We start from the raw sequence: 144,179 nt of genomic DNA, 5'->3' as shown, positions 1-144,179 counted from the left end.
GTACTTTTAACAGGTATATATAACATGTTTTTGTTAAATGTTGTGGTGGTGTTGCTTAGCTATGTCCATTTATGGTTGAAAAAGTACTGTGACCTCCTCACCCGAATTGTTTTGTAAAAGTACCGGTAGGCACCAGATATTCACCAGATTTATATAAATTCATATTTTGTAGTTGCCCAAATCAAGATGATGCATTTATGGATATTATGAAAAAAATTAAAGACTTTGTACATTTTGATGCGAGGCAACTGCATCATGCCAATTTGGGCAGTTTTATAAATAGACTATGATCAGATAATTTCATATTTTTTGTTGCCTTAATCTAAACGATACAGTTATGTAAATGGGAAAAATTAATGAATTTGTTCATTTTGGGTAAACTGCCTCACGCTAATTTGGGCAGTTGCATAAACAGACAGACTAATCAGTTTCATCAAATAATTTCATGTTTTTAGCTGCCCAAATCAACACGATGTATTTGTGAAAATTAATAAAATTAGCTATATAGCAAATTTTGTGTTTTGATTTGGGCAGTTTCACAAAAGTATTAGAGACATATTTTGGTGGCTGCCCAAATTGACATGATGCAGTTGGTTAAATGCATTTCATACTATAGTTTGATCACCATGCAATACAATACATCAGTACGGGTGTGCCAAATGAAAATTTTGCGGCACATTTCTTGTGCAAATAAGAGGCTGTACTTAGTTTGATAGGTAAAAGATATTAATTTATAGTTTTTCTTAATTCATGCAATTTTGTAGCTTTTTATATAGCAATTTTTGCCCTAATAATTTTAAGATTTTGCCCGGATTCGCGACGTTTTGAAACAACAGGGGGGGCGGCTGCCCCCCCTGCTCGTACGGCTATGCTCCTGCAGACAAGCGGTGTTTCGTAAACATAAAAACATAGGCTAAGGGAACGTTCAAATATTACGTAACGCCTTCGAGGGGGAGGGGGGGGTTTATGCAAAGCGTTACGTTAGCGTCACATCGGGGGGAAGGGGGTTCAAGCAAAACGTTACGTAACGCTTTGGAGTACGGAATGGTAGTTTTTTGTGCTGAATTCGTAGTGAAAAAGCGTTACATGGGGGAGGGGGGGATTAAAAAAAGCGTTACGTTGGCGTTACATGGGGGAGGGGGGTCAAAAATTCGGAAAAAAAGCGTTACGTAATATTTGAACGTTCCCTAAAGTAAAATAAATACAAAAAACTAAATTTAAAAATGTTTACCAATTGGAAAAATGTTAGCAATTTCAGGTTGTGTGGTGATTACAAATAAAACAGAACAAGAAGCAGCAAAGAGATATATAGCTTAGTCTTCGAGTCAGCTGATAGGCTACCATTAGGCCTAAGTGTCTTTGCCGAAACAAAGCCGCAAACTCTGTAGGCTACTTCTGGTCCACTCCGAATTGCGAATCCATTCCTGCTCCATATAATTTGGGAATATTGACTCCAAACGCAAACCACAATATAGATTTTTATTCTAATTCGTTTTATGTTAACCATAAGAAATATTGAAAACCCGTTTTTAGACAAACTTGATAACATATCAGCTCTGCTATTAACATTTTTGGTAAACATAAAAATACTTCTTAACAATTACTTGTAAAAATACTTCATGTCAGTGACCGGAATTATTCTTTTGCATCTGCAAAGAGGCTTTCTACAAAAATCTCAGTAGCCATTAGGTAGCCATGCATAAAACAGAGGGCCAATGTGAAGTGCAGAATTTCTATTGGCCAGGGCACAACCGCCAGTTTCACAATGGCCTTGTTTGCATTTATACTTAAGCTCAGTCAAAAGCTGTTTCGATGCATATTTGGGCAATTTCAGTAAAATTGCTTAATTTGGAAAACTTTTGCTTTGCCTTCTTAAAATGTTTTGGTCCCGTTCGGCTATGCGAGAGCATCAATTGTGAGTGCGATGAATTGCTGTTAGTTCCAACAGGCCATACGTTTTAAGTACGCAAACAATCAAACATAACTCATTCAAAGTTAACAATGCATTTTCCTTGACAAAATTGAACTACGACAAAAGGTGATGACATTGGGTAGGAAATCGAAACTCATAGATATGTGTAAGCCAACCACTGCTAGCAACTTTCTGGTTTATTTTGTAAGACAAAAACTTGTATCTTATGTAAAACCGTACTTATTTGGGGATAAGATTAAATTTTCAGGGGGCGATCGCCTTCCAAGGCTTCGGGTGACTACGTTCTTTAAGTGTGCATACTACAACGCACATGTTTTGTAGCATCATAAAAAGTTTTGGGTACGGTACCCCACTGAAGCACCGGCCTATTGTGTCAAGTAGCGCAGACGCTGTCGAAGAACTTTCGTGTTGTTACTTAAACAACTAACTGTCATCTTCGAGTCCAAAAGGATATTTCTTCGGATTCGGATTTCTGTTTTTCGCACAAACAGCAACCCGGGCGTCGTTTGCTAACACTTCACGGCTGGATGAGCACTCGACCTGACCCTCACAGATGCATATACACTTCCGCTTGTGATTCTGTCCGAAGTTGGCAGGATTGTCTTCTATTGCTCTGGTTTGCTGCGCAATCAATTCTCTGCAAATCACCACAGAATTAAATTCAATAGAGAAACGCTTAATTAGGTTATGTATAACGGCAGCCGACTGCAAAAAATAATATCTATTAAAGGGCTGAACTAAGTCGGCTCGAAAATCATAATGGAGTTTCGACAGTCTGAAAACGTGGTTGTTTGTTCAAGTAAGTTGTAGAAGCCAAACAAATTAAATGTAAAGCAGGGTACAATGTTGAACGGGGTAAAAACCTGTACGGTAGCGCTGCAGTCTTCACAATAACTAGAAAATTTGAGCCAAATTGAACTTATCAACTGGATTTTAAGATAAAAATAAACTTTTTAAAGTAGCAAATATTTTAAAGTGAAATGCCGTTTTTCATAAGAGTCGGTAGTATTTGACAATGGATGCAATAATGATCAAGCTGTTGTTAAAAGTAAAACACTAGATTAGTGGTTTCAAAAAATGAAAATTGTTTAAAGTGGGGTAGCGGTCGAAGCAAGTTTCCCCGTGTTTATGATATGCAGTGTTTTCAGTAAGTTAGTGACAAGGTCAAAGACTCATTGCTGTATAGATGTGTCTCAGTTTAGTCAGGGAAAACATTGATACCTTAAGGTGGTGCAAGCATGCAACCATGCACGTACAATCGTACATACTGTATAATGAAATCCAGCGACAACGATTTGTTCTTCGAGTTTAACAGGAGTGAAAAATTGTCCATAATTAGTTTAAACACTAAGCTCCACTGAACTGAGATTTGTTCATGAATTTTAAAGATGATAAATGAAAAATCTTTGTGATAAATGATTTCAAATGATCTTTTCAATTTGAAGATAAATGATCGGTAGGTGGGGCATATTTCATGTCCAGGGGATTTATTCTCATTGAAGATTGGTTTTGTGTTAGGCCTATTGCTTCTTCCGGTTGTACGTTCTTTCCATTTGTTCCGCTTTTAGGGCAGCTGTATTATGTGCTGATCAACAAACAACACTTTATTTGCCGTATAGAGATATCCCCCTTTTAAGGCTAGAAAAAATGGACAGTATGCCAAGACAAAGAAGTGAGGTAGAAAAACTTACCTTGGTTTGCCAGCTACTCTTTGCAAATGTGTTAAAATTTCGATTTGACTTTTTCCTTCGACATCAACGTAAAATTGTTCTCCGTTTTCTGAAAGTCGAGACAACAATTTAAACTTTTGAAAAAAATACCGAAGAAGAGGAAACAGTCACTTTCAAATGACAGAGATATCTCGATTTATAAACGACCTTTTTGACAAGGCCAGAAATAAGCAAATAGTTGAGCCAGATCTAAGATGTGCTCTAATAACAATACAGCCACCTATAAAAAAATTGTCGCCAAAATGCAATATATTATTCAATGGATTGAGTTTCATTATCAGCATGATCGTTGTTTACTTCACAATGTAGATACTAACAACCTGTTTTAGCCTGATGCTGCGAGTTCACTGTGGTATTAGCGATTCGCAATAGCTTTTGGAACCTGGGTTTTTTTTTCGGTTATTTATCGGTCATTGACCAATTTTTTAGCAAAATGTCCGAAAAAAGTATAGTCAGTTCGGTCAAAATGTCCGAAAAAAACAACGTTTCTCAGCGAAACTTAATGTTGTAGCTAGTCAGGAAGTGCAAATTTTGGTTCGTATCAGCTACTTGAAAGGAAATATTTTCTTCAGAAAAAATGACCGAAATAAATAAAAAATGACCGAATATTTTCAAGTCATTTCGGACAAATGACTGAAAAGACTCAGCGAGCGAAAAAAAACAGTTTGGAACACAATTCCCTAGTCATGTGCTATGACTCTTTTGTTTGGCTTGAGGCTGCTGTCTTGAATGCTGTCTGTTGAGTTTATGTTTTGTCAGGCGTTATTGCTGTGAAATTTTGTTGAATCAGTTGATTAATATACTTTTGTTTAATTTGATTAAAATTTCAAAGCTCAATTAGTGGCACCTTCATCCTTATTTTGTTAAGTTCAAGAAAACAATTTTTGTTTGTGTAAAAAATGAAAATGCTAAGTGTGGCAAATGAAATCACTGCCGTATTAAAAAAATAACAACTCGTTTTAGTGACAAATAACCAAGTCTTTATTCAGTTAAGTGCAAACAACAATTTTTGTAAAAAATGAATATTAAAATTGCTACCATGAAAAACGAAATTACTACCGTATTTAAAAAAGTAATTAATTTTCGTAAGAAACAACTAAGTCTCACGGCATTCGGCCCTTGCGGCCTAGGGATAGCGTCATTCGTGTTCGCGTCATTCGGACCGCGGCATAAAGTCGTGAATCCCATGTTTAATTACCTGCCAACATTTCTCCACTAGCGTTTGTATTTCAATTTTTTTTCTTCACCCGCGTTTGTACGTGACACTTTTTCTCTTCACTCGTATTCGCAAGTTTTTTTCACAAGCAAAGCAAAGTTTTTCACACGCTGACGAGAAATACTGCTGATAAAAGTTTGCAAAAGTCTGAGCGTGGACCTATAAAACCTTGAAGACTAGCAGTGTGTTTAAATACAACTACAAATGAAGAGCTTGTTTCCAAAACCGCTTACATCCACTTTCGGTGATTTCGAGAAAACCACGAAAAACGTTTATGACAGTTTCGCTTGGTAAATGTAATGCGCTTTTGATTTCTGACGATGTATAACTACTTACTGAATTGAGCCATGACGTTTGTCCAGATCTAAGGAATATTAGAATGCTTAGAATCGCCTTTTTATAAAATTAGAAATGTGGATATAAGCGGTTTTGGAAATAAACTGGAGAATAAAAATTGCCAGAATGAAAGAAACCAATTTTTGAAACCATTTTTCCAAGCTGACCACCACTAATTCATCACCACAACCCAAATCCACTTTAAACAAAGCAAAAAAACACAGTTATAAAGCTCAAGTAGGCTATTAAGCACCGTTGGTAACTGCAACAATAGGCTGCAAGCCTACAACACTGCTTATCAGTGTTGCCAGATAGTAGATGCTTCAAACTACCAAACACATTTCAAATTTTTCCAAACTGACCAGAGACTGACTGTCAACTCACCAAAAATGTTTTCCAAAATTCTGCCAACTCAAAATTTTACTGCCAAACAACGTAAAATTCTGCCAAATCTCGAATTTGGTAGTGAAATTTACCAAATGGTAACACTGCTGCTTATCACGAAACGATGACGAAAACGGTTTAACAATCAGCGATATGTCACGTGATACAATGGCTTAATATGATTGGTTAATTGTGGATACAAGTGGTTTTGGAAACAAAGTGTGATGGCGCGTAAGCGGTTTTGGAAGAAAACGCAATATTTAGTGTCGAATTTGAAGCAGAAAGAGAATGTTTTGGAAAAAAAGGAATGGATAGTAGGTACCTATGGTAATACTCTACGTAATGACACTCTTAACTCAATTTTGGTAAAAGTGGCGCCTAAGCGGTTTTGGAACTGGGCTCTTCAAATATGTTTTAGGGTCTTGTTAGCGTTGTTCTCTTATCTTTTCACCTGAATGAACGCAAAAACATGAATTAACGGATTTTTAAAAACATGATTTTTTAACGTATTTTTTTATTTTGGCTGCCGAGTGCAAGAATTTGGCTGCCGGGAAGAAGCTCTGATAGGCCATGGCCGCCATGCCTGGTCGCCGGCAAAATAAAGGAGATTAGTGGCTTGTAATTATGTTATGTTTTGATGGGTCTGCTACTATTCGGAAAATTCGAAAAACTGAGCTACTAATTTTGCAACGTAGCAGTTTATAACACAAAGCAAAGTCATAACACAGTCACCTCCACGGTCGACATATCAGTGGCAAATCCATCTTATTAAAACGATACATACTATGTATACTATGCGCACAAACACAATAGTAAAAAAATTGAGAACAAAAATGGGCCAAAAGGTAAAATGAATCTTATACAAAGAACTTTCAGCCTTCGTCTTTAGGACCTTGTTAATTTGGATTTCAGTAATAAAAACATATTAAATTTTAAATAATAAATATATTTTGAGTCCAAACAGCCGAAAATTCCATACGCTTGACGTAATTTCCCAAGAGATTTCAATCATTCCATGCCTTTAACCATTTCATGCCATAAAGGGACAAAAAAAATTATCCACTTCTAGCGTATTGGAGGAGGTATTCGGCTTGATTTGGGGTAGGGGTTTAGATTGAGTATTTCCTATAAGCTCATGCACAATTGCACATTTTTTATGATGTTTGTGATCAGAAATCATTTTTAAACACACAATTTTTTTAAATTAGTTTAAAACAATTAGTTTAAAACACACAATTTTCAGCATTCTTGTCAACAGGCTGCCATACCTAAAAATACAGATTTTATTTGAAATACATTATGTTATCCTATTATTTGAAATACACATGTTATCCAGACCTATTCCTGCATCTCTTAGCCCAAAAAAACGAAAGGTCAAGTGTATGGCCTACTATTCACAAAATATGCAATATACACAGTATTATACTATACAGTATACACATAAACCATCAAATAGTTTTCATACCTAAATAAAAAGTGATGAATGGAGTTGGTGTTACATTCTTAACACATAAAATTTGAACATCAGGATTCTTGTATTGAAATTGTGAAAAGTTCAATGACACAATTTTTCTGCAACAAAACATGACAATAAATGTACAATTGTAGACAAATATATAATATTAATGCAAAACAAAACCAGTTTTATTCAAATAGATTGGGTTTAGTTCAAATGGAAAGAGCTTAATTCAAATGCCTTCTATTCAAAACTCCACTCGCTTGCCAGACTTGCCGATCGAACCAGACTCTTTTAAACTCTTTAGAGTTTTGCTCAAGTTTGCGTTTGCATGTTTGATTCATGAAAGTCCCAGATCTTGGCACCATATGGAGGAGTTTTTATCATTCAAAGCTCTGCTACAGAACATGCCTGCTACAAATGATGTTGGGGAGAGAGTTTTGGGCATGGTCAGTGGTCACTGAAGTGAGAAAGAGTTAGACAAAGCAATCAAAGTGACTCATGCTTACCGTTCTAAAGTTGGAGATATGGCCAAGAAATCATTGTCCACCAAAAAGATGGACACAACCACAAAATCATGTTTAAGAAATATTAAGTGGTAAACTAATATGAAAAACAAAAAAATTGTCTTTATTTATTTAATGGGTAATTACAGTAGTCAGGGGTTGAGAGTTAAGAGGTAAATCAAAGTGTAAAAATAATAAAACTTGTCTATGATTAAACAAAAGTTGCTTGCATTTTAAATTTTGTGTTATTAGTGTTGTATATTATACTATAAGTTGAACATTACAAGTTTATGGGGGCCATATTTGGTCAAAAATGTATTTTTTGCATTTTTTTCATAAACTAAATGTTTTAGACCCCAAAACCCTTTGCAAGTTAGATAGGAAACGATGCATTCTGCTTCTTCAAAGCCAAGTTTGAGCATTCTAGGCCTACCGGTTGCTGAGATTTAGCCGATTTTGACCAGTACCGGGCCGACCCACTGCTAGGGAGTCAAATGTGGATCAATGTCAACAAAACTTGGCAAGGTGTCATTTTGGACCACAATGCAGACTTGCAGAGGTCTAAACAAAAAAAAGTTTAAAATTTATTTTTTTGGGTCACCCTAATCAGGACACTTAGGTACGGCGCCCGGTCATTTAGGTGCTAAACCCAGAAAAGTCTATTTCATTAGGTGCTTGATAGTAATAGTGCAAACAGTGGGGTGACACTTCGTAATTAACAAAGCGTACGTAGTACGTACTTGCTAAGTGTGCTCTTGGGTGTACTTGCAATCTTGCATAGTCAGGCACTGCACACTAATATGTTTCTGACTGCAATTCACTTTGCAACACAGCAAGGAGAACTGATGCATACAATCAACCATTTCTCATAAATGATTACGAGCGTAATTTGATACATCGAATGGCACCTAACGTCCTAAATGACCGAGCGCTACAGTTCGCCATACCTACGTATAGAGATGTACCGATATATCGGTATCGGCATCGGTGATATCGGCCATTTTTTGAGTATCGGTATCGGCATCGGTATCGGCAAAATTTGGCCGATACTGTGACCGATACAAAACATGTAAAAAAAAAGACGTTTGCTGCGGATTTTCTGCAGAAGCAAAGATATAGATTTTTTAAAGTAGTATATAACCAACGTCACATTGAAGTAGAAAAATAACAACCTGTTCAAATTTTTGATACCTCACACTCCCATGACTTCATGCGCGCATCTTTTGGCATTGTTTGCTTACAGTAATTCTTTCACTCAAACAAAACGTTTTGTTTCAGCAGTTTTGTGTTGTTCGATTCTTAAGTTGTGAAGGAGACTCGATTTCTCCAATATTTATCATTTGTGAAAAATATGAACACTATAATATAAACGACGACCTTTTAGAGTACATGCATAAAAGTGAGACAAAGTCCAATTTGAAATTCTTTTGTTGCATTTTTCCAATTAGAAATTCTTATGTTGCATATCGCGCGATTTCGGGTATTTAACCCTCTTCAGTACAACTTTTATCAACAGCATAGTACAGTAAAATTTACACCAGTTCACTTAAAAAAATGACTAAAAATGTTATTTGGTTGCTAAGAAACAAATTAGTCCACGAGCAGTAATAATGACAATTTTTATGCAAATTATGAAGGTAATTAGGTCATAGGCTAAAGTGACAAACTATAGTTCCAACAATAAAAAGTACGAGAATATTAAGCATTCGGCGAAGTATTTAAATGTAAACAACAAACAATGGGGTCAGTCAAGCTGACATACGCCAAAGCCTGGGACCAGTCAAGCCAGCCTCCTGTTACAATTACATGATCCTTTTTATTGTTGCAACTATAGTTTGTCACTTTAGCCTATGACCTAATTACCTTCATAATTTGCATAAAAATTGTCATTATTACTGCTCGTGGACTAATTTGTTTCTTAGCAACCAAATAACATTTTTAGTCATTTTTTTAAAGAGAACTGGTGTAAATTTTACTGTACTATGCTGTTGATAAAAGTTGTACTGAAGAGGGTTAAATACCCAAAATCGCGCGATATGCAGAGAAGGGATTAGAACAATTGCTGCGCGAAAACAATCGGCCACCCCCACTAGTGGGGAACAAACCGACGATGGATTATGATGATGATGATGCAACATAAGAATTTCTAATTGGAAAAATGCAACAAAAGAATTTCAAATTGGACTTTGTCTCACTTTTATGCATGTACTCTAAAAGGTCGTCGTTTATATTATAGTGTTCATATTTTCCTCAAATTTTTGATGCTTTTGTATCTGCTTTACGCGGATCCCCGATTGACTTTACGTTGATACGGGTTTAAAGTAATCGCCCCTTTTTTTAAAAAAATTATCATTTGTGTTTCTTTTTTACTCTCAGCAGAGGATAAAACCAGGCCAAGACTACCCAGGTGGCGGAAATGTGTAGTTTTGCATCGTTTTTGCGTTGCTGGACGTTTGAGGGACCCGTGTGGCTTGGTTGTTTTTGGTGGGCTGGTTCTGTCAGTTTGTGATTTGGTTTCCGCCTTTCATTATGGTGGACTCACCAGGCTTGAACAATGTCGTGGCGGATTGGGTGGGGGCGGTGGGACTGGAATCCTCAGTGAACTAATCAATAAGTGGTCTTGTTGCGCCTGGGATGGCGGCCTCATTGTGGGGGTGGGAGTGTCCTTCCCTGCTGTTGGCATGGGGCTGGGCGCTCACTGGTGCGGCGGGCTGTTGCGATTTGCTGGCCATAATGGTGTAGCTTCTACGCTAGCCATTTAGACCATCCAATCAACTATATGTTTCTCGGCAGCCGTTTTGTAGCAAGAATTGACATCGACAAGAATTGAAATGGCTAGTGTGGAAGCTGCACCGTTGTGGTTGGGGGGTCGCGGCAGCTCGCTGTGCTGGTGAGTGCTCAGCCTTGTGCTGGTGGCCGGGGGGGGACGCTCCTTTCTTCACAATAAGGTTGTCATCTTGGGCGCAACAAGACCATTTTGATTGGTTTGGTGAGGATTTGTGGTCTCATTGCTTTCTTTTTGGGCCTACTTATTCTGCCATGACATTGTTTGGGCTTGGTGAGTTTGTTGCAGCTAAGGGTGAAAGTTAAATCGCCGACTGGTGAAGCCGGCTTGCTGGGGGCAGCCGAGTTGCACAGGTTTTTTGAGCGTTTGGCGGGGTGGGAGCGATGGAGAATTGTACATTTTTGCTACCTGGGTAGTCTTGGCCTGGCAAAAGCTTTTCAACCAAACGACAAGCGCCCTTAGGTTGCACATTACTTGTCGAATAGTTTTTGTACGACTACAAAAATCACTTGGTTTACATTTTACATCTTATTATCAATTATGATAGCCTATTTGGAGAGTTTACGCAAACACTTTATTAATTTTTTAGAAACCCAAATTATGATGTAATGTTTCTTCCTTTATACCCCTATCCTCAATTACGGTGGCCTTTCATTACTAAAACCTACTATTATGACACAACAATGCGGTTGAGATTGGTTTCTTGAATCTTTAATAAATTATGCCAATTCAAATCTTTTTTTAATAGTTTTATGCATATAAGGTAAAACTTAACATTTGATATATTTCCTTGCAAATACCAAAATTACTTCTTTTTGTAACACCAAAGTATCGGCCAAAATATCGATATCAGTATCGGTATCGGCCTAAAAAAGTGATATCGGTATCGGTATCGGCCAAAATATTGGTATCGGTACATCTCTACCTACGTATTATGGCGCCACCTATTTGGCAGGCACCTCACTATGTGCACCTAAAAGACGTGGATCCCCACATGAAGATGTAAAACATAATGCAGAAAGAAACCAAATCGAGCAGACTTTTTATGAACCCATCTTCATAGTTACAGGCAGTGAAATCAGGCTCAATTACAATCTTCACACTTCACACAATCAGATTCATTACAATCTTCACACTCAGCACTGAAGTCAACTGAGCTAACAAGCTGAATAGGCTACCTGATTGTGTGCACAAGTGAGAAGTTATTCTTATACTGCATTTTTCTGATTCGTTTCATCCTTCATTTTCTTTATAGGCTGGGACCCAGGTTTGTAAAAAATCCAGGTTTTTTAATAAAACAAAGCCCGCACACGTTTTTCGGAATGGCCCGATTCGGTGAGTCCGATTCGGTGAGTCCGATCCCTTAACGGGGGATTTTTTCAATTTTTTTTTTAATTATCGGGTACCTTGGCCTAATTATCATTGCCGTTTTAGGGTTAGGGGTTAGGAGTTAGGGTTAGGGGTTAGAGGTTAGGAACTCACTGAATCAGACTCACCGAATAGTAGCAGACCCCACGTTTTTATGGGTAAAAACAAGCTTTTTGGTAAAAAACAGGTTTTATCTTGTAAAAATAGTTGAAAAAAAAGTTTGCAGAATTTGTTTATTATTTTAAAAATAAGTTGATTATTAGGCAATATGCTCTTAGGCAGTGAGTTGCTGGTTGCTAAGCCTGCAAAATGTTAACAAGAATTCGATGTTTTTTTCTTTTTAGTTAGCAATAGTTGCAACAAAACAAATGCTAGAAAAGACAACAATCCCGAAAAATACCTAAACTCTGCAGTATTTACTTGATTAGTTGTTGAAAATAACACTTTTCAAAGTTTTGAGCAAAAGGTTTGTTTCATCACTGGTGTTACCACAAGATATTTCTTGAAGTTTTAAAGCTTTCTCAAATTGGAGCAGTAGTCCATCCAACCCGGTTAGCTACCCACTATAACCCTGCTTGGACCTGAACCATCAGGGTTAACTAGTTGTGTTTTTTATCATCAACATCAACCAATTTTGCTTCTACAGGCCTGCCATGAATTAATCCTCATGTTGAGGATGTGGCCTGTCTTTTGAGGACAAAGTCTTCCTCACCACACCTCACAGTCCATTGGGTTGACAGAGTCCATGTTCAGGGCTAAAAGGTCATGCTTAACAAGTTCTTCCAAAAAAGTTTTGGTCTACCTTGACCCCGCTGTGCTGCAAAGTTGACTCATCTGACCTGAGAGATTCAACTAGTGCTGCGCTCAAGGTGCCCAAGCCATTTCATTCAGCCCAATTGGAGGACTTCACCAACGTCAAACGTCTTTTATTTTAAGCCTGGATAAAAGAGTTTCAAACTAGATGTTGTTTTCAGGCTTGACCAGGCACTCAGGCAGGTCCATCTTACTATCGCTCTGTCATTACGTTGTAGATTGTAGATGCTTGCTGGTGTTGCCCACGTTTCAGAGCCACAGAGCATGACACTTCTCACACATGTGGAAAAAAACATGACCTCTGATTGCAGCAAGAAGATGCTTGCTTGTCAGGACAGGAAGAAATTCTTTAAACGTTTACCAGGGTGACTTGCACCGCGTTGGCTGCAAGTTCACACCCCTTCAGAAGACATAGCATCTCCATTCTCCAAGGTAGCAAAAGTCAGCTACCATATCAAGTGTGCCACCTTCAACCTTAATCTCACTTACTGGCCTACCATCAGTAAGTCTTGCTGTGCCCTTACAGCGTGGGCATAAGTAGTGTGGGTCCAGCAAGAGTGGGCATTTTATTTCACTACAATTCTGGTGAGAGCAATTGGTGCAGGAGATATGTAGAATTCTTGCAGTTCCACTTAGGCATTCAGATGATGAAAACACAGAACAATAGCATTTGATATTTTTCACCCAGTTCTTGTATCTTACTTTGTGCAGACCAAAGTTAACCAGTAACTATGCTATGGCAAAAAAGCAAGATTATTTAGAATCCTAGCAAAGTCTAGATTTCTCAGTATTGTTTCCAATGGCATTGAATAAATTAAATGCAGATGCAGCCTATTTTGTTAGAAAGTTTTTTCAGTAACAAACAGGTGCACGCATTGACAAGCTTAATTATGCAGCACCAACCATCTCACTGAAACTGATTTCAATAGATCCATAAAAGATTGCAATAAATTTAACCAGTGAAATTGTGAAAATGTAGATTTTCATTTTCTCGTATTATCTAGCCAAGCTTGATAGAAAATGGAAATAATAATTGGAGGAAATAATGTAATAATATCCGTAATAACATAAAGACGTTTTGCCTTTCAGATGTTCACAATGTAACAGCAAAACTAAACATAACTAGATATCGGCATGAATCAAATTTGATTAGCCTAAATTTTGCATTAAATACCGGTAAGCTTAAATATCATTTTTTTGGAAATGTTGAAACAAAATTTGTACTTTTGCTTAGAACTCTGAAATATTTGTTCGGAAATAATTAAGACATCAATAAGTCACCAAAATACAATTTTGTTACTAAACTTTTTTATTAAAATCTTCTTTTAACTTAACCAATGATCCAAAAGGATATACAGTAGAACTCGGTTAATCCGGATTTGATTTGACCAGCGATTCCACCCGGATTAGGCGAAGATCCAGATTAACCGATGACGGTTCTATCACGGTCCACGACATTAAGGCGCGAACAAAACGGCGCGAGACAAAACGGCGCAGAGGCAAAACGGCACAGAGACAAAATGGCGCAGAGGCAAATAGTGTTGGGCGATATATCGAATTTTCGATACGATACGATATCTTTTCAATATCGATATTTATTTCAATATCGTTCGATATTTTAACTATTACAGCCCTAACTCGTAACTGCAAACCCCTACAAAAATGTTGCCGAGGCCAAACGGCAAAAGTTGAAATTGCCTCGGCAATTGCTGTGAACGTTTCGGCAATTGCTGTGAAAGTAGCAATAAAGCGAACAACACGATTACGCACGCTGTTGCGGTAATTCACGTTGAATAACTCATGGGGAGGAAAAGTACGTTAATTTTGGGTTGATTTAATGTTAGAGTCAGCACAAATCGATTTAATTTTCCCGGCGGGTGTATTGCGTAACAACAATGCCCAATAAGAATTTTACGTTTGTTTTACATTAATTGGACATCTAGCGACGTTGAATTATCATAAAATAACGTGAATTGCTCAACTAAGTACCGGTAACAAATTAATAGCTCCCTGCGAGAAGATTGCCTCGATTTACGTATGCACTAACATAATTTCGGCACAATTGGGATACTGCGAGCAACACAAAGTCTGTTTGATGAAGAACTAGATGTCAAAATCGGAATCATCAGATGTTGTACCGGAGGATGAGGTTGTCGCGTCATCACTGGAATCGGACACATCAAGAGGCTCATCGCTTGGCTGTAAATCTACACCGTCTTTGCCGTTCGCAATGAAGTGTCCACGTTTTGCGGTTTTCGTGCTTTGATACCCACCCACACGCCTCTTTCGCAGAGCTCCATCGGGTGTTGACTATAAAGAGCAAATCTGTGGCATAACGACTAGGAGCAGGGCCGTAGCCAGACCGCAGAGCAAGGGGGGGCGAACTTTTTTTAGGGAGGGCCAAAAAATTAATTCATTATAATTGTAGCTGTTGCTCGAGAATGTTGGGATTTTGCCAGGGGGGGGCAAAATTTTTTTCGGGGGGGCAAGACCCCCTGGCCTCCGGCTGGCTACGGGCCTGCCTGGGAGGAATTTATAACCCTAACCTTACAAGCGCTCGTGTGGCCTCAGTATTTTTATTGCCGACGCTAATGCGCCATTCATGCATCTGCGTCGGCAATCATCTCGGCAATTGCCGATATTAATTTCGAAGACTGGGAAACTCTTTTCTTAATTAGAACAAAAATATCGAAAAGTATCGAAATATCGAGTATTTTTTCAAATATCGTATCGTTTTGTTTTTTTCAATATCGCCCAACACTAGAGGCAAAACGGCGCAGACAAAACGGCGCCTAAGTCAACGTAACAAGCTCAGAACCTTTTCCTTATTTTTTTCCTTGCCAGAGTCAATGTAACAAGCAAAGACCTTTTTCCTTATTTTTTTTCTTTTGAAAATACTTAACTCAAGCGCTATAGTTGATCAATAATAGTTTTGATTCAAACGCGTTGCTCACTTCAAGTTCATTTGGGAAGCACGAAATAACATTATTGTAAAGAGAAACTACCATGCAGTAAGAAAAATTCAGTGCCAATGTCAAGCAAACAGTTGTTTAGTTGAATGAGTTTGTGAAGTAAGCAAACAGTTGTTTCCGATCTTCACACCTTTCAAAACAAACAATTTTCACGTCTAAGTAGGGATGGGCAAAATAGAATAATTAGCTATTCTAGAATATTCTAGAATACTGAAAGCGAATAGAGAATACAGATATCTATTCTAGAATAATTAATTGACCGTTTTTACTATCGACACATTTTAATAATTTTTATGCGTTTACAAAAACAATGAACATCACAAAAATTGCTTATTGCAGTGTAACAAATTTAGGCTTTTTAAATGTTCACCAGTCAAACGGGATCTCATCATGGTGGCAGTTAGTGTTTGGCAATAACTCGTAACTGCAAACCCTTATAAAAACGTTGCCGAGGCCAAACGGCAAAAGTTGAAATTGTCTCGGCAATTGTTTTGAACGTTTATTACGAAAAAAATTGTACCAAAGCGAAAAATATACCAGAGTAGTCCATCACGACCGCACTGTTCGATTTGTTGTGATGTAATAATGCCAAAAGTAGCGATAAAACGAGCAACGCGATACGCACGCTGTTACGGTAATTCACGTTGAATAACTCACGGGGAGGAGAAGTTAATTTTGGGTTGATTCAACGTTCGAGTCAGCACAAATCGATTTCATTTTCCCGGTGGGATATATTGCGTAACAACAATGCCCAAAAAGAAATTTACGTTTGTTTTACATTAATTCAACATCTAGCGACGTTAAATTATCATAAAATAATGTTAATTGCTCAACCAGGTACCGGTAACAAATTAATAGCTCCCTGCAAGAAGATTGCCTCTATTTACGTATGCACTAACATAGTTTCGGCTTAATTGGGATACTGCGAGCAACACAAAGTCTGTTTGATAAAGAACTAGTTGTCAGAATCGGAATCATCAGATGCTGTATCGGAGCACGAGGTTGTCGCGTCATCACTGGAAGCGGACACATCAAGAGGCTCATCGCTTGGCTGTAAATCTACACTGTCTTCGTCGTTCGCAATGAAGCGTCCATGTTTTGCGGCTTTCGTGCTTTGATACCCATTCACACGCCTCTTTTGCAGAGCTCCATCAGGGTGTTGACTATAAGGAGCAAATCTATGGCTGTGGCATAACGACTGGAAGGAATGTCTAACCCTAACCTTACAAGCGCTCATGTGGCCTCGGCATTTTTATTGCCGACGCTAATTTCAAAGACTGAGAAACTCTTTTCTTAATTAGAACATAAGTATCGAAATATCGAGTATTTTTCAAATATCGTATTGTTTTGTTTTTTTCAATATTGCCCAACACTAGTGGCAGTTAAACCTGCACTTGAAAACCATCTCTCTGAAGCAGATGTGGCAGTTACACAAAAATATTGCGCTTGACAAGAAAGATCTCTTTAATGCGAGCAACGAAACTCGTACGTTTTTCCTATGCCGGATTGCACTAAATCGATAAACAATTCTACTTTCGCTGCAGCGAATTCGTTGCGACCAGACGGAGCGGTACGGAGTCGATCGTTAAAGCGGTTTCAATTATCCGATTTCACATGGATTTTGAAACCGGTTAGGCTTCACAACCGGTTATTCTATATTCGGTATTCTATTTTGCCCATCCCTACGTCTAAGCACTGTGGTCGCACTTTTGCCAGCTGGATAATTACAAAATAAATAGTTTCTTGGCGGTTGATAAGCCGTCACGGTTGTTAGTGTGAGAGACAGAACGCAAAGTGTGATGCGGGAATATTAATCGCGCCGTATTTTGTCTTGAAAATGATGCGACATAATCTTTGAACTTATTGCAAACAAATTTACGTTGTTTCAAAGTGCTCCCCGACCAAATGTGGTCTTTACTTCCCAAATGAACTTGAAGTGAGCAAAAATAAGAAAAAGGAAAAAAAAATAAGGAAAAAGGTCTTTGCTTATTACATTGACTCTGGCAAAGAAAAAAATAAGGAAAATGTTCTGAGTTTGCTGTTTTACCTCTGCACGGTTTTGCCTCTGCGCCATTTTGTCTCTGCGCCGTTTTTTCTGCGCCGTTTTGTCTCGCGCCGTTTTGTTCGCGCCTTAATGTCCTGCTTCGGTTCTATCAAGCCTGACGTTACCCATATAGAAGGGTACCGGTATCGGTAAAAATCACCGAAACTGAACGCATTAGTGTGGTCATCTGCCAATTCCGAGACGCGCAATCACCACATTAGCGACCCAGTGATAGAGTTCTTTTAAAATGCAGTCTGCATGTAAAATGAATGTATTTGTAGACTCTGCGTGCAACGCAAGAACCAGGGTTGTCGGTATTTTACCCAAAACAAAAAAAACCGGGTGGTTTTTTTTCAAAAAACCCGCTTAAAAAAAACAAAAAAACCCATAAAAAACCCAGAGCATCGTATATGTCCAATTTTTATCAGAAAATTGAAAAAATGAACCAAAGTACTACAATGTACCTAAAATAAACTTCAAATTAGGACTAAAGGATATGATTGTGAAGGAAATTTCCAAGGATAAATGGAAAACACAGTGGATATTTCTGTTCACAAAAATCAAGTAATGCCACTTTGTACTACCGTACACTAAAACTCATTTATGCAAGAAGGCCTTATACTTAAACAGCCCTAGTGCATTATTTTATTGAGTTATGCCAGCATGTACTGTAAGTGAGAGGCACTTCATTGATAAAAAGTAGTATTTGAGGAGAAATAAGCATGAATCTACCTTTTTTGCATCTTTTGTAAATAAAACCCAAAAAAACCCGAGTTTTTTTTAAAAAAAAAACGGGTTTTTTTCAACCCTGGCAAAAACACACTGGCAAAAGTTACATCTTCAGACATGCGTGTCGGAATAATCTGTAGTTACTCAAAACTTTTGAAAACAGTTATATACCGAAGATGAGTCTCTATGGAAAACTTACAAAAAATCACAGTCAAACAAAGTAATCACAGGCAAATCCAGATAAAGCGACAGAGAAAGCGCAACTTTTGTCCGGAATAGGCGAAGATCCGGATTACATAATCCGGATAATCCAAAGCTGTTTCTCAAGAAGAAGATTACTTAAGAAATCATTTGTACTTCCAGTTTTATCCGGATTAGGCGAAGATCCGGATTAACCGAATCCGGATTAACCGAGTTCTACTGTATAAGTGTATAGTGTATACATAATGTGATGAAGTACCGGTAATCAAAAGGAGTATATATGATATAGCGTATCAAAATAAAATTACAATTTGGGTAGAGAGGTAACTCTTTTAAACCATAAACAGACATAACTAAGCAACAACACTACATTTAACATTATAAAAACAAAAAACAACAAGTGAACGTTTTCGGCTAGTCATATAGCCCTTTTCAAGCCTATAAGAAAAAATACATTATTAAAAGAAATGCTAAAGAATCATATAGTATCACAGCAAAAATATGGTCAAATCTAAACATTTGAGAAACTGCCTCGCTCAAACAAAATGATAACTGAAAATTACACAGCACAACGGGTCAAGTAATCTGCCTGAGTCCTTGTCTGAACAATCAATTAATTTTACCTCTGAAATACTTGACCCGTTGTGCTGTGTAATTTTCAGTTATCATTTTGTTTGAGCGAGGCAGTTTCTCAAAATAAAATTGGCACAAATTCAAGTTCTTAATTAAAAAAACTAGAATTTGTCAATTTAGTGTGGTGCTGTCTATTTTATTTATCGATAAGTTAACCTGTATCAGTCGGCTAGACTGTAGATTCATCAATTAGATTTTAAAGAACATCACAATACTCCATATTACTCATCATAACAAGCAATGCAATGAAAAAAATTACAGGAATGAAAGAATTAAACAAAGTAATAAAATAAATTAAGACAAGTAACAACTAAGAGGTTGATAGCATGGTCACGCTGAGACCAAACAGGCCTCATCCTCATCATGTTACTTGAAGTTGGATGGTTCATTGGTACTATTTGCTGAATATGCAACCACACTTCTGACTTAAAAAACCTGGTCAAAACTGCATCGAACTGATTCAGCAGCTATAATTCAATACTTTCTTTTGCAGTTCTTTGTTATGATGAAAACAGTTGTTACTTGAAAAATGTATGAAATGATTGGAAACAGTATAAAACAACGAAAAAAGCAAATGAAACAAATATAAAACAAAAAAAGATTAAAAAAAACGTTTTTAAAGATCCCTAATAACTTTATGTGACACCTGTCTCATGCAAGCGCTACGTAGGCTAATGTGGGTACAAATTCCAATCAGCAACCTGGCACAAATATTTGTAATTATATACAAGTTTGCTGCTTTGGCGCAGATGTGATATGAAAAGGTCTATTGCTTTTACAGGCCACCCGTTTCAAAAGCAGACAAAATGAAAAAATACACCGCACCAGCAAGTAAGTTCGCACAAACAGACAAGATCAACTTGCACACTTAAATGGGAGATTAGGCTATTGTACTGTAAAGATACTAAGTAAAATATTTTTTAGTGTAACAATAAAAATAATAATTAGTTTACCTTGCACCTTCATGAAATGTCCGGCTGTGTTCATAATCTCCATAGTTAATCATCATTATCTTGATAGAGTCTCGAAGCACTATCCCTTGTTCAAGGAACTGTTTAGTTCGAATAACAGGATTATTCCCAGGCATCAAACCTCGCATTGGAGTAGATATTTTTTCTGTTATCTTTCGAAGCCCAAGAGCATATATCCTTGCAGATAAAAAAACCATTTCGTAGAATTATAACTAACGTAGGCTATACAATAAATTGATGTGAGCAGTCAAGGTAAGCAGCCTATTCAACCACCGTCATCCTGGCAGAATAATTTTTGGTAATTTTAAAAAACGCAGTGGCTATTCTTACCATATTATATACATTATACAATATACTGTACAATTGTACATTCTAAACATAGGCTAGCCTCTGACTGACGCTATATTCATGTTCGCACCATGGCCGATCTTCATAGCAACTGTCCATACAAATCTTCAATATATCAGCTAAAGTTATGTAGGCTAATAAAGTTATAGCCTATATATGTTTATTTGTTTTGTAACATTTTTTTATTTTTTTATTTCCCCTTTATATCTTAAATTTTTCTGAAGGTGTTGCGACCGTGCCAAATTTTTTTCAACTCAATAACTTACTTCGATCACAAGCACGTTTTAACGTTCGCGTTTTGTCGCTTCTACCTTTTTCTTGACCTTTGCTATGTTGATGTGTATTGTTTTGATATGATGGTCAGAAATAAAAAAACAACTGAACTGAACATTGGTGCTCCTATAGAATTGGCCGGCTGGCCGCCTTGATCAGTGACGTCATCAGATGATCTAACGTCATACAAAAAAGGCGCAACTACTTTTGGGAAGAAGGAAAAAGGTGATAAAACGCGGAATAAGTGATCTTCTTTCGTTTGAGACTAGATCAAATTTCAGGGCAGGTGGTGAAGAGCCAGGTGAGTGTAGCTTCGTCTATCGTTGCTATACCATTCGTTCCATTTGGTGCCTTGTAGATGGGACATTCGAGAACGACATGGTCAGCAGTTTGTTCCTTCGCGCGCATTTGCAGGCCGATGAGGGAGCCAAACCCAACTTGTGCATGTTGGAATGGAAGCGACCGACTCCGGTTCGGATTCTGTTGAGCTTGACCCAAGTCGGCCAAGGCAGGTCCATACCAGGGAGGGCGCGTGGGGTATAAAACCATTGATTCCAAGTATCTTCCATGAAGTGTGCTGCGCTGATGGCATGATCGCTGAATGGATGTAGAATGTAGTAATTCAACAGCAGCTGGCACAAAGGGGCATAGCCGTAGGAGAGTAAAAAATTTTGGGGGGGCGAACAAAATTTGCCCAAATTTTCCAAACTTTGCCCAAATTTTGCCTTTGCAAACATATTGTGAAAAACACAATATTACTCACAACCTCTGAGATAGTGTAGTCTAAGAACTCCACAATCATCAACTTGGCAGTGTACAAAAACACAGGCAGCAAAACAAGGCTGAATTAACTTTAAACTAAATAAACCATCAAATTGAAATAAGTCACCAAATTCAAAAAACATTCATCAACTTGGCAGTGTACTATAAAAACACAGGCAGCAAAACAAGGCTGAATTAACTTTACACTTAATAAACCATCAAATTGAAATAATTTTCTTGTGGCACAAAAATATGTATATATATATACAGGCCTAACTGGATTCAACAACAAATTAAACTGAGAATTCAACAATAACTGGACAGCAGTGGCTAAATATCCATGCCCTCAGATCATTTCAAAATCTCAAGACTCAAGGTTCGTAAATTTGCATTGAAAAAATCTAAAATGATAACCTATTTACTCATCAAACTAAAGTAACATTACTTACTCCATGCTACTTAAAACCTTGCAACCTGAAAAGAATTCGACAATTTATCATACTATGAGCATCAAATTTGCACCTTTGAAGAAAGCTAAGCTGCTATTAATTAGTATGAATATTGATCTCATTACAGTGAAGTTGTAGCCAATGTTTTTTCATTAACATCATTACCAAGATATTTTAAGTTCATGATGAAGCAACTACTGAAATCGTAGGCACTGAACTAAAACAACTCATAGGCCTATCCTATAGGTAATAGTTTCAAACTCAATCCTTGCCAGAAAATACAGACAACATCATCAATATCATACTATCTACATTGCCCGATATATTAACTGCATGAATTGGATGCCAAAACAACATAACACTTGCCTGTATATTTGATCATTGATTGCTATAATACTGTGTCATTCATGGTAAATAGCTGAGCATATCAACCCTAGGACCAGTAAACACAAACAGCAGTTAATACAAAAAATTCTTTTTATAGAAAACAATTCAACTGTAGCCCACAAAAACATGAAATCAAACACTGGAAAATTCACAGGTACTAAAACGAAGCTTAACATTCTCCACAAATTGCAACATACCAAATACAATATTTTCCAAAATTGAAGATGGCACTGTTTACATTCATGGGAAAATTTTAATGTATGTCATACAAAATATTACACTATAACAATATACAAAGTTTTTAAACTGGTAAGATGTTCAAAACTCATAGTAAGATTGAGTCTCTCAATAACTGGACATTTTTACAAATAAATTTATTAGTAGAATATAGATAAAGAAGCAAAAAACCTCATAAGATTACCAGTACAAAGCAGGGTTTCAAAATTCCACCAATGAAGAAATGTGTATATCCTAATGATTATTAGTAATAGCTTACCTCTGCCTTCTTATTGCATTATTTTACATTTTGCAGATATGATATATCATATATATACTAAATCGAAGCTTAATATTCTGCCCAAATTGCAATATACCAAATACAAAAGTTTTAAAATTGATGACACTACATTTAACATTTAAAAAAAATGTTAATGTATTTCATACAAAATGCAACACTATAAACAAATTCCTAAACTAGAAAGATTTTGAAAACTCATGGTAAGATTGATTTTCCCAATAACTGAACATTTTTGCCCAAATATTTTTACAAATAAATAGGCTATCATACATTAGTAGAATATAGAAAAAGAAGTAAAAGACCTCATAAGATTACCAGTACAAAGCAGGGTTTCAAAATTCCACCAGCGAAAAAATGTACCGTAGTGTATATCCTAATTCCAAATGAACTTCAGTGATAAGCTTACCGGTACCTCTGCTTGCTAATTGCATTTTTTTTACATTGACACTCTGCAGATATATACTGAATCGTGAATCGAAGCTTAACATTCTGCCCAAATTGCAATATAACAAATACAAAAGTTCCAAAATTGATGACACTACATTTAACATTTAAAGAAAAATGTTAATGTATATATTACATACAAAATGCACATAAAGTAATAAGCAAAAACCTCATAAGGTTATCAGCAGGCTACCCAGCAAGCTTAGAAATCTCACCTGTGAAGAAATGCAGCCTATGTACATGCTGGTGAATATCGGTACTAATAAGCTTAACTTTGCTTGCCAATTATGTTCTTTTACACTTTACTTTTTGCAGGTGGTGTTGAATCGAAACTTATCATTGTGCCCAAATTGCAATACCACATGCAACAATTTTCAAAATCGATGAAAATGCATTTTACATTGATTGGAAAATATTAATGTATATATCTCATAAATTATAACAATTACGTAAAGTTTCTAAACTGGTAAAATGTCGAAATATCATGATAAGATTGATTTGCCCAAATAAGTGCAGATTTTTGCCCAAATTCGCGGCGTTTTTTTTTCAGCGGGGGAGCGACCGCCCCCCCTGCCCCCCCATCTCCTACGGCTATGCAAAGGGGTGTCTTGACTTTAGTTGCCGGGAGGATTTCAGAGGTGGGATGTTGAGTTTTGCATGAAGCAAGTGGTTAAGATCCCCCGCCCGGCGAGCCAGGTGTATGATGGCTTCCTTTCGGCGGAGCTCAGCAGGTTGGATGCCTGCAAGGATTGGTAAATACTTTGTTGGAGTCGGGCGCAGGCATCCAGTCACAGTTCGCAATGCGTCGTTGATTGGGCTGTCGATGAGGCGGGTGTGGGCACTGCGGCACCAGGCAGTGGCGCAGTATTCAGCAGTGGAGTGAACCAGAGCCAGAGTTTGCAGTGCGCAAGGTGTCAGCACCTGCACCCCAAGTTGTGCCTGCCAGACGTTTCAGCAGGGCTACGCGAGATGTCAGCTTTTTGCGTAGTGACTGTAAATGGTGACGGTATGTGAGTGGTCACAACGGTAAACCATAATCTCTTCGTGGGAAAATAACATAAATTTCCCGGCAGCCACTTTAACAAGTCGAAATTTTGCCACTGCGAATGACTATACAATGCAACCGCCAACCAATCAGAACATGTTATAAGAGGCTACCGGCCAATTGTGATCCTTCGAGCACTCATCCAGAGAGTTATTGCTTGTTTTGAACTTTATGTGGTAATTACAGAAGAAAAAGAGCAATAACAGTAGTGGGAATCGAACCCGCGTCAATGAAATGACTACTTTTTAGCCTTAACCCTAACCCCTAAGCCAACCAGTTGACAAAAAATCCATCACTTAATTTGCTTTGTATCATCTTCTTTTCGCCATTTTTACGTCACTTAAACCGTAGCTTATGATTGGTTGGCGGTTTCATTCTAGTCATTTTTAGTGGAAGAATTTCGTCTTGTTAAAGTGGCTACCAAATTTCCCGGATCCTTTCGTCTGTATGCAATGACCGAAAGAAACACTCTTCTGAAAACGTCTATTCAAAAATTGTATTTCTGTAAAAATAACCTCAAGGCTGTCGAAAAAATGAAGGCAACACCGTACCCACTAAAACTTGTCACTACAATACAATTAATTACTGAGATAAACACGGAAATTTCGTCCAGCTGGTAAACACCAAGCAAACAGTTAATATGCGACCAACTTTTCAGGCACCAATTTAACAATGACAAGAATTGATTGCAATCTTCCAAACGCATGTTACCATCTTATGTGACGTAATAATGATAAGCATTATGAAGCTATTCAAACACCTGTCAAATTTGGCTTACACCATATCTCGTAATTCAAGATTTAACGATGATGTAATGCTTTATAGGTGTGACAAAGATGATGCAATCTTTGCTCGTTTCTTAGTAATAATCCATTACGTCAGACGCCAAGATTCTGTAGACCTGACGGTTTTATGTGACGTTTGATTTGTACAGAGATTGTTCGTAACATAGCGACTCCTAGTTATGACAGTCTAACATGGCATAAATAAAAAAGAATTTAAGGACAATCGTGAGCCAATAAATAAAAACACACGATAGGCTACACAAATTGTTTGAATCACTCACGGTTAGGTTAATACGCAAATACAAAGGGCATGCAAAGAATGAAAAACAATAAGAATAATACGCAACAACACATGAAATTGATACCATAGATACATGCTAAAATGACGCTATATAGGCTACAATGGTTGCGATAATAACCGACTGTTTTGGGCTCAGACAAAGGTCGATCACCGCAGACAAAACTAGACTCAAACCCTAACACTTAAGTGTTCTTTACGGGGGCGAGGCACGAAATATCCCTCAACACGTAGTCTACTTTCACTTTCCCCGTACTCTCATCATAGTTGCAGACGGCAACTTTAGCTCTACGAACCACAGGCTTTCCTAAATTATGGGACCACCTCATGCACCCTCTCAAGTTGATGATACTTCCCACGTTTACCAATGTCTTGGAGAGAACCCACTACTACAAGTTGACCAGGCTCCAGATTCTCGGCCATTTTTAACCATTTTTTTTCGGCCCTGAAGACCTGGCAACTAAAAATCTATCCATTTGCCACAAAATTGCTGAAAAAGTGACAAATTGAACCGATAATCCCTTCTTAATTGGCCACGATCGTGTGGTTGCCCAACAGCACAGTATGCTATGGGTCTAAATATGGGGTCAACAGTGAGGCAGGGGTGATGACAGTAAAATCCCTAGGGTCGTCACTCAAAGGTACCAAAGGGCGTTCGTTCACGATCCGAACGGCACTGCCCGTGTACGTAAGCAGTTCAATAAAATTGGGCAAACGTATTGAAGTGTCCAAAATGTGAAAAAAGTAGCCTACTTAGTCATATCGGCCAAGAAACCAAATCTACTAAGCTGAAATCTAGCCAAGACATCTGCCAGAGGGTTTAACAATTCAGGACACGACAACATTACATCATTAACACAAGTTCCTCAGAATTCAGACTTGCCATCGTAAACAATGCGCTTTTTTAATTGTGACGTCACAAGTATGGTAAATACCACTCAAATCCCTTTACATTTCCTGCTTCACCAGCACGCTCAATATAACCATTAGATTTAAGATCTTTCATGGTGTCAGTAAGGAAATCACGAAGTTCAGGTTGTTTTAAAGCCTTCTTTCTTAAAGCAGCAGCTCTATCGGACGCCAACACATGATTGTTAGGTAGATCAATGTCTTCTTTCAACGGTACAGGTATCTCAAATCGACCATCTTTCAACTCAATATTCGGTTCAACAAGTTCTCTAGCCAAAATATCATTGCGAGACAATCAGTAGACGCGACACGCCTCTCACAACCACCCAAATTACGTGTAGCTGGGCGATCAAAAACTAGCGGCGCAGAAAACTGTGAAGAAGGCAAAACATTACTTCTGATAGCGGCCCTGTGACCTGGATCGCTCTGGGGGAGGAGTTCGGCTATGATTCGCAGGCCTTGGCTCTAGTGCCTTCGGAAGACCCTTAGCAGCGGCCCCGAGACCTCCTGAAACAGCTTGAAAACATGGGGATTGTAGCCTACTGGTCCACTTGCGGATTGAACAGTAGTCTGGAAAAGGTTATCTAAATTTAACCGCGATTGATATTCACTTCTGGAATGCCTAGAAGATCCCTTCTTAGAGCTACGCCGGGAGCCCGCCTCTGATCGGTTATAGGTGAATTGTTCGTAAACAGTTGTTCGTAAAGCAATTGTTCGTAAACAATTGTTCGTAAAATCAATTCTTCGTAAAGCAATTCTTCGTAAAGCAATTCTTCGTATACATCAATTCTTCGTATAGTGAATTGTTCGTAAACAGGTGATAGGTGAATTGTTCGTGAACAATTTTTCGCAACAGCATGGTTTGTCTTGCAATTTCCGATGAAGGTGCGTAATGCAAATTTTCCTGAATAACCAAGTTACGACGACACAAAGAAATAAGCACAATGAAAAAGCGCATATTTGTTATTTATTGGAATATAACAATTGTCTTCGTTTAGCAATTCTTTGCTTACTGTACCAATACTACTTTGAGTAACTTCGTACAAATTGTCCACGAGCCAAGTTTAGTATGAAGTATTGTGTGCAATTCCACGCAAGTAATCACAAATTTCATCATCTTGAAAGTCTTGACGCCAAGTTCGGACGACTCTAGTTAGTCTTTCTGCACTGTCCTTGTACTTTTTCTTTGGAGGGGGTCCTGCCTGGCCTCTAACATACTGTTCAATGCGAACCTCATTTAGGTTTTGCTCTCGCTTGATTGCAGATATGAACTTCCAAATATCTGGATGATTTGCAGATACCTGGAACATGAACCCTCTGTGCCATCCTTCAATGCTATTATTAGTTTTGGGAAGGCCACTGAGGACGCCATCATAGCAGTTCCACATTTGAATTGCAAACATTGGAGGACGGCGCCCTTGACGACGATTTGGCGCCCAACCCAAGTGTCTTCAAAGTAGTCAATTACTGGCTGAGCAACATCTGGTAATACATTCCCATCAATGAGAATGTCAAAGGCCCGGCTGACTTCATCAATAGGCACAAAGGCCAGAGACGACAACATGCGCAGCCTCAGAGCAAACTCTGCACTTGTCTCGTAGGCTACTGCTCCTTCAGGCCACTTGATTGCGTCTTTCTCCAAATGCACTGGCACAAGTGGAAGAAACAGCCACGGTGAGTTGAAAGTGGGTACTCTCTGCATACTGCATTAACCATGGCCATCTCAAAGTCAGTCATGATTGTCTCTGGAACAGCAACAGCAGGTAACAACTCCTTGTTCTTTTGCAGCAGATGAATGTATATGTCCCTCTCCTTTTGTCCCCCAGCAGGGCATACACCAGAGGCACTGAAGTGTTTTTCTTCAGTCCGTATATTGTGTAAAGCTGTTCAAACAGTGAAGGCACTGTCTTGAAGGTCCCGTCAGCATAGGCTACCAGTGCTTTGAACGGGCAAGGAGCTGCAGATTTCTTTCAGTGGCAAAGAGGACCATACGGTTATGTCCAGGCCCAGAATCATAGGCCAAGAATGTTACACCAGCAAACGTTTGCTTGTACTCTACTGGAAGCACAATGTCACGGAGAGAATGTGGGATTGCCGGGCCTGCATTTTCCTTCAATCGCACTCGGGTGACTGCCCTTTTCATGCTCTGCACACTTGGCAGTTTTGCTGCCGTGGCTTGACTGAGTCCAATAGTTTTTGCTGAGACGAGGTAACTTGGGACATCACGACTGTCTTTTGCTGCACAACGAATATTTTCCATAACCTTTGCTGCTTCGACATGACCAGCATGATTGTGCTCACCTCTGGATTGTACAATGGTTGCCATAGCAGCTGTTACTCGTGCAGGACATTTCTTATTAAAATGCTCACATTTCCAATAAGCAGTTTCTTGCCCTTGTGCGTTAAGTGCACTATAATATTTGTAATAAAGCTGGCCACTATACAAAAGTTTTGGCTTTCCTTTTTCGCTGCTCACAAACTGTAATGCCATTCTGAATCAGGGACTCTACACTCTGTCTGCTCGTCTACAGCACGTCTTTAAGCACGATTAGCACATCTCTAGCATATAGGCTACCCTAATTGATTGTTCGTAAACAATTGTAACTGTTTTTTTTTAAAAAGCTGTAGCCTAACTTTTATGAACATTTGTTTACGAACAATTAGTATTACGGTCAATTGCATGCCCGAAGAATTGCTTTACGAAGAATTGATTTTACGAACAATTGCTTACGAACAATTGTTTTACGAAAAACTGTTTACGAAAAAAACGTCGGACACCCCTCTGATCGATATTCAGCTAAAGCTACCTCCTTACCTTGTTCAGCCCTCAACTGGGCGTCTTTGAGTGCGAACTCAGCAGCTCTCGCTTCGGCTCTCGCGGCGGCCTCAGCAGCTCTCGCTTCAACTCTCGCGGCGGCTATAATGTTCTGCCTTTACTCACTAGTACACTTTGCTTGCTTACAGTTTCTTTTTAATAATTCTGAAATCCGTTTACATGTGCGGAACTAACATAAATACACAACGGTTCATGCAATATCAATACGAGAATATAAATGAAGGGACTCATGAATACTACAATCCTCCCCAAGTTGTAGATTTGGATTAAGGGGTATGCTTTTTATATGACGAGTACGATAAATTATAGTTGTCACAATTTTCCAGTCTGATGGTAACAAAATGTTGCTTACTCGAATTACAGTTTTTCACAGAACAAGAATTAATCAAACATGCTTGTCATCAATCTATACAAAGGTCATTTGTGACTGGTTTGAAAAATGAAAAGTTTCTTGTGACCACCTGAGATCCTTTTTTTGCAGTGATCATCGAACCATTTATGTTGGTCACTTTGTAAGGACGCAATCCATAAAGGAGTGATAGTTTACTTTCTCTTTTAACTTTCAACAAAACCAAGTCACCAATTGAAATATCACAATTTTTAGCATGTGTACGTTTGTCTGCATATTTTTTCATTTTACATTTTGCACGAGTGTCTTTCTCTCTCAACGATTGGTCATTTACAGTAGTGAGAGCTTGAGGAATAGTAATATTAGCTTTCCTCCCAAACAAGAGTTCTGCGGGACTCGTTCTGGTCGTGCAGTGTGGCGTAGCTCGATAATTTCTCAAAAAGTTTTTCAAGTCAGATTGCCATGAGTTGTGTTGAACATTTGAAATGCGAACAGATTTGTTAAGTGTTTTCATGAAGCGTTCAGCTTCGCTGTTGCTTTTCGGCCACAACGGAGTTATCTTTCGATGTTTGAAACCGAAACGTTGGGCAAATTGCTTAAAATCGTAACTATTGAATGGCGGGCCATTATCTGATTTAAGCACAAGTGGAATTCCAAACATAGAGAAAATTTTGTCAACTACAGGCATGGGCTCTATCCAAGGGGGGGGGGGGGGTGAGCAATGTAAAATCACCCCCCCCCCCCCCCCCCACTCATTTGGCTTTGAAAAGGTTGTGTGGTATTTTATTGACCGAATTTTGAAAAAAATATTTCGGCTGTTATCACTTTTTTGAATTGATGATTTGACAACCTTGAATTACGAGCCAGGCGTTTACACTGTGGAGTTTTAACTTAGTTTGCTTAACCAAAAATGCCCTTCCGACATTGGTGCCAAAGTTAGTTGAGGATTGGGGGGGATAAATCAAAATTTCATCAAATTTTAGACGATTTTGAACATTGGGGAGATACATACTTTTATACACAATTTTAGTGGTACTGGTACGGTAGCCTATTAAGTGTATTAAACAATCACCGGACCTCGGTAAATTAGCTGCTAACAGCATAATATACAGACAAGAAATCATGGAGATAAAAGCGCTACCAGTGCTTTTGTGAATGACTGCTGCAAGATTAAGAAACAAGCAAAGAAAAATTGGTACCTCCAGCGGGATTCGAACCTATGACTTTCCAATGAAACTTTTTCAAAAAAAAAAAAATAAGTTATACTTTTCTTCTTGCCCTCTCCTTCACTTTGCCGAATCGGAATTCAGGCTACTTTCAAACCGTTTGGTCAGTTCAGAGATAACTCTGTCCATGAACTGATTGTAAAGTATTTTATAATGCAGTTGAGTGTCTGCAGTAGGCTAGTTGCCAGCGAGCCTCCACCAATCTTTCAGGGACTTTTCTTTTCCGTGGTGCTTGCAAAGGCGTGATAACATTAGTAGCAAATTTTTCCGGAAGTGAAACTGCATTTTTGTAATTGTTCTCAAACTCCAAATCACGATATTTCTCACGAGTGATTTTCAGGGTTTGAAACAGCTCTTCACAAGAGTGAATGTCAAGCTTTTCTCCTTGCAACGTGATACTAAATTGCTTTGTAAGTGCCAAAGGCTTCAAAATCAGCACAAGTCCCAAATATGTTTGTGCAGTTTCTTTATTACTGCAGTGCCGTGGCCAGTGGCCTGGTCCAACTCGTCCTTAATACCTTCAATGAAGGTCCTTCATTGTCTAGCGTCAAATCCAAGACAATTTAGAACTGTCATCAAACATCAATAAAAGAAAAACAACAGCAATTCGAGATGGTTGCAAACAACTAAATCGAAGTAGCCTACAACTTCATAGCAAATAATTTTGTTCTGAATTATTGTGAGGGGATGCTGCAAAAATATTGGGGGGGAATATATCTCCCATCCCCTCTACTTCGGCACCACTGCCTTCCGAAACATACTTTGTGAAACGATTTGGAAACCCTGTGCACGTTAAGGATCAATGAAGCTGATGCTACAATGGGGGGTCTGGGGGGCTTAGCCCCCCAGAAGTTGAAATGACTATGACGATTTTAACCCACTGTCCAAAAATCACCCCCCCGAATTCTGAAAGTGGATAGAGCCCCTGACTACCGGTATCACAGATGAAGCTTTGGTAGAATTGACAATTTCTACAACAGGAAATCGCGAATACTCATCGACAATGACTAGCAGGTATTTACCAGCGTTATACGGTCCAGAAAAATCAATACACAGTTCAGTCCATGGTGCGTTAGGCAATGGTGACATTTTTAATGGTTCGACATTGTTTTTAACGGTTGCAGCTTGGCAATAAATGCAATTTTTAACAGCGTTTTCAACAGTTTTGTCAATGCCAGGAAACCAAACTTTTTCTCGAATCAATGCTTTGGTTTTCACGATGCCTTGATGTCCTTGGTGTGCAAGAGTTACGGCTTGTTTTTCTAACATTCGCGGCATAACGATTTTGTTCTGTTTAAGAATCAAATCAGAGTTTGTTAATGTCAGCTCGTTCCTGATAGGAATGTATGGCTTGATGTCTTGATCTGGGTTCTTCATAGCAGATTTCCATGCGTTGCTTTTGATGATGTTGATGATTTTCTGCATTGTGTCGTCACTTTTGACAGCATTTGTGACATCATCAATTGTCATTGCTAGTGGAATAGCTGATTGAGAAATAAAGTTCACATATTGTTCAGTGGCATCACACAATGAAGTGCAATGTGTGCTTCCCACGGGATGTCAAGACATGTAGTCAGCAGGGTTGTCTTTTCCCGGTTTATACGTCACAACGAAATTGTAGGGTTGCAATCTTAAATTCCAACGCTCAATTCTTGCTGGAGGCTTGGATGATGCATTTCTGAATATGAGTTCTAATGGCTTGTGATCTGTAATCAAATTGAAGGGTTTTTGCATGCCATATAGATAGAGATGAAAATGTTCACAGCCCCAAACAATTGCTAGTGCTTCTCTCTCAGTTTGAGAATATCTTTGTTCGACAGGGGTGAGAACTTTACTTGCATATGCAACAATCCGGGCAGGTTCATTAACATTGCTACGTTGAGTGAAAATGGCTCCAAGTCCTACGGGACTGGCATCTACAATAAGCTCTGTTTCTTTGTTCAGGTCAAAGTATGTTAAGACTTCATTCCCTGTCAGGCTGTCTTTGAGAGCTTGTATTGTGTTATCATGCACAGCAGTCCATTTCCACTCTGTGTTCTGATGTGTTAACTCTCGCAACGGTTGAGTAATTGTTGAAAAGTTTCTGATTATTCTTGCACAATAGTTTGCTAATCCTAGCAGACTTCGCACTTCACTGACTGATTTTGGCGTTGCAGCATTCTTTATAGCATTTATTTTGGTGTCTTGTGCAGAAATGCCTTTGTCAGAAAATGTGTATCCATAAAATTCCAATTTTGTTTTGTTAAATTCACATTTTCTTTTGTTCAGAGTGAGATTCTTTTCTAGCAATCGTTGCAATAAAGCATCAAGATTCTTGTTGTGGTCTGCTTCAGTCTTTCCATAGACAATGATGCCATCGCTAATGTTGAGTGTACCGGGTAGGCCATCGAGTTCTTGCTGAATGGTTTTTTGAAAGAGTTCGGCTGCTGAACTCACACCAAAGTTTAAACGTTTGTAGCGATATAACCCATTATGAGTTGAGAATGTTGTTATGTATCTGCTGATATCCTTTGTTCAGATCTAGCTTTGAAAACATTTTGGTTCCATTTAGTGCATGAATAAGGTCATCCACAGTTGGGCAGATGAGTCTTTCACGATGTATAGCCTTGTTTGGCATTCTCATGTCCACACAGATTCTTACTTCTTCTGGGTTGTTTGGTTTTGGTGGTGTGACAATGGGAGATACCCAAGGTGTTGGACCATTGACTTTTTCAATTATATCATGGTCTTCCAAGTATTTCAGTTCTGTGTTGACTTTTTTTCGAATGTGAAATGGTATTCGCCTGTGTGGGATAGCTATAGGTATCACTGATTTGTCAATGTGGAGTTTGGCTTTGAAGTCTTTGAGTTTGCCTATGCCTTGAAAACGGTCAGCATACTTGTTAATGATGCTAGAATTGGTACCAGTGTGAGTTTGATTATGTGCAACAGGTTTAGATTAACAGCACTGTTGTAGCTCAACAAACAGCCATGTGTTCCTTCCACACATAAAATGTGGCATAAGTTGATTTATTTTCTGTCTTTATGTCAGCATGACATTTGCCAAGCAACACGTGATCAACATTTGCCAAGCAACACTGTAAGCAACACGTAATCGTTTTATACTGGAAGATCTAAACTTGTTCCACAACTGGGATGCGTAATACGACATACAATAAGAGGCTATGATTGGCATATATTGTTTTTCGTTGTGATGGTCAGAAATAAAAACAAACTGAGCTGACTTGGCAGGGAGAAACTAGATCTTTCGCTCACAGATTGTGTTTTTTTGTTTGTCGTATCCAGGCTTACCCCGGTGATTGAAGATTTAGATTAAGTGGACAGGAAGGCAAGGAAGCCAATCTTCGTGACCACCTTCAGCCATGCATTTAAGTGTCCTACTAAATACACAGCCGCATGCTTTTAGCGGTGTCGAACCGGCCTCCTTTCGAACGTCATTCCAGGGCTCTCACCACTCGGCAATGCAACCGACACAAGGTGTGATTTTAACACAAGCCACACATGTTCTTCCAATCCTCTAGGTGTGCGAATGAACTAGGATATGAGTCGTAGGAGGGTGTTGTACGCTGAGGTCGTATGATTTGAATAGCTGCTTTTGTCACTGGGCTACGTACCGTATCTCTAGTTAAAAGAGAATCACACTGATAAAACTGGCTTAATTTGCGTTGAGTAACTTTAGTTTTGGCAGATTGGCAAATAAAAGCAATTCTCCACTTTAACATTAGAAATGATGGAATCGCCTCACAATTACTTCTTTCACCAGATGAAAAGCCTATAGTCTATATTCTCGAAAAATTTGACAAGCAGCAAGGTCGGCTTGACAAGAGAGGAAGCTTTGGACAAGTCAATGTGGAAGTAGGGTGTGAAGGTGATTGCGGCACACCGAGGTGGTTCTGTCCACCCTCGCTTACGGGGACGTTGCCGGATTAAACTGGGCGTACATCGGTTTGATGACGAAGCACGCTTGACCGCAAAGTTGAAGGATCAAAGCTCTTTCATCTCCAAACTAGATGTCAAAAGAGCTATGGTGTCATCTAAAACAAACTAAAATTTCAAAAAGCAATTCACGTGGAGGAAATTCAAATAACAACTTTAGTCGACAAAGCAAAGTTCAAACATTATTACTTGGAGGTAAAAATCCAAGCTAATGTTTTAAGTTAGCGAGTGTTTGCTACACAAATCGCACATCATACAAGCATGCAGCAGGCATCAAAACTCTAGTTCCTGTTACTGTATGGAAGCCTTCTTCGTTCTTTTTATCCCACGGGAGCATAAGCTGTTGTTCCAGCAGAGAAATCAGGTGACCACGAAGCCGACAACGATCCATCACCACACAAAAGCACAATTCTCCCGGAGCAGTCTCAAACCGTGACACATCCAGTCATCTCGGTTTATCCACAACTCCTGGGTGTTATCCAATGAGGATAGCACAGTGCCACCCTTCCAAGCTATAGTAGAAGAGTCCTGACCCTGCCACAAATTAATGCAATGCATGAGCAATGTGAAGTCGCACTTTGTTCAGTGCTTATTTCACTCCAGGGCCTTTGTAAAATCTTTAACCTAAAATAGGCAAATAGTTTAACGCAAAGTGCTTTTGAGTTTCTACAATATTAAACCAGAAAGTTAAAAGTTCATGAAACAAGTTTTTACTGAATGCGATTTCAACTAATTTGATATGAGCAGTATTTAAAAAAAAAATGGTCGCTTTCACCTGAGGCTTTGTGACAACGTGCACATGAGTGGCCAAGTGGGCACTGGTGGAGGGAATCAGGCTTGTTACTCTTTTTTCTATAAAAGTTTCAACTCCAGAGAAGTTTGATAATCCTCCTCCGACCAAGAGGATGCAACTGTACATCCTTCGCTTCAATTCATCCTCATGAGAGATGGGGCAATTTTCGATGCTCCACACAATCGCCTCGTCCAATCCCATTAACCCCGTCAATGCTGGTTGAGAAATGGGGACATTTCTGCAAAGTGGAATGATGTTTGGTGCTGCTTTAAGTAGTGTTAAGATACGGCTTAAAAGAAAAACTATGAAGATGACAGATCGGTGAAAGCATCAAACACGTGCCCTTGAAACGTAGTATCATGGTAAGGACTAAGTTCGTTTTAAGGATAAAAACAACAAACCTTGATAATTATTGTTGTGCTGGAATATACGTTTTATAATGGCTCGCAACTCATTAATCCTGCACAAGTTTAGTAACGGTCCTCAATAAATTGCATTAAAAAACAACGCATTACATTTCCACCAATGAGAGATAAAGTTTAAAAGTTAAGGTGTCTCCCATACTTGATCCGATGGGGATGAGAAAATAAGATTTTCATTACACTGTACTAAACCTTCGACACTAACAAGAGTAGAGTGACCAGTTAGTTTGTCTTGACCGCTTTTCATATAGCAACTGCCCAACCAATTTATATAACCTTGGGCAGATGGATGCGAAACAGCTGTGACAAGACAAACAGGATTGGCTTGGGAAAAGTTCAGGGAAATTGCAAAAATGTTGAAAACAAATTTTTGTTAAAAATAAAAAGAAACGTTTGAGTTGTGAGCGGCCTGTAATATTTTATGATAGCGAACGGTTGATACTAAGAGAGAATGAATTGATAATCCCGAGAAGAACGGAAAGAGCAATGTGTGGGCTGAAACGAACACCCACACTAGTGCGAAAAAAACAAAATCGTATGATTTGAAGCCTACACGCTATATCCTCTGCGCCATCCCATCGCTATAAATACAACCTCTCATCACCGAGTGAATTGTTGTGGTTAAAACTGAGAGAAAATTTACCAAACCTGGATTGGTTTGTAAATCCATCTCCATTAGTGGACGAGCCATTGTTGTCATGTCTTCTGGCAGTTGCCGACGCCTTTTCCCTCTTTGAAGCCCATGCCTTAAAAAATCAAAATGATAGTAACACCCGAAACGCTCTCCTTACTGTTGCGGTGTGCTCTTCAGTAGATTGGTCGAGGCAAACTTACTCATATTGACACGTTTGAACGGACTATTGTTTTTTAATAAGATAAAAGCTCATCAAATGTCGTAATCTCACTTTTGCACAGTACGAATCAGGAGGCTTGCCACGAGGTCATCCAGTCTCCATGTATAAATTATAAACCCAAAAGCATCCAACAAACCTTAGCTTAAGGATAGTGCACTACGGTGCTTCTTAACCATGTTTGTAGCGACCCAAATATAAAGGATAAATTGATATGTAAAATTTTGACGACTAATGTTTGAACCACACACTCAAAACCAAATTTAATAGTTTTCACACAACTGTTTTCCATGGTCGTGCACTGAACTGACTGTACATTGTAAATAAATAAAAAACTAAGATTAACTTTTTGCACTAACTTTGAAATTATTTTGGCTTGTTATCTCCTACACGAACAAGCAGTGGCTTCCCATGTCCCATCTTGTGAATACCATGTGTACTTAAGCAGACGCAACAAGTTTAGATGATGACTACACAAGAGCAGGCCCATCTCAATCGAGCACTCATCATCCTCCTACAGAAGACCTACCGCACTTGTGCAAATAGGCTAGCTATTCCCAATTACACGCTTGCTAGGTGTACAAGAAGCACATAATTGTCACGTTTATGCATCAGACCCTGAAGCGGATCTTTGTCGCGATGAAGATTGAGTGGGTGTGCACAACTGCACATGTATCTCAGATTACAACATCATCAATACCTATAGACCTTTGCGAATTTTGCCACCATCCTTTCAAATGTTTCCCTTCCCCAGCCTTTCCGCTGGCAACTTGAACTGCCAGCATAATTGACCAAAACTTGCCACGTACAATCTCCGCAAAATACGCCTACACGGACAACATGGCAATTTTCCACTGCACAACGTCGGGGAAAAACCAATCTAAAAGACGCCCTGAGCTAGGATATATATTATATAATCCTTTCGGCTTATTTCCAGAAAAGACTGAAACTCAGCAAAAACAAAACTGTGGCAGCAGTTATCCATCTACACAACCGGAAAGCTAATCGTCAAGAACAATAGAAAATTACGGTCCTTCTGCCCCAGCCACAGTACCTCGGGGTGACATTAAACAGATCGATCATGTACCGCCACTGCGCAAGGAACTGTCATCCCACACTACGCTATTGAAGCGTCTGGCAAGCTCCAACTGAGAAGAGAGGGCTGACACCCTAGCCCTTGTCTACTTTCCAGCAGAGTATTGTGTATCAGTTTTAGCTCGAGGTAATAGCTAGTACTGGTAGCTACTTTACACAAAGTTCCACAATCTACGGCAAACCGAGAAATTGTTGGTACACCACCCTTCAAAAAGATGCTTTATGGCAACTTTAAGTGTGCCTTGAAACAGTTCATTTAGTGATAAAGTTTGGGTATGAAGACCGGCTGAGCGGGTGATTTCCAAACTGGTCTATTTGCATATTAATTTTGTTTTCAAAAACGGACAATACCGCAACCCATCGAAACACACGAGTGACCTAACTTCAGACCACGATTTAGGGGTTAAGAAGTACTGGCCTAATGAAAAGAGGCTACATACAAAATGAATATTTGGTGATGAAATATGTGTCCACAACTATTCACTCGTTACATCTAGGTCTGAAGCACTGACCTCTTCTTGTTTGGTTCTTGTCAAAGCCAAATAAGTTTCATCAAACGGGTCGTTAGAGTCTCCGGGATTAGTGGATGCAAAGTGAATCCAAGAAGTCTCATCCTCTATCCCGAAGAGTTTAGGAAAAAACAAAGACATCGGAGCCTGTGGTAAAGATATGGCTTGCTTCAAGCTCAATGATTTTATATCAACTCAATGCATCACAGTTTCCTTTTTATATACAGAATATTGCACCTTACTAATATTCTCAATAGCAATGCAACCTGATGCATAAAAGTTTCTTTTAACAACTGATTGGATACAAAGCTCTGCATTAAAGATAATAATAAAATGTAAGTAACATCTTCTGACCCTCTACGACGCCCTATAGCATGGAGTGAGTGTATATTGTCTAAACTATCGATTTAAATATTAATAAAATTAAACTGACGAATACAGTTAAGTACAGAAATATTCTTGTTTATTTCTAGCGAAAACCAACTACGTCACTGATTTAGGGCAGCGGTCCCCAAAGGGCTTCAACTTGGCCCATGAGCATTTCAAAGAATAGTTGATATTTTAATAATTTCATGCAGGATAAGGCAACATTTTCTTTCTCTATCTTCTAAAACTACTTGAATGAATATTCCACACAAAAATTTGAAACTTTCGTGCCACGCTCGACGGTCAAGAGGTAGAAATAGCTTTTTTTCAGTACTTCGTTATAAAAAACTGGTCTTCTAAATGTGATGATATTTAGGTGTTTTTTGAAAGTATCTCTTTCACTTTTGGTTTTGAACATTGGTGGACAATGAAAAAAAAAAGAGCTTTCTACATATTTTAGTTTTGGTTATTATACAAGTGATGGCTACGACTGTTCCAATAACAACGCGAAGCTCAACAGAAAAACGCAAACACGCAAAAATTTGCAGGAAACGCTCTAAATGTATGACGTCGTAAATATAATCACTAAGAAACTTAACCACAGACAGCAAAGTTCCTGTAGGTATGACCTCAACACATTTGACACGGTAGTTACACGATAATAGTAAGGTTTTGTCCATTTTCAATCAAACAACTTTCGAGCTATTGAAGTGAAATCTGCTCTTCTGGACGCAGTGTTTTTCTCATTGAGCTAATTGCGTGCATATCATGAAAAGTCCGGTTCATGTGATCAATCGTGGTGAACCGCAACCAACTTTTTGTCCTATGCATACAAGGTAAAGAGGAAATGTTGTAGAAGTTGGTTTGCAATGGCGGCAATTAATCTGAATTTTTAAGTTAGTATATGATTCTGTTGTTATACAAAATATAACTCCATCAATAAAGCATATTTTCATGGATTGCAAACATGATTCTTCTAATCGAGACGAAGATGATATTATTTCATGTTATAAGCGCTGTTTTTGCTGTGTCAGTGTTTTTAATTTTGCTCTAAAACAAAAAGAATCACAGCTTTTATGTCCATGGAACCTTTTATGTCCATGGAACCTAGACACCGTGCACAAGATTTCAGAACTGAAGGCTGCAGTCGATTGTAGATAAAAGTATAGGCCTACTTGGATTGTACATTTGCCTAAATTGTTTCTTGAAGTGTTTTCAGTGTTCAATTGTTTGGTGCTTCTTTTTCATTTTGTAATCTGAATTTTAGTAAAGTAATACCTGCCAATGAAACTATTGAGAGAGAATTCTATTCATTGTTTGAACTAATGAATTGTGTTTACACATTGCTGGTTAAAACGCTTTTTTTACCATATGAATGCTTCTCATGAAAACAAAACGAAACATTTGAACACTGAAACAATTGAATATAAATACTTGAAAAAAGCATTTTAGGCATATATAAGATCCAAGCAGCACGCTTATAAACAATCGAGTTCAGCCTTCAGTTCTAAAGGCTTGTGCACGGTGTCTAGGCCATCTTATGGAACGTATATAATACAGTGGCACTGATGGTCATTTTGATACCTGTCCCATGCATTTTGTCGCAAAAACGGGCTAAACTTTAGCTTACTTGCACAGGTAGTAAATGTCTTTAGATTTTAAAATTGGTCAGAAGGTCTATTTTACTAAACGGAAAATAATACCACCATGTGCATTGATATTTACGATGGTAAAGTTTTTACCAATTACACTAAAACATCCCAATGCGTATTATATTTTCAATCCGCAAAATGGTCGGTCCGTTGACGCTAAGAAAATTGCGAATTTGGTCCGGTATCCAGAAAGTTTGGGGACCGCTGGTTTAGGGGAACAAGTACTCGTAATGCTTCGTCTCCCAGAGTGATTGGATACAACAAAGACATCTGTCCAGGTCTTCTTAGGCTGAATTCCTGAGGTTCTGGGGCAATCCTTTCCATGTCCAAGTGACAGAAGGTTTCCTGAACAAAATGAGATAGCAACAGTTTACATGAAGACAAAATTATTAACCTTTTTTAAACGTCTTCAATCAAATGGCCAAACAAATTACAGCAACTAGAGAAAAGATTGTTAGCAGTAGGACAACATATTTTTTAAACTATTTGCTTCTGTCTCTTTTTTAAAATTTCTACCGATAGAATTAGTTGCAAGGATTGATGAGTTTCCAGCTATAATCTGCTCGAAAGGATCGTGTCTTGTGATTAAGAATTTGCGTTATAAATAACCGTTGAAAAGGAAGAACTTGTTTACGAAAAAGACCTTCAGTTCTTCAAGTAGCAGGGCGTCCATTCGGTCTTTGACGTTACAAGAACGATAAGGAAAAAGATTAAGTTTCAGGTACCATGCAAACGTGCTCGTGATATCACAACCGCCAATGTCCATGCAAACTCTGTAATTTATGAAGTTATCAATTTGTATTGCCAGTTTCAGATTGTCAACCCATACAGGCCGGTTCAATAATCACCATGTGAGTCAAGATGGCCAGGTCTGACCATACTCAAAGTCAAAGAACAAAATGAGCATCTGCACAAATATTTCGCACATGTAAATTCCCCTGGCTTCTAACTAATCACATGTTCAGAAACCTATCGCTATAACCACGTGGACAATTTTATCAGCAAAACTTACAGAGCATCCAAGCGAGCAAACAAGACGTGGCCTAGTAACAAACATGGAAAGTTATTAGTCACATGATTTTGAATTTATTAACCACCTACACAACTTCATCATCTCAGACAAGCAGTAGTCTTTGAAAAGTAACGCCTACCTTGTGTTAGAATGAGAAAAACCATCTTCCACGCAGCTAACACTCGACTTTTGATGCCCAACATCAACAACGCAAGCATTAGCCGTGCCACAGCCGTATGTGGCGCACACGGATTCCTGTTGGAAACCTTCGGTAAGTATTCTATTTGAACAAGATAATTCGCCACAGAATGTTTTAATGATTTGCTCCCTTTCAAACAGTTTAAAGTATTTGTTAGATCAAGGGTGCCCAAAGTTTTTCAGCCACGGGCCGTATTTTGCTATTCGTGAGTCTTGCTTAAGTCGCAGTTGGCCTGCGGGCCGCAGTTTTGACACCCCTGTGTTAGATGAATCACTTCAATTTGATAACGGACAGTGAGGTGTAGAATACATAGAAACCGCTAAAAAGATAACACACTTTTGGAAGAAGCAACGAATGATATTGTTGTTAATTTTGTTGGTTTAAATGCAAAATTGATACTTTCCTAGGCAGTCTAAAAATAATTGCCTTAAAGTACATTCGTTTGGAAACTGACCATGAACGGTTGTGGTCCAACCGGTATTGTCCAGCCAACCTGATCCATGATGTCATCTTTTAAAAGCAACTATCTAAACCAAATTTGCATGCAAAATTTCAACTGATGTCACACCGTAAGTCTGAAAAATTTTTGTCCGAAAAAATACCAATTTCAGTATCTGGAGCTTAAGCGTTAGTGGCATTAGTGCCAAATATTATTTCTTTTAGCCAAGCTATAGCTACTTATGCTTCTGTTGAATGAACGATAATAGTAGAGTTGTAACTGGGGCTGATCATACCGCAGGCTGAAGGCATTTTACCGCATAATTTCAGTTTACGGGAAAAAAAGCATAATAGAAAACCATGTCATAAATTAACTTGAAATATATCGACATGTTAATTCACAAATAATTTAATTAGCTGGTAAAATAAAAGTGGTATGGGAAGGAAAGCATATTTAAGATAAATTCAAAAGAAACGCAAGTGACATCACCTGATGGACAATGATGGACTTGAAGTTGATGTTGACAAGGAGAAGATCAACTAGTTTCTTGACGTGATCACGAATATATATGTCTGGTATGATCAAGATGCACCTGTGGCATTTCAAAATGAGCTCCGTATAAAAGTGTTTATCATGATGTGAGACGTAAGGATGGTGGCAAAACCACAAACTGGGGTTCATGTCTGCGTTTGATTGTCCAAAAAAATGAGCAAGCCGAGGAAAGAAACATTTGGTGGCAACGCCACTTCAATAAAAGCGGTAATTTCATATTGCCGATCTTAGAGACCAAGACTAGGTTGTTGGCTTAGCTTAATTTAACAATGACACACAGATGACATTGCTTTGTTTTCTGACACAACTTACTGACGCCGACAACTTTTTGGAATAATATAAAATCTCGAAAAGCAAAGGCTTGGGCAGCAGCTTATAAATTAAATTTGAAAGATTTAAAATACAATTTTTTCGAGCAACAGTTGAAAGCGTCTTGACCTACAGTAGTGAAAACGGTAGTGGACTTTCACAAAATGTATGGAGAATTGCCTCAATGGCTGCTACACCAAACTTCTAAGAAAGGCACTCAACATTAGCTGGATGCAACATTTCACAAACAAAAACCTTGACGGTGACTTGCCGGTTCTCACTGAGACAAATAGAAGACAAAGACTAAGCTGGCATGTCATTGTTTTAGAAGTCAACAGAAAATTAGTAATATTCTTCTTTGGGCACCAAATTATGGCATTAGGACAGGGGTCGACAGGCAAAAACCCTTATCAATTAGAACAGGTCACTGGAGTGCAGATGCATGAACTATCGACTGCGATGATGGACAGGGAAGTTTGGAGAAACTATGTTGATGGTGTCCGGATATGCCTGAATGGAAGATGATGAATTTAACAACTGAATACGTAAATTCAAATAGGGCTCAACTCCTTTTTTTTTCAAATTTCAATTTATGTGTTTTCCGATTCTTTTCAGTGTCTTCTAAATCAGCGTGGTCCAACTGCAGGCCGGTGGGCCAAATTCGGCCCGTGAGCTCCGTTTTTTTGGCCCACAAACTGATAGTCAGCTTTGCTTTAATCTAGCAATGTCACTTCAATTTTTGTTTCTTTATTATTGTAATTGATAATAATACTTCGTGAATGATCCTTTGTGATGCATAACAATACCACTTCGTTAAAAAAAAATTCCCATGGGCGTGAGAGTTAGTACACAGCCCCCAGAGCTTTAACTCCAATTATGTGAACTTCAGAACGATTCGTTTTTGCTGTCAGACAATGGAAAATCCTACAAGCTTTTGGAAGTTAGTGTCACAGGAGAAGTTTCTCCTTTTAAAAGATGCTGTTCTGAACCTGTAGGCCACTCGATGTTTGGAAGTACATAGCCTACGCTACATTTGCGAATGTACGTTTTCGGTAATGAACAATATTAAAACCAAAAATCGAAATCAACTTGGAAACGAGGCTCTTTACGCTTGCCTTCGCATGGCCACAACCACGATTCTCGTGGATACCATTGTCTACGCTATTGTCTAAAATTATAATCTAAAGTTGATAATGTTAAAAATGATCCCCCTTTTAGGTTGAAACAAGCTGTAGAGATTTTAGAGAGTAGTAACTGTATGCCATGGGCTACTATGTATAATTTGCCAGCAATAAGCCTATGAATCGCCATTTAAAAACATTGGCCATAAAAAAATGTTTTTGGCCCGAGATGAAAAGAAGTTGGACCACGCTGTTCTAAATGATACCTGAAAAATGGCCAATTTTTTAAGCTTAAAAGTAAAAAATACCCTCTTTAATATTTCCATTGATTTTAAGAAAGGCCCAACTCCAGCAATTGGGCTTCAACATTTTCATGGTTTCTTCGGAGAATTTTCATTGAGTGGAATTTTCAGGCGTAATATTTTTTACCAGTATATTTAATCAATATCGAAATTCGGCCACAAAAGTAAATGACCAAAATAATGAAAAGTATTTATGTCAACACCTTCGCGGGAATTGGGCTCTTTTTGAATTCACGTATTCAATTGTTTTGGCAACAAGCTTTAAGGCTTAGTCACTATGACTATGAGCACTGAAATGAACTCACTAATACTCAATTATTACTCATGCGTACTTTATCAAATTTAATTCATAATTTCACAATATTGTTAAAAATATTATTTTCTCACACCTGTAGTCTTTCATTTCTTTGATTGGGATCCGAAGAAAGTTTTCTATTGCTTTTGTCCATAAAACGTCCAGGTCAGCCAGCACAGCAGTTAGTGACTTAGTTGCAATGTTGAGTTGCCCGTTCACGATGGGAAAGAAGAGATCATAGCAGTCATTCTCGTCTATGTATAATGCCTACCCTTCCGTCAAGCACAACATTGAAATAACGTTAAAGATGGTTGAAACGTACAGTATACCTAGGTTAAAGTAACGAGTAAGTATGTTAATCATATTGAAAATTGAATGAGGCTGTTCACCAGGCATTTAGTTAAATAACACGATGTGTTAATGATACTCATGCGCAACACACGAAGTGCGTCAACACATTACACGTTACGTAAGCACAGGCGTTTTAGGCAACACAGGTTATGTTAACTATAAATACCGCTCTGCTAATAAAAGATTCAATAATCCGCTGTAACTTTTCTAATGGTCTCAAAAGCTTAAAATGTTGATTTGAAGATTGAAGTAAAAGGGAGATGCAATTTTCTTTCAAATTTAACAATGAACATTAAGGAACATTTTTGTCATACTTACAATGGTCGCTTGTCATATGCCATATTGTCGCACATGGCATTTGAAAGACACACACAAAATTTGAGGCTAATAGATATGCTTTTGCTATGCTGTGAGAAGAGACACTGTTAATAAAAGAAGCTGAAAGATCAGTAAGCTACATTCCAAAAACTGAAGATGGAGCATTTTTAAAAGTTGAAGAGTACGGGGTGAAAGACCCCGCATTGATGAAACTGTCATATACCCACAGATGATGAAGCAAAGGAGGATACAGAAGTAATAGAAACATGTCTTCCAAGAATATCAGGAAAACAATTCTTTTAAAGCTGAATTTTCACGCAATGAATTACTATTATTCGATTGATTGTAACACTGAACTGAAAACTACAAGCCTCTAATTTTGACATCCCTCAGTGATGAAGAAGTATAGGGTGTGTTTGAAAACCCTCTACGCGTTCCAAAGTGGCCAATCCACACTCAGTCAAGAGAGAGGAATTGAACCAAGAAGCATTTCAGTGTCAATTAACTATAACATTCATTAACTTTCAAAGGCATCGCAATGTTTGAATGAAATTTCTTTGAATACTCAAACGTCAGTTTCTTCTTCAACAGATTGATCATGTTTGATCAGCTGTGATCTTCCCTTATGAACTGCCTCCATTTTGTTTTCATTAGTGTTTCCGGCATGCTTTTTATTCCTGTAATTTGCTTGATATTGTCAAAATATTTCATTTTTTGTCGTCCTTTTGTTCGTTTGCCTTGCACCATCCCAGTCAACATTGAATTTTCCAATGAGTTGCTTCTTGCTATGCGTCCGAAATATCTCAATTTTCTGAGGTTAATGTTGTTAATCAGACTCCATTTATCGTTTAGTTGTTGGGAAACAAATTCATTTGTTTTTCTTTCCATCCAGCTGATGTGTAATAGTCTTCTGTGACACCACGTTTCAAAACTTTTAATATCACGTTTTTTGCATGTCCAAACTTCACATCCATATTATGTGGCGATTTGGAAAACGAGAGTTCGCAGCAATCTTAATTTTGTGTTTTTACCAATTGACCTCTGTTTCCACACCGTTGTAAGTGATGTCACAGCTGTTTTTGCCATAGCAATTCGCCTTCTAATTTCCATGCTATCATCATAAGTGTCAGTTATGACACTGCCAAGATAGCAGAAATCACTTTCAACAACATTACCACCAATGTATAAGTTTGGACAAATTTCATTCTTTTTACTTATGGCCATCACTTTTGTTTTTGTGGGATGTAATTGCAAACCATATTCTTCACTTCTTGACTTGGCCCTATTCAAAAGTTCTTGCAGTTCCGTTACACTTCCACCGACCAACACTATGTCATCAGCATATCGAAACTTGGTTACCATTTTTCCTCCAATTTTCACAGAGCCATCAAAATTCTCCAAACGTCAGTTAGTGTTTGCATACATCAACACGTCGTAGGCTACTAGGCTATATAAGATGTATTGCATAGCTTTTATAGACAAAATTACCTAAAACTTGACATGAAAAGTGGTTAGGGAAGACAATTTCATTTTCACGCAAATTGTGACCTCGACGTTTTTCATCCACACCAACAATGCACTAAGACTAAGCGATCTATTGATTGCCCCTAGTGAAATTCACTCAAGTAATTAAATACGTTTGCAATGAAAGAAAACTAAATTTCTTTACATAAACCACAACCACATACAGGAAATTATACGCATGGGAATGTTTTAGTTTGCTTTAAGATTAATGCTTTAACAATTTGGAATCACGACATCACTTTTCTGCACAGCTTTCATCATCATCAAACAAAACCAGCCATTTTAAGTGTTTTGAGCTGTCAGATGGGGAATCCATTGGAAAAGCACTTTTTATTGACTTGATCATTGTTTGGAAAACGATAGTTTGAATGTTCAAAAGAGTTTAACGATTTCCCATGGAAAGGTTTCCAAACAAAAGTTAGAAAGATTGAAAAAAGTGATTAGCGTCTTACATCATCACCAATCAGGAAGCTTGGTTTGTGACCAGTCTCAGTCCACACCCATCCACAACCTTCTAATAGTTTCTCCGGCTTTTTACGTTTGTTACTTTTACAAACTTCGTCCATTGTGTTCCTGTTCCTACCAGAGTATTGGTGTAATACCTTGTTCAGCTGCTTTAGTGCTTCCATGTTCGAATTCTAACAAAGTTAAGATATTTTTAAATCTCAGCCTCAATGCAGTTGTGTTTGGTTGGTCTGAAGGATAAAGGAATGTTCAGTTACCACAGTGCATTGACTCCGCACCGATTACAAAAATGATGAAGATTGGGCAGTGGATAGTTGGACACATCTTCATATTTCGAACAATGCACTCTTGGCCAAGCTCTTTGGCAACAAGTTTAAAGTTGAAGATCTAAAAACGTTACTAATTCACACATTTGCAGAAAAGCCACTTGTTAGATTACAAACCATGCCACAAATCCCTCATATCCTACAATACAGTAAAACACAAGAGCAGGTGGGATAGAAACCGTGGCGCATGTTGTGGAATAATCCTTGACATTAAGTGTTGTTGTTGAAACCAAGTCATCAGGTGAGAAAATTGCCGTGCAGGTTAGAACCAGGGTTGAGAAAAAAACGCGGGTTTTTTTGGGTTATATTTAAAAAAGATGCAAAAAAGGTAGATTCATGCTTATTTCATCTCAAATACAGTAGAACTCGGTTAATCGGGATTCGATTTGACCGGCGATTCCATCCGGATTAGGCGAAGATCCGGATTAACCGATGACGGTTCTAACAAGCCTGACGTTACCTATATAGGAGGGTATCGGTAAAAATCACCAAAATTGAACGCATTAGTGTGGTCATCTGCCAATTCCGAGACGCGCGATCACCACATTAGCGACCCAGTGATAGAGTTCTTTTAAAATGCAGTATGCATGTAAAATGAATGTAGGCCTATTTGTAGACTCTGCGTCTAACGCAAGAACACACTGGCAAAAGTTACATCTTCAGACATGCGTGTCGGAATAATCTGTAGTTACTCAAAACTTTTGAAAACAGCTACTGAAGACGAGTTTCTATGGAAAACTTACAAAAAAATCACGGTCAAACAAAGTAATCACGGGCAAATTCGGATAAAGCGATAGAGAAAACGCAACTTTTGTCCGGAATAGGCGAAGATCCGGATTAAATAATCCGGATAATCCAAAGCTGTTTCTCAAGAAAAAGATTACAAATCATTTGTACTTCCAGTTTTATCCGGATTAGGCGAAGATCCGGATTAACCGAGTTCTACTGTACTACTTTTTACCAATGAAGTGCTTCTCACTCACAGTACATGCTGGCATAATTCAATAAAATAATGCACTAGGGCTGTTTAACTATGAGGCCTTCTTGCATGAATGAGTTTTAGTGTAGTAGCCTACAGTACAAAGTGGCATTACTTGATTTTTGTACAGAAATATCCACTGTGTTGGAAACTTCCTTCACAATCACATCCTTAAGTCCTAATTTGAAGTTTGTTTTAAGTACCTTGTAGTACTTTGGTTCATTTTTTCAATTTTCTGATAAAAATTAGACAAACATGATGCTCTGAGTTTTTTGGGTTTTTATAAGTGGGTTTTTAAAAAAAAACCACCCGGGTTTTTTGAGTTGGGTAAAATACCGACAACCCTGGTTAGAACCCATATTAGTTGGGTGTCGCACAGATTATTTTATGGTCTCTCAAATCACGAGTGAATGACTGGGACTCGGTTCCAACTCACTTTATGCTGACGTAACAACTTCATCCGGGATGTTGGTTGGTTACCAGGAAGCTTGTGTCTCCAAGCAATGACATGAGGAATCATGGCAGGTTGTGTGTCCGACGCTCTTCCAATTCTTAGGTGGGAAGAGCCAGGATGGATGACGATTGTCATATTGGCTTGCAGAGTTAACGTCTGGAAATAATTTTAAAGCTAACACAAGAAATGGTGGCTTGAATTTGAAGCTATAGTGCTGCAGCGCTCCAAACCGTTTCAAATCCTCAAACTCTATGTGCATCTTAATAAACGCCTCATGCAATAAGTTGGCCCTTATCAACCTCAGCCATCAAACCGGAGGTCAGGGTTATGACATTTGAGAGGTTTTAGTTGAATGAAGCAAGATTATTATTTTAAGCAGATCAATATTCCTCTTCCCACTTACCTCAATATCAAAGTTGGGAGTTTGCTCAGGTTGGATGTCCACGGATGAAAAACCTCCAGTGGGGCTAGAACTTCCTGAAGTAGTTCCGCTTGAAGACATGATGAAGCACTACACTAAGCACAGTATGTCCCTAGTTAAAAATTCTTTACTCCGAAAATAGCAATAGAATGCCAAACGAAAAAATGTTCAAGCTGTGACACAGTTCACACTTTATTCAATGTCAGGGCTTGAACGTTAGGATTCCAATGCAAATATTATTCGGAAAAAAAAACAATTACAATGCAGAAAGTTATAAAACTAATGATGAAAAACTTGAACAAAGTAAAAAATCATATTTTCCATTTTAAACTTTAAAAACACGTTGTTTTTTCAAACTGCTCATATTGAACTGTGGTACCTGCACAACATAGTTTCTGTACAAATTAAAATTGGAAAATTTCTAAAATGCGATTGAATTGCGTAGCGAAAGGGTTGTTTCAATGCCAAGTCTTCATCGAATGTGATGCAGAACATCGCGAACCAACATCACTTCTTTGTAATGACACTTACTGTTTGATGATGTCAAATCGCATTGTTACGAAATATTTTAACAATAAAAAATGTGAATATTGTGTTGACATTTTTAAACATCATGTTCCCAAGATAAAATCTATGTTATGCCTTACAGATGCATCACAAAAGTAGGGATCAAGATACTGCTTTAAAAATAAAACCAAACAAATAAATCTTGCTTTTTGAGTTATTTTTAGATCATAACAAATCGTCCAACCGTCAAACTGCAACTTAGAGACAAACGAAAGTGAAAACGAGTTCATAAAAATTGCATGAAAACCAGTCTTTTTACCAGTGAATTAGTAGTTAAAGCAACAGCTTCACATTTGTCTATATAAAAACATACTCATTGTAAAACAACCAATCGGTCATGCTTCTCCTTTCTATCAGCACAAAGCTGAGTGTCCAACCCACCAACCGCACTGCAAGTCACCTTGCATTGATACCTAGGCCTTACGGACACGTTACAAAGTACATGGGTCGTTTCTTGCTTGTGATGATAGAAAATAATTTCCAAGAGTGCCGTTTTTGTAACCTTAGAAAAGGATAATATTCCCCATTTTGTTAATTCATTAACAATAAGTGGCTCATTAACAATAACATAACAAATTTCTTTGGCAATTAATTTTTGTCTGGCCACAAGCATGTGATCACATGAAAAACGTGCTTCAAGAAAGGCCCAGTTCTCAAAAAGGTGTTTATGAGATAAATGCGTTTTAATTATTTCGGTCATGTACTTTTGTGATGAAATTTCAATAATGAATATTATATGCTTAGATCTACCGGTAGAAAAAGTATTATGCCTGAAAATTCTACTGAGTAAAATTCTTTGAAGAGACTAAGGAAAAGTTGAAGCCCAATTGCTGGAGTTGCCTATCTTGATATCACTGGAAATATTGAGCGGAATGGCTCGTTTCGGCGAATTCAATTCGGAGAAATACCATTTCGGAGACAGCCTTCTTCGGAGAAAACCGATTTGGAGAGTTTTTGAGAATTTGTAGGGATTATTTAGGTAGGCAGTTTTTGTGTTTACCCTTCCATACTTATACTAGTAATGAGTAAAACATTTCGAATACCAACGGAATGGAGAAATGTTGGCTTGTGGAAGCCGGCCTAACATGGCCTACCGGCACGGTAGTTTCGAAGGCCATTTAACGTTTGATAACTGTTCATTTTTTTGTTGCTGAGACTTTAGTTGAAACTTTTTCGCTAACACTTTACTTACTTAACCCTTTGAGGACCATTGGTACATATGTGTACCATGAACTTTTTCCACGATTTCTAATCATTTTCTTGTAGTTATCAAAAAGTATTTGCCTCTAAACGTTTCTTAAATAGATAATCTATTTATAAATAAAAAAAAAATTGGAAATTGTTTTTTGTTTTAGTTTTGCTTTAACTGGTTTTGTTTAGTGAATTGGTCAGGGTTTGAAGCGGTAAACTTTGAAAGATCAACAAGACAAGTAAAAAATAAAAAAATAATATAATTTTTATTCTACATCAATGTTTAGTGATTAATCTGACTTATCCCATCAGTAAAACCATAAAAAAATTAAAAAAACATGTTGCTAGACAATGCTAAACTTTTGTGGTACACATATGTACCAAAGGTCCTGAAGGGTAAATTCTATTAGTCTAATGGAGAGATATAGTGACGTGGGAAAAACTTAAAAATTAAGACTGTTGTTGTGAAATTTTAATATAAATAACACCTAATATTTTAGAAATGTATTTTAGATCTACATGCAAAGGTAAATTTAACTGATAGCATTACTTTCGGTTGAAAAATTTCTATAATTTGGCGCGAATTATGTCAATAGGCCTACTGTACAAGCAAATATGATTTTCGTCGTCGTCGCCGTGTGAGCCTCTGAAAACAGCCTCACCTAACTAAATAACTTTACAGACTTTTTGAAGCTAGTTTTTATTTCGCAGAGTAGCGATGAGCCATGAATGTAGAAGTGTTAGCTGTAGAGTTAGGGTATTCAACAGGTTATAGGAAGTGCTAGTCCAGCCTAGGGCATCTCAAAATCACTTGAACCTTGCATGCAACGGCTAGCTAGTCAAGACTAAGCTCAATACTAGTAAAATTGTCTCCAAAGCAATACTATTAGGTTTTTTAAAATACAGCTTAGAAATATCAACTTTTCAACAAAGTTTGAATGCATTTTTTCAAAATTTGGGGTAAAAACATGCTCAAAATGCACCAAATTTTATGTGATTTTTCAAATTTTTCTGGGAGGAGACCCCCCAGACCCTCCGCGAAGTCGTTCGCCTTCGGAAAACTCAGCGGCAGGCTTCGCCTCCCCCAACTATTCATTGCAGCCCCACTGCTCACAAACAGCACCAGCGCCACTGTGTAAAACCATACCAGCAATGGTACTTATCACATTACGCTTAAGGACCAATGGTACACATATGTACCACAGCGTAACTTCTATTTAAAATAAAAAAAATTTAATTTTTTTTCAAATACCTCTTTAAAGTGATAAACTTGGAGTAAAAATCATCAATATTTCAATAAAACATGTCTCAAAAGTTTATGGTCCTCAAAGGGTTAATGTTTGACCACTGCTTGTTTTGGTGAGAGTTTATTTAATTAACCTCTATTGTAAACCATGAAACGTCGTTTGATATTTTTTTTTTCTTTAATTGAGACTTTTCGCTGACTCTACTTGGTTAACCTCTATTATAAGCTAATTCCTTCGAATAAACAGACGCCGCTGTGGAATTTTAGAATTCTCCGTAAAAGACTTTCTCCGGACTGGGATTTTTCCGAATCGGTTTCTCCGAATAGTAGCAAACCGAATATTTAGGGGGGTATTTTTCACTTTAAGGCTTGTAAAATTGGCGTTTTTTTCAGGCATCATTTAGAGGACACTGGAAGAAATCAGAAAATTACGAAAAGTCAAATTTGAAAAAAAAAATGGAGTTGGGCCCTTTATTAATTGACGTGCCGTATTCAACTTGAAAGAACGCAGGGCTCCTATAATGTATTACCATGTTGTTCAGCCTTAGCTGCTATGTCATCGAAAGCATTCATTACAAAGCAAAGTTTTACAAAGTTTTTCATTCACAAAGCAAAGTTTTTCATTTACAAAGCAAAGTTTACAACAGCCAAAACCATACAGACACATTAATGAAGCGATCTTGCTGCTAGCTAAAAAGTGTCTGGAAACCATTATTTTTATTTTGGTCGATGGTTGAAAACATGCACAAAGCAGTTCAATGCAATGTAGTTTCATAGTCATTTTGAGCTTGGTCGCGAAGAAGCCATTCTGTCTCTTTCTCTACGCAATGTCCAAACCACTTATTCCACTCAAGGCTACGAGTCTGCAAATGAGCAACCGATGATAAAAATTAATACACCCGTTTACACAGGTTGCACAACTTGTGATGAAAACTGCTGAAAACCAATCCATGAGTGGGGCTACCTCGGCAGACCTCCAATAGAGCTTGGAGTAGAAAAAGAACTACACAAGACTTCAAAGCTTTATCTCTGACACTAGCCCCTACCCAACAAGAATGTTTTAGCCGAGAAAGGCCTGAGTGAGGCTCAATTGCCTGGGTAGTGAAGTCGGAGCATTCTGCTCTAACATGCACAAATGGGGAATGGCACAATCCGCAATCTCTGAGTGTAGCAAGGAGGAACATACCATAGGCCATACCATGAGCAACTGTGCCATTTGTCATGCGCCAAGTGGTGAGAACTGGATGGCAAATTGATCCAATGGCTGCTCGACATCTTCCCAAACACCCAGCCCAAGTTACTGCCACTGCTCAAGGGCGGTAAATGGCAGAGCTCATTGATCTTTGGAGTGGTAAAGGTTCAAACGAAAAAGTTAACAATACTTGAATAGGTGGCACAGCGGTTGCGGCTTTGTGTTTCGTTGGGCTTTGCCTTTTTTTGCACAAGCTAATGGTGCAAATAAATTTTGTGTGTCTTCCCAATGTGAAGGGGTGACACATAATTGCTTGCAGTTAAAAAGAATAGATGGATTTCAATGGTAATTGTTGACATATCTCCACTTGGTAACGCTTTTTCCATCGACTTGCTGAGTGTGATGAACAAATAAACCCGTCATCTTCAGCAACCTGGACTCTACATCGTTGCCGGTGAGCTGAAAGCCACAAATAAAAATCAAATGTGGGTTAAATCGTTGAAAACAAGAAAATTAGCGCAGTACTATTTCATAAAAATCCTGTGTTTCCACCATGTTGCGCAAAAACTATTTCACCCCAAATGATATGTTCAAATGACATTCTTCGATGTTCATAGTCAAACGTATTTTTACATCAAATTATCGTATGTGCATTTACGTTTGACACGAAAGAATGTTATACAAATACATTTCTGTATGCGCGTAAATTGGATCTATTCCATAAAAGATTTATTCGCAGTGATTCCTATAACTGAAAGTAAATACACACAAGATAATTTGATGTAAAAATACATTTGACTATGAACATCCAAAAGTTGATTACGGAAAAGCAGAGTGTTGGGATATCATAAATTATTACAATGAACGCTTATTACTGTTTTAGAGTGAAAATTAGGCTAAACAAAATTAAAAAAAAAATTGGGACGCACAGTTTGGATGGCAAATGGCTTTAACAAACGGTAAGCTAACACTATGTAACCTTCTTGCTTTGATTCAACGTTCACACTCACTGTTTGTTCAGTCATGGCCACCTGGAGATGCGGCCTAATTTGTCACATTTTGCAGATTTTTATTACCGCTACTGCTAGTGTTTGACTGACATTTTCTGAGATGTTTTTACTTTTTGTCTCTTAATGATATAAAAGCTTTTTGTTGACTTTGGGAAACAGTAGTAAATGCGAAAAAACAAGCTGAAAAATGCTCAATCAGACTGTTATTGAAAAATTAATAGTCTGGCTAAAATCTTCGAAATCAGATTGTCTTTGTTTTTCAACATCTGTTGACGTTAAAACCTATTGTGTCATCTGTGGAAAACAGTAAAAAAGGCGAAAAAATATAATTTTCTATATATGGAAATCATGCTTGACTATTTGTACAACATATAATAACTCATAGTGTCTGAATACGAACATACTTTGATGCAGCATTCTTCTTTAAGATACTTTTCTAGGCAAACCAATGTGGCTCCTTCTGGGTAAACTTGCAGGAAAGTAGCTGCAGCACCTGAAAATAACAAGGACATGAGAATAACATGCCGTCATTTTGAGGCTATTAAAAAATCCAAAATTTCGAGATGGTGAAACCGCTGAGTTGTTGTACACAGGTTCATTATTCCATTAAAGTGTATCAAAGACCTCATAGAGAAAGACCATATCAGCTGCAATGGCCAGGTGGCAAGAGCCTTGGTTAAACAGCACTCAACCCATGAGGCTATGTCTTAAACAATTTGCTTCCTTGCCAACCGATCCACTTAATTTAAATCTTCGACCATCGGACGTGAACCTGGATACTACAAAAACACTTGCAGAAATGATACTGATTTCGTTTCTGATAAGTGCTCCATATAAAAAAAAAATCATTTTGAAAAGTATAGTTACTCGTCTGCGCTACTAGGATGACTTCAACTATTATGACACTATCTGTACGCCACCATGCCCGCCTTTTTGTAGTTTGTACTTTATTTTGGTTTATAAATCTGTTTTTTTTTTATCAATGTATATGACTAAACAAAAGTTACAAGTTATAGAAGCTAGAAGTTAAGAAATTATTGAAAAAATTTACAAAACAAAATTTAAACATGACAATAATATCTGGTTTCCAACAATAAATCCCATATCTACCTACTTAATATACAACAAACCATTGTGGAAAAATTTAGTTTTCTCAAGAAAATTCAACATATTGTTCGCTACAGAAGTAGCGCGCTACTGCCCACGTCTGGCCAAAACGATCTGAAGCTGGGAGGATATGGGCTAACAAAAGTATCTGTACAAGGCAAGATGATATGCTCAATAGTAAAGTACAATTTACATCAAGTAGTCTAGCGGTGAGATGTAGCCCGTGATGAGATGTCTCTGCGACAGATCAGCTGCGGTCAATTGTCTTGTGTTAAGTCTGTCAACAGAATGTAATGATCCCTACATGAGGATTGGAGTCTACGGTTGAATACAAACCTATGCGTTTTAAAATAGAAGTAGTTTTAGAGTCAAAAATACTCAAAAAGCTACTAAAACAAATAAAAAACAGTTAAACTTTTGCTGTTTACTTCTTTGATGTTCATCTTGTCTCAAACTGAAAGGGACATGAATACTGCTTTGGAAATAAACTTTATTGATCGAATTTCTGACCACCCCATCAGCTTACAAAAATATGGTGTTGGGAGAAGCAACAAGACCACTCAGGCTAAGTGACATTCAACATTTTTAACTGTACATGAGACAGGTAAATGGCATAATAATTGAATGGTCGTGTACAAATTTTGGGGTTTTGTATTAAATGAATACTTGATAGCACTATTTCTACGTAGTGTAAGAATCATATCCTCTTAGATGAAATAAAAATCAATTATACGATACGTGGCAAACGACATCAAAAGTTTAAGCAACTAGAATGGATGAATTAAAATAAAAATGCCTTAATTCAGGATTCGATAAAAGTATAATGATCAAATAATTCCATTTGCTAAAACATGAACAGAGTGATTTTGTCTAATACAACAACAGAATAACACAACTTTAACGACAATACTGCCAAACGGTCACACCATTGTTTAAAAACAGCAAAGTGAATTTTTGAAATACCTAAACCTAAATCGTTTAAAAATGTATCTGAATGGGACTAATGTAAAGATTCTTAAAGTTCAATATTATTGAATGTTGTTAAATTTGCAATACTTGTAGTTGAAAACAAACGAATACGACCTCAGTAAAAAACTATATTTAAAAGTTCTGTACAATATCGTCGCCAAAGTGATCAGGTGTATTTCTGCACCAGTTTGTTTCTTTTACTTTTAAAAGTTCTGTAAAAAGTTTATTTATTTTTGTTCTTTCAAGCCAAACCCTGTGTTTTGTTGAGCTTGATTTTTTGTCGAAGTTATTGTCAATAGCCATGTTGGTGGGAAATGTTGAGATTTCACTAATTTGTTTCAAAAGTATTGAAGTTTAAACATTTTCAGGACTGCCGAGTAAGCGCCAAGGTCGCATAAACTGCATATTCTCAAAGTGTTACTGTGCTCAGTATATGTTCATTCTTCATGGTATAACAAAGCAAAATCTGCATCGATACTTCAAGTTCAACATACCTATTAGTTTTGCAGTTTCTAAATCAATTGCTTCACTTTTTTCTTTCGGTTTCTTCTTCGTAACAGTCACTGAAAACAAAAGTTTGATTGATTAAAAACAGAGTGAAACTGTTCACTAGGCATTTGATAATAAAAGTAACTTGCGTTCTTCTGGTGACTATAGGCTACTAAGTCACCTCCTGATGTTAAAGATGATACCTAGCTTTTATTACCGACGTTTCGTCAGTCAGCATGACTGAATTTATGAAGGGGGCTAAAACAGGTAAACACAACCTGCTCACTGTTCAGAAACGATGGCACAACACAAAAACATACTGACGAAATGAAAAAAGTAAAGTAGCAAGAATCCATTAGTTTAATTGATTGCTAAATTAATAAACATTGAAATGAACGCACAACTTGATATATTCTGGAATTAGATAAATACCAAATTCCGACAAGACAATGACGTTATTAAAATTTTAAACCGTAGAGCAGGATTATTTGTATAAACGTAGAATCTACTGCAGTTTGGCATCATCCGACCGATTTGACCAAACACAAAGCATGAAGTCAGGAAGTGCACACTTCTTCTCAAAAGGAAGTTTCTCTTTCGAAATAAGGAAATTGTTTGACCAATCAGAGGGCAGGAATGAATATATTATATTATCAGAAATAAAGTTGAACGGTACTTCTGCAGTGATTAGTAATAATGAGGTAAATATTTAAAAAAAACTGTTCCAATCATTAAGAATTTTGAGCAACACGTGCACGGGGATGCTCATGGATTTTGCTTCTAGTGACTGATGAAATGAAATTGGCATTAATATATTTAAAAAAAAATCTTTGATGCAGTGGCGTAACTACCCATTGGATCTTGTGGATAAATCCAGGGGTGGCGCGTTGCTGGAGGGCGGAAAAATGTGATAACGTTTTAGACGAACAAAACAGTCACATTAATTTATTCTCGGAGAGACTCAGACTTAAACGACCTAAGTTAACACTGATCTAAGTGAAGCCAAAAAATTAAACAAGTTATGCCTATATAAACTAATTTGCAAATTTTTAGATTGTGCCTCATCATGTGGAATTTGTGACGGTTTAATGATAGGTTACTCATGCTGTTGAAGTAATAACAGAATGTCGGTTGTAACTTGTAAGCTAGAGCATTGTTCAGTCAATTTAGCTTTGGTACGGTAGTTAAGTTTAGATTCGTTTTAAGTTTATTTCACTTTCGGGAAGAGACAGGAATGGACCGTGAAGTGAATGGACTGGACAGCTTGCAAAGGTCTGCGGCATAGCATTTAAGCTGAGATACATTGCCCCTTTAACAATATTACAAACTTTATATTATGCTTTGTTTCAATCCAAGATCCAATACTCGATTATAAATTGGGGAAGAGCAAACTCTACATTGCTTGCACAAGTGTTACAAAACTAGTTCATTCGATCCTGCTTATTTTTGCCGAGGTCAACAAATACAACTGTTCTTTATCACCAATTTAATGTGCTCAGAATTGACGATATTATTAAATTAGAGACTGCAAAATTTATGTACAAATATGTGCACAAAATGCTGCCCCGGGCCTTTTCTGTCTGCTTTATTTTTGTAAACGAAATTCACCATCATAAAACCAGTCAGAATCAAAAGAATGATTTATATTTGCCTTCTACAACGTCAAACTCTGGTAAGAAGATGCTATGTTTTAATGGAGTGAAACTATGAAATCAAGTACCAAAAGAAATAAAAGAAAAGTCGTATAATGTTTTTAAATTTAAATATAAATGTTTATTAAAGAATTTGTACAATGATCACTCCTGAAACGTATCATCCGCTTATTTCTCTACACAGTTTTTTTATGTTGCCCTGTGTTATTTGTTAATGTATTATGTAAAGTGCTGGTATTGTGCTATATGTGTTAATGTTCTTAATTTTGGGTCTTTTGTTTAAATGTTTGGGTGGCAGCTGACTTTGGTGACCTTTTGGTCTTTCGCTGCCATCCTTGTTGTGCGAATTATTTGTGTTTATTGTGTTTTTGCTTTTTGTGTCTTTCTTTTTCGCCAACAAAAAAGTAAACTGAACTGAACTGCGTGAGGTCATCGAGTCAACTGCCACCATTACTGTCTGTCTGTGGTAGATAGACGGGATTCTTCTATCTTCATGTGTGAAGATGGGTTAGGTTATAGTGAAAGGTTTAAAGTTTCAGGTCTGAAATAGATCACTTAGCTTAACTCAGCAAATTTGCAATTATGGTTATTATTTCTAACTAACGTGCTGCAGATTCCAGAACAAGATGGCCTTTCAAGGGGCGGCGTTTCGTGCAAAAATCCAAGGGCGGCATATTGCGTTACTACACCACTGCTTTGATGGTCTTGAAATCTTTGAACAAAAGCAATTTTGTGTAAGACAAGAAATTTTGTATTAAAGAGGAATGTTTCATACTAGGACATGTATTGCTAAAACTGGCGATTGTGAAGCGGCAGTGACTGCAAAAGTAAGGTTTAGTTGGGTGAAACTCAGGAAATGTCGAGATATTGTGAGGAAGGGTCTATACTATGTGCGTGAAATCTGCAATGCTGTATGCAAGTTAGACAAAGTGCTTAAGAGAAAACGAGTTGACAATTTTAGGAAAGACTGAGGGACGGATGGTGAGATCAATGTGTGGTGTGAAGCTTACGAACAAGAAAAATACAGAGGAACGTATGAACTTGCTTGGGTTGAATGAGAATGTTGATGTTGGCGAAAGCGGATGGAGTGAGGTAGTAGGGGCATGTTTTGAGAGTGGATGATGATGTATTGAGAAGTGCTGGAGTTGCGAGTGGATGGTCAAGAAGAAAGGGAGGCCCAAAAAACATAGAAAAGGCAAGTTGAGGAGGAAAGCAGCAAGATTAGCTTGACAAGAGACGCTTCGGACAGGTCGATGTGGAGGCAATGGGTAAAAGTAATTATGGCAAGTCGAGGTGGATCCAGCCACCCTTGGAAATATGAGCGTCACCGAATTAAAACTGGACTACTACTGTGGCTAAACAAAATAAAGCAATGCGTAAATAATGTGTTTGTGGAATTTTTGATTTGTAGCTAAGCATTAGGGTTAGGCTTATCTTCAAATACTAAGTATATGTTTAAATGCAGAGCAATGCTGTCAATGGCATGGAATAAGTTTAAAATTATTCACTTACACGAGGCAATGGGCCTATTGTGAAAACGTGCAGGTGTAAATAATTTTAGATTTCAGCAACAGGCCAACTGCAAATTTTACCATCTAGTTATACTTAAAATTTAAATGATGCTTGTTGCACTTTTAATTGTTGATAGCCCAAGGGCATAACTGCTGAGCAATATCAAATTTACAGATGACATTATCTATCTCACCTTGCAACAACTGCTTGAGCAACTGAATCAAAAGGGGAAACGAACTTGAAGAAAAATATTGTGCAAGGAGACATAAAAAAGATCAGTCATTTCGATGGCATGGATTTGAATCCCACCGCTGCCACCATGTTGACAAAAAGAGGAGAGAGAGAACATATGCAACGTGTCAACTGACTCAACAAGACTTGTACAGATGATGCAGCAGCAAGTTTTGCATGAATATTATTAACATGTAACTAAATGTATCACGTACGTTTGCTTTTTTAAGAACTAAGATGATCCATGCATTAAAAAAGGTTCACCATCTCTGAACTATACTATACTTTACAAAACAAAAAGCTAAATAATAAATATTCAACAAGTTTTATTTGTGTTTGGTTTTGTTTTAAATTCACAATGAAGACAAAAAATGTTAACCCTGAACTAAATACTTGAAAATTTTAATTAACTTTGAAATCTAATTTTCAAATAAAATTAATTCAGAACCTTCTTAAAAAAATAAACTAAAAACTAGAAGCCAAAGAATTGTTAAACTGGCAACACTGATGTGAATTTGTTGCCCCACGAACCTTGCATTTTGGGTGTCCATTTCGAGTTTTTTTGTTTCTTTTAGAAAAAAAAAGTTTTGTTTTTGGGAATTACTTACAGATCATAGCAGTAAACAGGTACTCAAGTAAAAAATTGTAAAGCTCTCCCCACTATCTTGCTTTGTGATTGGTTAATTTGGCCTTGTTGTGGTGAGCTGAAGTAGGTTTATCATATGTACGCATATCATAGGAATTAAGTTAGCAAAAGTGCTCACGAACACAAATCAAGCAAACAGTGTTTTGTTGAAGTCAGTTTTTTTCAGGCTAGGGTTTTAAACTCGCGCCGGGTTTGATAAACATTTCAGGTCTGAGTTTACATAATTGTACAACTTGGGTCACAATTTCAATTTCTTTTCAAGAATGTACCAGCCTTCAGTCTTAATTCAAAACAGCTGAAACTCCTACTTAAATTCGTTTGTGATATAAACTTAAATCCAATTCATTTGTATACATCATGTAGATATAATTTAAGCAACCCTGGACCCACCCCACTCTCTATATTCCTCAAGAGATATCTAGTTACTACTCGAGCCTGATTGGTTACAGTACGTGTTTGATCATACTTCATCAATTAAAACTTACACTGCTCCATTGCGCTAACTTTTAGTTCATCAATTTCTTTTTGTTTTTCTTCCAGTTCTGAATCCTTTGTTTGAAGCTTTGCAACCATCTCCCATACTTGCTAAAATAAAAGTTTTTTCACATGTCACATGTCTACTGAATGCCCAGGCATCATGGGGCACAATACCACCTGGGATATTGTGACCCCTTGGGGCCACAAGTATATGCATTTCAGAGAAAAATGTGACGCTGAGGGTACAAAAAATAGAGACGAAGACGCATTTAAATACGAAATTATATGATAGGAAGCATGAAGCCTGTAGCCACTGTTGCATGCTTATTGCACAAGTTGAGTACCGAGTAGTGCAGTGTAACTTGAGGGATTAAGTGGTGGTTCTTAGCTGCTTCACACATTTCAACTTAGGTCAAACATAACATCTTGGTTAAGCCATCGTGGCATGACACCAGTTACTGCACACTTTGTACAGTCTTGGTAAACAGGAAATACTCGGTTAGACTAATATTAATTACCGTGTTGCATTTGAGCTCCAGCAAAATTAATCTAACATGACGCCAGTGTATCCAATATCTAAAAATTAATTTAACTACAAAAAGGCTTCAGAAAAAATTCTTTAACTAAAATTACTCGAGTGTTTCTCTTACTCTTTGCATGCAAGCAAGGGACTCCTTGAGTGCAGTAATTTCTTGTGATGACACTTCGTTTTCACGTAACTCAGTCCCACTTGTAACCGATTTTATGTTCTTAGCTAAAAACGATAAGATGTTATGTCATTGCATGGCACTCTAATTCATAAACTTGACGGTCATGATGATAGATCATTGCCGTTGACAGAGAAAAACTATTTGTAGGTTTTCTTTGCACAAACAAGTGCATACGAAAATACTTTGATTTCTTTGTATCTCAAAAACAACACTTAGACAAACATTAAAATAGGGTTAAAAGTTGCTTTTGCACAACACAATATAAACAAAAACTAACTTGTAATTTTTTTAAATGAATCACGTAGGCCACTTAAACGTGATGATGGATTCTGTGCCAACCAATAAAAACTTCTCTTGAACAGTTTGCAATACGTTTCGAAGTTAGCTCAAAACCTTTTGAATAAAATCTGCAGGCTTTTCGGAATTAACAGCAATAATTTGCTTATCTGATTGTTTCGTTGCAGGCAAGAGTCATAAAGTTACTGTAAGTTGAAAACACGTTTACACATTAATTGCTAAGCATTGACTTACTAGAGGCTTTCGCTTTATTCAAAGACGGACTAGGACCTTTCGAATTTGCATAAGCACTGCTGATTGAAATCGACGCCTGGAAAATAAAACAAAGTAAGTTCTGGTGTCTTGCTTTCACAAAGCAACAAGTCTTGAATACTAACTGCTACATTTCTAGCAGCCCTCATGTATGCTTGGATTAAACAAATTGCATTAGAACTTGAAATCTTATTTTTTAAAAACTTCAACTTATTTTTATAAATCTTGAGTATTTTCGGTCACCTAGGATGTGACAACTGTCATCCCAGCATCTGTCTTATTGTTTGCAATAAGAACTGGTCAGGCACTGCAGATAACCTACCGTCAATACTGATGATCATCATTTAACGACAGTACCTTCTAAGCATTTTCTGTGAATCCATGAAGTTTTAATAGCGACGAAGCATCTTGAGAATAGCTCTAAGCTGCATAAATTGCTTTTAATGTCTTCTTTAAAACCAAAGGAGTGCTTCGCTGTTCTGCGTTTACAAGCAGATTTCATGTACCTACCCGTACAGCATTGAGCCACTGATCAATTGACTTCCTCTGCGCTTTAGAAAAGTTATCCCATATTTTTTGCTGATGAGCATCGGTGAAGAGTTGGAAGAGGTGGTCAACTGAACAATAGGGTAAAAACATGCATCTTTGTAAGTAATTGGTAGTCACTGTGAAAATCTTTCCCTTTCCAAAAAAGATTATAAGACAAACATCCACATTGTTACACTGAACAGTTGTCCGTGAAAACGCCCAGTACTCAGTCATAAGTCACAACTAATGTCTGTGCTATACTTACCAAATACAGCTTTGGAAGAGAAGACATTTTAAAATACCACAGACAATTGATTGGCAACAAATTAATTGGATTGAATGACATTATTCAAAAACAACGCAAAAACTAACAAAAGAACATATTAAACTCAAACATTTTCTGAAAAAAACAGCAACGTTTTATCAGCCCTCATCAGGAAACTATCTAATACGTCTAAACCAGTGGTTCTGAACTATCAACCATGTTTCATGGAGGGTGCAAGCTTTCCAATGATAGTTAGTCTTTTTGCAGAAATTTCTATGTAATAATTGATATTTTTTAAGAACTGAAAATGAAAGGTAGCCTAGGAACGTCGCGTGTGTTGCCATTGTTCTGCAACCTGGTTTCGTTAAAAACGTGAAAACGAAAAGAGTACAATCTATTTTAAATAGTGTTAACAGTTAACACTCATTGCATTATTAATCAAAGAGCTTTAACACCCAACATTTTGCTTCCAGTAAAGGTGTCTTGAACGGTGTGCTGAACTTAACTGTCAAGGTAGTCAACTTTGCAAAAGTAAAGTGCTTTATAAAAAGCTGGAGCGCTTGCAGTTGCTTTTTCAACCTGTGTAAAGAGATGCAGTCTGATTGTAAATAATGTAGAACCTGGTGTATTTCTCACACCAATGATTGATGGTTGTCCAAAAAATACAAACCAAGTAGAAATTTCATATCCAAACTATATATCTGGAAAAGTCGAGATAACACGTAAATCCATTAAGCTTCAGTGGCCCAAGTTGAACGATGCACTAACAGGATGGTAGCTTTAAGTTTGAGTGGACTAATTAGGCAACAGCTTATGAAAGTTTAACCACACAGCCAAGTTCGAAAAATTGGAATTCGAGATTATCTTCCTATTTACCAACTTGTCTGAACTCAAGATATTCAAAGACTAACAGTGCTCAGATCCACATATCTTTGCTTCTTTTTCTAGAGCAGTTGACCAACGACGAGGTGAGAGGTGCACACTGAAGCAACGTTGCGTAATTTTTGGAGTTAACTAGCAGCAGCAGATAAATTAGAGCGTATCATGATACCTACCACAACTCATTAGGCATCATCTCGCAAAACACGTCAAAAAAAACAAGAAGCACACAAGTCTACTTTTAGTAGGCTTAAGTGGGGTAGCGGTCCAATTACGTGGAAACTATTGTACAAAAACGGATTTGGAGTCATCGAAAAATGATTCGAATAAGCGAGTAGTCCGATTAAATGTGGCCTGATTAAGCAGGATTGACTACATTAAGACTTATTGAGTGAAAAACTCCTTGTTATACCCGTTATGTATTAGAAGTTTTAAATCTTTTTACAGCCGAATATCAAATTGTTTTTGTTTGTTGGAGCCTATGACAGAACATCGTTTTACTACTCCAGATTGACCATGTTTCTTGGACTACATCATATAAGACTCGCAAAGATTTTGTTCCATTAGGATAGTGGAATTGTTCATGATGTGGCCAGAAGTCTATTCCTGAACACCAGATTCACAAGCAAAGGAAGATGTTATTCCCCATTGATACAAGATTGAGAGGCAAAGCCCGACTCTAGTATGAAGGCAGTTGGGGCTCACCCTGCCTCAGTAGGGTTAATGGAATAGAAGCGACGGTAAAAATTGAATAAAATCAGATAGTTATATTTCTACAAGCCAAGATGCAGTGCAATTATTTATCCTGAAGACCCCGTTTCGTAGTAGCTGTAAAGCAATGGAATTTGTAAAAATGAGGTACCAATGCTGAGAATGTGTTGAATGCCCATTGTTGCCATCTCTGTTTTCTTCTTCAGCTTCATTTAAACCTTCAGCGGCAATCTTTGTTCTTTTGCAAATGTCTCTGGAAATGTCTCTGGAACAGTATCTGGCCGCAGCCGCCGCACATTAGGGTGATGCAAAAAAAAAATCGTCTTTGAATTTTCTGGAAACCATTTTATATAATTCATTTTGATACAAAACTATTCTGTGAAAGTTATAAAAGCAAAAAAATGAATTTTTAGAGATGGCGCTCAAGGCTCAATTCTTTCAATATTTTGCTGAATTCAAGTAGGCTAAAATTGAATGGGGCTGTGCAATTCAATGCTAGGGTGAACAATCCCATTCCACTTTAAAGTTTGAAGGGTTAAACATTTATCTTGTATTCAATATACAATGTACTCACATTCCTTATTCAATTGATCAACATTCCCTTCGTAGCGTTGCTTGATGTCTTTGTGCTCTCTGTCCAACTGAGCTCTCTCATTCTGTAGCCGTTTAATCTAAAAACAAACAAATATGTGCAATATGTCATCATCATCATCAAACAATACAATGGTTTTCAGTTCGCACATTAGCAAGGCGTGCGTAGGTGTATATCAGTCGCTTCGCACCGATCAAAAGAAGGTTCACACTTCATACGAAGAAAAAGGTTCAACACTTTCAAGATTCGAAATCAACAAGAGAACATTTCACAGAGGACATTTCATGAGCCTTAAGTGGTCATCAGACGTGCTAAAAATCCTCTATGTAACTTAGGAATCATTTTTAAGCACATTTCTTCATATTATATAAAAGGATGTTTTATCTGATTAGATGTTATGTTTATTTTATTGCAAGTTAATTTTACCGAAAATGTTATTTCAACAAATTTGCTTGAAATCACACCGAACCATTTATTTGTAGTAGTAGTAATGTAAACAGAAGGTGGGCTCCTTTAAAAAATAATATTTTTGGAAAACAACAACAGTTACACCATTTCTCGGCAGTTTCTGTAAAAATATTGCACTATAACACCTAATTTGCGCGCATCACAGCTAATGTGCTACTAATATGCCTACGTGGTTGCTTCCAAATTTCATGCTCTTTCAACTAGAGCAGTTGCAGCAATGCAGCAGTGGTATAAACAGTTAAACACTGGTCTATCACTGACTTTGATTGGGTCCAGAATTTGTGATAATGCTAAAGAGATCAAGTTCTTAGCTCAATTCAAATTTTTGAAGAACTGGACTGTTTCTTATCTTCAAGTTTCGATGACGGTGTTGATACATCTAGCGCCGCAAAAACTGATACTGTACTACAGTTTGCTTTTTCTCCTCAAGCTTACGCCTTTTGCAGACACTAAGAACTTCATTCTTCTTTCGTGTCGATTTTCTCGTTGCACGGAGCAAACCTTTTCAATGCCAACTGAAAAAGCACACTTTTCTGGAAAAGAGTAGTAAAATCTAGTGCTTCAGCATGTGATATTTCAAATTGTTTATGAAGACCTGCAATCCCTATTCCCTGTTTGTTATTTTTTGCTCGCTAAATTACAGAATATCAGCTAATTAAATAAAATGGTAGGGACAGGGAAATCGAAACTTTCTGATAAACAACTTTGTCTCCATACATTACATTTCTAAACTTGGTACTAAATAATATTCTTTTTTTGTGGACTAAAATAATAAAAATGGCAAATAGTAAAGATGGCTTTCTGGACATTATTTGTACATTTATTTTGATACACTTCTAATGAAAAAGTAAGCTGTCCCAGAGTCCCTTCTATTCCACCATAATATTTCCATTCACTTCCCCCTGCAACCAGCTTTTTTTCGATCATTTATTGGTCATTGACCAATTTTTTAGCAAAAATTTCAAAAAAAAATCCGGTCTTGCATGTTCAAATAATAGTCAAAATGCTATCTGGGTAGTTTTCTTGATCGATCAGTTGCTTCGAAGCAGATGTAGTCACCAGTCAAGAAATATCACAGCATGTGTATCAGTTTATCAAATATACTGAGTTTGTTGTGAACTTTGCGAAGCTATGTTGACTTCGCCTCAAAACACAATGATTTCTGAAATGGCCAGTTGATCGAGTGTCTATTACGTTGGATGAACTAAAAAATACAATGTAAATGACTTGCGTGTAAATGACTTAACAATGATAAGCGGCTAAAGTCAGCGATTGAAACAGCAGAAACAAATATAACAGTCAAAGTTAAAAGGATCTCAAATAGGCAAAGTTATATGGATTTTCGTGTGACCAAAGCAGAAACCGTGTGGTGAAGGATGACGGTGATCAAACCGATTACAACGAAAAGAGTTACAAATACTGTTTGCAAAACGAATTAAAAACGTAAGTAGCTGTGTCTGTTTGGTCGTGATTTTTTGCCACTAACTTCACGCTTCTTATTGTTTGATATTAATTGTCTTCGTTTTTTTATTCAATTACGTAATGCAAAGTTTCGTTAACTTCTTTCCAGAGCTGCATAAACAACATCTAATCATTATCTAATAACTGCAATGAATGATGCAAAATTTTCAAATTCCACAACAATGGCAATTTTTTTTTTTGCTGATGCAAATGATAAAAAATGCAATGCTGGGAAGGGGGTTCACCAGCATGCTTTCGAGAGTTATTAATCTCGTTAAGAAAGTCCTTACATCTCAACTGTTTATGTACTTGGGGTTGAAGTTGAACACAATATCGTACCGGTACGAACTACAAATCGATGATGGCGATAGCACCATTTACACGTTAGTTTGATAGTTTGAAATGATCAGGCTACGGCATGAAAGATGAAATTTGTTTATGAGTTATTCCCTTTAAATATTATTAAAGAACATTTCAACTTTACGTGTTTTGTCAAGCGGGTACTTTGGTAGTTTATTTTGGTTTTAATTTTTTTTTTACACTTTGTGCAATAAACCATTTGTGTCGTTATTGTACAAAAATAAGCTTCGCTGGTGATAGTATAAAAAGTTTTTGTTGATTCAAAAGTTTGTCTGCTTTCCATGCTGACTAGGTTTTGTATAGACGAAACAAGAAAACGTTTTCCAGCGAAACTAATTTTGTTGTCACATCAGACCATGAGACCAATTCAAATTTGGAGAAGCGGGGGTCGACTATTGACCCACCTTAAGATGGGTCACAAATGTGCATCGCAAAAATGTACAATGTAAAAGATGGATCTTTCCGTAGACCTAACAAGGTAGAAAGTTGCATAACCAAAGCTTTGAAATTAACAAACCTGTGCGCTGCTGATTTGCAGCAGGTTGAAAAATCGAACGGAAGTTTGCCTGTTAAGGTTCGAACTCATCCAGTAGCGCAGTACAATCACGGCATCAATGTACCTCACAGGATCTAAATAAACGTGTTGACTGTTGATACATTTATAACTCAAACATCATCCCCGTTTATAAAAATAGTTAAATGGGGTCGGGTCGACAATTTACCACCCGGATCGATCCACCAAGCAAAATCATTTGGTCCGCGACGGTACTATATTTATTATCTAGTGGTATTACTTCATGAATCTGATTCTAACAAAACTCGTAAAAAACAAAACTGACAAAGCTGCATCAATGTTAAACAAAATATGCGTGGTTTGTTTTTTCTCCAATAACACGGAAGAATTCCATGAAGTCAGTAACAAATTGTTAAACTACAATGCCTCTTTCACCAGGCAGCAGTGATTATACGCAAAGGGATTTAACAAAAAGATGTCGTGTGAATGAGGTTATAATGGCTGTAACATTTATTTGGTGTGAAGCATTCAACTACCATTGAGTTTTCCAAGCACTCTTTTATGCAGAGAATCGGCTTTAAACAACTTAGAATTCTATCTCCAAAAAAAAAAACTGTAGTTGAGACACAAAAATGTAGATGCAATGTGCATTGTGCAATGTGCATGCTGCGTATACGATATAACTTTTTTTTATTTTCATTAGACTAAGTTCTTCACCAGAAATTTCAGAAGGCAGCAATAGCAAAAAAATGTTCAACACATAGAATTAAACCAAGGCTAAATCTTGTCTATTACTTACTTGGTATAACAAAATACTGAAAAGTGTACATATTAATTTAACCATAATATCTGCGTTCTTTCCGTCTCGGATTAATATGACAAATAAATAGGCCAGGACTCGATAATCTATGTAAATTAATCCCACAAGTAGACGTGACTTATCTGGCGTAAATTCAATGGTCGTTATCATAACTTCTCTTGATTATGCAAAAATAACTCAGAAAAACGATTTTAGGTGCGACTCAACAGAACGAAAATGGCAACTGGTGAGTAAAGGACTAAAAATTGATGAAATTATACCACTAAACCAGGTGTGCTGAACCATTTTTTGGCCCAAGGTCTACTTTTCAAGTAAGCAACCTCTTTAGGTCAATTACCAATATCGTAACACTCAAAGGTGGTTCTTTAGATTTGATCAACTTAGAAATCGACACCGTCAATCTGGCTAAAAGTCATCATCTTTCAAACCACTTAACCGTGCGGAGCAGGATATCTCTGTGCTGAATAGATTTTCTGTTTATGTGATCACACAAACAATTATCACAATTTGTTTTAGTCAGGTTGAAAACGGCAGGTCTTAGCTTGTTTTCTCTCCACCATGTTAGCGTTTCAGAGTGCATAAGCGCTGTGATCTCCAACTGTTACTGTTAGTAGGGTTGGCGAAAAACAATATTTGCTGACAAAAACACAGGCATGTTAAGTTACAAATATGTCACCTGAAAAAATAATCAATTTAAAAATCTTGTTAGAATAGAAGTGAGGGGCAATTGTTTTATTTTGCCATATCCAACTTTAGCCCTGGGTTTAAGATACAACAGTTTAAGATTTCCGGTAAAAAAATTGAAATTTTCGTCCAAACTTGAAGTAAATTTTTACACAGTCATATTTGCACGAAAATAGTTACAGAAATATTCATGCACTTCACTATAAAAAAAAACCTAGAGCAAAAAGCTTGTGAAACTTTCGAAATGAATTTTAAGTGGATATGGTTATATTTATTTCATTTGTTAATTTAGCCAGCTCAATTCAAAATTCCAAAATAAAACTTTGCGAATAAACTTTTTATATAATATTAAAAATCTTCATTAAGAAATAGAGAGTTGGCTACTGCACTAACTTGATAAATTCAAGTGTACCATATTGTGAAGCTTGTCCCTGACAAGTGTGGCTTCACTAGTAATTACAAATCTGTTTTATCAAAAAAGAAACGTTAAAGTTCCGCTTTTGTGAGAATGATATGTACTGACGAAGCCATACTTGTGTGGCAGAAGCCGTACCATACCCTTGGATCAATTTAATGTGGTAGCCCACTCTATATTTCTTCAATCAATACAGAATATCTCTTTCTGGCACGCTTTTGCATATGTGCAATTAACCAATTACTATGGATTGTGGGTCTGCTACTATTCGGCGAGTTCCCTATTCGGCGATTTTTTTGAAAATCCAACGACGCCTTCTGTAAATCCAACAATTGAATATTTTAAGTTATTTTGGCAGCCGATTGTAGCATCGAATAGACAGCGATAGACACGTGTTTCGCCCATGAGGCTGGGCTCATCAGTATCGCACCGTATTCTTGCCACTTGAGTAATCGACCGCCGCTTTACCAGTCAGTTTAACTCTTATCTTTGTGGAAAGAAAGAGCCAACAAAACCAGCAGGTGCCAGGGGTAGGTCAATGTGAAGAAAGGCGTTCTTCCCGGCTATCAGCACAAGGCTGATTACTCACTAGCACAGCGAGCTGCAGTGACGCTTCGCTAACCAGAACGGTGTAGCTTCCACGCCAGCCATTGAGACCTCCAATTAAACGTTTAAGTTATTTTGGCAGCCGATTGTAGCATCGAATAGACAGCGATAGACACGTGTTTCGCCCATGAGGCTGGGCTCATCAGTATCGCACCGTATTCTTGCCACTTGAGTAATCGACCGCCGCTTTACCAGTCAGTTTAACTCTTATCTTTGTGGAAAGAAAGAGCCAACAAAACCAGCAGGTGCCAGGGGTAGGTCAATGTGAAGAAAGGCGTTCTTCCCGGCTATCAGCACAAGGCTGATTACTCACTAGCACAGCGAGCTGCAGTGATGCTTCGCTAACCAGAACGGTGTAGCTTCCACGCCAGCCATTGAGACCTCCAATTAAACGTTTAAGTTATTTTGGCAGCCGATTGTAGCATCGAATAGACAGCGATAGACACGTGTTTCGCCCATGAGGCTGGGCTCATCAGTATCGCACCGTATTCTTGCCACTTGAGTAATCGACCGCCGCTTTACCAGTCAGTTTAACTCTTATCTTTGTGGAAAGAAAGAGCCAACAAAACCAGCAGGTGCCAGGGGTAGGTCAATGTGAAGAAAGGCGTTCTTCCCGGCTATCAGCACAAGGCTGATTACTCACTAGCACAGCGAGCTGCAGTGACGCTTCGCTAACCAGAACGGTGTAGCTTCCACGCCAGCCATTGAGACCTCCAATTAAACGTTTAAGTTATTTTGGCAGCCGATTGTAGCATCGAATAGACAGCGATAGACACGTGTTTCGCCCATGAGGCTGGGCTCATCAGTATCGCACCGTATTCTTGCCACTTGAGTAATCGACCGCCGCTTTACCAGTCAGTTTAACTCTTATCTTTGTGGAAAGAAAGAGCCAACAAAACCAGCAGGTGCCAGGGGTAGGTCAATGTGAAGAAAGGCGTTCTTCCCGGCTATCAGCACAAGGCTGATTACTCACTAGCACAGCGAGCTGCAGTGACGCTTCGCTAACCAGAACGGTGTAGCTTCCACGCCAGCCATTGAGACCTCCAATTAAACGTTTAAGTTATTTTGGCAGCCGATTGTAGCATCGAATAGACAGCGATAGACACGTGTTTCGCCCATGAGGCTGGGCTCATCAGTATCGCACCGTATTCTTGCCACTTGAGTAATCGACCGCCGCTTTACCAGTCAGTTTAACTCTTATCTTTGTGGAAAGAAATTCGATGATGTCTATTGAAATTGAAATTCGATGAAATTCTGTCTATTGATGCTACAATCGATGATGATGAAATTCGATGATGTTCGATGATGATGACGATGATGAAATTCGATGATGAAATTCGATGATGTCTGTCTATTCGATGCTACAATCGGCTGCCAAAATAACTTAAACGTTTAATTGGAGGTCTCAATGGCTGGCGTGGAAGCTACACCGTTCTGGTTAGCGAAGCGTCACTGCAGCTCGCTGTGCTAGTGAGTAATCAGCCTTGTGCTGATAGCCGGGAAGAACGCCTTTCTTCACATTGACCTACCCCTGGCACCTGCTGGTTTTGTTGGCTCTTTCTTTCCACAAAGATAAGAGTTAAACTGACTGGTAAAGCGGCGGTCGATTACTCAAGTGGCAAGAATACGGTGCGATACTGATGAGCCCAGCCTCATGGGCGAAACACGTGTCTATCGCTGTCTATTCGATGCTACAATCGGCTGCCAAAATAACTTAAACGTTTAATTGGAGGTCTCAATGGCTGGCGTGGAAGCTACACCGTTCTGGTTAGCGAAGCGTCACTGCAGCTCGCTGTGCTAGTGAGTAATCAGCCTTGTGCTGATAGCCGGGAAGAACGCCTTTCTTCACATTGACCTACCCCTGGCACCTGCTGGTTTTGTTGGCTCTTTCTTTCCACAAAGATAAGAGTTAAACTGACTGGTAAAGCGGCGGTCGATTACTCAAGTGGCAAGAATACGGTGCGATACTGATGAGCCCAGCCTCATGGGCGAAACACGTGTCTATCGCTGTCTATTCGATGCTACAATCGGCTGCCAAAATAACTTAAACGTTTAATTGGAGGTCTCAATGGCTGGCGTGGAAGCTACACCGTTCTGGTTAGCGAAGCGTCACTGCAGCTCGCTGTGCTAGTGAGTAATCAGCCTTGTGCTGATAGCCGGGAAGAACGCCTTTCTTCAAATTGAATATTATTCGATATTTAGACATTGAATCAATGTAAATACGAACTGGTAGAACGAACGCCGGCAATTTTATGCAAAAAGTAATTTTCAGGATTGGAAAGGATTTTGGATGGACATTTCAAAAGAAGTATACCTAGAAAATATTCTTGCATCCTAAAATCAGGGCTACACTAAGTAACAGTTGAAACTAAAATTAATTTCTCCCCTCACTGTGGGAAAGTAATAAGAATTTTTTTTTAGGAAGAATAAAATGGAGGAAAGTAGTGAGGACTGCTGCATGGAAAAAACTTCGCGGGGTGATAGGCACACGTACGACCATCAGTGCTTCTACATCACTCTGAAAAAAAAAAACGATCATGCCGGTGTACTGAAAAGCTTGGGTTCAAACATTCACTGTAATGGTCTCGTGGCTACAAAACAAAAATTATAGCTTTTTTGCAATGCAGCAATGGAACCATATTTTAAAATTCTACTTTAAAAGTCACAACCAACTGACCTTTCAAATCAGTGCTAACAACTTCTGCCGAAGACGTTTTGAAGGAAGGTATAGAAGGCACACTTGTGCTGTTTAAGTTAAGCCGACTTGCTACCAATCTTTTAGCTTCATATTCTTCAGCATCAGACTGTGACTCAGCATAATCGAGGGCGATACGAAATCGAGTCGAAGGTTCATATTGTTGCTTCACTTCCATCCAATAGCCTGAAAACAAAACTGTGCAAATGTTTTGAAGCCGTAAACGTAGGATAAAAAACGATGTGATTAAATTTGTAATCTGATTTAACCCTTATCAGCGCAAGCGTTGACAATTTGTCAACGTCGATTTAACGTCGATTTTTGTGTAAGATTGCACAAAAACCAATGGATTCCTTCCTGATTTGTTGACTGCTCCCACACCATCACTGATGCCGCCCCTTGTCTCCGAGTGACTACCCGGGGTTCCACGTCACAATCTCTTGACCAAACACGATCATTCTGACTGTTCAAATGATGCTGGACATCAAACTTCTTCTCATCGCCACACACAAAGTTTGGCAGCTGCCTCCTCCTTCAATGCGTGAGAGCAGAACTCTGGCTCTGAAGAGACGTTTTTCAATGGTACTGATATTTAGCAACTGTTTCTTCATGTGTTTGAATAGGCTCATCTTCAAATCCTTCTTGAGAACTGTGAACATGGTTATATAGGCCACGTTCGCCTCCTTTGCCAGTTTTTGAATTGGATCTCTTGTAATGTTAATTATTATTGATGACCCTGTAAATTAACTTTATTAGCCCAGGCAAGCTTGTGCCTGGTGAACAGCTTTACAGAATCAGAAACTAAATGTACCTACTCTCTGGGTATGAAGCAAAAATTTGTTTCGATGTTCAATCAACCTCGTCTTGAGCTACTTGGTCTAGCACTCATACTTGTTGCAGTCGCTCTTGCCAGCTATGCTAATAACAAAAATACAACAACTTGAAAGCTACCGGTACCTTATAAGTTTTGACCAAGCATAGCACTAGCTGCGTATTAGTATTGAAATACTTACTTGGGTACCAGAATTACTAGGAATGATTGTTAGTTTGTCTTGTCAATATTTCTTGTTGACCTGGGTTATAAGCTAATTGCCTAACCTTTTGCATAGGTATGGAAAGGTGAACACAAAAACTGCCTACCTAAATAATCCTTAATTTTCGAAAATTTTTAGAATTGCAGAAACAGGCTGTCTCCGAAATAGAATTTCTCCGAACCGGATTTGCCAAAACGGGCCATTCTCCAAAGATGCATGTGCTAATAAGAGTTAAAGCTTGCTACAAAACGTTATATAGTAATGTAGTATGATGATTGATGACATTTCCATGGCCAGATCACAGCATGTTATAGCGTAGTTAATATCTATCATATCAAGGATATATTATGCTACTTGATCTCCGAAAACCGCAACAGACAAGATTTGCTACTGCAAATATTAGCTCAATGTTAGAAAGTGTTGAAGTTGTAGAGTACTGAATTGCTGCATAGATGCAGCGGGATTGTAAAAAGCCAGGCATAAAAATCATAGCACAAAATACTACAAGGGGGTGGAAGGAATATACAAGTTGTTTTGAAGTGGAAATTCTACCGGTAATGATGAGGTTGGAATATGTCAAAAATGACAAATTTTCCATATTACCAGTGTTGTCAGACGCACTTTTAGAATTCCAGCAGAAGTGTCAAAATATAATTTATTATAATTGTATGGTAACAATACAACAAAAGTAGCTCAAAATCGCACAAAATCTACACAAAATTTTTATTTATTAACTGCCACCCAAAGTATCAACTTATACTAGCGATTTTGGCTACTAACAGATCGGCCTTTAATCAATCATGAAGTTGAGCATTAGCATGGCCTGTATGAAGATCACCTTGCGATGAACCTACAGATTTAACATATAAATCAACATGTGCAATCAATCTACTGTTCTGCCAACAAATTAAAATCAAAATTTTACAAGTGCTCCAGTGATATTAAAAATGTTCTATTCCGTTCATATTGTACTTGAATGTATACATGTCATCTGTGGGAAAATTATCATCAACAGGACATTAATCGCCTGCATGTTGCCTTCAATAACGCATTTAGAATTATACACAATTTGCCTTGTGCAACATTATAACATTTGATGCATTACTTCGGAAACATGTTTTTTCTTTTGTTGGAAGATGCGAATTATCGTCAAACTCTATTGTTGCCTCCCTGATGAGGTCCGACTGCCATCGTAAATCAAATTACCGTCTTCATTACAATAATACTATGTATGCTGTTACCTAGTCTTGATGGTTGCCATGGCTCAAAGATATCAATAGCCTACCGGGTATTCATCGTTTGATAACGTTAAATTTTACTGGTTGGTTGTCTGATCAAAATGAGCTCGTAATTTTATTTTGAATGCTTTTGCGTTGCTGCTGTTTGCATGTCTCTTATTTTTATACTTTCTTTGTGCTGTTTCTTTTGTGATTCGAATATGGGCATTCTTGTCTGATACAAATAAATAAACAAAAAAATAACTAACACTGACCACAAACAGACATTGCAATTTCTGTGTTGGCTTCCTTCATGAATCGAATGTGGCAAAAACCCCTTCCAGATACCCGAATTGTTTCAATCTCACCTCCATTTGCTGTAAACACTTCATGGATAATCGCCTCCACTAAAATAAAACAATAATTAAAATCCATGTTAATGTACTGAAAGGAGTTATGCGGTTCAAAAATTCACCAATCACCATGTACCAATTCATGCATTAGAAATGTAGCAATGATCAAATTATTGTAAGTTGCAATCTCTTTGAACAACCTCAACAAGACCCAGTCATCTAGCAACACTACCATCTTGCACAGTGGTCAGACCTTCGGGATTGGCATCACATGCTTAGCCTATCTAACCATAGCACAATAGACGAAAAATATTTGGTCTATTCAAAGCCCAAGCCTCAGTGGCATAGAGCATAGTACTTCGCATACAAGAGTTATACATTATCCCGAACCATGCGTCTTGTAAGACAGGTGGGGCTGCTCCTAGACATCGCAAGCATTTAAAGTCGGGGTCTTAAGATAACTAATATAATTCAGTGGTTCCCAACCACCGGTCCGCGTAAACTTTTTGCCGGTCAGCAAAAGATCTTGCTTTTATGCCAAACTAATTTAAATATGGAATCATAGGCATTTCAAAATTGTTATCCTCTTTAAAACTTATTTTACACTTGGGTCATTTCATTATAATTCATCCAGAAAATTGAAATTTTGGAACCATAGAATTTAGAATTGTCCCATTTTTTCACAGTTTAAAATGCTTCAAATTCTGAGTTATTTGGCACAAATTTTGTCAAAATTGGTTGAGCGGTTTTTGTTTTATCGCTATTTTAATGTTTGACCACCAGGTGGCGATTTTTTTAATGAGTCGCATAAAAATGCTCATATCTTGGGACCTAGTTGCCCAATCTTCATAAAATTTGTATCTATCCCCCCATTTTCAGGGGTGGGCTTTCCAAAAATGAAGGTTAAAATGAGCTAGGAGTTATACTTTTTGTGATATAACCATTTGTAGTGCTTTGATAGCGTGGCCGATTTCGCCATGTGGCCAAGCATTTTTTTCAAAATGTTTTTGATCATTATTATTAACATAGATGTTATATTCCAAAAATATATTTTAAAGCACTTACAATTCACAACCTCATAATAAAAATTGTGCACAAAAATGCAGAATTTTTAAAATAGTCAAAAACATTGGATTTTATTTTTTTTTGGAATTTTGGGATAAGACTTTAGATTTCATTACTACTACTTGTATTACAACTATTTTATGAGCAGCACTGTAGTCAAGCCTTTTTCTCAATACTAATATTGACGTAGATAACTGACTCCTATTCCAATAATTCCACTTTAATCACTAAAAATTCGTCAGCCCATACTGGGTGATCCGCCCCTCCCCCCCCTTACTATGCCACTGTATGTCAAGCAAAGAATAATATTATAATACACAATTACACAAAGTGAAGGAGTCAAGACATAAAGATGAAGGAGTTTAATACATCAAAAGGATGTTAATGAGCTTGTCCGATGTGGGAAATAATTATATCATTTTCCAAACATGTCTCGCTGCTACTGGTAGGACAGTGTGCAAAGTACAATTGCGTTACTTTAATTTGTCAGAAGTTACATTAAAGAACAGCGACAGTCTTAATAGTAAAGTGAGCGACATGCAACAATCTAAGAAATACATAACAATCTGAGAAAGAAAGTACATTGCAAAATAAAGTCACACTATTCTGAGGATATAACTACAAGTCTATACACTTCTGCTATCATGTCTGAATTGGAATATATATATAGGCTTTATCTGCACTGATCATTGTAAAATTACATACACAGTTACACACATAATTATTAGTGCCAAGAAGAGTACGAAACATTAAAGATGTTTTTATTGCAGAATAGTGACTTTCTGCAATAAAATACAATTAAAAAGGATTCAATAAACGTATAGTTTTGCATGCATAATTAGTGCATCCCACTTTGCATTTAACATCATGTGACACTGGACAAAATATGCTCACTGCAGAGCCATTACAACATGTAAGGGGCAACAATCGGAATGAATAAAAACGCAATTGAACAAGGGCCACCATGCATGTAAATAAACCGACAACCACGGTTTCTACCATGTAGCTAAACATGTGAGAGGCAGCATAAATTACTATACAATTGAACACGGGTTGTCATGCATGCGGATAAACTGTAAACCACGATTTCTAGCATTTGCAGTAACTAAGCACTGTGAGAGGAAGCAAAAATATAAATACAACATAAATGAACAAAGGTTGTTGCACAGTGCACACTTGGACACATAGAACAGCATGCCAGTATTGTAACATTAGTCAAAACCTAGACAGCAATTTCAGGCAATCAAACCCAACGTAATAGAAGCCAATCAATGCTCATCTTGAATGCAAATGAAGCGACGATTCAGTTTCTATATGTTTGGAGCCGAAAATGTGTATATTCTGCCAGTTGTAGTGGAAGGACTGTCCAAAATCATCAGGTTTGAAGAAATTCAGGACCAGGCACAGTGCTTCCACGCTGGAATCTTTGTTTAGTATTTCTTACTAGCTGCAGTTCCTCAGCTTTTATGTAGAAGAAAGTTACACTTGTAACAGCTTCAGAGCAGTATTGAAAGGCAGCTGCAGCAGTCAAAATTTGATTAGCAGTTGGTCTGCCTAGACTTTCGTTACCAAGCTTCCTTTTTACTACTCCACCAATCCCGTCACATGGAGATTTACCATGACTTGTGGCAAAAAATGACTAACTTGCACGCTCTGTGCCTGGTGCTCGTGGATTCCATTACTTTAGTTCAAGTTCTTATTGGTTCTTTCAGTTTTAAGCGTGTATCAGATGATTCACAATTCACTGGTACGCATTGTTTCTTCGATGCAGCCCCAATGATAAACATCCAAGATCTATGTAAGTGTCATGTCTTATGTAGCATGTGCTTATGACGAACAGTGGTGGGTTGGGCTTGTTGAAATCGTGGACAAAGAAAAGAATGATGTTCTTGTCAATTTTATGCATCCTTGTGGCCCCTCTCCATCTTTCAATTGGCGTGGCCATGAAGATAAGTGTTACATGCACATTTCTTCAATCCTGATGATTTTCGACAGTCCTTCCACTACAACAGGCAGAATATACACATTTTCGGCTCCAAACATATAGAAACTGAATCGTCGCTTCATTTGCATTCAAGATGAGCATTGAGCATGATTGGCTTCTATTATGTTGGGTTTGATTGCCTGAAATTGCTGTCTAGGTCTTGACTAATGTTACAATAATGGCATGCTGTTCTATGTGTCCAAGTGTGCACTGTGCAACAACCTTTATTCATTTATATTGTATTTATATTTTTGGTTCCTCTCACAGTGCTTAGTTACTGTACATGCTAGAAATCGTGGTTTACAGTTTATTCGCACGCATGACAACCCGTGTTCAATTGTATAGTAATTTATGCTGCCTCTCACATGTTTAGCTACATGGTAGAAACCGTGGTTGTCGGTTTATTTACATGCATGGTGGCCCTTGTTCAATTGCGTTTTTATTCATTCCGATTGTTGCCCCTTACATGTTGTAATGGCTCTGCAGTGAGCATGTTTTGTCCAGTGTCACATAATGTTAAATGCAAAATGGGATGCACTAGTTATGCATGCAAAACTATACGTTTATTGAATCCTTTTCAATTGTATTTTATTGCAGAAAGTCACTTAAAACAATCTTTAATGTTTCATACTCTTCTTGGCACTAATAATCTTACAATGATATATGTATGTAATTTTACAATGATCAGTGCAGACAAAGCCTATATATTCCAATTCAGAAATGATAGCAGAAGTGTATACTGTATAATTATATAGACTTCGACTTGTAGTTATATTCTCAGAATAGTGTGACTTTATTTTGCAATGTACTTTCTTTCTCAGATTGTTATGTATTTCTTAGATTGTTGCATGTAGCTCACTATACTATTAAGACTGTCGCTGTTCTTTAATGTAACTTCTGACAAATTAAAGTAACGCAATTGTACTGTGCACACTGTCCTACCAGTAGCAGCGAGACATGTTTGGAAAATGATATAATTATTTCCCACATCGGACAAGCTCATTAACATCCTTTCGATGTATTAAACTCCTTCACTTTGTGTAATAATGTATTATTAATATTATTCTTTGCTTGACATACAGTGGCATAGTAAGGGGGGGAGGGGCGGACCACCCAGTATGGGCTGATGAATTGTTAGTGATTAAAGTGGAATTATTGGAATAGGAGTCAGTTATCTACGTCAATATTAGTATTGAGAAAAAGGCTTGACTACAGTGCTGCTCATAAAATAGTTGTAATACAAGTAGTAGTAATGAAATCTAAAGCCTTATCCCAAAATTCCAAAAAAAATAAAATCCAATGTTTTTGACTATTTTAAAAATTCTGCATTTTTGTGCACAATTTTTATTATGAGGTTGTGAATTGTAAGTGCTTTAAAAGATATTTTTGGAATATAACATCTATGTTAATAATAATGATCAAAAAAATTTTGAAAAAAATGCGTGGCCGCGTGGTGAAATCGGCCATGCTATCGAAGCACTACAAATGGTTATATCACAAAAAGTATAACTCCTAGCTCATTTTAACCTTCATTTTTGGAAAGCCCACCCCTGAAAATGGGGGGATAGATACAAATTTTATGAAGATTGGGCAACTAGGTCCCAAGATATAAGCATTTTTATGCGGCTCATTAAAAAAATCGCCACCTGGTGGTCAAACATTAAAATAGCGATAAAACAAAAACCGCTCAACCAATTTTGACAAAATTTGTGCCAAATAACTCAGAATTTGAAGCATTTTAAACTGTGAAAAAATGGGACAATTCTAAATTTTATGGTTCCATGGCCTGGATGAATTATAATGAAATGACCCACTTGGCTGATTTGGGCGAAGATCTTTATATTTAGAATTTATGCAGAAAGTGGTGGAAAACAGCGCTTTGGAATATGCTGGGAGTTGCAAAAGTGGTCCACACTGGAACCAATTTGAGGTAAAAAAATGCTGATTAAAAGAGTTGCAGTTGAGAAAAAAGTTAAGAGTTACTTAGCATTGTAAGTCAACAGTCAACACTTGAAAGAGTTAGCTTACAACTTTGACCATAATTGTATAATTATTATTATATATACATTCGCCTGAAAGGAATATTAGTAAGTGCAATGTTTGTGACTTGTGAGGTAAAACCCTGGTAGTGAGGTTCTTTTAGCCAGTTCCTTGCTTGGCATTGTGGATTTGTGCATCTCTGCGTACTTGGAAAAACCAAGTACCCTCACTCGCATTGAACACAATAAGACTGCAATTAACAACAGCTTCATTGTTTTGAGACGTAGCTGAGTTGTTAAGAACGGTATACTGGACACCGTAGTACAATTTAGATCAGGGCTACTCAACTAATGTTAGCAAAGGTCCATTTTGACAAGTGGAATATTTTTGCGGTCCGGTGAATATTTCATATGCAACCACGAAAATTAAACAACCAGTAGCCTACGAGCACCAAAACACTTTTCAGGTAGTATGTAACACGACTTGGATTTTTGTCTGACACAAACAAAGAAATAAAAAAGGAAAAAACGTATTGTGTTTCTTTGTAGTGTAGCTGTGTGGATCGCACATCAGAGAAGACGGCAAAGCATTGTGGGGTCTGGGGGGGAAGCCCCCAGCTCCTTGGATAATCACAAAAAATTGCTTTTCCCTAATAGAAATCTGTTTAAAGAGGCCCTAAAATGTGGCAATGAGGTTATTCTTCCATAAGCCCGAGGTCCACCTTCAACACCCAAAAGGTCTGGAATCTGGATTCGGACCGCGGTCTGCCAGTTGAGTAGCCCTGATCTAGATGATGCTTTGATTTCCACTCAAGTCGGAGAAGTCTAATGTTCGATTCCTGCTCAAGACACAGATATACACCACTGATGATCTCAAATACAAATAAGGGTGAAACTCGAGTAGGGCGTCTTTCTTTTTTGTTCGATCAGGGTCTTAATGTCTTATCTTGATCTTCAATCTTCACACCAAAGTATGCCATGTACGATTTTTAACAAAATCTGTAACATTAACACGTTGCCTTGGCAGCGTATATTATTATCCACAAATATAGCAGAAAAGATTAGGGCTATTCTTGCACTTCCATCATCCATGGTCTATTTTAGCTGTGGTACACGTCTACACGACCTAATGACACAATCACTATGCCACAAAACCCGCCAGATGCGAATGACACAAGAGCTGAATGTTGCAAGACCCGAGTGCCGCAGTACATGGATGACGCAAGACTCGGTTATTTCTTGTGTCTGTTGTTGAGGTTGCATTGGTCACAGGTATTGCTTGCAGTGCTACCACGAAAAAGTTAAGTTTATAAATGACATGAGTCATGACTCATGATAGTGTCAAAATTCGCATTTTGTCACTTGCAGCTTTTTGTAGACTGCTGCTAATAGCTAACGCATTGCCATGGTAAGTTTTGTTTTTTAACTTCACTGATACATGGCATGGACCCATTGAGTTGATACATCACGTGTCTTTCAGTGTTAAGCTATAACCATATGCGCCCACTTCTGGGGGGGGGGGGGGGCGCCCCCCATAAATTTATGGTTAAAGGGCAACAAAAATGGCTATTACAAGTGGTGTTTCAAAGATAAAATACTTTGCAAAAGAGATTTTAATCATTTAATCGGACTTAAAGAATGCCGAAAGCGAAAAACAGCCTTTGTTGCTCTTGCCCGCAAAACAGCAGCTGATCGCATGGCTTTTTCTGGAACGTGACTTACTACTGAGATGCACACGGCACGCTCACAGTCACACACTGCTTATCTTCCCGCGTGTGAGGAGCAACTTCAAAGTCAAAACGAGTGGTAACGCAAAAGCAAATGCGAGGTTGAATGTTTATTCTCATTTCACGAGTTATCCAAACGTTTGTTGGATTTTTGGTGACTTCAAACATGAAATCGATTTTAGCAAACTTTATCGAGTTGAAACTACGACACAACGACCAATTACGTGAATACAGCTTAAAGAAAAAATGCGATTTTCAATACTGTTATTTGTGTTTTGCTTCAATAAGCACTGTATTGATGTAAATATTGTGAAAATATATACATCTCATACACTCATCAATATACACTCCTGCACTACCGTGTAGCCTATAGTACTCAAGTATAGGTCGAACCCCTACTTTTGAGCTGAAAATTGGTGATATTTCCTTCTCCCGTGTATAAGTCCAGGAGCTTCTGACACTACCATTCGATGGTTCATCTAAGTATTGGCATTAACATACTGTGAGAAAATTTCAAAGTAGATCGTAGAGTAACTTACCCTGCTGGAATAGTCACGTAACTATTCACGCCAATAATAAGTAAACCATCTAAATTAGACGCGCTATTTTCACCGAGGTCTTGCCGCTGTGAGATTAATTATGATTCAACAGAACGCATTGTTTTGTTTGCAACGTGTGAGAATTAAATCGAAAACCGATAGAAGAAAAGGTGTTCAATGGTCTTGGTCGCAGATATTGCCTGAGAAAACACTTCGCCGTTGTTAATGCTTTAAAGGCAAGTAATTAGCAAAACGAGGTTAATAAAACTGATAGCAGGTTTCCACTCTGCTTGAGAATTGTTGAGATTATGATTTTTTGAGTTTTATTTCGATAACTTCACTTCACTGGTCTTTGTTATTCACTCGCACGAAAAGGAAATGAATCGGCTTGTTTTCCAACTGTTCCCATAATGAGCTAACAATATCAAAATTTTTACGACTAGGCGTACTGCATGCGTAAAAGTAAAACTAATTGTTTCAAGCAGCGGTTCTAATAAATTCGGTTTGTGACCTAGGTTTCAATATAAACAAGACAGTAAGCTTAATCAAAGGCTATTTTAATTGAGTAAAATAGCGTTATGGTTATGACGTCATCACCTTTCTCGCCCCCCCCCCCAAGGTTTTTTGAAAAGTCGGCGCCCAGGCCTCGAAATTCGTTTTTGTTGACGGCGGACAAACGTGTCCAGTCTGAGCAGCTATCTCGGCGGACAAATTAAGTCTCACGGCGGACACACCAGTTTTAGCATCGATCGTCATGCTTAATCACTTTATCTTGATAATTCTTCGCCATTTGAGAACTATAGCTACGGTTTTGAAGGCTTTTAAAAATTTCAGCAAAGTCACTCTGAAGGGCTTTCATCAGACCAACTGCGTGCGCTTGAAGAGTCAAAGCGCCGTGTAGCTGCTCAATACGTCGCATAACTGATTAACTTCTACCGAATGAGGTCGTGTGGCTTCTTGCGCCACAATGCTCTGGGCACGAGTTAGAAAGCTTCTACACTAACGCCACTAGTTTCTGCTGTACAAAGTTTCACAGGCTCTTTTCTTTAAGTTTATTTTTGCGTGTCATGTGAGCGAAAGTGAATTTTCCCAGGACCTTTTCTTTCTTACTGTAATACCAAAACTTAACAAATTTGCTGCATCTTGCTGTAATAGATTACTCGTATATAATATATAGGCTAATCTAATTTTGTAACCAACCTTGCCTTAACAATATTACTCGAAGATCAAAGCGTAAATTGTGATGTAAATCTTGAACAAAGTTGCGCTGATTCGTGCAGAAGTGCCTTTACTCCCATTGTTTCTTAGCGAAGAATTCACCTTTGTTATGCTGATTCAATCGTTGAAGCAACGTAAATATCGAAAGTTTTCCTCCTTGAATGGAAGCTAAGGGATACAGTATTCACATTTTCTAGATGCGCGCTAGAATGTGCGGGAAATTACAGTATATTCTCGGAACAATTGTTCGTGCTATGCAATGACGGTTTGTATCGCCAGTTCTTGTGTTACTTCTCGGCGGACAAATATGACCGATCTAGATGGTACTTCCCGCGGACATCACATGCTGTGACGGCGGACATGTCCGCGGTGTCCGCCGTGAATTTCGAGGCCTGGGCGCTTATGGCTATAACCTATATAAATCATACAAAATGAAAGCACAACAGAAGTAGTAGTACACATAATAAATATAAGATTTCATTTCAAAATTATATAAAATCTTTCTTAAAAATTCCCACATTATTTGGGTAAGCTGTTGATTACGGGTATGAAATTGATTTACAAAGATTTGAATGCGATCGTCCACCCTTTGATATGACTGTCGCTTGTGGGGTGGGTGTTTATAGCCGACCAACATCCGTTTGTGTCCAAAAAAACAAAAGAGTGTAATTGACCACCTGTATTGTTCATAAACCAGTGAGGAAAGAGATTAACAATTAAACTTCACTTGTAGTATTGCAGGGACTGCAGGGCGTGTCAAAAATACTTCAATTTTTCAAGGATTGCGTCATTCATGTTTTGTGTCACTGTCATTCGGGTCTTGCGTCATTCGTGCCTTGCAGCTAGGGATGGGCAAAATAAAAGAGTAAGCTATTGGGCAATTCCAAATGTGACTAACGGGACATTTTGACTGCTTTTGGATGGAATTAAGAAATATGAGATGATGTAAAAACATGAAACCTATGAGATTAGTTATCAGTGACTTGGACCTAAACTTTGCACTATTTGAGAAATTCATGAACTTTTTACTTTTTCAAAAATCTAAAAGTTTGTTGTGAGTAACGGGACAAGGGACAAATCTTAAAAATTGGTGCTGTGAATGCAAATTCAAAAGTCTGCTCATTGACAGCACGAATTCTATTGAAATGCCAGTATTGTGTAGTATAAATATCAAGGAAATGCCAGCATGGTTTAGTTTGGAAATGTCTTAAAGTGTGTGTTAGTATTTACATCATAAATGAAGTGTGTCATTGTGACTAATGGGACATAGCCTTTGTGACTAACGGGACATCCATGTTATTTTCAATATTTTTTTGTTGTTTTCTTGTATTAATCAGTGAACTGAGTAACAATTTTGTAAAACTGAAATGAGTCTTGCACCCCAGGTGAATCACAGAAACATTTCAATGGGTGCCAGTACTTTGGGGCACCACTGCTATGCTACTTCAATGAAATAGTGTACAATATAAATGATTTCTCTTTTTTTTCTCTTAAGTACTTTTTCTCCATTAATTACAACATTGATGCAGTCTTTCACTCCTGGTGATTGTCTTGAGATGTCATCATGCTGATAGAAATTACTTATATATATCCATTTTGTCTATTTCTGTTAGTTTTCTCTTCTTTGGGTTGGTTGTTTTGACTGCAAAGGTTTTTTTGATCATTTCTTCCGAGGCAAGTTTTCGAACAACTGCACGCCTTTTGCTTGGGCTATATAATAGATTTCTTTTCGCACGTGTTACAGCTTTACCGTAGCTTGATCTGCTCCTGAAGGCAGAGTCTGAGGGAGACACTGCAACAGTTTGGGAGGAAGAAGGAGCAGCTGAGTCAGAAATCTTCTTCTGTGCTTCTCGGTATAGAGATTTTCTCCGTCGCTCATACATTCTTTTTGCTTCTACAACCTTATTTTTTTCTATGTTTGACATTTTTTGTATAACTTTATGTTGTTTTGCCCTAAACTTTTTCATTTTTTCTTTCTGTTGCTTCAAGTAATTTTCATAGGTTCCCTTATCTTTCATTTATGGAATCTGTTTCCTTTTTCTTTCAGCAGCAGATTTGGCCATCTTTATTACTGCTCCTGTCTTTTCCATGTTTTTAGATGCCTCTAAAGCTTTTGATAAAATTAATCATCACACTTTGTTTAAAAAAATGATTGAAAGAAGAGTGCCTATGCAATTTGTCCGTTTGTTACAGTATTGGTACAGTCATCAAACTATGCGTGTAAAATGGGGTGGCCACCTCTCTCAGCCTTTTCATGTTTCAAATGGGGTGAGGCAGGGTGAGATTTTGAGTCCATACCTCTTTGCCCTTTATGTTGATGATCTATCCAAAACGCTTAACATGTCTAAAGTGGGTTGCTATGTAGGGAATGCATTGGTAAATCACATTATGTTTGCTGATGACTTTTGCTGCTTTTGTCCCAGCCTTGTTGGTTTACGTGAATTGATTGAAATCTGCCAAGACTTTGCTAAGCAACCTGACATTACATTGAACTGTAGAAAATCCTTTGGGGGGTTATTTAAGCCCAAACATTTCGATCTGTCTGCTTCCCCAAAGATTATTGTTGACCAAGAACCGATTGAGTTTGTTGAAAATGTTAAGTATTTAGGTGTGTATATCACGTCCTCATTATCAGATGACCAGGACATACTGCGACAAGTTAAATCTCTTTAATGTACTGTAAACAAATTAAAAAATAAATATAGCAAATGTTCACAAAGAGTAAAAAATGTGTTGTTTCGCTCTTACTGTACATCTCTTTATGCTTGTCAACTTTGGCACAATTATCGCTGTTTTATGATCAATCGGATAAGAATTGCCTATAATGACTCATTTCGTATTCTACACAATATGCCTCGCTTTACTAGTGCACGTGAATGTCAAGTTAATGCAAATGTTATAACTTTTGATGCTCTATTGCGGAAAACAGTTTATGCCTTTGCGCAACGTTGTTACAAATCTCTCAATTCTCTTATCATAGCATTAATGTCCTCAGACACTTTCTATAAAACGACATTTTTTAAGCACTACAATGATTTGTTGCACATGTCATCCAAGTGACTTCTTACGTCTTGTCTTTTTGTGTTTTGGTTTTAATATGGACAACCTTGTCTGATACAAATAAATAATAATTACAAATTATTTATCATTAACAACAGATCAGGCTTTTTGAGTAGTTATTGGTGTCACTGAAAAGACAATACCTAAAAAACAATTTTTCACCACAACATACCAAACTTTTAGTTTATTGATAATAATCATACAAAAGGTTGTTGTGGTTGTCTACTTTCAGGGAGCAAGTCTTTTAGGCGCAGACAGTTAGGCGCACACTGTGGCGTCTGGATATTTAGGTGCAGAGCACTGTGGTGTCCATTCATTTACGTGCCATTCCTAGTAAAGCCTATTTGACCAGCGCCTAACTGTCTGCGCCTAAAAGACGTGGACCCTACTTTCAGGCTCTACCAGTGCATGATTAATTATCTAGCACACTCCCCAAGCCCTTAAAAGGTGTATTGTTGGTAGTACCTATTTAAAATGCTACCCACAATGCCTCTCTTTATGAGCATGTGGTAGACTTGAGGAAGCATTAGAGGATGAAATAGTGTGTCTGTTTTCAACTTGGACAGCCAGAGCAATTATAATTCAATATGTATATACATTATACAAGTAATTTAGTATTATCTGTATAAACAAGCTATGTATACATTCGTTTTTGTTTTGTTAAAGGACTAGCATGAACCATAACTTGCATTTAATATTACATATCTTCCTTAAATCAAAAAAAGAATTGGTAGTACCAATTACCAATTTGGTACCATTGGACCAGCACCCGCTAAATTCCATATACAGTAGGTAAGCAGCCCTATGGTTCATAACCATATAAAAAATGAGATAAAACATCAACATTGTCATGAAATAAAAGTGTCTTTCAACACCATATAAATATATACCCAAATTGTATTAAAATAGATACTTTCTTATGGCATGAGATTTTGTGACTAACGGGACATATTGTGACTAACGGGACAGCGTGATTAACGGGACAAAACGTTTTTTACTAAAATATAGATACACAGTTAATTTTCTTTAAATTGTGAAAGATGTCTGTACAGTACTGTTGGAGTCTTAACCTGGAGTATGGCATTTGAGAGATTAGACAATTTGGTAAGAAAAAATGTTTTGTGAAAATATGTGACTAACGAGACATTGTCCTCCGGTCTGCCTTAAATTGTCAAAAACAAACCATAAAACTATTTTTACATAACTTCACATAATGTTAATCTTTAGAAGAACAGTAATTTTGTTCAGAAAAACTAATCAGATCACAAATATATGTTGTTCTATGCCAATTGGGGGTTATTTGAAAATTTACTTAAAATACAAATTTTTTTTGTTTCTTCAAGTTACCTCAGTAGATGCACCAAAAACACATATTTTCCAAGGTAAAAACTTGTAAAAACTTTTTTTCATGAAAGTTCAAGGTGTCCACTACAAGTTAAAACCTTTCAGTGTTCTATTTTTTTATTTTTATCTTTTTACCCCTGGAGTACATTTAACGTGGAATTGCCCTATTCTAGAATTATTCTAGAATAATTTTTCGAATTCAAAATTTTGAATACCTATTCTAGAATAATTTTTTTTAATGTCAGAAAATGTCAAAAAGCTTTGTTTTTATTCTGGTTTTATTGAAGACACATAATGGAAAGTGGCAACTAAACGAAAAACAATAGTAACTGCCTAGGAGAGCATGTCTTTGTGGCAGTGAAGAATGTTTAAAGCTTCTAAATGCTCGCCAGTGAGCCGCAATCGCAGTTTTGATGCTGTTAATCCAGCACTCGAGAAGAGTCTCTCTGAGGATGCAGAAGTGGCTAAATACTTCCTTGCAAGATCAAATAACAGGGGGAACTTTTCTTGATTTTTGTTCCACCATTCAATTGCATCGCTATATGGCACTTTAGCCTTAAGGTAGAATCGGTTTTCTACGGCAACTAAAGCTGTTCGTTGTCATGGTTACTTGATGCTGAAGTATTTGTCGCCTCAACACCGGAGCTCAATAGATCATCCATTTCATTGCTGCATTGTTGTGGAAATTATGACACTAGGTGTAGCGGTAGCCTCACCCAGAGTTGAACTGTGCTCCATGTTTTGTATGTACGATAAAAATAGATGCAAATCCACAGCACAACGGACTTCCGACGTCTACAAACCGCACTGGTAAAGAGAGCTGGCTAGCTGTCGTTGAGCCAAATGTAATTAATTGGCAAAAAATTGATAAAACATTTTGGTAGTCTGAAAACTGGATATTTTCATTTCGGTTTGGAAAATTCGATTCGAAATGTCATTTTAATTTGAATAATTAGATATTCGGATTGTAACTATTCGATATTCTATATTGCCCATCCCTACTTGCAGCATTTAGGTCTCTCATCATTCATGTCTTTACACAATTTGTCGACTGCGTAGCTGAGTGGTGAGAACGTCTGCGCAAAGGCTATGCGAAAGGACGTGGGTTCGACATCGCTCCAGAGCCCGCGGCTGTGTCTAGGCAAAGACACTTAATGGCAAGCCAAAATAAGAGGAGTAGCTGACTCGAAGACTATATGTCACTTCGCTGCTTCCTGTCATCTGTAATATCGTATCGGTGATCGCTGTGTTGGCTACTGTATGTTATCGCAATGGGCGCAAATGAAAGCATGATTATTATGTCATAAAACAGTTTGTGTTCGCGTCAACCGGACCGTGGCATTTGGTCATGCATCCTTTTAGCTGTATCAAAGCTCTGTGAAGAGTAAAGATTTAGCTGAATAACTTAGTTTTTATCTAAAATAACACAATTTTAAGATTTTGTGGCCTCTTGCACTAACTATGACCTTAGGCCATTTGACTAGCTAAATACTTTCCAATGCTTCATTTAATACAAATCATGCAAAGTATATTTTACGTCACAGAGGTTAAGATTAAAAAATATATATTAATATAATACACATATGCTTTTATTTAGCATTATATTTGTAGCAGATATGTATTTCTCTCAGCGCTTTACAAAGCAGAGTGTAGGCTAAATGTGACATGATTTTTGGAATCAGCACCCCTGCAAACAGTTCCAAACCTTCAGTACTCAAAAAGCATGTATATACCAGTGTTGTGCACAGCTTTTCAACAAATAAACACAACTGACAATATTAAGGTTCGTGTAACAGAAAAAAATGCTTGTTTTACTTTGCAAGAGATTTGATGATTGACAATTCATTTAAAAATCGGAAACGTCTCTTTGAGGTTCATTATTAAAGTTAGCTTGCAGCACAAAAGCATACAACAATGCATTGCATGACTTACGTCTTTTCGGTGTTCTGTTTAAAGACTCAGGAATGCCTCCTAAATAAAGAGTTTTGCATCCAGTCGGCTTTGAAGTTTTCTGTTTAATCGGTTTATCTACAAAAAATGCATCAATGATAAAAAAGAGTTCCACCATTCAAAGAAGCGAGCTATATCCAATTGTCATTTTGGTGTTTTACATTTTCTATGTCTTTTTTTGTGGGCACCTCTTTCTAATAAACCAGTTTCTCACAATCTACAGCACAGGGTTTTGGATTTCTGGCGTACCTTATCGTTTGGTCCAGGGTAAAAAGGTAAAGGGGGTCCCATACTTGACTCAAGTGTCAGGTATGAGAAGACAAGGTTCTCATTGTACTAAGCCTTCGGCACTAAGGAGAGTAGGGTGGCCAGTTCCTTTCTCTCAGCCGCCTTTACTTCAGCAACTACGCCCACTCAATTTATTACACTCTGGGTAGAGGTGAGTGGTGTTTTTCAACAATCAGTTGAAGCCGGGAGTTGAACCAGGTTTGCATAACTGGAAAGCCAACGCCTTATCCGTCGCGCCATCTCACCGGTCCAGGGTAGGGATGGTTAAAAACGTTTTTTTAGTCATTGCTTTTTTTTTAATTTGGCTGGGCTACTTAACAATTGTTTTCATTTATCATAGGCCTATCATATTTTCATCGGCTAAAAAGAGTACAAGTTTCGACAGCAAGTATTATAAAATACAAGTAGAAGTTTACCCATAAAGACTTTTTTACATCTTTTTGGATAATTATAGAGTAGACCTAGCCTATGCAGCAAAAGTTACAGCAAAAAAAAACAGACACAAAAAAAAAACAGAAGACAAATTTATTTGTTGCTCACAAGCCGATTTGTTACAATTGTGTGATAAAATAAAAATGTGACAAATTAAGCAGTAGCTGCAGGTAGCCATGCCTTAACCCTTTTCAGGAAGAAAGGATCAGCTTTAACAAAATCATAAAATTACTTGCACGAAATATGATTGAAGTTGCACAGTGTACACAGCCGTTAACGAGATGCTAAAAACGGACTCAACTAAAAGGCTGCTTTTTTATACCATTGTGACTGCATCATTGATAAAATTCATTCTACATTTGCACCTACATACAGTAAGTTGTAAGTATCCACACCACGATATATTTTGCAGTAGGCTATATGTTATGCACAGTGCATTTTGGGTATTTTTTTTTTGCCAAACAGTTGAGTTGGTAATCTGCAACGTCTACAAGTGGTGACACAATATAAAATAGATCTGGGAAAAACAACAATTTTTTGTAAAAGTGTGAGAACCTTAAAACGTAAATATGGCAAACTCTTTTGCAATTTTTTTGCTGTTTTATCATATTGTTTTATTTCTTTTTGATTTTCTCATATTTTTTGCTTTGTCACAATTTTTCTTTTTCATAAATTTGTTGATCAGATCTCCTCAAATAAGATAATTTCCTCACAAGTGGATTTGCAGCTCCGCTCGCACTCATTGGGTAGGCACATAAACATAAAAATTTTTGGTAAGACAAATGGGTCATTCCCTTATACAGGGTCATCAATAATTGACATTGCAACTTTTAACAATCGTATTTAACAAATGGAAGACAATTTTAGAGTATATAATAAACAATTAAACATATAGGCCTAACATTATTGTCAAATAAACATTTAGGAAAAACAAGTTTACTCAAGATGTGTCTGACAGTTGAGTCGATAACAAGTCAGAGATACTTTGAAAAGGACCTGCCCTGCAAGAGTCACAAATAAATCTTCAAGGTATCTAAGTCCATTCTTTTTTTAGACTAGCTTTCAGCGCTTCCAAACTTTTGTGGTGTTTAGTCAAAACCTTGCTCTCCAGGTAAGACCAGATGCCAAAATCTAGGGGCAGGGCTGCGGTTTTTGCCTTTTTCGGTGACGAGGTCACTCGACACGCACCATCACTATTCGACAAACGCCGTGCCTTACGAAAAAAAAAAAAGGAAAAAAAAACTGAGAGAGGACTAAACGTCGTCAGGTCGAGGAACATTCGGGGGGGCATCACGTGATGCAATCATAAGAGTGCTGACTTACGTAAACTTTCTTGCGCCAGGTACTTCAAAGCAAGGTCTAAAAGTGACGCTTCACACGAGAAACTCCCAAGGCGTCAGCGCCGCCATTTTGAACACTGCGGGAGAATGCTTTGATCTAAGTTCCAACGCCTGGCATCAAACATTTCGCCACACACGTTTTGTGCTATTCGACACAACGGGTTTCTTTTATAGATAAAATAACCAAAGTAGGCTGCTTTAATTGTCAACGTGTTTGCAAGTTTGTATTTATGTCTGACTTATGCACTTGTTGTTCCAAGCTTGCAGAAATGTTTTGCAATGTGAATAAGGAATAGTAGACAGATAAACACGGTTGCAACTTGACTTCCATCCACTAAAAGGGTTTCTGTGATTACGTAACTTTGGGCGATTTTGCATTTGCATTCACAAAAGCACACAACCCAGCTGGCAAAACCCGTCGTTTTTACATTGATTCAACGTCTGCAGACGTTGAATCGAAACAACGAGAAGCAAAAAATATACTAGAGTAGTCTATCACGAGTCACAACCGCACTGTTTCATTTGTAGTGATGTAATAATACCAAAAGTAGCGATACGCACACTGTTACGTTAAATAACTCAGGGGGAAAAGTAAGTTAATTTTGGGTTGATTCAACGTTCGAGTCAGCACAAATCTATTTAATTTTCCTGGCGGGCTACATTGCGTACCCAGACAGCAAAAATCATCATTTTTACATTGATTCAACGTTTACAGACGTGAAGTCAATGCAAAAATAACGAATTTTGCTGCCTGCGTAACAATGCCCAAGAAGAAATTTACGTTTGTTTTACATTAATTCGACATCTAGCGACTTTGAATTATCATAAAATAACGTTAATTGTTCTTTCTAATTCCGATTTGTTTCCGTCATAAAATTTTTTACAAATTTTGCAAAATACCACACTAACTTTTCCTTCTGTTTGATAATCTATAGCAGGTAAATTCCACTTTTTAACTGTATCTTCTTTCACGATGATTTATATTCGCAACGACACCGGTAAACAATAAGCATTCAATGAAAGAATAACATTTGCGTAACAATTAAGCCAGTGTTCATAAGGTTGCAAACTTTTTACAGTTCACAAGAGCATTGTCAGCGCATAAAATAGCTTGCGTGATGCTCTGGGCTACCGCCGTGTGGCACGCGATGAAGAAGCGCATAAAATTTCGTTTGATTAAATATTAAAGCATACGGCAATTGTCGCAGCAATCCAAGGTGTGTTGATTTGGCGACGGCAATGTTTTTGCCGTCGCAGATGGAATCACTCAACCAGCGTGCGATTAAAAACTTAAAGTAAGTGACTCTGATACCACACAACTTGTGCGGTAACTCGCGGCCAAACGCTTATAATCTGACTCTTGTGACGTCATATTACTATTCGACAAACAAGCGTAGAATTTTTGGTCGTTCGACAAGAAAGAAAAAATCGCAGCCCTGTCTAGGGGGTTCAGGTCTGGGGATGGAGAAGGCCATTCTTCCTTGGAAATAAAGAACGGCACATTGGCTGAAATCCAGTTTTGCGTTCTCTTAGCTCCATGTGAAGGGGCAGAATCTTGCTGAAATGACCAATTACGTTTTTGAAGTTTTTTGCCCAAGGCAACATTGAATCCTCAAGAATATCATTTCGGTAGTTTTCTTGGTTCAACTTCACTCCTTGGTCCAAAAAAATCAATGGACTCCTTCCTAATTTGTTGACTGCGCTTACACCATCACTGATGCCGCCCCGTAATTCTGACTGATTACCCGAGGTTCCATGTCACAATCTCTTGACCAAACACGATCATTCTGACTGTTAAAATGATGCTGGACATCAAATTTCTTCTCATCGCCAAACACAAGGTTTGGCAGCTGCCTCCTCCTTCAATGCGTGAGAGCAGAATTCTGGCTCTGGAGAAGCGTTTCTCAATGGTATTGGCCGGAATGGCCCGATTCGGTGAGTCCGATTCGGTGAGTTCCCTATTCGGTGAGAGCCTTTTTCGGTGAGAGCCCTATTCGGTGAGTTTTTTTTTTAAATTATTGCGTGCCGTAGCCTAATTATCATTGCCGTTATAGGGTTAGGGGATAGGGGTTAGGGGTTAGGGTTTAGGGTTTCGGGGGTTAGGGTTTTGGGGGTTAGGGGTTTGGGGGTTAAGGTTTGGGGGGTTTTGGGGGTTGGGGTTTGCGGTTTTGGGGGGTTGGGGGTTTTTAGGGGGTTGGGGGTTTTTGGGGGGTTGGGTTTTTGGGGGGTTGGGGTTTTGGTTTTTTTTTGGGGGGTTGGGGTTTTGGGGGGTTGGGGTTTTGGGGGTCTTTGGGGGGTTGGGGTTTTTGGGGGTTGGGGTTTTTGGGGGTTTGGGTTTTGAGGGTTTTTTGGGGGTTTTGGGTTTTTTTGGGAGTTTTGGGGTTTTTGGGGGTTTGGGTTTTTGGGGTTTGGGTTTTTGGGTTTGGGGGTTTGGGGTTAGGGGTTTTAATTAGGCTAGGGTACCCGATAATTTTCAAAAAAAAATTCAAAAAAATCACCGAATAGGGCTCTCACCGAAAAAGGCCCTCACCGAAAAAGGCTCTCACCGAATCGGACTCACCGAATAGTAGCAGACCCGGTATTGGCATTAGCAACTGTTTCTTCATGTGTTTGAATGGGCTCATCTTCAAATCCTTCTTGAGAACTGTGAACATGGTTCCATAGGCCATGTTTGCCTCCTTTGCCAGTTTTTGAATTGGATCTCTTGTAACGTTAATTATTGATGACCCTGTTATTCAACCAATTTCAAGAAATTTGAAAACCCTCATTTTTCATTTGTTTTTGGATATTTTGAAGACATACAAAGATCTGATCAAAAACATATTTTAAATCTTTTCAAAAATGAGGTTGAAAATAAAAAATAAAAGGATTTTAAAAATGAGGTCAAAAACATAAAAAAATGCTTAGTGTCTTTTGTAAGAGTTCTTGAACAAAAATTGGTTCACCCAACTTTAAATACCCCCAATTTGCTCATGATTTAACATTTTTTGGTCTGGCAACTTGCAATAGTCTTACACATGCTTGGTCTCACTGGAGCTAAAATATCTTTTATGGTTGCAGCACTCAAATGATGTTGTTTGTGGGCACCCAGCAAACATCGTCTCTTGTTGGCAAGTGGAATGTTGTTCTGGAGTCACATGGAGGAGCTATAAATTTGATTTTGAGTTTCCCAATTTGAGTGTTGTTGACTACTATGCCAATATTCCAGTGTTCACCGTACATTGCAGCTATATAATACTGAAGCTTTAGTATTGATAATTGTGATGTTGTCTGAAAGGAGTGGAGCTGTCCACTTACTTTGTCATCTTCAACCGTTCTTTTAAAAGCTATTATACCAAGTTGAAGGGGTGAAAAAAAAATGTGTGTACCAGGTATTGTGTGTCCTATCTTGTACCGTGTTTGCAGATTTTGTCGAGTTTCTTCTAACTCATTTATAGACAAAAACAAAAATTTGATTTTTGGATTGATTTTTAAAAAAAACTAAATGCTTGTTCTGCTGTTGTAATTTGATTATCTCAAATTCTGGTTAAACTTTCGTATGTGTTAATTTTCTTTTTACTTTTCCATGTACTCCATTACAAGCAGACTTGTCATGAGTCACAACCAATAGATGAAAATTACTTGCATAAATCTCGACATACACTCGAGTATATACAATGTTGTGAATTTACCAAACTTCTTCCAAGGACTATGTATGCTGTTATCAAGTACTCATAAAATATTGAATTAAAAATATCTCAAAAAGTAGGACCGATTCTAAAAAAACTAAAGACGTATTCGGATTCAGCGTCCTAAAAGTACCTTAAAAAAGTTAAAACATCCCAAGTGTCAAAAACTTTTTTGTTGGGTTGTGTGATACTAATTACTGGGGTAGTCTTGAAAGTAAAATTCCTCATTATGTAAAAAACACCCTTAAAAGATAGTTTAGCTCCAGTGAATTCAAGCATTTGAGACTAGCCTATTGCAAGTTGCCAGACAAAAAAATGTTTAATTATGAGCAAAACGGGGACATTTGAAATTGGGTGCTCCAATTTTTGTTCAAGACCACTTAGAAAGAAAACTAAGCATTTTTTGGTGTTTTGACCTCATTATTGAAATCCTTGGCCCCAAAAACATACAATTAGACTTTTTGTTCAGAAAACTTGAGTCAAAAATGTAGATTTGAGGCTAATTTTGTAAAACACAAAAGTGGGCAGTAGCGTCACTAGTGGCAAAAATAAAAAAATTTAATATGTGATTACACAAGTACCAAATAAGATAGAGAAAAATTTAAAATATCTTTTTGATCATTTCTTTGTATCTTCAACTTATCCAAAAACAAAACTGAGAGGTGAAGGTGTTCTACTGTTCAGCGTTCACTATTGGTTGAATTATAATGAATGACTCAAATGAATCGTTGGACCAATCTGGAGTTACAGGAGCAGCGTTTCAACCAATCAGAAAGTTCAAGCCTAAATGCAGCCGGCGGCCATGGCCGCTAAGTAGTGCTCGAATAACCGCCGGTGCTACCTGCTCAGTCGGCCATTCTGGCCGCCGGATTTTTCTAGCTAATTATTCAATTTCACAATAAAATGATCGTGGATTAACTGTCAAAAATATGTAGTATCAAAGAGTGACGCAGAATTAGGTCAGAGAGTCATAATCACCACTGTTGTATTGTGGGAGTACATTTGCTATTGTATGGAAAATATCCAGCTGCGATCACCAGCGCTGTAAGTCTTGTTTGTAATTCCCAACGTTCATTTTAACCAAGTGTTAATCCGAAGTGCTAATTTACATTGGCTGGCAATATTGTCGTTTTTATGTCCATTCAATGTTGTCGAACATTGAATCGTTGTTAAAAAAGAGAACTACGTAGAAAACAAAATTCGTCATTTTTACCCTGATTTAACGAATGTAAACATAGAATCAATGTGAAAATAACAGATTTTGTTGTCTGGGTAGGTTAGTTGACATCCGAAAGGAAAACACTTGTCTTCATAGTTGAGAAATGTTCCCACTGTGGGTTAGTGACTTCACACCCTCAATGGTGATATCATAACGGTATAAATGGTCAGGTTTTATGAAAGGCGGTATGCAGTTAAAACAATTTATTGAGCAGCGAGAAGTTGAAACAATTTAGTGTCGTTAGATGGTGCCGCAATACCGGATTACAATCCCGATAAAGCAGTTATTGCGTGGTAAAACGATTCTATTGCAGGACGTCGCCCAGACTTCAACAACACTAAGTGATCATTTTGGCCATGTTGCAAGTTAATTCTATTTACTTGTGCTTTCATTATTTGTATTTTGGTCTCCAAGCACGCAGATTTGGCCGCCGAGAAGGAGCTCTCGGTAGGCCACGATGGCCGCCGAAAAAAAACACGAGTTTTAAGGCCTGAAGTTACAGGCAAAACAGAGAAAAAATGCAAACATTTCTGACAGAAAGTAAAATCAGTGAACGTTCTACCGTAGCCAGCGTGGTCCAGTGGGTTAAGACTAGGGAATACATTTCGATGACGTGGGTTTGATTCCAACTCTAGTCATAACTCTTTTTTCTTCTGTAATTACCAAACAAAGTTCAAAGTAGGATCAACTCTCTCTGGCTGAATGGCAGAGGGGTCACAATTGGACGGTAGTTACTGAAACATATATATTATGTTTTGATTGGTTGGCAGTGTCTTACAGGGAATTGTCATGTTCAAGTGGCTACCCAGTACCCATTCATCGCTGACCTCCATTCAGGTACTTATGACGATCACAATGCAATGTAGTATGTTTCAATGAACGTCTAGGATTATGTAGAGCAACAGATCAAAAAGGTACGCCAAAGTTTTTTTGAAAATCTAGGAATGAGCCTGGTGCATGTATTGATGAATGTTTTCATGGTGATGTGCAATTGTGCATTATTAGTTGAATTATAATTTACCAATTCCGAGTCTTGGAGGAAACATGACGCAATCAGAAAAATATAAAGTTCCATCCTCATCACCATCTCTGTCTACAGGCTCACGAGGGGAAAATTCTGATCCTTGTCTTTCCGAAAATCGGGACCTTGATCGTTTCTACAAAGAACAACACAATAGTTTAAATTGAGTGACAACAATAAAAATGAGCATTGCATCTGTTCTCTCCCCAATGTTGTTCAACATCTACATTTATGACCTTCCAAATACTTCCTCTAATAAATACGCATACGCAGATGACCTGGCTATTCTTTATTCTCACCGCAAATGGGAAACAGTGCAGAACACCTTGACTAAGGATATGGACATTTTATCTTCCTATCTGCACCAATGGCGCCTCAAGCTGAGTGAAGCGAAGACCGTGACTTCTGTCTTCCACCTATGTAATAGAGAGTCAAACAGGAAAATTAACATCAAAAATAACGGCCGAACACTTCCTTTCGAAGCCACACCCACATACCTTGGAGTTCGACTTGATCGGTCCCTGACATACCGCAAACACCTAGAACACTTACGCGGAAAAGTGACAGCTCGCACTGCTCTCATGAAACGTCTTGCTGGTACAAGGTGGGGTGCTAGCCCCTCAGTGCTGAGAACAAGTGGTTTAGCCTTAGTCTACGCCCCTGCTGAATACTGTGCTGCTACTTGGTGCAGAAGTGCCCATACTGACCTTGTCGATGTACCAATCAACAACTGCCTGCGAACTGTCACAGGTTGCCTCCGCCCAACTCCAACTGACTGTTTGCCTGTCCTTGCAAGCATTGAGCCAGCTGCACTACGGCACCAACGTGCTGTTCTTTCCCTGAGCCGTAAAGCCCTAAACCCTGGCCATCCGCTACACACAACCACGCTGAGATATCCACCAAAGCAGCGGCTAAAATCAAGAAAGCCATTTGTACGGCGGTACGCGCTGCACAAGACCTTCTGGCAGCCTCTGGCGGAAGCCCTAGCAAACAGTGGTGCCACGCGGCGTGGTGTGAACAATGGTCAAGCAGCACGTCCCCACTTCGCCAAGTATTCAGATCCCCGTCCGAAAACCAGCTGGGACATGACCTCTCTAGACTTGCCTCATCAAGGCGTAACCGTTTGCTCACTGGTGTTGGACGCTATGGTGCAGACATGTTGCGCTGGGGCTTGGCAGAGAGTGCTGCTTGTGAGTGTGGCGAAATGCAGACGGCAGCCCACATTATCAAGGATTGCCGGCTATACAGACCACCCCATGGTATGGAAGGCCTAATTTCCATCGATGACGACACCAGGCAGTGGCTAACCAACGGATGCCCTGACATATAGCGACAACACGAGAGAAGAAGAAGAAGCATTGCAAATTCAATATAAATCCAGAAAACAACTAAAAAAAATTGATGTCTAAGAGTTTCAACTGCTATATTCCTGTGCACACTTTCTTGTGTAATTTTTGAGATGATGCAAACTGAATGAGAAAGTTCACCAGGCAATTCAATACCATAACATATTTTCTGATATGAACTAAGATAAAGTAACATAAGGTGTTTCAGGTGATAGTTTGCGTTTATTCTGACGTTTTGTCAACCAGGCAAAACTGCCTTCTTTAGGGGGCTGCCTGGATTTAACAACATGGTTGTGATCTGCAGCGGCCTAAACGCAAGAAAAAATTCAGATAATTAGCATGACAGAACAGAGCCATATTGCTGTCAAACAACTTTTCATTGTGCGAGCCTCTTGGGGCAAGGGTCTGTCCTTTTACCACTCCAAATTCACAATGTTTGCGGACTACACTGGAAGACTATTATAGAGAAGCCAGTCTTTGGTTTCACCATCAAAGACATGGAGATCTTGCATTATATTAGATGGCTTGAAGATGGTACAATTGTTGATGATGTGGATTGCGGTCTGTTCAATTCACATTCACAAGAAAAGAAAGAGGTTATTCCCCATTGATGCATGGCTAAGTGTAAAAACCGGACGCCTGTACAAAGATGGTTGAGGTGCACCTACGGCTGTCTCTGTGGTGTCAGGCTTTTGGGACAGGTGTGGGGAACAAACAAATGGAGTCTAAAGTCTGATAATACTGCCAATAAAAATGCTATTGCATTTCATTTCTTTCAGGTAAAGTTTGTGTGAACAAGTGGAAAAGGTTGCTGATCACTACCCTTGCAAATACTATTTACCGATATAGTATACAATGACAAAAAGAACATAGCTTCAAAAACTATGGTTCCTCTGTAAACATGCACAAATGTTGTAGAACAATGGTTAAACCCTAATACAGACATTAACTAATCCCCATACACAAACCATTTTATCATTAAGATTTTCATATCCCAAACTCTGAGATACAATAATAGGACAATCTGATTCGAATATTGGCATATATATAAAGACGAAATCGGCTTAGCAATGAGCATGCATCTGCAACCTATTTCGACCCCTAAAACAATCGAGAAAAAATACAACAGAGCCAAAGTCGCTGATCGGAGTTGTACCGTAGCAAACATTTCAATATTTTTCCTTCAAGAGAAAAAATACAGAAACGCCAAAGTCGCTGATTGTAGTTGTCATTGCCGGAACAGTTGACCACGCTAAGTATCTTAAAATAATAGTTGATAAACCGAATTTCGGGTTAGGGTTAATGTACCTACTCAGTTACGCCTCTATGCGGCTGCATTGACACTGTCTGCTTTGTAAAGCGTTGAGGAGCAACGCATTTTGCGATGGATACAGCACAATATAAAAACAAGCATTATTATTATAAACTAAACCTCACTTTTGGGTTAAGGTTAGAGTTATCAAAATAAGATGGTAGCGGTGTAGCCCCTCCATTACAAGCTGCCACACTGAAATGATCTATCCACTTTCAACATTTTCATATTTTACTTTCAACATTTTTAGACACAATTACAAAGAAAAAAATCACACTTATTTTGTGGTCTAGGCCATCAAAATTGAATGATTACAGCAAGAGGAGAATTTTAAAATGTTTGCGGGAACTCTGATCGGCGACATCGGCTTTGATCTATTTTTTCTCTTGATCTTTTCAGGGACCAAAATACCTAGGTTGCATCCAATGTACACTGTACAGTGTATCAAAACATGCACAAATAAAGCAAAGAATTTACAAAGTGGCCGTTTTCTTGCTGGATACAATAAAAAAAAACATTTTTTTGTAGCAGGTGATGCCAGAATGAAGACTAAGCAGTGTCATACAGTGACCACTTTTTGGAGTGTTCACTTTTTTCAGCCAGCTCTAAACACACACTAGGTTTGTAGTTTGTTCAATAGCTGTTCAGATCATATATATCAAAACAAACTGATGTGATATGATAGAAAAGTTACTGTGCAAATCAAGCATGTGTTTAAAGCTTTTTAAAAATTTTAAACACCCAAAAAAATGGTTACCATACGCTATTGGGATGAAAGTTATCGTACAACAAGGGTTAGGATTTTTTTCTCTAATTGGAACTTCAAGATTTTCCAAATTTCAAGTTTTTGTTTTCAACACCTCACATTTTTTCAAATTGTAGTAAAATCTCTTATTTGGCAACACAACGGCAGGAAAAATAGCAACTACCAAGAATTTAATAACATTGTTCACAAACATACTGGCGGTGGTGGTGAGACGTCATGTCTGGGCGTGAAAGCAGTGTACTGTCTACTGTCAGGTGAAAGCTGACGAGAAAAAGAACCATATGGTGAATAGGACCGACGGCGTTCCATGTTATAACCAAATTTAGGGAAAATGAATGTCTCAATAACTATATTGCAATATGGTCTAAGCTAAATTTACTTTCTATCTCTTTGAAATAATAGTCTTGAGAATCTAAACTGCCACAGTGTGATCACTTAATTTGAAATCACAGCAAAACTCCCGGTTTCTGTTTCATTTCGATAAATGGCAATTTTTTTTTCTTTATTTGAAGTGTTGCCAGATGTTCTCGGGTTATTAACAAAAGTGCCAAAATGCAGTATTCCAGTCCAATAGTTGTATGGTAAATATTTTAGCCTTTCGTTCCTACTTTCTCTGTTTTGTCATTTAGCAACTTCAGCTGTTGTGTTAGTCTCGAATGACCACAAAAACCTCAGTTATCGCTCACGTAGCAGTCCTTGCGTCGCCCAACGGCAGGTACGTGCACAGTGCTGCGTAATTACCATTGCGTGGCGTCTCAGGGCATAACATGTATTATACCTTTACACTACATCTCCGCCCAAGCATCGAGGTACTGTAAAGACATCACACAGAAACAGGTGTATAACCACACATTGCAAATACAGTACAATAAACAGAATAAGTTTTCACACGGTTCATGGGAGGATAATAGGGTACGGTATTAAATAAGATCAGTTAAGCTTCTGTGAGCCAGTCTCATTTATACAAGTCAAACAATCATGAAACTTCGCGGAACGTTGTCAACTTTCCTATCGTAAGACACTTTCAAGGAAATATGGTAAATTAAAACAATATGCACTAGTAAGACACAACTATAGTCCTACATTATCTCCCTCCCAAAAAAACACATGACGTAAGCAGTTAATATGACAAGCGTTCAGGTGGTTTTGAGATCCTGCCGGATCTCGTTCTTGTAGATTGGACGTCGCTGGTCTCTGTATTTGCTTCGTTGTTAACTAATTGATTGTCAATGGAATGAGAGATTTCACATTTCACGCTAGGCCTACTACTTATATCAAATTCACCAGCCTGTGGTATTTTTACCAATGCTCTGCGGTTTCTACGAACTGTTGTTCCTTGATTGGTGTCTATGATGTATGACCGTTTGGCGTCATACTCGTTTCTCACGACCCTCTTCTGCGTGGCACTGCTGTCTCTAACAAACACCTCATCACCTGGATGGAGGGTGGGTAGCGGTCTCGCTCCATGGTGACGGTCAAAGTCTTTTTTTTGTTTGATTTGATCCTCAAGGTCAAGCTTGCGGACAAGTGCAAAATCTGGCCAATTTGGCAGCAAGTTGTCGGGAAAACATGGAAGTTTTGTCCGGAGCTTGCGGCCCATCATCAACTCTGATGGAGAAAATCCATTCCTCAATGGCGTCGAACGATAAGCCAACATTGCCAAGTACGGATCTTTGCATTTGTCGAGAAAGGTCTTCATGGTTCTGACGGCTCTTTCGGCTTCGCCATTAGATTGTGGATATCTAGGACTAGACGTAACATGAGTTATGCTAAAATCTTCTACAAAGTTTGAAAAGTCTCGGCTTTTATACTGCGGGCCGTTGTCAGAAACTAGTATCTCGGGAATGCCATAACGAGAAAACATAGACTTCATGTGATTAATGATGGAAGGAGATGTTGTACTCGATAACAAGGATAATTCGATCCATCTCAAAAAATAGTCTATCAGTAAAAGATACTTCTTACCTTTGAACTCAAATAGATCACTCGCTATTTTTTGCCATGGTCTGCTCGGTCTTTCCACGGGCAGCATTGGTTCACACCGATTGCGGGAATGTTCCGCGCAACAAACACAACTCCTCACCATTTCCTCGACTTGTTTACTCATTCCTGGCCACCAAATTGCATCGCGAGCTCGTTGGCGACACTTGATGATTCCCATGTGGCCTTCGTGGATTTTCTCCAGGATATCCAATCGTAATGAAACGGGAATCACTAGTCTTGTTCCTCGAAGTAGCAATCCATCGTGTACGGACAATTCGCTTCTAAAGGGATAAAATACCGGTACTTTTAGTTTTGGGCCTAACTTACTTAAGGTCGGCCATTCATTTGTGCAATAATGCATAATCTCACAACACACTGAGTCATCAGCCAGACGTTCTTTGATTTGTTGTAGACGACTCTCCGTGGCTGGCAGCGATTCAACAAGAGAACAGACGAAAGCGTGGACCTGCTGACAGTCATCTTCGTCTGTTTTGGAAGGTGGCTCTACCGGTGGTCACAGCGGTAAACCATAATCTCTTCGTGGGAAAATTGTAACATAAAGTTCCCGGATCCGTTTGTCTGCATATAGTGACCGAAAAAGAAACACTTCTTGAAACGTCTATTCAATAAGTGTATTCCTGTAAAATTAGCCCGCGGCTATCGAAATGGAGATGCAATGCCTACACCTCTAAAACTGTCACTACGATACAGATTACTTGGATAAAAGACGGAGAATTTGTCCAGCTAGCAAGCACCAAATAAACCAGTTAAATGTGCGACCGACTTCCAACAAACAACTTCGAGAATGAATCAGAAAAATTTGTGATAACTCAAAGGCACGCCAGCAGTAGCGCGACGCAACATTTCATGTTTAAACCGGTTTCAACAGGTTTGACACAGGTCTTACGGACGATGGTGCAATTTTGGCTCATGTTTTAGGAATTTCCATGACGTAATATTCAGTAGACCCGAACGGTTTCTACATGACGTTTGACCAGGCGAACAACCGTCTGGAACAACCGGAGCTCTAGAGAGTGCGTCTGCAAGGATTAGGTCTTTTCCTGGAATGTGCAAAACAGAATAAAAAAAACGCATTAGGCGAATCCGCAACCGTTGCAGTCGTGGCGTCAATTCTGCTAACGACTTTGCTCCTATGATTGCAACTAATGGCTTGTGATCGGTTTGGACAACAAACTTCAGTCCTATGACGTAATCAGAAAACCTCTCACATGCCCAAGTGACACCTAGGGCCTCCTTTTCGATTTGAGCATAGTTCTGTTCTGTGGTACTCAAAGAACGCGAAGCAAAGCATACAGGGCGCCAATCACCATTCTGTTGTTTCTGAAGCAAAACTGCCCCTAATCCAAATGAACTAGCATCTGCTGAAACAATTGTTTCTCTTGTTGGATCGTAAAAACACAATACTTTTGTGGAACAACATAACTGCTTCACTTTAACAAAGGACTTCTCTTGCTCCTCTTTCCAAGCCCACACAGAATTCTTGGTGAGTAATTCTCTCAGCGGCTTAGCTGCTACTGAAATTTCTGAGGAAAACTTCCCTAATTGATTCACCATACCGAGGAATCTTCGAACTTCGCTTACGTTCTTTGGAGCACCCATATCGCGTATGGCTTTCACCTTGTCTGGATCGGCACGGATTCCTTCGCTGTCGATGACGTGACCTAAAAACTTTATCGACGTTTTACAAAACATGCATTTTTCGTTTAATGTTAATCCACACCCGGGTCCACACTTTTGTATTCTACTCATTGTTTTGCGCAGCCTGTCGTCATGTTCGTTCTTGGTAGTTCCAAAAACTAAAATATCGTCCATTTCACAAACCACTCCCTCAATACCTCCAACGATTTGGGACATTCGTCGTTGGAAATACTCTGGGGCACTTGATATCCCGAATGGCAAACGATTAAAGCAGAATCGTCCGAACGGTGTAATAAACGTTGTCAACAGTTTTGACTGCGTTGATAGTTTGATTTGCCAACTTTCGTTTGCTCAGTCTACAACACCTGACTCGCAAGAGATTCCTAAACTTGTACAAGCGATTCTAACTGCTATCAAGGGTAGCGAATGCGCCTCTGTTAGTTTTCAAGTTCTCACGTTAGCATAGCCTGTGTATTCGAATCACTATGCCTTTCACTTATTTTGAAATAGTTAGTTTGCAGCCTAATTTTTTTTTTATAGGTCAGAAGTATGGGGTTCCAAAATTTTTAGGATCCGGATCCGACTAAGCGTGGAAATTTTTACAAAAAATCGATTAAGTTTGGGGACTACCAAAAAACGGTCCGATTAAGTGGTTGGTTCCATAAATCGTGGGTCGATTAAGCGATGTTGGAAATTCCTTTGAAAAATTTTCAAAGAAACTCCATCCCTCTCCGATACAGAACTCACCCACATGCCATCAAGATCATTCTCATATCACCTTCACTACACTTCAGTCTTCCCCGCATAGCTTCATCTAGGGATGGTGGAAGTATTCTACTATCCCTAGCTTCATCAACTGGCACACCTACAGTTGCTTTAGGTATGTAGGCTAGAGCCAACTGGTTCTTTCAACTAATTCATTTATTTTAAAGTGTAAGGTTTGGTGGCCATGCTTAATTTACTTTCATCTAAGTAACCTTTAAATCTGCATCGCATGCACATTTTTAACTTTCGCGGCAGGCCCGTAGCCAGCCGGGGGCCAGAAGCTGTCTCAGCCTTGCCAAAAAAAATTTTGCCCCCCCCTGGCAAAATCCCAACATTCTCGAGCAACAGTTACAATTATAATGATTTTGCCCATCTTTCCCGTTGCCTTTCCGAAAGTGTTCAACCTTGCAGCACATATTGCTACATTTGGATATAGCACTGCCGTTTGTGAGTGTGGTTTCTCATTGTTGACAAGGGTTGACGCTCCCACTAGACGGAGCATGTTACAACCAAGACAGGAAAACTTGGTGCTTATGGCCTTTGAACATTCTGTATCGAAATCTATCGATTTAGACTTGTTTGTGATACGGTTTGCATCCAAACATCCGCGACTGCTATAGCAATAGACTAGCTCACGGGTGTATAGGCGGAATGTAGCTAATCATATAGGTATCATATATACCTATATGATATAATCATATATATTGACTCGATGACCAGTTCGGTCCTTCTGTCACTCCCATCGTCATCAGCAAACAACCTAGCTCACATTGTAATCTTGTATTGTTTTGTTTTTTCGCATGTGCTGATGATGCAAAATAAAAGAACTTCTTCTATCAAAATCCTCGGCACTAGCTTCTTTAAGCCAGTTAAAGTTTTTGCTCATAGCAAGTAGCCTACCGCTATTTATACAACAAGTCAACAATCGCTGTGTTATGTTGGTCATTGTAATATGGTTGCCGTGATTTAACTAGCGGATAAAATAGGTGATCAGTGTTGGTCTTAACACTAATCTGATATATTGCAATTTTTGTGGATTCCGGTATTTAAGAGGTTAAAATGCCAAAATCATTTAATTTTTTCAGCTCCCCCTAAAAAAAAGTTGGCCCCCTTGCTCTGCGGTCTGGCTACGGCCCTGTTCTGCGGCTTTGCGATCTTTCCCTTTTGTTGTTTTTTTTTCCACACCGGTAGGCTTACACCATTTGTAACTTATCATTGCTGTTGTTTTCCAAAAAAAAAAAAAAAAATTTGGATTGAAATGAGTGTTGAATGAATGATCGTTTGTGATATGTGATATATTGGCAAAAAGTCCATGCAGATATTGGGACCAATGGTCTGGTCAGAGGTTCCAAGCAGGCTAAAAAAGTTATCATTTCATTGTTTGAAAAAAGAGTTTGAAAAAAGAAAAACGTTATTTTTGCAATGTTCCAGCATAGGGTTCCAGTGCATTCGTAAGTGATATGTTATGGAATCCAACTTGTCAGTTTCATATGCAATACAACATGTTCAGTCGGAAACTTGATTAATATATGCTTGCTTCTTGGAATTTCGCGGTTAGGCCTACGTTATCTTAAATATGTGTTTTTGTTTTGTTTTGGTGCGTATGTTGAAGCACTTGAAGCGCAGGAACGTTTTAACGTTTTATTTATTTTTTCTCTTGAAGCTTATTTTAAATGGCAAAATCGTTATTTCCGTCGGGTGGCAATCGACCAGTAGACCGTATGGTCGTCTCGTTGTCTCCCTGTCGGTATGGGAACTTGTGTAACTTTTGCATTGTGTATGTATATTTGTTCCCGACAATTATTTACCAAATCAAACGTCATATAAAAAACCGTTATGGTCTACTTAACCTAGCTGGCATCTTACGTCATGGAAATTGCTAGAAAATGTCCAAATATTGCACCATCGTTCGTAACACCTGATGAAAAATTGCATCATCGACTTTCAACACCTGTTTGAATTGCGTGACAATGTCTTTCATTATTGCGTCACAGTTACTGTGTACGTGAGTTTGAGATATCGCAAATTATTCTAGTCATTCGTAAAATGGTTGCTTGAAAGTTGGAGGCATATTTAACTGTTTGCTTAGTGCTCGCCAGCTGGACAAAAATTCCGTCTTTTATCCAAGTAATCTGTTCTGTAGTGACAAGCTTTAGTGGTGTACCGTGTTGCGTTCCATTTTCGACAGCCAGGTGGCTAATTTTACAGAAATACAAATTTGAATAGACGTTTCAAAGGAGTGTTTCTTTTTCGGTCATTACATACAGACGAACGGATTCGGGAATCTTATGTTACAATTTTCCCACGAAGAGATTATGGTTTACCGCTGTGACCAATATTATTGCTTGCATATTTCAAACATATTGTTGATTGGATGGTCTGAATGGCTAGCGTGGAAGCTACACCGTTATGGTTAGCGAATCGCAACTGCTCGCTGTACTAGTGAGTGCTCAGCCTTGTGCTGATAGCCGGGAAGAACGCCCCTTTCTTCACAATACCTATGTTCTTGTTACTGACAAATAAAATTGATTTATCTAAAGCATTTGACACCATTGACCATAAAATATTGCTAGCTAAATTATATCATTTCGGAATAAGAGGCGTGGCCTATGATTGGTTCATGAGTTACCTGAGTAATAGAAAACAAAGAGTGGTTTTCAATGGCACACTATCTTCTAATGTTAACAACATATCTTTGGGTGTCCCACAAGGGTCTATCTTAGGCCCTCTTCTATTCCTGATTTATGTAAATGACTTTCCTAACTGCCTTCAACACGGAACTGCAATTATGTTTGCAGATGACACCACCATTATATATAAAAAATAAAACCGTTTCTACGGTATATGATACGGCAAATCAAGAGCTTGTATGCATAGATCAATGGCTATCAACAAATCGATTGTCTCTAAATGTCACCAAAACCAAACATATATTATTTTCAAGTCAAGGAAGCAAGACACTATCATACCACCCACCCTTGAATATTCGAAAAAGCAACATAGAACAAGTTGCCTCAATAAAGTTTCTGGGAATAATTGTAAACGAGCATTTGTCATGGAAATCTCATATGGAAATCTTGCTTCAAAAAATAAGATCAACACTCTGCGTGACAAAAAAAATTAAGCCTTTCCTAAACAAACAAGCACTTCTCTCCATTTACCATTCTCTAGTTGAGAGTCAGATATTATATTGTATCTCAACGTGGTGTCATGAAAACAAAACTACATTGCAAAAGCTACAACGTACATGCAATAACTTTCTTCGTACTGTGTTTGACATTGACCGCAGAGAAAGCATAAAAGGTGTAATGGAACTCAATAATTTAAAAACAATTAACCACATGAAAACTACAGAGATTGCAACTTTCATGTTTAAATATTCAAAAAAGCTGCTTCCCACAACATTCAATGATATTACTTATGTGTAAACAATCAAGTAGCCTAACAACAAGAAGTAATTCTCCTTATAATCCGATATATTGCAGAATTAACACTTGCAAACAATCAATACGGTACATGGGGCCAACAGTTTGGAACAAGCTTCCAACTACTATAAGAAATGAATGTAAAACTGTAAAAGGCTTTAAATCAAAAATAAACAAGCTAAATCTTCCTTGAAATAATCCCATCTAAGTAGGCTATTAGGCTACATCATGCACCAAACATACTAATATATATATAAATCAAATATAGTTATTACTATCTGAAGCCTTTACAAATTGTTTCACCTAACGGATCATCAGAAGGTCTGAAAAAAACATGCAAACAGTAAAGAATCGATAATTCTGAAAAGATATTAAATATTACAACTGTAATTTAATCTGCCAAAAAAATCTCTAAACCTGTACTTCCTGAGAAGATATTAAATATTGCAACTGTAATTTAATCTGCAAAAAAACCCTCTAAACCTGAATTCCTGAAAAGATATTAAATATTATAACCGTAATCCAATCTGTAGAAAAAAAAAACTCAGAATCACTAAGGACAACATCCATCCGCCACGACAAAGCTTCAATCAATTTGTCCCAATGGAAACCAAACAACATGATGGCAACATCTATGACATCACATGTTGTTGCCATCATGTTGTTTGGTTTCGATTGGGACAAATTGATTGAAGCTTTGTCGTGGCGGATGGATGTTGTCCTTAGTGATTCTGAGGTTTTTTTTCTACAGATTGGATTACGGTTATAATATTTAATATCTTTTCAGGAATTCAGGTTTAGAGGTTTTTTTTGCAGATTAAATTACAGTTGCAATATTTAATATCTTCTCAGGAAGTAGGCTACAGGTTTAGAGATTTTTTTGGCAGATTAAATTACAGTTGTAATATTTAATATCTTTTCAGAATTATCGATTCTTTACTGTTTGCATGTTTTTTTCAGACCTTCTGATGATCCGTTAGGTGAAACAATTTGTAAAGGCTTCAGATAGTAATAACTATATTTGATTTAATTCGCTCTGCTTTGCCTTTTTGCTTGGCATTGAGCACTTTTTGTAGTATTAATAGTTTTCATTGTTCTAATATATATATATATATATATATATTTTTTTTTTATTGCCCAGCAATGATAAGCCAATGTGTGTAGATTTATTAGCAAAATAGTAAGATTGTAAGTACTCCTACTGGCCTTCTGGTTCTTGTGTTTTTTGTCCACAGAAGTTCTACAGAGTCTGCAGAAGTTTTTCCATCCTTTTTGACCAATCTCCATCTTTCGGTGAAGCGGTGGCCATGTGCTCCAACCAGTTGTTTTATTTCAATATCTTGGACTGGATCGTCATGCTATTGTCTGATTGTTTATCTATTTTTTTAACGTAATATGCCAAATTGGATATTTTTTGTCACTTTAATATGGTTTAACGTGTAAAACATACGGTAACCCAAATTTATCATATTACTGGGACATACCACTACTACATCTCAGCTGGCGATGCCTGTCATTTTTGCATTAATACAACGTTAGCCAACGTTGGATCGGTGTGGAAGTGGCGAGTTTAGCTGACTGGGGTCTAAAATTATCGCTTTATCAACGCAACTTTTATCAAAGCACGCTTGATATCTTTAAGACATAACTTCCCTGGGTATAGGCCTAATTGAATTTCCGCAGGATGATGATGTTGTTTTTTGCTAGTTTGATTTATTTGTTTTTTGTCATTGTTTCATGTCGTCAAGTTATAGCCTATCTATTTTGTGAGTCGTGCAAGGCCTGGTGCGTTGCGCTTGAAATGGCTTTGCCCGTGGTAGGATTTTTTTGTGGGGTTTTCTTTGCCTGCCTTGCTCTTTGCTATGAGCTAAACGCATCAAGACGTGTTCCCCTTACGACCATCAGCACTCTTGATAACGCACCATGGCCGATCTTCATAGCAACTGTCCATAAAAATCTTCAATATATCAGCTAAATTTATGTAGGCTAATAAAGTTATAGCCTATATATGTTTATTTGTTTTGTAACATTTTTTATTTTTTTTATTTTCCCTTTATATCTTAAATTTTTTTGAAGGTGTTGCGACCGTGCCAAATTTTTTTCAACTCAATAACTTACTTCGATCACAAGCACGTTTTAACGTTCCCGTTTTCTCGCTTCTACCTTTTTCTTGACCTTTGCTATGTTGACGTGTATTGTTTTGATATGATGGTCAGTAATAAAAAACAACTGAACTGATTTATTGATATGAAATAAATAAATAAATAGCGACATCTTGTGTTTAGAAATGGTTGTTATGGGACACCAAGGAAAAGCTGGAAGAAAAGTTTAATTTTTGCTTCTAGGGCAAACATGTAGAAAACGGCAAAGTAAACTCACGAATTTGACTCCAACAAAGGGAAAAGACGGCAAAACCGAAAGGTTAAAACATACATCGATAAAATAGTATTATCACTATTTTTACATTGCACAGCTATCCAACCAAGAAGAGAGATAGAAAAAAGATAACGTATTTGTGAAAATAGTTCTACAATTGATTGATTGATTGAATCTTTATCCTTGAACTGGGAAAGCTTCTTGCAGAGCTTAATCCTGGCAGTTTCGCATACTTGTAGAGGCTTTGAATCACTGATGCAGGCCCGGTCACCGAGATTGACAAAGTGAAGTTTCCGATTGTTGAAGTCTTGTTCCCGGGGATTTATTCCATCTGAATGGAGATGCCGCTGAATGGAGAGCAGTCCTTAACGTGCATTGCTCAAGTGCACACCTCGAGAGTTGAACCTAGCACCGCTTGATTTTGAAGATTATTTGTTCCAGAAGTGACGCGCTAACCAACTGAGCTATCGGGGCGGACATCACTTGTTAGTGGAACAAGGGCAACTTAAACTTTACTACACACAAAAGAAATTGTAATTGCGACAATTTTTCTGACCTTTCTCGTTGAGGCAGGACTTGCACTTGTATGTTTTATTTTATTATAGATAAAAGAGTTAATTAATTGAAAAATAATAGAATTTGCAATAAAAATATATGCAAAAAACAGACTTTCTGCTCATTATGTACAGAAATCAACTAGCCAGAATTATTGGAATTTTTTATATTTTTAGAAAAGCAGGAATTTTAACTTTTTTTAGATAATAGTACTGTATAAGAGGCCTTCTTAATAATCACACAGCAACAATTAACCAGGCTCATTTTAATATTTAAAGATCAATTTTGCTTCAGTCTCAAAAGCAACACAAATCACATTTAAAAGTAACTTACCATAATAAGCTACAGCTGATGCCACGCAGGCTGCAGTACAACATGGCAACCTACGCAACTTCCCTCACATGCAAGCAGTGCACCATATTATAATGTTATGACAAAGGTGTAACACAGCTTGATGGTGAGCACTATGAGTAGCAAGTTCAGAGCATGTTATTAAATTAAAGTTTTACTGGGTGCAACCTATTTTGTACCCTAAACACTTCGTACCCCCATTTCGTACCCTAAAAAGATCGAGAGAAAAAATAGAACAAGGTCAAAGTCGCTGATCGGAGTTGCCGCAAACATTTCACCTCTCAATGCTAGACTGCAGCTATATTATTACCACTAAATCTAATTAAATTAATTGTTAACTCTAATTATAGTAGAACTTGGATAATTCGTCTTCGGAAAACTTGTCAGTTTGCCCAAGTCGTCAATGATTGCCAGGTCCCGGCAGAAAGCTTATCTTTTGTACACAATCAAGTTCGGTTAAGTGGTCATTGCATAATTTGTCAATTCGATTATGTTGTCACTGTTTTTCTTCCCCTAGGACGTAAAATTTGTCTAAGTTGTTATCCACCCAAATGCTGACGTGGCATTTACAGACCCTTTCGAGAAGAAATTACTGCGCTAAGATGTGTGCACGCACACGCTCTATCGGGCCAGATGCACATGCGTGGAGTATGTTGGTCTGGTCGATTGCGGGTGTGCTCAAGTTCAATATCAAAAATGCATGACTACTTGGTTGACAAGACACTTGCAAGCAAAACGCAGTCAAAAATATATGTGTTCTTCAGTTAAGCTGTTAAGTGTGTTATTACTGTACTGCACTTTATTGTGTACCGTAATTAAATTCTTTTCTTGCTTTCCTCTTCATCTCACTTTACCACTATTGCATTTAATGAGGTCGCGGAGCACCAGGAAATTAATGTGACGCAAAACAATCGCAAAATTTAGCTGTTTGCATTGGTTGTCAGTTTGCGTAAGTCGTCATTTTCTCTGTTCCCCCTGGGGTGACGAGTTATCCAAGTTCTACTGTATTAGAGTTGATTGCAGTGTAGTTTGCTAGGACTGATAGGCTATTCTTTGAGCTTTTTTATCGTTAACTATCAGCACCTGCAAGTCGCTGATCAATCGTAGTTTTTGCAAACATTTCAAAAAGCTAAAGTTGCTGGTCAGAGTTGCCGCAAACATTTCAAAATTGACCGAACTTCACTTGTTTCCTCTCAATGCTAGACTGTAGTTTTATTATTGTTGTTTGGCTCTCTCTAACTATGTTTTCCTATTGTTTTCGCTATTTGAAAATGCGTTGTTTCAATAAAAACGTGAATCAGGGGCCATACTGCATGACAGCCCCTATGAATGACTTTTGCTCATTGTGACTTAGCCTACCATAACAGGAAAGAAATAAGACAGTGGGGCGCAATTTGCAGCTATTGCATTAAAATTTTCTAGCTGTAATAGCATTGGTAGGCTAATGACAGTGTTTTATAACAAAAGCTATCATTTTTTCATTAATTTAACGTCTGCAGAAGCTAAATCAAGGTAAAAATGGCAGATTTTTCTGTCTGGGATTGGCTAGGCTACTTAACAGTTTGCCGATTTTTCTTGCATACATACATTTTAAAACTCTTAGGACCATTACCGGTCAACACACAAGTTGAATTAAGATTGTAGCCTCTTCATTTCAAATGATCACAAGCTTTTTTTTGCGCGCAACGCTTAGAGTTCAAGATGGATACCACTACATCTTGCAGGTTTACAATTTTCCATACGTAATGGATTTGTTCCCTGTCTCATCATTAGTGCATCTGCTCCCAGAGCCGTCCACACACCCAAACACTCAGCAGGCACACCATACTTACATGAAAGATGCCTACCAGGGAGGTGAGGGACTTACTCCGACCGAAGGGACCCACGGCGGTAAGTGGTAATCTATGGATGTAGAAATTTGGTTATTGGCTGCCTCAAGCTGATCTTCCTGTCTCGACTTTCCTTTTTCTGATCTTGGAGCAGTCTAGGAGATGGCGGGTCAAGCTCGAGAACTAGCATGTTTTGGTAGGGAGTTTAATTTGTTTGTTTGTGTGTTTCTTCTTATTGCCTGCTTGAAGAAGGGCACCTGTTTGTGGAAAACGGGCCACTGCAGTCTGGCATCTCCTTTGGCGAAGATGCCAGAGAGGAAGGGTAGCTTTCTTGACCCCAGAGTCTTCTTGCTATGGGCCGCTGCAATCCAGTCATCCCAGGGCTAGTGGGACAACGGAGAGGGACGGTTGAAGATTCCCCGCTACCATCACTCTTTCGGCATCGGGCCGTTTCAGATGAGTGAGAATGACTGGTTAAAGATGGGTTGTTACACCCTTGGCTGTCTAAACTTCTTCGAGCTTCTTCTTCACGAGCTGCCACACTGCAATGATCTATTCACTTCCAACTAACATTTCTACACAACATTACAAAGAAAAAATCACACTTATTTTGTGGAAAGTTTTAACATGTTTGCGGAAACTCCAGTCAGCGACTTCGGCTTTGCTCTATTTTTTCTCTTGATCTTTTCTGGGTATGAAGTGTTCAGAGAACCAAATAGGTTGTATCCCATTTTACTGACTGAGCCTGTAGCCATTGAGCCTGTAGCCAACATTATATATTATCCATTTAGTGAAAGTGTTGATGTTGGTGACATCACTGGCAAAATGAAACCACTTTTCGGCTTGGAAAATTCCGCTCTTGTGGATGAGATTCTAAATTTGAAACTGACATGGAAATGAAAGTCAGATCAACATTCTCTCAACCTGGAGAGCATATGTAGGGTTCTGGAAACTACTGGTAGAGGAGAAGTATTTCAGTCTCAGAAGATGTGCTTTGAATCTGACAGCTTTTTTGGATCAACTTATTTGTGAGAGTCTATTTGTGCGAGACTGCGAGTGGTTCAAAGCCTCTTGTCTACAAGTATGCAAAACTGCTAGGATTGACTTATGGTATAAATTTTTGTCAGTCTGAGAATAAAGATTTAAAACCAAACAAATTAGATCAACAATTACCAAGTAATGACCTTGCAGTCTGCTTATGCATTGCATCCAGCTTCTACTTCTACCGTACAGGCAGGAAGCAATTGCCGATTTTCATTTTTTCAAACTCAGAGGTACGTATCTGGTCCAGTTGTCTATATATTTTTTCTTTCTACTTCTACCATGTCACATTAGATACCTGCACAGACGAGTGGTAAATTGCCATGGCTTAACTTTTGAAAGAACTGTCGGTTTGACAATGTTCAAAGCATGTGGTTGTATTTTTGGCAAGGCATGCCTCAAAGAGTGAAAGTGGACATGAAGATTGGCTTCTTTGCCTTCCTGTCCATTTAATCTAAATCTTCAACTATCAGGTGTAAGCCTGGATACAACAACAACAACAAAAAACAGGTGATTTGCAAGAAAAATTGCATTTTCTTTAAATGCTCATGTAGGCTACACCGCTGTGGTGTTAATTTCACTGAGAGATTTTGGTAAAGCTAAAGATGATTGATCTGCCTGAAAACATTACAATAAATGTAGGTTGATATGTCAAATAAATGACTATTGCTCATATTGGTAATAATTGATATTGATCTGTGGGGCTTTGTGATTTTGACATTGATGTAAAACATCTCAGAGAGTGGGTTACTTAAAAAGGAGATCTCTGGACAAAAAAGGTTAGGTAGTGAGTACCCTGCTTTAGATCTGTAGTCGTATCATCCCTTGAGCATAAAGCTTATCTTTTTCCTTAATTGCGTGAAATGCTGGTTCATCAACAATGAATAAAAGCTATGATCAGTACGCAGATAATTTGATCTGTTACTTTAATTTAGTGCTTCACAACCAGTGAGTCACGAAGCTAATTTCATGTGTGTGTTTTTTCTCTGGCATGTTAAATGGCATTGGTGAAAGTGCACATACGGTACCTGAGAGACTATTCCTTATCTTCATGGTTATGCTTCCATCATTGCAGAGGCAAGTGAAAAAGTAACATTCTGAGCCTGCCATCTGTGACAAGATTTGCAGTAGGCTATGATATATTTTTGCCCTTAATAATGCTAGCAAGTTTGAGCAACAGGTATCTGTTAGGTTTTGTAGCTTGCTTCAAAGTGAGTAGTTATTGCCAACACTTCTTCAATATTATTGTGGTGTGATTAAAAGTCAGCTTGTTTTGGAGTTATGTCTATTGTGTAGGCTATACAATACATGTATTCCTTGAATATTGAAGACAATTGGTTTACAATGATTTGTTCAAAGATCTTGGGTTGTTTATTTGCTTCAAGTTTTTCAACTATTATTTTTTTGTTTATTAGAGTTTTATGCTCACTAATAGCCTACGAGGATCTGTCAGTGTTGACTGTGGAGGAATTCAGAGGAATGTTTTTTCAAATCTCTGCCAGCATGCCAATCTGATTTTTCTTCGATTATGGACCAAATGTAATCTTTTATCAACGATGACTTGTTGAGTTTTCTGTCATTGTTTTCGTATCCCCATTTCACAGTGATGGCTGTCAAAATCTCCCATCGTAATGGAAGGTTGGTTGGTGCTATAGGAAATGTCTTTAACGTTAAGTGACTGCTTTAACTGCCTTTAACGTTAAGTGACTGGATTTGGATTTGTCATCCAGTCTATGGGGTTGACGGGAACCTGGTTTATTTTTCAAACATAAAAGTTCTTTTATTGTTTACCAAGAATGTGGACTTTTTTTCTGGGTCACGTCTGATCCAGCATGAAATTGTTGTGGTTGCAAACTCATTGGTCATTGAGTTTGGTTTCTTTTAAGCCAATCCTATAAATATCAATCAATCAATCAATATGTCATTAACATGTGAATAAATGCTGTTAGTGAAGAAAAGTCTGCAAGCACATGTGGTGACCAATTCATTTATGTATGTTTGTGACTCCAGTGTCGAAGCGAGAAGAGCATTTTCTGTGATGTGTTCTTTATCCTTGTCACAGGAGGGGCTAAGGTCACGGTGGCACCTGGTGGATGGAATAATTTCTCAGCAACCACACTTCAACAAGCGGAAAACTTCACTTTGCCAACCTCGGTAACTAGCCCTGCGTCAAAAGCCTCTACAAGTATGCAAAACTACCAGGAATTACCTATCAAGGCTTTGTCAGTCCAAGGATAAAGATTCAAAGAATCAAAACCAAACCAACTATAATTTTAAGTTGTTACGACCATGCCGTATTTTGAACTGATTGTCCTGCTTTGGTATGCATGTAATAACATCCCTGTTTTGTTCCACCTTTTTCTACAACTGTGCTGTGTTTGGCTTATAATGTTTTTCGTTGTATTGGTCAGAAATAAAAACAAACTGAACTGAAGTGGCAGAAATGGATAGTGGGCGCATTGTTGGTTTTGATGAAGAAACTCGTAATCATGCTGAAAAATTTAACTAACACATTTGTTTTTTTTATTGTTATTTATACAACAATAAATGCTTTTCTATGTGTATTTTTCTCTTTGTTGAGCTATATATATGACACAAAAACTTGCAAATAGTGCAGCTCACATTACATGTGTCACATTACATGTTCACCTGTAAAGTGGATTTCATGGATTGGCATTTTTGGATAAGTGCATAGCCAATGAATCACATAACAAATCTTTGCGAATTGTCTGAGCAAGTTGCGAAATTAAGATTTTTCTTGATTATTTGAACCATTTTTGTCAGTCAATGCCTGATATGCGCTATGCTAGCAGACAGACAGTGAATGGTCAAATGAAGTTGCAAAGTCAGTTTTTGTCGCAATAGTTTATTAGATAAGATTTAACTGATTGCTGGAGTATCAATGCCTGATAATGTTCAAAAAATTTCAAGTAGTATTAAACTAAGGAAGAATAAGTGTTTATAACCTCATGATTTAAAACTTTTAAAGTGTTAAGAAGGGTATAATTTTTTATCATTTGATGTTTGACCAGATATTTGAAGATATTGATTAACATTTGCAACTTTGGAAAGTGTCTTGATACTAAACGACAATTGAACTAAGATACAATCATGTCTGAGGTGTCGAGTGGAAGATCTCCTGGTTCAATTACATCATCAAGTGAGAATTATTTATGTTTTGTCTATATTTTATTTTCAATATGTATTAAAAATGTTTGAGCAATTTTTGTACTATTAATAGCATTTTTTGTTTAAAAGTAGTATTATACGGTATTACCTGTATATATTTTCTTGGTAATTAAATCACGCTGACTTGTCTCTGTGAAGAAGACCCACTATGTACTTAACAACCTAAACAAGACTATTAGTAGTAGTAAAGTAGGCTATTGCACATGTTCTGTAGGTGTTTGCAATCGTGTTTGAATTTGCAGAGAATTTCCGTGCAATGCCAGGAAATTATCAGAGCCACTCAGTCATTCCCCTAAAGTCTTGGTAGCCTACCGGTACTCTATTAGCAAGGTCCAAGATGTGGAAATTCAATATAATGTATTGCACAGTTTAAGGTCTCCACACTCACAGAAGACGGTGCTTTGTATGCTGCATCGGTATTTTTCTAGTCTTTTTGGAGTTCTTGAGATAGTGTAGGGTATCTATAGGTTGTGTGGGAGTGAAACAACTGCTATGGCTGTGGTGCTAAGAATAAGACTACAAAGAGAAATGGGATGGAAAAGAAACCCCTTATTCTACTTTTCGTACATGCTAAAAGTTGAAAGTGCCTTTGATTAGACTTTCTGCTTGTCATGAAAACAGTATTGTAGCACAAAGTGTTGAAAGATGAGTTGAGGCTGTTTGTTGAATATAGCAATATGAGAGGGGATAATTGATGCTCAAAGTGCTTGTTAGGCCAACTATTTGACAATGTGTTTTTTCCGTAGCTTTGCTGATGTGGTTGCAGTCAAGCAGTTGAGTGAAGCATAAGCAGCTGATGGTGATCTGAAGATTATTGTTCAGGACAGATACAGAAGCTTGTTATATGCCAACGGTGGGCAAACTGAGGTTTATTGACATATTTTTAGGGCACTTTTAGCTGAACAGTGATCTCCCAAATTGGTGTAGTGTTGTTACCTTAATTTTCAAGCTTTTGCATTTATGACTGTGTTTTGCTGTGACAAAAACAGGATCTGTATAATACTTCATAGCTGTGTTAAAACCTAGATTACTGACTAAGATGTAACATTACAGTGTAATCACTAGGATACAAACTACAGAGACCAGGTAGATCGCTCTTTTTTACAATGGGCGTTCAAAAAGTTTGCAGCGAATTAATGCTATTTCATAATGAGACAGTAAACCCAAAGCTCAAGATTGGGTAGGCCTGCTTAATCACACTGCAAAACGAAAAAGATGACATCAAAGAAAGGGAAAAGTTATCTTCAACTAACAAATATTGCGTGGATGCAATCCCTAATGTTTTTAACAGATATAGGCTAATGAAGCATTTGATTTATAAACTCTTCATTTGGCACTCTAGGGTACTCAAAAGGTTAATGTAACAAACCCAGCTCAAAAGATTATAAATTTCCAGAAAAAGAATTAAAACTTTTCCAAGAGACATCATGTCGGAAACAGCCTGTCATTTTTCCAGTAGCAAAATGAAAACGAATGATTTTCTTGAGAATATTTCAGACCACAAAGTGGAAGAATACAATTAACTAAATTAGAAGGACTGCTGAGTACTGGAGGAGTTTCAAGCTACAGCAGTAGTGTGCAAATTAATTGGGAAAAAGATAAATTTTCACATATTTTGAGTCCTATCCATGTATTTGTCAATAACTGCTAATTATCTAGTCGTTTCCTGGCGAAATTTTCTCACAAGATCCCTTTGTGTTGGTTCTTCAAATTTAAAAAATAAAGCTAGAAATTCTAGCTGGATTTGGCATCCGCAGGAGTCAACGTTGACTCATCAACAGTAAGAAGAAGACTTCTTCAAGCAGGAAGAAAAGCCAGAGAAGACTTCAAAAGAAGCAGTTGCTAACAACTGCTATGAAGAAGAAGCGACTGGCATGGGCCAAAAATTATTAAAAAAAATGGGGGAAAGAAGAGTGGCGCAAAGTTATTTTTTCAGATGAAAGCCCTTTTGAAGTGCATGGCTACAGATCGCAATATGTGAGGCGAAGTGCAGGTGAACCCTTAAATGCTTCACACATTGACCAAGCTCCAAAACATCCCCCAAAGAAGATGTTTTGGGGTTGTTTTACATTCAAAGGCACTGGAAGATTATGTTCAGTTGAAGGGATGATGAATTCTGTTAAATATGAAGAAATTTTAAAGAAGAACTTGCTTCCAATGATGAAAGAAGCATTCCCAGATGGAAGGGGTATTTTCCAACAGGATCTTGCACCCTGCCACACGTCAAAAGCAATGCAATTTTTTTTTAAAACAACCAAATTGAATGTTTTAAGATGTCCCGGAAATGCTCCTGACCTGCACCCGATTGAAAACTTGTGGGCTATCATTAAAAAACGTCTTCAAAAATCTGATTCCTCCACTCAAACCAAACTGATAGAGGCAATAATACGAACTTGGCACCATGATGACGAAATCAAAATCATCTGCTCAAACCTTGTTGATTCCATACCAAAGCAGATTTCCATGCTCATTCAAGCTAAATGAGGACATAATAATTAGCTATTGAAACTATTGTTTGCAATATTAAATGTTTTTACATATTAAATTTCATTCTTTTTCAAAATATGTGGTATATCTCGGTTTGTCCCAATTAATTGGCACACTACTGTAGATGGTTGATTGATTGAATCTTTATCCTTGGAAAGATTCTTGCAGAGCTTAATCCTGGCAGATTCGCATACATGTAGAAGCTTTAAATCACTGACGCAGGCCCGGTCACCGAGATTGACAGTGAAGTTTCCTACTATTGAAGTCTTCATGCCCGTGAATTATTCCATCCTTTAGAATAGATGGTAGAATTGTAGATGCTAAAACCGTACTTGAATTCCTTGTAAATCTATTTTACATTAATGTGGTCAGTGATCGCTTTTCAGTTTTCCAACCGTTTTTCACTAACACATCTGGTTGGTTGGTTTTGAATTTTTATCCTCGGACTGACAAAGCCTTGAATCCTTGATAGGTTATTCCTGGTAGTTTCACATACTTGTAGACGTAGAGGCTCTTGACACAGGGCCAGTTACCGAGATTGGCAGAGTGAAGTGTTCTGATTGTTGAAGTGTTGTTGCCGGGAATTATTCCATTAATTAGGTGCCGCTGAATGGAGAGCTATCCTGAAATGCGTTGCTCAAGCGCACACCCCGAGAGTCGAAACAGCGCCGCGTGATCTTGAGCCGTGCGCTTAACTACTGAGCTATCGGGGCGGACATCTGCAGTAGAAATGGAACTGATTGAAATGCAAGAAGATGTCGCTCTAAAAAATCCTGTCATTGCCACTTTATAATTGATTTTTGAAAACAGGTTCCAGAGAGTAAATACCCAAAAGTCAAAAAAACCAGTGTCTGACTTACTTCTGCATTTAGCACGACATGTAGTTGTGAATCTTTATTTTCTGAAGCCTACCGTATTGAAATTTGTAAAGTCAAAATATCATGCAACTCTAACTGATGAACAATTGAAAGAATTAATTTTTACAGCTTTAACACCATATCGACCAAACTTTCAAAGAGCAAATCAAACAAAAACCTAATATTGATATATAGTGATGATAAAACCTTGTTTGTTGTGTTTCTATTTCTGATAAGCTACTTTATATGCATCTGGCATTGTTTACCATATTCGTATTGACACTACTGATTTTGCTTGCGGCTCCATAGTGTTTGCAATTTTCTGCAAGTGACTCTTTTATTGAACAAGTTTTCCCACCCCTATTATATGCATTGCAACACCAGACTGTTGCAGTATCTTCACCTGTTTAATGAACGATGGGAAGTACACACAGTTAGTGCTAACTATTGCTAGAAAAGTAATTAATCCTAATGAACATATAAGTTTAGCTGTAGTTAATAAGATCTCTTACGGTACGTGTGACAGATACAGCATAACAATTGAGTTTTACATGCCGAAAATCTTTATTTTAAAACATAACTAAAGTCACCACGTAACAATTAAGTTTAAATTGTAAATGTTTTTTTACTTTTTTAAATGTTTTTTACTCTTTGACAGGAAATGGCCACTCACGACAATCTGGTCGCGTTACATTTCCACAATCAGCTAAGTCAGTTTCAACAAATAAATCAGCCATAGCTTTCCTTGATGACGATTCCACTAACACTAACCCATTCCGAGTGCCTGCTGATCAAGATATATTTATGTTAAGAGACAAAGAAAGACTTCGCAAGAAAGAGGTTGCTGAATCTGGTGTTTGTATCTTGCAAATGTTTTCATTTTGCTTTTTAACTGAATAAGTTATTCAAAGCAAGATAAAGAGTAAATTTACCACGAAAGTAAATTATTACCATCAACAGGAAAAAGAAAAACAACGAAGTTTACGAGTTCATGAAAAGACGACATATGCTTCAAGAGTCAACGCTAAGACTGCTTCAATGCGCCAAGCAGCCTTGGACGCTGGTGATGATGATGCAGCTGCAATACAAAACGCTATGAAGATGAAAGAGGATCCAGGGTGGACGATGGCAGTTACCAGAGGTTTGTGTACTTCTTTTGGTGGATTTGTGATCCACCACCTTTTACTGTATATTGGGAAATCATATCAACGTAATAATAGAAATTTCAACTAAGCCGACTTCTATAAAATTCTATAAATCAAGTTGTTTTTTTCTTCAAATTACATTCAAACAAGACATTAAATTTATTTCAATTATATAACAGCAAAGTAAAAATATGTTTAGCTGTGGTTAATAAGATCTGTTATGGTACCTGTGATAGATACCATAACACGTAACAACTTGAGATACAACGTAACAATTGAGTTTTACATGCAAGAAATCGTATTTTAAAATGTAACTAATGTTACCACGCAACTATTAAGTTTAATAAAATTAATTTGCGTTCTTCTGGTGACTATTTACTAGGTTACCTCGTGATGTTAAAGATGATAACTAGCTTTTTTTCCGACGTTTCGTCAGTCAGCACGACTGACTTTATCAAGGTGGCTAAAACAGGTTAATACAACCTGTTCAGCAACGATGGCACAACACAAAAACATACTGATAAAATGAGTAAAGTAAAGCAGCAAGAATCAGAATTAAAACACGCAACAAGATGCCTAGAGGTTAAACTAAATGCAGTAAATGCCTAAAACCAGTAGGCTACTTCCCGCAGCGTAAATTTATCTATCTATTGGGCCACTGTCAAGAAACGTTGAAAAGACATCAGACAAGACAGAAAGCAATGGGATTAGCAATAACAATGGTAGAGAAGACGCACTGAGAATGGAAAAGGTGAAGCTAAAGTTAAAGTAATTTGTTGTACACAGAGGGGAAATTCTGACCATCTTTTTGGTTAAGAGCATGTTGTGCCTTCTGGTTTATGTACCATTTTTCTGTGAACAATCTTTTTGTATAATCCTTTTCAGTTTTAAGAATGGTGGCGTTGGTCCAAGTAATTTTATGGTCTGAGTTTATAGAGTGTTTGCAAAGAGCGGAATGCTCTGGACGTTGAAATTTAATAGCTCTTTGGTGCTCGTTGATTCTAGATTTAAGATCACGTTTTGTCTGTCCGATGGGCTCCTGCATCTCTCCAGTTGTTGCTAACATCTTCATGGAATTCGTTGAACGCAAAGCCATCAGCACTTTTCACACTCCTCCACAATTATGGGTTAGATATGTTGACGACACGTTTTGCATCATCAAAAAAACTGCAGTTAATGATTTTCACAAGCACCTTAACAGCATTTCATCATCCATTCAATTTACCATAGAACATGAAGTCACTGGCACAATTTCATTTTTGGATGTTAAAGTGGTTCGCCATAGCAACAACAAGAAACTAACCACTACCATACACAAAAAACCAACACATACAGACAGATACCTGCAGTTCAACTCACATCACCCCAAGCATCAAAAACTCACAGTGGCCAAAACATTGTACAACAGACTGGACACACACATAACGGATGATTCTGAACGTTCACACCACAAGAAAAACATTCACAACACTTTAATGCTCAACGGATTTCCACGAAAACTTGCTTGCATACAGCGACCCAAACCGAAACCTTCGCTTCCTCCTTATAAATCTTTTACTTGTCTTCCTTACATAAGGGGGGTAACCGACAAAATTCAGCGTATCCTCTATGGCATAGGAATCAAGGTTGCGATGAAACCCTATCTGACAATAGGTAAATACCTTCCCTCGGCTAAAGACCCCATGAAAGAAGGTGAAGTTTCTGGATTGATCTACCAAGTTCCGTGTCATGACTGTGATTTAATCTACATTGGACAGACAAAACGTGATCTTAAATCTAGAATCAACGAGCACCAAAGAGCTATTAAATTTCAACGTCCAGAGCATTCCGCTCTTTGCAAACACTCTATAAACTCAGACCATAAAATTACTTGGACCAACGCCACCATTCTTAGAACTGAAAAGGATTATACAAAAAGATTGTTCACAGAAAAATGGTACATAAACCAGAAGGCACAACATGCTCTTAACCAAAAAGATGGTCAGAATTTCCCCTCTGTGTACAACAAATTACTTTAACTTTAGCTTCACCTTTTCCATTCTCAGTGCGTCTTCTCTACCATTGTTATTGCTAATCCCATTGCTTTCTGTCTTGTCTGATGTCTTTTCAACGTTTCTTGACAGTGGCCCAATAGATAGATAAATTTACGCTGCGGGAAGTAGCCTACTGGTTTTAGGCATTTACTGCATTTAGTTTAACCTCTAGGTATCTTGTTGCGTGTTTTAATTCTGATTCTTGCTGCTTTACTTTACTCATTTTATCAGTATGTTTTTGTGTTGTGCCATCGTTGCTGAACAGGTTGTATTAACCTGTTTTAGCCACCTTGATAAAGTCAGTCGTGCTGACTGACGAAACGTCGGAAAAAAAGCTAGTTATCATCTTTAACATCACGAGGTAACCTAGTAAATAGTCACCAGAAGAACGCAAATTAATTTTATTATCAAATGCCTGGTGAACAGTCTCTCTCTGTTTTTATTAAGTTTAACTTGTAAATACGTTAAAGTGTTAATGCGTTGGTGCGATACAGTGAATTAAGTTAATTAACGATGTAGGGAATTGTGTTTTGTTGAAGATACTTCAATTTTTCCAAAATTTATAAATAAAATTATTGTTTTTTTAGCCACAACTTTTAAAGGGAAAAAATGTATTGTTCTGTTCAGATCAAAATATTGAAAAAGAGGACTTGGCAGAGTATGTCAGCAAGAAGAGGGAAATGTTTTTAGTTCAATACTCGCTGCAGGTGAAGAGAGATGAGATGAAAAAACTGGAAGAGTTGGCTTTGGCAGAGGAACGAAAGTTGGAGAGAGCTGAAAAATTTTTGGAAGAAGACGCTGCCATGTTTGATGAGTTCCTCAAAGAGAACGATAAGAACTCTGTGGAAGCGATTAAAATGTAAGTTCAACACACGAATGAATGGACTTGGAAGCTGACACCTCAATCAACAGTAGGAACGATTTGGAAATATTTGTGTTTGCAACTTTTCATACCCAATACATCAATGTTTTACCACTTGGGCATTGGCATCACTAGAACTTGGCTTGTGTGATCATGTAATGATTGCTGCAATCTGACGGAAATAATGAAGCCGGTGTTAAGCGACCTTTGTGTTGCGTTGAATAATTTCTAGCAGCCGCTGTGTTTATCAACTAAACTATTCCTGACAACAACGCTGACGTAAATTGATTAAAGGTATCATTTGAAACTTCAACACTTGTCATCTGTTCTCAGAGCTGAGGCAGAAACGAAATCAAAGCTAGAGAAAGTTGCAGAGATCAAGAAGAACAACGGGGTCATGATGGCGATAAGAAGTGACATATCTAAACATGAAGAAACTTTAAAGGTAAACCCTCTTTGCTTGTGTCACGTTACGGTCAGTTGCCAATCATTTGATAAAGGGAAGTAAGGCTATATAGTGCATGACTACCGGTGAAGATTCTGTCCCAGAGACTGGCAGTTAGAGATGATTTCATCATTAAATGAAGCGATTTGTTTCTGTTCTCTGGCTCGCTGTTAACTATTCTTGGTTGACCCACGGCTACCTAAATGCGGCCTGATTTGTCACAATTCGCATGTTTGATGACTGTTTCTGTTTAACTGAAATTGTCAATAAATTGTATAACAGCTTTTTTGCTTTTGAAACGTGGCAAAAATGAGAAAATGTAGGTAGCTATGTTGATTCTACAGGGCAAAGCATGAACCCTGGTTAGTAAGCAATCAAATCTCTTCCAAACCTCTCCTAAACTGTGCAGAGGCTTGTCATGTGCAAACTGAATAGGAAGAAAATTAAACATATCTTATATAGTTTGATGCAGTTCTCGTTGATCGATTGCCTGAGGCCACTGCAACATGATTGGAAATTATGATCTGCACAAATTGTCATTGTGTACTTGTGTGTCCAGTGTTAATCCGGTGACGTCCTCGTGACCGAGGGTGGCCGGATCGCCTCCACGTGCCGCAATCAGTTTCACACCCTGTCTCCACATCAACTTATCTAAAGCGTTCTCTCTTGTCTAGTTGATCTTGCTGCTGTCTTCCTCAAATTGTCTTTTGTATGTTTTCTTCGGGGCTTTCTTTCTTCCTTCGACCATCCACTTGCAACTTCAGCGTTTTTCTCAAAAAATTATTTTCGCCTTTTATCAAAACATGCCCACACCACCACACTCCATTCGCTTTCGCCAACTTATCAACATTCTCAACGTAGCCTACTTATTCAGTAAAAACGACTTGCGCGTGTAGTACATATTCATCTGATATGCGGATTACTTGATCATGTGCACATCTTTTACTGCTACCCTAGAGAGTAACCATGTCTCACTGGCACATGAAAGTTCGATACCTTGTATGGTGATATGAAACATCGCAGAAACTGTGTAGACACGGTTGTTATATCGTTCAGGGAAGCCTTTGCCTTCGATATTTTCTCGTTACTTTTAAGAAACTATATTTATTTGGCTTGTGTCCTTGCTTCTGTAATTCCGTAATTTTTAGCAACAGAAAAAAATAGACGTTTTATCGCGCTATTGTTATCGCGCTATTGTCTCATGTTTCAAAATAGTTAACGGTCATTGCATGCAATGTCTGGTTGAAGCAATGTACATAGTTATGTGGCCTCTAACTGAACAAGCGATTTCCTTTCTTTCTCTTCATTATTCCTTTTCTTTCTCTTAAATTCCAAGTATGTCTTAGCTGCTCATCTATAAGGTTTGTGCTGAAATTCGCTTAGTTGGTTGCTGGAGAGCTGAGAACAACGAGAACGAAGGATCGTGTAAATTTACGAGCTTCAATTCAATTGTATTTGTTAATGCAGTCGTTTAATAAAGAAATTTATTTTGTTTTCGTATGGACTGTACTGGATTATTGCAATAATACCAAAGCTGTTCTTCACAGGAATACATATTGTACAAAAAGTTTCTTGAGAAACTCACCCCCAATGAGTGGAAAGAGGACAAAATAGCAAAGAGGAGAGAAAGAAACAAATTGAAAAGAGACGCTATGCTGGTAAGCTGATTAAAAGATTGTGAAACACGGCCGCGTGCTCTGAAGCGATGTCGAACCGATGTCTATCCATGGTTGTCACCACGCGGCTACGCGGCCCACGACGTTATTTTAGCCATGAAATTCTAGGTTATGTATAGCAGCATGGTGATAATTCAAATGCAGTTAATTTTCAACCTTTATTCTCGCCTGTCTCTTCGTGAACTTATGACGGCCAATTAAACTATAACATTTCTGCACGTCACCAGGTAACTGACTAAATAATTTGATTTTATTTATACCAAGTTTAAACAGACTAATTAGACTACTAGAGCACTTTCTAAAAATGCAAAGCACTAAAATATTGAAGTAAAATTCGTACTATTGTGACTTGCAATTATTTTGCCCAACCCCTATGGCATAACAAGGTTAATTTGTTGTTGTAAAAACTTAAAATTAATTGCTTCCTCTAATTCTTTCAGATTTGTGAGTTGTTCCGCTTTGTGGCCCACTTAAATTATTTTACAAGACTATTATTTCAGGCCGTTCAAGCCCAACAAGCAGCAAGCGATAAAAAATCTGTCAGTTCTTCCCCAAGCAGAAAAGGTAAATCAGGCCAGAAAGAATATAAAGGCGTCATAAAGTATTCACTGAACGTTGCTTTAAACTTTAAAGTCTTCTTAAGTAGGCTTCCTCTGGCCGCTTTTTGAGTAGGCTACCTATTGCGACTTTTGGAAAAGCGTCGCAATAGACAACATCGTTGGAACTCTCCGCCATCACCGGTGGCAGACTTTAGATGTTATCGTTGCGGCCGCGCCTGCCAGTCATGCATTGGACTTTTTAGCCATAAGAGGGTTTGCAGGCGACGTTATTTTTGAACTATTATCTTCGTTTCGTAGCACTGCCATATACACCTTTGGCCGCAGTTTCCTATAAGATTTAAAGACACCGATTTAAATTTCAAGGTGCTCAGACGTGAAATAATTTGAAGCTAATTTTTCAGAAAGTTTATGTTAAGCATGAGTTCTCTGAAAGATGGCTGTGAGTGTAGTGCTTTATTGCTGCCACAAAACGGAGTTATTCTCAATTGGCAAGTTTACGTTGAAGGGCCATCCTCCAACAAGTGTAAACCTCTGCGTTGACTTGACTTACTCATAAAATGAATGACGTCATCGCAACTTTATAGAAAATGAAAGCCGCGGTTCCAGTCGAGCAACTTCGTCATATTCGCGTCATCGAAGCAATCTGGCAAGAAGCGCTGTTAGCCGCAAGCAAATGATTACTCCAAAAAGTGTTGCCGATTCTGAAAGCATCAAATCCGCTGAAGTGTCTTTTGAAGACGAAGAAAGTGATGACGTAAGCATGGCAAGCTGAAATCTTTGAAATGAAAAAATATACCAGGACACGTTGATCTTTGCAATGCTATTATTATTTACAATTACAAATTTAAGCATTTGAATTGGGGGTGTCAACTCGACCTTTGCAAAATGCAGCGACGTACGGGTAACTCTTATCAATTATATCGCGTTGTTTTGCTAATGCGACACTCTACCAAAGAGTGATTTTAAAAGTGATGCTGTTTTCATTTATTTTATTTTTTTTTAATCTATCATCAGAGGTGGGCATCCGCTACTATAAAAGTAGCGCGCTACTCGCTATCTGGGCTAAAGTAGCGCGCAATACCCGCTACTGATCGATAAAAGTAGCGCGCTACCCAGTACCGCTACTCAGACTAAAGTAGCGCGCGCTACCGCTACTTCTCCCGCTACGTTTGTCTTAACTTAAACTGACACCACTTTGACCTTGAAAACGAATGATATCATTTGTTTACTCTGCCATTTTAAAGTCGTTGTAGAAAACACGTTGCAGGTGAAATTTATTGTTGCGCATCTTTCAAAAACACGAGCATTTCAAAATGCGTGTGCCTGAGTCCTGCCCGCTTTGGCTTCAGCTCGTCTTTTCTAACGGAGACAAATCTCTCCACTTCAACACTGGATGGAATGTGGGTGTTGTATTTAATAAGGAGACGTTATTAATCGGCTCTAGGAAAGCTTAATGACTTGCTTCTATCTGGAAAAAAAGACCTCCACAAGTGACTTTCCGTATCGACGTTTTATGCGATAGAACCAACAGTCCAACACACCAAAAATTCATCCTCTGAGTCGTGACTGGTCTTGGTATCACTCTTGTCGATATCAACATGGTTTGATGTTTCCCACAATATATTCAGTCGCCATCTCCGCCTGAAGTAAACTGCGCATCAACGGGAGTCATCTGCCTCCATGAGTCACGGTTTTAAACTAGCTCGCCCAATGTCACTAAATTGAGTTCGGACCATGCCTAGATGTTGTCATGCCATCGTCTTGGTGGTCTGCCTCGTTTCATTTTCCCTTTGATCTTACCTTCCATGCAGATTTTTCTGGCTTTGTATTTTGATCTTTTAGTGTCGCCGAACAGTTTTAAAACTTTGATTTTATTGCTGCTGCACTTGGTTGTAGCTTCGTTATAGTCAAATCGTCTTCTATTTTCGTGTGGTTAATTACCCTTTTGTTGGTCATGCTTCTCATGATGTGATTTTGGAAAGTGGTAAAGTTTTTTTTATTGTTGTGAACGCTCAATTTACGCATTCTAGGCTGCATAGCACGACTGGTAAAACGTAAGTGTCGAAATTTTTTGATTTTAGTTCTGTTGGGACTCTATTGGAGGTTAAGATCTTTTTATTCTTTTCAAATGCTGCCCAGCCTAAACCAACTAGGTGTTGTAGCCTCCTGCAGTTTCTCCATTGTTGGTCGAGGTTAGTTTGTGGCCAAGATATACGAATTCTGATGCTTGTTCTATTTGCTTTATGTGTACAGTGAGATTAAGTGAGTTGTCAATTGTATCGGTTGTCATACATTTGGTTTTAGACACATTTATTTGAAAGCCTAATTCAGCAGCGTTTTTTTCCCCGAAATAGTCGAATGATTTCTGCTTTGATTTTTTCACGCATTGTTTCCATAAAAAATCTCCAAAAACAAGTCATTTTTTTCACATTAAATTGGAAAGTAGCGGGAGTGCGACTGCAGGAAATGTAGCGCCCCTCTGCTATCGCTACCTTGAAAAAAAAGCAGCGCCGCTATTGCAGCCGCTACTATAACAATAGTGTAGTGGCGCTGCTAGTAGTGCGCTACTGCCCACCTCTGTTCATCATAATCTATCATAAAAGTCATAATTTTAATAAACTTACATATTTCAACCTATTTTTTTCTTTCTCAGGAGCCGGAATTGTACTTCACTGATCCTATGCAACTTCTCAACATATTTCAGGAGTTGGAGGAGCATAATTTATCTTTGATCACCAATAGTCAGGAAACAGAAGAAGCGATGGAGGAATTGAAGCAAACCATCAGATTGACCAAAGACAAGATGTAAGTCTAATATTAATTGCGGAAGAAGTCTGCAGAGAAACAACAAGGTAGATATTCATTTATCATGTATTGTTCTCTTTAGGAATCGAGAGACGGATATGCTGAAGTCACAGATCTCCCTCCTGAAGTCAGCTATCAGGCGGGAAGAGGAGAAAGCTAACGACTTGGAGTTGAAATGTCGCATGTTCTCATTTGGAGAGTTTAAAGCAGAAGATCAAGATAAGATTCTTAGAGTCCTCAACAGGAAAGTGGAAGAGGTCTACAGGTAAGGTTCGAGGACTCCGCGGATAACTACTGAGAGGGTTTGACCAACGCTTAAAAGAGGTTATCTGCTTGATGCCCACCGATTGCGTTTTGACTGTACTGGTGAACGACGAATCTGAGCGAATGATTGACGTGTGGTTGACTACTCTATTGCCATTTCTGGAAATAAAGGTTTATAAAGATAAAGATGATAAACATCATTGCCTTTTCATCCACTAAGCATTTAGGGATGAGAACACCCCGCTGAAGTTTATATTTTCTATCAGAGCATGTATTGGAGACAATGAAGCAAACATCAGCACTCTCCAGATGCTGACTACCATCGAAAATCGACTGGAGGACTTGTTTGAAAACATTGATACAATGCCTCAGGAGTTGGTAGAAGCAGCCGAAAAGGCCAAAGAAAAAGAGAGGAGAATGCGATTGAGAGAGGAGAAATTGGCCGCACAAAGAGCTCACCAAGAAGAGAGAGTACGGAAAGCTTTGGAAAGAGCTAAAGCTGATCCCAAGAAAAAGGTTTGTATTTTCTTATACATATATAATCATTTCATCCATTTTTGCGTGATTGCGATGTTGCAAACGTCTATTAAGATTAAGATTCCATTCGCATTGTCACCAGAATGCTACAAATCGGAAAATTATGCCTGTCAAATGTTACGTCAACTGGTTTAAAAGATATGCGACAAACATGTAAAATTAGATAGATTTTTTCTATGGTTGTTCATGACCCCAACTGGACGTAACACTATCAGGGATAGGAAAGGCAGAATAGTTTTTGAGATTTTTCACTAAAGCAATCCAACTACGTTTGTTTATGGTAAGAGTTGCAAAGATGTTTGCATGTTAACTGAAGGATGCCATGTAAAGGTTGTTGTTATAACTTTGAATACTGTCCATTGCTTAATATGTGTAATAATTCCCTTCAGGCTGGCAAGAGATTGGTGTTTCGTTCTGAACCCCCTCAACGGAAGCACAAGGAAGATAAAAAGAGAGAAGGAAAAGACAAAGAAAAGGAGGAAAATTTTCTTTTCTTTAACTCCTAACCTGTTGTATTGCGCCAACAGACAGTTGTACGTTGTATTACCCACTAGAATATTAGGGGTTCTTAACCTTTTTTGTCTCGTTTACCCCTTGCCGAATGAAAAAAGTAAAATTTACCCCCACCGTTTTGGTGGCCCCTTGTGATGTCATCGTGTCCAGTTAACCATTCGAAGAAAGGCAAAACATCCTTTTTTGTCTGAATTTACCTTGGCTAATATCAAAAACAATCTGTTTATTTGCTGAAGACATGCTTGTTTTTGACGGGGTCCTGTTAAAAATAATGTCTACTCAAATGTCCTAAATAACTATGATAAAAGCACACAAGAATGTTTAAGTTTTTTTCTTTTATTAATAACTGACACGCAATTTCAACAGTCAATCAGTGAGACTTTTGTGCTTGCTTTCTACGAACAATTTTGGAGATTCTTGGAACAGCCCTTGAAAGAGCTAGAAAGAGCTACTCGCATGTCGTTTTTGGGAACTAAGCCAGATCGATGTTTTGTTTTAATACCGTAGTCAACAACGAAGAGAACCTTGCTTCACACAGATAAGTAGTTAGAAAAGGTATAATAGCCTAACTTCAAATGCACGCTTAGTCAGCGTAGGAAACACTTCGACTAATCGACACCAAAACTTGGAAAAGTCACCATTGCACGATAAGAATTTGGAACAAAGCGTTGTTGAACATTGAAGATCAATCAATTCTTATTTGCAAAGATCATCGTCAGCAGCACTTTCTAACTTGGCTTTGAAGGGATGAGTTATCCAAAGAGCAGTAGGCTACTGTTAAAACTTTCACCTTCGAAATAACCGTCAAAGTTCTTTTTTAAGGCCGCAATGTGCTGGCATATTTCGACTTCGAGGTCAGAAATCTCGTTGCGACTTCTACTGACTTTCCAATCATCAAATGTTGGAAAATTCGCGTAAATTCCTTTTTGAACTCTTCTACTCCACAGATCTAGTTTGTCTGAAAGCCCTGAATTTTATCATGTACATCTATAAGGCTAACACTTTTTCCTTGCATTTGAATATTGAGCTGGTTCAAACTTGAAAAAATTTTTGTCAAGTAAATGCCAGCAAAGTGCTTACTCAACGGGGATTTGCGTTCTCGAAGAAAAATCTCGATTTCACCAGTTTGAAAACTCGAGACAAAACAAGACCCCGAGAGAGCCACCGAACTTTGGTGTGATAAAGGAGAACAGAGTGTTCTGAACAGAGTGTTCTGTTCAGATAACTGAAAAAAATAAAGTTTGCTTTAATTTATAATTCAGTAAATTTACCCCCTCGGTAGGTGAAATTTACCCCCAGGGGGTAAATTTACCCCCGGTTAAGAACCCCTGCACTAGATGAAGTGTTTCGCGTTGTTCAGAAATGAGTCACCTGATCTCGGCCAACAAATGTTTTTATTATTTTAATACTCAATTTAAACGTTAAGTAAATCTTGCATGAGCAATAATTTCAACGTTATACATTGCATCGTTCTCACTGAGTGCGCAGGTGTGGATGTCGCAAAACAATTTGGAACTGTGGCTATCTCAGCAATAATGTCAGACATAAAAACTAGCAAAGCATTGAATTCTTCTCCAGCCGGTAAAACAAAAAGATTATTGTGTTAAGTAAATACTTTATGGCATGTGATATCAACGTTTTAAACCAATTATTCTCTTTTTTTTTTATAAAACAGCAATTTTCTCTTGCTAATTTTTCTGAGCACACCTTGAAAGCAAATTGTTTGTAAAAATTGATTCAGAATTTTATCCAAAACTTTCTTTTACGGTAAAAACGTGTCTAACGTTTGTGATAAGTAGCGACAACCCCAGGGTTGATCACATTCATTTACTGGCACCACAGAATGCCCTAGGTATTACAGAAAAGAAAAAAATTATCAGTTTAAGCGAGTGATGCAAGACTGAAAAACAAACGATACTTAAAGAAATTATTCAAACACAAACGGTTCCCTATTATTCTGTCTCAATAATAATCGATGCATTTATATTTAACCCATAGCGACCTATATTCACAGGCCTTGCCAACGTGTTAATTTGTAATAATGACTTGAGGCTGATGAGATTTTTTTTATTTCAAAGTCAAGCCTTGATGGCTGCCGTGCCACAAAGATATCAACAGTCATCGTTTGCTAACGTTGAATCTTACTGGTTGGTTGTATGAGCAAAATGAACCTGTAATTTCATTTTAAATACTTTTCCGCCGCAGCTGTTTGTATACTACTGTAGCCTACGCCTTTTATTTTTGTATTTGTCTTTAGATATTTTTATATAGACATTCTTGTCTTATACTAATATAAATATACATAACAGTAATACTGGTATAACATTAGACAAGCTTTAACTTTCTAGATTAATTTCACTTGGTATGTGTTTGTAAGTCTAAGTGTAACACAAGAGTTGATGACGCTTCTTACAGACAGTGTTGCCTGCAGTACATCCTTTCACTTGCAGATCTGGAAGCAGTTAGCAATACAAAATGAAGAATAATCATGATAGCAAATGTCCAAACGCTGTTGTTAAAATACAGGATTTACAGTAAATATAAAATAGTCCAAACTTATACAAATTATACTCAAAGACTATACTATTTAGATTATAAACTTGTACTAGCTATTCTGTTCAATGTCCCAATCATACAACGCCTACCATCACGGCGCCCTTTTGTAAGGCATGCTGCAAAACTCCAGCTCGCTGATTTCAGCACGTCAGATGCCTGGTCTGAGGAATTGAGTACTGTGCCAAAAATAAAGTCTCGCCTCGTTCTATTTGATGTCTCTCCTGCCTCTTCACTCCCACTTGGTTCTGAGCTTTAGAGACGGGAGTGGGTGACACTGAACCGAATAAGAACGGAAGTTGGCCGCTTCAATGCTTGCTTGACACGCTGGGGCATAAGAGACTCTGCTGCGTGTCAGTGCAGTGCGACAGAGCAAACAGCCAACCACATCATCTTTGGGTGTCCCATCTATTCCCCTCCCAATGGAATAACAGGCCTCCGCACACTTGACGATCTGACAAAGAGTTGGCTCCAAGTCCTTTCATTCGGCTGACCACAAACTTTTTTTTCTGCTTCATACGAGCGACGACACGACTAGCTATTCTAACCGCTATCAAGCGTAGCTGATCAGCCTCCAGTTAAACTGAAGCTTGCACGTTGGCGGGCCTTGTGCATATAGGCCCCATAGGCTAATTTAATCATTTGTTTTCTCGTATCACTTTGTTAAATCAACGTAACTTTGATTAACATAAAATTAATTTTAATGCTTCTCGTCTTACTCTGTATTCCAAGTAGTATTTCCATGGTAACGACTTTCTTTATCATGTTTTCACCTGAACGTCGCCGATATATTTGTGTTTCTGCGTGATATCTCGTCTACTTTTGTAAATCAAGGTAGGTTTTACAGCTGCATCAGTCGCTTTATGTGATAATAAGTCTTGAAATTTATTTAACTTGGCAAATTGTGCTCTTACGCCTTTCTGTGACAAGAAATTATGATATTTGCATTGTTTGGTCATTGTTTACTTGACTTGTGATTGTATTGCAAACAACAAATTTCGAAATAAATAGATTTTAAGATACATTAAGCAATGCCGTTATCACTTGACTTTTCGAAGGAGTAAGGGAGAACTTCTATTTAAGCTAAATTTGTATGCGGGTGATCTGATTTTGACCAGTGGTATAAAGATTGGAAAAAAGGTAACTATTAAACTAAGCAAACTATCACAAAATGTCTGATAATAATCCGCATTTATTCGAACGTTTCGTCAATCATACACACGTGACTTTTTCAGGGGGCTAGATCAGGTAATCACTAGGCCTACCTATCTAGCAAAGATATGTTTGCCAGAACCTTGAGGAATTTTTGGCATTCACTTGAGAAAATTGTATGAATGAAAAGTGTTTGTTTTTCATCGCCTGGTGATGTTAAAATTCATTATGTCACCTGGGAAAGACAGTAGAAGACGTTATAAAATATATATATTTTTTTTATAAAATTTAATTCAAACAGTCATTAAACGTTGGAAAGTTCTGCTGAATATGACAAATCAGGCCGTATCTCCACGCAGCCATGAGTAGCTTAACCTAATGCTAAGCAACGTTTTAGTCTGACCAAGGTTTAAAGTAGTCCGGGCCAGGGGGGTCTAGGTGGTACTTTTGGACCCGGGCCCGGATTAAAAAATTCCTCGCGACTTCAAACATTATCAAGATCTTAGATCTAAAGGAATTGCCATCAGAGGTTAAAACAGCTACTTAAGTCGTCATCAGATGGTAAAGTACCAGGCTCCCTTCTGGGTACCGGCCCACTTCAGCTCTCTGGTGGTAAAATAGCCGCTTCGGCCACCAAACGATAAAATAAAAATTGTGTCTAGTATAGTGATTTCCCTACTGAAATAGCACACGTAAGAAGATTGCTATCCATATTTCTGCACTAAAAATTAGACCAAAACCGCTTTTCATATTGCAGCAATCAGCAAATGTTTGACCTAGGCCCAAAAACCTTTTCCAAATCAAATTGAAAACTTTCTGACCGTATGCACTTACTTTGCTGTAATTTTTCTTCTGGTGACCCTAGAATGACCAGTGAAACATCAATGGAATCGGGAAGTAATACTCTAGCGCCATGTGACAAATAAAAGTTCAAAAAAGCAACCGTTAGATAGAGATCATAAAGTTTTGCGGTTCGGGAAATTTTAAGATTGTGCAAGATTTGTTAAACGACCATACTTGAACGACATCAATAAAAGTTTGTAACCTACTCAACCTTTATATTCATAACATTGGCGAAGTAAGGGGGCCCGAAAATAAATTGGTATCGGGACCGAGAAATCCTATCAACGGCCCTGGTCCTGGCTATCTGTTGGTGAAATATAGCCTGCCCTACACTGTCACGGTCTTTGCGTATGTCCACTTTACTGATTAAATCATTATTAGATATATGGATATAAAAAGCATAGCTTGCCAGCCAGCAAGCCCATATGGGCCCCATATACTATTTTAATGGGCTTGTGGGCATGTGGGTTCTATGTGAGTTTTTGTGTTTTTGCCATATGTGCCCAATATGGGCTTTATTGCAGAATGTGTTGCTAAATGACAAGGTGGAATATAAAACTTCCAATCTTCAAATGCATGATCAAATGCATTTTAATAAATTTAGCCACATAAAATTATTGATCATGAGCTAAGCATGAAATATTGATGGGCTTCCCACTTTGTTTATGGGCAGACCATGGGCTGCCCACTTTGTTTATGGGCAGAACATGGGCTGCCCACATTTTTTATGGGCAGAACATGGGCTGCCCACATTTTTTATGGGCAGACCATTGGCTGCCCACATTTTTATGGGCAGACCATGGGCTGCCCACATTTTTTATGGGCAGACCATGGGCTGCCCACATTTTTTATGGGCAGACCATGGGCTACCCACACAGTGATTCAAAGGTTTGTGGGCAACCCATACTAATATGATATACACCTCGATTAGCATTTGTCTAGACTTTGAGATTTTTTAGTTGTCTCAAACGACTTTTATTGATCTTTTAAACAAACACAAAATGAAATTGAACAAGCAAAATTACTGGGGGCACCTTGCTATGCATTGCGCAAAGCTCACTGCTTGCAGTTGGAGCACTTTGGCAAGGTTGGCAGTAGTACTATTTTTGGTGCTTACGTACCACAAATAGGAAAATGTCACATGGAGGTATATACCTTCACAGCAATTAAGTAACTTCAATCATATCTCTATGTATTAATCAATCAATTGTTTCGAATTATCTTACGCTGCCTTCGCCTTGTAACGCTGTTCTTGCCCGCTCGGATCAACCTCGCTCTGCTTTTAACGCATTGATCAACATGATTCCCTGATCAACTCGATGCAGCCTCAAAATTTCCACCCCAATTTTCTACTTTTTCCTGGTAATGTAGCCTATCAGTGCCTCTGGTTTCGATCGCTAGCCTCCCCGACCCAGCTGGGCGAACCTGCCTCAACGTCTGGCCAGTGCACATCCGTGCTCGGCGAATCAAAGCTTACTCTTCTCCAGTGAGTATGTATTACATTCCCACCTATATTTTTTGTTTCTATTGATTAATCGAGCCTCTGCTCCACATTTTTATTTGAATTTCGTCTGCCACGAGAGCCAAATTATCCTTAAATAGTTGACTCTCTTCCTCGTGGTAGACCCCAATTTTATCCGCTCTGCCTACTGGCAGACCGGGTATAAGAGTCAAGTACCTGCGCCGAGGTCGCGTGAGGGAGACGTGGGCGCCGTCCGGCGGTCAATTACTGCCGGTTCCAGCGTCCACACGCGACGGGTCGCCCGGCCCGTCGCAGGCCATCTTTCTGGGCAATGCAGAAAGAGCCTGTCTCCCTGGCCCGCTCCGCCATTCTAAATTTGCGGACGGGTCATGTAACGTTTTCGATCCACACTCTCCCTCCACAGGTACCTCGACTCCCCAGCCTGGCCCCGCGACCTAAGCTGGTGGACTTACCCCTCGGGTGCATCGTCACCCCTAAATCACGCCGCTTCCCGCCGCCGCGGGGTGTGGCAGGCCGGTTTCTGAAAGTCTTCGACCTGGCTATGTTTGTTTGTGCTCTCTCGCCGTGTCAATTATTTGTACCCGTGCGCTGTTGATGCGAATAAAACAGTTTAACACCTATAAATACTAAACGGTGTGCACTGTCTGCAGTTAGCGCTCTTGGCTTACGCCGATTGAGCACTTTACTTGGGGCACCTTGCTATGCATTGCGCAAAGTTCACTGTTTGCAGCTTAAGCACTTTGGCATCTGTCTGCAGTTATATTATACATATGCAGTTACACCTGATATACATATGGGCAGCCTGTATTAGATTTATGGGTTACATATGGGCAGCCCATATTAGATTTGTGAGTTGAGTGTGAGCAACCCACATGAAACCTATAAATGAATATGGGCAGCCTATATGGGGGCAATGTGATGCCCGCGGACACAATGTGTATGGGCCCCATATGGGCAGCTCACATGGGGCCCGTACATCAGCCCATATGGGTCCCCATGTGGGGCCCATATGGGCTTGCTGGCTGGGTTAGTAGGCCTAAAGCCCTAAACGGATAAGTAAAAACTGTAATACTTCGGTTGAATGGTAATGTCATTGACTTAATAAAAGCATTTCATTGGGTGTTCACTATTTTTAGAAAGCTTCAAAGACATTCTTGATTTGCAAGGTAACTCTTAATATCATATCAGTTTATTTTTATATGATCTGAACAAACATTGAACAAACTGCAAACCTAGTGTGTGCTTAAAGCCTGCTGAAGAAAATTAAATACTCAAAAATAGTCATCGTACGCCACTTCCCTACACCTATAGCGCCATGTAAGCACCATCTCCCCCTCCCGAAAGCCACCGTTCCACTATTTTTAGTAACGGTTCCTAAAATGTTTTCAAACCATTGGTTGTGATTTCAGATCAAACACAACAAACTGACTTCATAACCTACCAGGACACAATCTTTGACTACGTAGGTTAACAATGTTGGGTTAAAGGACCATGAAATTTAAGTAGCCTATCCCTACAGGGCCTTACTTACAAGGCCGTTTTCAGACGAAAATTTGCGCTTGAGTTGATCGAAACGAACTTTTTCAAGTCAAAACGAAATCCTTTTTAAAGATTTTTGCTTTAAAACGAAACCAAATCAAGATAAATAACCAGAGATGTACGTATACGCCGCATACTTGCGGCGTATACTTTTTGTTTGCGTTAACGCTTGCGGCCACATTTTTTTGGATAATTTGCGCTTGAGGCTACGCCGTAAAGTTTTCGCGGTTTTTTAGCGCATAGCGTCAACGCATACTTTTTAATGTATTTTTTCTCTACAACACGCCAATACCTTCCAGCGCTGCAGTTGAAAGAATGTTTTCAATGGGCAAAGACATATTGGAACTAAAACACAGCAAAATGTCAGATGAACACTTTCAGATGCTTGTGTTTCTTCCTGGAAATTCAAAATAATAATAAAACTTGTTTGTTTCGAGTGGTTTATACCGTGTGAATGTTTGGCACCTAGCAAACAAAATTAGTTTACGCTAGTGTATGCGCTGACGTTGACGCCGCCAACTTTTTTTTACAAGTTGCGTTGACGCATACGGTGTATGTTTTTTCGAACGTTTGCGTTTACGCTGACGGCGTCAATATTTTTTGCATGCGCGTACATCACTGTAAATAACTTTAGGTCGAAATGAATTATTTCGAAATAAAACGAAACATTTTACAGCAAGCAGGCGATTGCTTTAGAAGTCAACAGGAAATTTTAAACATTTTTCTTTGCAAACAAAAATGTGGCATTAGAAAAACAGGTCGACAGCCAACATGCCTTCTCCGCCAAGCAGAACAAAACACTGGATTGCAGAAACGGAGTAAACAACCAAGTTTGGTAAAAGGCCAGAATGTTTGTAGCCTAACAAACTATGTTAATGATGTAGCCTACGGGTAACTCAGTGTCAAGTTTTGAGAAGTATTTTAAATTAAACAAAACTTCTAGGCTACCGTACACCATACAAAATGATGCAGTATCGGTAGCTTTAAAACAAGGGGAAAAATGGGCACGGTTAACGAGGTTAAGAGGAGGTGCGCCTATAGCATCGTGCAAAGAAGGCAAGTATCGGTTGGAGTTTCTGATTGTTACTCTAAGAAAGAGCATGTGACAAACTTTTGATGTGTTCCAGAATGTTCGATTTGGTGCCACAGTGTTACTGGCAGCAGACCACAAACTTACGCTTGTGGTGGAAGTGGCTGGTATAGCCCATTTGTAGGCCCACTACTGTAATTTAGCCACCATTGGAAACTCAGTTTTATTCACTTCCCACCATTGTAATGGATACTCGTTTGTCGGTAACCACTCGCCTTCCCAAAAGCGTTGCAGTTCACTTTCGAAATCGCCTGCTTCCACTTTTTCTGAACAAGTCTTTTATTTCTTTTTCGCTTTTAAAAACCCCCATCCTGCAGCAATTGAAACGTCCACGTTATGTCGCTTCTACCTTTGTTTAACCCTCTGCTATATTTGGCATATATTGTTTTTCGTCGTGATGGTCAGAAATAAAAACAAACTGAACTGAATTGCTTCATTCGTTTACGTTTCCTGAACTTCGCTATATTCATCCGCTAGATGTCCTTTCACTTTGTGATGTTGCAGTTCTAAAATGTTCTTTGGACACGTTGGTGAACCCCTTTATCAAACAAAATAAGCTTAAATCGTGGGTCGACAGTAGTGACAGTTTGAGACAATTTTTCTGTGCTTATATTGGCATATCAGTAGAAATGTAAGTTTGACCGCAATGGGACTCCAATTCAATAGTATCTTCATGAAACGGCCTTGTATATTTCGTTTGAACGCAGAACGAAACAAACTGGGTTGGATTTCGAAATGAAACAAAATTCTTTACTTTGAAATTATTTGGAAACGAAACAAAATATTTTGAAATACTTTTAATTTGCTCCTGGTATCAATGAAAAGGGCCATCTACTGTAGGCCTATAAAACTTGCAACTGTGTCACTCTTGAAATACAAAAACTAAAACCAAGGAAAACAACGACGCAGTATTTGTCTTTTAAAAATAGGCGCTGAGTTGAATGCAAACTACATCAACATAATCACCATAACAAGGTGGCTGAAAAAAATTGACCTGTGGTTTGTAGAGCAAGCCCCTCTACAGTTTGGTTGCATTGTACATTGAATGTTTTAAATTTTATTGCAAAACTTTTCATCTTCGGGTAGCTGAAGATGTATGCTTTCATTTGATGTCAAGACTGTGCGTCTATGTCGATCACATGAGATATTATTACGGCGTAAATACAACAGGTTTTTGTGAAAAATGTCTGGTTATTTAGATTAAAACGTCGTGACCTCGGTGGTTGCGAAAGAGTTAAAAAGTTTTAAATGAATAAAATCATCTCGGATGCAAAAGTATAGGGCTGCGATGGATATACTCCATGTAAAGTGTCATATCTGACTGCCAACATCGAACATTTTCGCGCGTTTCAGGAGCA

General features: G+C 38.1%; 4 protein-coding genes across 4 annotated transcripts; 1 reads left to right on the top strand and 3 right to left on the bottom strand.

Moving 5' to 3' along the window:
- Positions 1–1,465: 1,465 nt before the first annotated feature.
- Positions 1,466–20,353, bottom strand: LOC145764898 (small ribosomal subunit protein mS25-like). The gene is made up of 4 exons (XM_082576592.1): positions 20,060–20,353; positions 7,065–7,171; positions 3,625–3,712; positions 1,466–2,570 (listed from the first exon to the last, which is right to left on the bottom strand). Exons 1-4 carry the CDS (start codon positions 20,272–20,274, stop codon positions 2,357–2,359), a joined length of 624 nt encoding a protein of 207 aa, XP_082432718.1. The 5' UTR covers positions 20,275–20,353; the 3' UTR covers positions 1,466–2,356.
- Positions 20,354–33,217: 12,864 nt separating this feature from the next.
- Positions 33,218–49,480, bottom strand: LOC145764985 (actin-related protein 8-like). The gene is made up of 12 exons (XM_082576704.1): positions 49,379–49,480; positions 48,958–49,131; positions 47,204–47,389; positions 44,653–44,825; positions 42,469–42,571; positions 41,481–41,596; positions 40,973–41,102; positions 40,555–40,674; positions 38,315–38,458; positions 36,505–36,602; positions 35,417–35,672; positions 33,218–35,175 (listed from the first exon to the last, which is right to left on the bottom strand). The coding sequence occupies exons 1-12, from the start codon at positions 49,475–49,477 to the stop codon at positions 35,032–35,034; spliced, it is 1,743 nt and encodes a 580-aa protein (XP_082432830.1). The 5' UTR covers positions 49,478–49,480; the 3' UTR covers positions 33,218–35,031.
- Positions 49,481–49,569: 89 nt separating this feature from the next.
- On the bottom strand, positions 49,570–103,113 carry LOC145788428 (uncharacterized). The gene is made up of 14 exons (XM_082600194.1): positions 103,000–103,113; positions 99,381–99,516; positions 91,395–91,490; positions 76,469–76,600; positions 73,925–74,128; positions 68,726–68,838; positions 65,902–65,998; positions 63,455–63,561; positions 62,927–63,002; positions 62,336–62,439; positions 61,694–61,793; positions 57,173–57,241; positions 55,007–55,095; positions 49,570–54,051 (listed from the first exon to the last, which is right to left on the bottom strand). Exons 1-14 carry the CDS (start codon positions 103,111–103,113, stop codon positions 53,932–53,934), a joined length of 1,557 nt encoding a protein of 518 aa, XP_082456320.1. The 3' UTR covers positions 49,570–53,931.
- A 16,709-nt stretch (positions 103,114–119,822) lies between these two features.
- On the top strand, positions 119,823–136,575 carry LOC145764848 (cilia- and flagella-associated protein 100-like). The gene is made up of 12 exons (XM_082576533.1): positions 119,823–119,948; positions 123,980–124,161; positions 124,282–124,462; positions 127,127–127,358; positions 127,695–127,806; positions 129,354–129,464; positions 129,983–130,046; positions 130,627–130,796; positions 132,696–132,847; positions 132,930–133,112; positions 133,378–133,627; positions 134,038–136,575. The coding sequence occupies exons 1-12, from the start codon at positions 119,900–119,902 to the stop codon at positions 134,152–134,154; spliced, it is 1,803 nt and encodes a 600-aa protein (XP_082432659.1). The 5' UTR covers positions 119,823–119,899; the 3' UTR covers positions 134,155–136,575.
- Positions 136,576–144,179: the final 7,604 nt, after the last annotated feature.

Source organism: Aplidium turbinatum, chromosome 2 (genome assembly GCF_918807975.1).
Source record: "Aplidium turbinatum chromosome 2, kaAplTurb1.1, whole genome shotgun sequence".
In the NCBI taxonomy this organism is placed as follows: domain Eukaryota; kingdom Metazoa; phylum Chordata; class Ascidiacea; order Aplousobranchia; family Polyclinidae; genus Aplidium; species Aplidium turbinatum.
This window is presented reverse-complemented; position numbering and strand designations above follow the sequence as displayed.

What these genes read in the sequence shown, in the direction of transcription:
- LOC145764848 (XM_082576533.1), top strand. Translation starts at nt 119,900, where the DNA reads ATGTCTGAGGTGTCGAGTGGAAGATCTCCTGGTTCAATTACATCATCA. An exon ending in TGGTTCAATTACATCATCAA is followed by an intron (nt 119,949 to 123,979) that starts GTGAGAATTATT and finishes ACTCTTTGACAG; the next exon opens with GAAATGGCCACTCACGACAA. An exon ending in TCTGTGGAAGCGATTAAAAT is followed by an intron (nt 127,359 to 127,694) that starts GTAAGTTCAACA and finishes ATCTGTTCTCAG; the next exon opens with AGCTGAGGCAGAAACGAAAT.
- LOC145764898 (XM_082576592.1), bottom strand. Translation starts at nt 20,274, where the DNA reads ATGGTTTTTTTATCTGCAAGGATATATGCTCTTGGGCTTCGAAAGATA. An exon ending in ACATTTCATGAAGGTGCAAG is followed by an intron (nt 7,172 to 20,059) that starts GTAAACTAATTA and finishes GTTTTGTTGCAG; the next exon opens with AAAAATTGTGTCATTGAACT. An exon ending in ATTCATCACTTTTTATTTAG is followed by an intron (nt 3,713 to 7,064) that starts GTATGAAAACTA and finishes CTCGACTTTCAG; the next exon opens with AAAACGGAGAACAATTTTAC.
- LOC145788428 (XM_082600194.1), bottom strand. Translation starts at nt 103,113, where the DNA reads ATGGAACGCCGTCGGTCCTATTCACCATATGGTTCTTTTTCTCGTCAG. An exon ending in TGTTAGCACTGATTTGAAAG is followed by an intron (nt 68,839 to 73,924) that starts GTCAGTTGGTTG and finishes ACGTTTATTTAG; the next exon opens with ATCCTGTGAGGTACATTGAT. An exon ending in TGCAAATCAGCAGCGCACAG is followed by an intron (nt 65,999 to 68,725) that starts GTTTGTTAATTT and finishes GTTTGTTTTTAG; the next exon opens with ATTAAACGGCTACAGAATGA.
- LOC145764985 (XM_082576704.1), bottom strand. Translation starts at nt 49,477, where the DNA reads ATGTCTTCAAGCGGAACTACTTCAGGAAGTTCTAGCCCCACTGGAGGT. An exon ending in GCTTCCTGATTGGTGATGAT is followed by an intron (nt 44,826 to 47,203) that starts GTAAGACGCTAA and finishes ACGGAAGGGTAG; the next exon opens with GCATTATACATAGACGAGAA. An exon ending in TTTTCTCATTCTAACACAAG is followed by an intron (nt 41,103 to 41,480) that starts GTAGGCGTTACT and finishes CATAAATTACAG; the next exon opens with AGTTTGCATGGACATTGGCG.